The following is a 139,305-nucleotide window of genomic DNA, read 5'->3' as shown; positions in this document are numbered from 1 at the left end:
ATCTCTTCCGAACGGGAGACGCCTAACTGGTTTACGTGATCTACGAACATAATTTACTAAACAAACTAAATACATATCAATATCCGAATAAACTAAACTCTAAAATAAACTAAATAAATATCTACTTCACTAAATAAACAAACAAATTAAAAATATACACTAAGAATATATATAAAATAAATTCTATATAAACAAACTATAAATAACTATCTAATAATAAACTAAATAACCTAAATTCGATATAAACAAAATATAAATAATAAAAAAACAAAATCTATAAATAGTAAACATTTAAATTATAAACTAAAAATATTTAAAAATTTTACCTCGGGCGGCGGCGCGGGCCGGGGGCGCGGTCCGGCGGCGCTGCGGGCCGGGGGCGGCGCAGGACGGCGTTGGCCGAAGCGGCGACGAGCGGCGGCCCGGCCCGGGGCAGCACGGACCAGCAGGCGGCGCCGGTACAGGCCCGGGCGGGGCGGGACGGCGGGGCCAGGGCGAAGCCGGGACGCCGGAGCTGGGGCAGCGACGGCGCTGCTCGGGTCGGCGGCGGGGGCGCACTCCGGGGGCGGCGCGAGACGGCGGCGGGCCGGGGCCTTGATGGCGGCGGCGTGGCGCGGAACGTGGGCGGCGCGGGTCGGCGGCGGGGGCGCACTCCGGGGGCGGCGCGAGACGGCGGCGGGCCGGGGCCTTGATGGCGGCGGCGTGGCGCGGAACGTGGGCGGCGCGGGTCGGCGGCGGGGCGGGGGCGCGGTCCGGCGGCGGGACGGCGGCAGGGTGAGCGTGTGTGTGTGTCGAGTGTGTGGCGTGCGTGCGTGTGGAAGGCGCCGGGATAAGTCCTGAACCCCCCACTTCGCCGAGTGCTGCATCGGCTTTGCCGAGTGCCCCCGATCTGGTACTCGGCAAAGCCCTTTAAAAAATAATTCTTTCATATGTTCGCCGAGTGCCGGGTCAGGTGGCACTCGGCAAAAAAAAATTTACAATAAACTGCGAATTAGAATGCAGATAAACCATGAATTCAAAAAAATTTTATTTCATGCATAATTATTTCAAACTCAAATTATAACAATTTGTATTTCAAGTTTCTTGATTTTATGCGAGAAAATCTGTTATTTCATGTGTTTCTAAAGTCAAATTTAATTTATATCAACAAATTTATTTTGATGAGGTATGTAACAAAAATTTAGTGACTATCAACTAAATAATTTACCAAAATAATGCAACAATTTATGGTTCATGATTTAATGCAAAAAATCCTATTATTTCATGTGTTTAAAGATCAAGTTGAAACTAAATATATATATTGATTTTCAATGTGTCCCAAAAATAATTTTATATATACATAATGAAATCAAAAATTAACCAAATTTTCAGAGGACACATATTTTATTGTTATTTCTCTATATAAAAAGTTTCACGTTGAAAATCATATGCGACTTTCATTTCAACCACAAATCCAATCGGATACTACAAATCTCTTTGAAACTTCTCCGGAGATTCTCCGGCTTGTAAGCGGCGTACATTGTCACGTGTCCGAAACGCTGTCAATTTTTTTCACTCTATCCTCACATGAAACCAAGAGATTTGCACAAGTACCATGATTTTCAGACATTGTATGCTATTTTTTGGTTTTTTCCAAACGTCCGTGCTCACGCTTGTGATCAAGTTTCCAAGTAAAGATGCTTCAACTTTTAAGTTCTTTCGCGCATACGGCATCAGTTTTGATTCACGTACATCAATATCAAATTTTCATTCATTGATTTCGAAATTTCGACCCACTTCTAATTTTAAATTTACTTCGACCGATTATTCCCCGCAAACAAATAAATTAACAGAAAATAGTAAACCAATCAATAAAAATATTTATGTTACTAGGCATTACATTCTCAAATTTAAGTATAGAACTAAAAAAATTTGAAAGCTCAAAAAAAATTAACCACGTTTGCCGAGTGCTGGAGCCAGGGCACTCGGCAAAAGAAGCTTTTTCGAGTGCCACGTGTAGACACTCGGTAAAGACTTAACGCCGTGAGCCGCCCTAACGGCCTGCGCGCGTGCTGGGCACGTGCGCGGTCTTTGCCAAGTGCGGGCCCGGTGGCACTCGGCAAAGAGCAATGGTTGCCGAGTGTCATACTTTGTCGACGGCCAGCTCTCGGCGAAGTTAGGGCGTGCCGTGTGCCACATGTTTGCCGAGTGCTCTTTGGTTGGCACTCGGCAAAGATCTTGTTTGCCGAGTGCCCGAGGTCCGGCACTCGGCAAAGGCCGCGACACTCGGGAATTATTGGTTTTCCGGTAGTGCTAAATACTGTATCCGATTGCGATCCTTTCTCGACCACTATATTTCTTATGATCATTGTACATAACAGTATTGCCTTGACAAATATAAATTATATATATGGATCCACATGTCATAATTCCAACTACCACAATACAAGTATTATTATATCAAGCCAATTAAACAAACCACGGATTCCTGGTGCTGCCAACAATTTGGTAAGGTGGCCCAGCATAGGAATTTCCAAGTCTGGCCCGAATTCCATGGAAAAGCTGAGCACACAAAACCTCCCAAATTTAAGCCTCCCGAAACCTAGTCCCATCCGCCCCCGCCAACTCTCCGGTTCTTTATCTAGATGCATCTCCTTCTCCTCTCCTCGCTTCCTCCGCTCAACGGCTGCAATGGCGCCATCCCAGAGACCGAGAAAGAAGATGGTGTCCAGATGCAACCCGGATACGGAGCGGGGCACGCTCGTGTTCGACATCGCCGGCTACAGCCTGCTCAAGGGCATGCGTGACGGCGAGTTCATCCGCTCCGCCTCGTTCCCCGTTGGCGGCCTCGACTGGTGCATCCGGTACTACCCTTGTTTCACTAAGAAATCTGAAGGTTACATCTCCAGCTTCCTCGAACTGATGAGCGAACCAACCGGGACTGGGGTAATGGCGCGCTTTGACTTGAGGTTGCTCAACCAAGCCACCGGGGTCTCCACGGTTTTGATAGATGTGAAGCCAAGGCTGTTCGACAGTGTGAACCCGACCTGGGGAAGTAACATGTTTAAGAAGATCAGCGAACTGGAGGCATCACCGTACCTGCAAAATGACCGCGTCGTGATCGAATGTGACATCACTGTTGTCTTGGGGACGTCGGCTTCTGCGCTGGAGACAGTTTGTGAGATCCAAGTTCCACCCTCAGGATTATTGGATGATCTTAGGAAATTGCTGGAGGCGGAGAAGAGGACAGACATCAGATTCAAGGTTAAAGACCAGGTTTTCGGAGCCCATAAGATTGTTCTTGCAATGCGATCGCCTGTCTTCGAGGCGGAGCTATACGGGCCAATAGCGGATAAGCAAAGGTGTGCAACAATTACGGTTGAGGATATGCAGCCTGCTGTTTTCAAAGCACTGCTTCACTTCATCTACACAGATTCGTTGCCAGCGATGGATGATCTTGAGGAGGATGACAAGGAAGAAATGGTCAAGCACTTACTTGTTGCTGCAGACAGGTATGCCATGGAAAGAATGATATTGGTATGTGAGAGCATCATTTGCAAGGGACTTCATGTTGGTAATGTGGCTAGCATTTTAGCTCTAGCTGACCAGCATCACTGCAACAAGCTCAAAGATGCTTGCATTGGATTTATGAGTTCTCCTAACAATAAAGATGATGTGGTGTCCAGCAAAGGTTATAAGTACCTCAAGAAAGTATGCCCTGCTGTCTTTATGGATATATGGGAGAAACTAAGCATAGCCTAGGTAACTTTTGAGTGGTAGTTTAGTTCAAGCATAGCCTTGTTAGTTAAAGCCTTGCTTGTTCTTCAGTTTGCAGTGACCTGTTGCAGGAAGAGAGTAGATTATGTAAAGTAAGAGCCTTGTATGTGGTGATGGCTCATTACCTTTTAATACTGTCTTTATGCATGGATGGGAGAAACCAGCTAAGTCTCAGAAAATCTAGTATGTTTATCTTAGGTTAACTTTTAATTAGTTGAAGCATAGCTTTGTCGTCAGTTAAAGTTCAGCTTGTCCTTCAGTTTGCGCTTTCCACTTTGCAGTGACCTATTATATATAGAAGAGTAGTTATGCAAAGTACGAGCCTGCTATGTGATCAGGCCTCGCTGCTTCTTACCATATATATATATATATATATATGAATTAATGCTATCTCACATATTTTCTATAACTTGCTCCAGTTCATTATTAGTTAAGCAAAAGCACACTTGCTTTTATAAATTTCGTTTGTGGATTTTGGTATTTCCATGTTTTAAATAGCTAGTGATCAGGCTGTCTAACATGGATGAACATATTTCAGCATTAGTCAAGACCCCATGCCCAAAGGTTTGTGATTAAGCATAGATATATTAATGGGGACATGACAAATTTTTATCAAAATGTTAATCAATTTGCTATCTATATGCTATTTTCTAAAGGGCACAATCCATGTTTGAGCATGGAGGTCTTAAGTGCTTCACATGTTTGAGCATGGCAATTTTTCGCTTCAAATATCATGTTTAACTTAGTGCTTTTGCAGAGAGCACTATGCATGTGAGTGGGCATACCTGAAAGTCTAGTTTTGGTGGAAATGAATTCAGAAAAGGGATTAATTCGTACAAGATTGTTGAGATCTATTTACTAGTAAACATGAAGTTCTCCATTTTAAAATCATATGCTTAGGGGGCTGCACATGTCAAACTGCATGTAGGGTTTTTTTAGTCATACTAATGGTAGAGGATAGTAAGAATTGGCATGTTTACTTCCTTCAATGGTTTTTGTTTGTGAGTGATTTGAACTGAATAGAACATGGGGTGATCTATCTTGAGTGCCATCAGTCAGAATTCTACAACATACTGTGTTATTTGGTGGTTAAACAATGGGGTTGTCCAGTGGGCTAAGTAGATAGGTCTCCTCTTCAGTTTGCAGTGTTCTTGTATAATTGTCCAGTGAGCTATACTACGAAGGCCTCCTCAGTTTTCTGTGCCCTTGTACAAAATCAAAGAAACCAAGGATGATGGCACAAGGAGAGATTAGATACTATGGTTTCCCCAGCACTCCGTATCACCACATTGATTTCTTACTATCTGCATGTATGTCTGCATCGTTTTTCTTCTTCATATTGATCAATAATGCGCATGACTTCCTGCAAAAAAAATATCCTGCAGATGGCTTATGGCAAGAATAGTACAGGTGACTGTTTAAATGCAGCCTTCTTCAGTACTTTTCTAAAAAATGCTAGGATCTTTTAAGGAAAAAGGTTGGTTTAGACTCAACCACAGCAACAAGACAGAACACATGTTAGTTGACTGTATTTCTTATATTTTGATCTGATATTATGAGATGTTCTTATTTTATTTCGTAAAGATATAAGTTTTAGTATTGTGATTAATTTCACGTTTTACCCAGTAACAAACTGCTGTAAATATTCACTATGAAACTGCAATATTAATTACCTAAGTACCCTGCAAATCTGCTATGCATTTTTATGAAACATTAGCTTGATTAGTGTCCTGGAGCCTGTACGGAACCATCCCCCAAAAACAAACTGCCAGGTATAGAATCTTTTCGTTATTTCTCTTGAGACATCTAGATATCAATGTCCCTTAGGGTTACAATTCGGATATTCACTCATTCGGTAGCTAAACGATTGTGAATATGGTGGGAAGAAGGAATAGGGTTGCTTGGCTGATGTTCTTTCTTCTTTTATATATTTTATAAACCTGTCTGCTGAACTGGTGGGAAGGAATATGGTTGTGGTTTGCTGTTGTGGACCTTGTAAGTTTTCTTTGCTTTGAATTTGATTAGTCATGCTATTTTACAAACAGTTTTCTACAGCCAGTTACGTACCTTTGTACATCTGGCAGAGAAACAGGAGCCATTGCTTCCAATTCATGAGAAAATGGTCTTGTTCTCTGCTAGATTTGGAACTGTGAATCAATCACGGAATCAGATGTCTTTGTTCTTCTGGGATAAACCGCACCTCGAGTCCGGCTGCTACACGCACGACATGTTCAAGGCCAGCGGAAGGGTCGTGGCCACTGGCCAGCGTGGAGGTGCCGCCCTACGTGACGTTCCACTTCATCAACGCGTACGAGGAGACGGACGAGGGGCGCGTCAAGGCCATCGTCGCCGACTAATGCGAGCACAACGACGACACCTCCATCCTCGACAAGCTCCGCCTCCAGAACCTTTGATCCTGCGCCGGCCAGGACGTCCTGCCCGCCGCCAGGTGGTGGTTCAATATTGTGACAGACGCGCCGAGTTAAAACACTTAATTAAGCGTAACCGCTATCATCAGGCACATTAGCTTAATTAAATGTAACTTGACAGGCTGTTTTCAACCCACAGACCGATCGAAACACACCAGAAGTCTCGCACGAAGGCAAGCGCAGAAGGTACCGGCTCGATATAACTTACAAAAATAGTAAATTATATTAAGACTTTTACAAAACAGCCTTAAATTTAAAATGTGCAAAAAGAAATGATAGCACGGAAGAGAATTTAACTTACAGAGTATTTTTACTAGAGAATAAATAAAACAAACTAAATAAATCGAGAACTACCGAGACGTGAAGACAAGGCGCCACATCGAGCCCACCGATGGGAACCCTAATTGGCTCCTATACCTGAAACAGGGTAAACAACAAACCCTGAGTATACTAATACTCAGCAAGACTTACCCGACCAGTGGGTATAACTTAGTCCACATATCTAGACATGCTCGGCTTTTGGCAGGTGGTTATTTTTGCAGAAAGAGCGACTAAAGTAGTTTCCTTACTTTTATTATTTTAGCTCCAGGTTCTATATAACTGAACTCTCATCTAATATTTGCATAGACCCACTATAGCAATCATGGTAGTGCAAGCAAAAATAATTCAATGTACTCAATATTTTATATAAATATACATAACTCACATCCTAACATTTTGCTACGATGTAGCAAAGAGATCAAGGCCATCATAACCGCGAGACACGGCGAATCGATCCGATTTAACCTTGCAAGGTGGACCTAACCAACACGGCACGCATTTGTCCCGTCGGACTATACATGCCAACAATTCCCCTCCCTGCCTCGAACTACAGAACCGCCCCACCTGCATATAGTCAGCCGAGCCCTACGAGAGACCACCAAAAGTAAACATATGCATCCCGATTCTCCACGGCCACTCGACTCGCCCTAAGGGGTGGGTAGAAGTTCTGTACTTTCAAAGCAAGGCAGTACTCGGCTTACCGGTTTCGACTACCTCCTACTCCCGGCATGTGGTTAGTACAATTCAATCCCCGATCAGCACTGCCACAACAACCGGTCCTTAATCGACTCAGACGGGGTTAAGGCACCCAGGAACCCTGTCCTGCTGCCATACCTATACACCATCCCCGCCCGGTCTAAATTTCTCCATTTATTCAATATCAACTCACAACTCAAGTACTGGAATACGAATACATCTTATATCTCGCGAGTAACAGGAAATTACTCGACTTCTAAACATCCTATATCTCGCGAGTGCAGGAGACCACTCGTCTTCTACCGGAACATTAAGCATAGCACTTCTATCGTCCTATACATACTAGTATAACTCGGGAAATCCTAGGGATCATGCAACTAAGGTTCCAAACAATTCCTGAACCTAATGCACTAGTATTAAAAACATATATATAGGTGTCATAACTTAAAATAATAGGATGTGCACCGGGGCTTGCCTGAGGGTAACACTAAGTCAGTGTTAATGCTATCAAGGCCTTGGGCCCTTCCGACCTTGGGCCGGGTCTTCAGTTGCACCAGCTGGTCCTTCTCTCTTTAGGATACATCCACCAAACACCGTCTTGGGGTTCGGCTCCAACATCGCGTGCTTCACGCTCACGCACTGTACATCTAGCGCATCTACATGAGATGCATATGACATGAGAATGCAAATATGACATACAACAACAACTTTGAAATGCCCAAGTAGAAACACTACAAATTTACCCAATTCTACATCCAACAGTTCTAATAAAACCCGGAATATCCGGATTCATATCCGAAGTATCCGGACTCCGAAGTCCGGAGTTTCTGGGCCTATACCCGGAGTTTCCCCCGGAGTATCCCAAACCCGGAGTATCTGGGCTTATACCCGGAGTTTCGCCCGGAGTGTTCAAAACCCGAAGTATCCGGGCTTGTACCCGGAGTCTCCGGCTTGACAGTATTTTCGCCCCAAAAACTGAAATCTTGATTTATGGCAAAACCACCCCACCAAATTTGAAACCCTCTTGAATCCTAGTTGAAGGATGCATATAGAGATGATTGACCAAAGGAAATTACCTAGAACCTCCTAGAACGATAGATCGGGCCAGCACAAGTTGGAGTACCTCAAATGAGCTTTTCCCCGCGCGAAGAACTCGAAACCAAAGGCTTCCCGGGGAGGAACACGTGGGGAAGAAGGTGCTCCTCTCCATCTTGAAGCCTTCTTGGCCTTGAGCTCAAGTTGGGGTGAAGGATTTGGGGTTTAGGGCTCTAGGGAGAGGGAGAGCACTTGAGGGAGAGAGTGAGGGAGGGAGTGGACGTGAGAGAGGGAGAGAGTGACGTGAGAGAGAGAAATAGAGAAGAGCTGATGTTTTAATGTTTGGAAACAGTGCAAGAGCTAAGACACGTGATATAGAAACTCCAGGTCCGGACTATCCGGAAGCAAATCCAGAGTATCCGGGTAATTCCGGAATATCCGGGTAAAAAATCCGGAGTATCCGAGTAATTCCGGAATATCCGAGTGCAAACCCGGAGTATCCGGGTTTTCCCAGGCTCCAGAAAATTGGACTGAACTTGAGTCGATTTTGGTGACTCGATTTGTACCCGAAGGATTTGGTCTCTAATTAACTAGTTAAGCCCGTGATTAATCTTGATTATAGGTGATTAACACCTATGGTGTTACAAATATTAGCCTGCATGTCCTTCAATTCCTAGTTTCCTACTACTACTACTACCACTTGCTTTCTGTTTCTCACCACATATATGGGCTCCTCTAGTGGGTTGAAATCATGGTTTTAAATAGCGGGCTAAGGAGTTTAGCAGCTGGACTCAAAAAACAGCTAATAGCGGGCTAACTGAAACTACAGCGGGCTATAGCAGCTAAATTACACATAAGTTCAAATAGCGGTACCATGTCTCAAATAACTAAAGCAGGAGATTTAAACCTTGGTTGAAATAAACAGGGTGGGACGGTTTAGGATCCGCTGGACGGGAGCCTGTTCGGCGAGCCAGAGTCGGTGGGACCCCAACGAGCACGGCCGCGGGGTGGACAGGTGCAGCATCAAGCTGGCCCACGTCGGCAAGAGGTACCGATATGGCTTACTCCTGCGGCGCCCACCGGCCCTGCAACTTCCCCAACACCCTCACCAAGATCGATCTAGTGGTGAAGACGGCAAGACCTGGTACGAGGAGGCCAGGAGCTTATTAGCACGAGATCAACCTAGTGGTGAAGACGGCCAAAAAATAACTTATTTAACTAATTAGCACGAGCTAAATCTTTTAAACTAATCCATAATTGAATATTATTTGTCAAGTAACAACGATATACGCTACAATACCAAAATCCAAACTATTTCGTCAACTAAACACACCCTCAGTTACTCACCAAGATCGACCTGGTGGTGAAGACGGCCAAGACCTGGTACGAGGAGGACAGGAGGGCACCGTGTATAGATGGCCAAAAGGCTCGAGGCCCATGGGGGCACGAGGCTCGGCACTGTTCGGCTCGGCCCAAGCACGGTCCAGGCATGATATATTTAGGACTCGGGCCGACACGGGTCCGATAGGCGGGCCGTGCTTGGGCCGTATTCTCGGCCCCATGGATGTGTCGAGGCACAGTCCGATAATGCCGATCCGATCAGCCCGATGGACGGCACGCCGGCCCATATATCGCTGGAGGTTCATAAATCCATCTAAACCTTAATTTACCCCAATCTTTCCCCTTCCCCTTGGCGCAGCCGCCACCACACCTTCCCTCTTCGGCCCTCCCTTATCCCTACAGCTCACGGTGGCGGCGCAACGGCTCATGGTGGTAGCGCGGTGGCTGCACGATGAAGGTGCGAAGGTTGTGCAGCGCGACAGACGGAGGTCAAGGGAGATGCGCACGGCTCATGGCGAGCGGCGGCAGTAGCCGGAGGCTGTGGGCGGCGGGGAGGCAGAGCTGGAGCTGGAGAAAGATGGTCGGGAGGCAGAGACCGAGTGGGTGGAGGACGGCGGCGCGGCGGATCTCGGCATGCGAAGGACGGTGGCGAGGAAGATCCTAGGTGCGCGGAGGACGGCGGCGAGGCGAGCCCGAGCGGACGGGGTGTACGGCGGCAAGGCGCTGCTGCCGGCTGCCGACCGACGAGCCGCGACACGATTGGGATATCGGGCCAAACGGGCCTGCACGGCACGCTCAAGGCACATTTGGGCCATGCCTGGGCCGACAGCTCAGCCCATGGGCGGGCACGGCACGGCCCATGACCTTAACCGTGCCTAAATGGATCGTGCCTAAACGGGTCGTGCTTCAGCGGGCCCGTGCTGGGCCGCCCGTTTGGCCATCTATAGGACCATGCCGTTGGAGCCCTTCTTCGTGCCGCACCCCGGTGCCATGGAGGACGACGACGGTTAGTGTTCGAGATTCCCTTGTGCTCTATTGCCCACATCATGCATCCCTCTGCGGTGGCTGGCAACTTTTGGTTCTTGGAAAACCTTGGCAGGGTGGCGATCTCGATGGTCAGCGCCAGGGACGGGTCGGCCTGCGCGCTGGTGCTAGACGCCAAGATGTTCCAGGAGGACGCGCGGGCCAAGTTCCCGTACGCGATGCCCTATGGATTTCCAAGTTTCACTGCAGCTGGGTGCCCCGAAACTCGAACGCCTAGCTAGATGGATCAGATCAAATCCACTCTGTTGCTTGCATCTTGCTCCGAGCGTATCGACTCTCGCGATTGCTGTACGTCGAAGTTGCAAACACAAGGTTGATATGTGTGTTACACTCTAGGTGTTTGAAAAATAAAATGCAGTACAACTAAATTGAATTAGCACATAAGAGGTGAAGATAAGGAATTATATCAATTAGAAAAGTTTAAATAAATTCAAAACTCAAAATTGAACAACTCATGTCAGAGCAAAAACAATTAAATTTCAACTCAATTCATGTTTCAAATCATGCACAAAAAATTCTAGTAGGATGATTCTAGTACTTTAAATGACATGCGCCTAATAGTACTTTCAGCCCAATTCAAATAAACATTGAATAAATATTGAGGCCCTTTAATGCAAATTTGAAATTATGAGATAGTTTAAAATGTGAAGCTCAAATGAAAATTTGCCTGAAACAAAAGTTGTAGATCTTGAAAAGTTACACAATTTTGGTACTGAAAAGTTTTTCATTTGAGTTTATTAAGTTAGAGAAAATCTTAGATTACAGAGAGGTCCCTGTAAGAAATTACTAATAGGTCTGGCCTGCTCTGTTTTCTCCCTTTCCCACTCCGGCGCGGCCGTACGCCGCCGGTGGACCTCGTCCACGGCGCGCACCCGGCCAAGTGGACCCCCATGACCCTGCACTCGCCACCAGGCATGCCGCCCTGGCTATTCCTCGCGCGGGCACACGTCCTAGACACGTCCACAGGCCACCATGCCGCCCGGCCGAGCTCCCAGCACCGCCACCTCGCCGGACGAGTGCGCCAGCCCCGGTTCGACCTTCCCCAGGCCGATTTGCCTTCCACATTAAGCCTTGAGGACTATAAATTCCCAGGCCAGCCTCTCGCGTGCGGAAACACCACCTCCACTGCTCTGCCATCTTCCTTCTCGACGACGAGCTCTGCTCCGCTGCTGACGAGCCCCCTCCGCCCCCACCTTGCCTCATCCGAGCCTCCTCACTCCTTCACCAAGCTTCGCTGAAGCCGACGGACCTAGCTGCGCTGGGTCGAGCTCGCCGGAGTCGCGTCCCCTTTGCCGCCGCGACTGCTCCGCCGTCGGCCCGCCTCCTCCGACCACCCTAGACCCAGCCCCGACCCTCACAAGGTTTGCCAGAGTCCCGTGACCATTTTCCCCCACCTCCCCCTCGCCGCCGGCGACGAACCTCGCTGGAATCGAACGAATTTCGCGGTGTCCACCTGGCCAGGGGCATATCTGTAAAGGATTCAAATCTTTTTAGGGGCCTGAACACAAAAGTATATGAACACTCTATGTTTTAATCCTGTCAACTTCAAAAATGCCTATAAAACCATAGAAAATTCCAAAAATACAAACTAAAATGTTTTGGAATCCTTGCAACAACATCTACAAGTTTCGTTACATGCACGTCTTCAGTTTTTGTCTGTATTTTAATCTAGGAAAAATATTAGATTAATTAGGCTTTAATTGTTCTAGGAGTTTTGTTCAGTAATTATACCTTATTTTTGGCTAGATGTTTTATAGTACTGTTATTAGTCTTCAAAAAAAGTTTGTACCCAAATGGAAATCATTTACTTTCTCAAAGATCCAAGATTCCTAGATCTACTAGTTTTGTTCATATATTAATACTGGTAGAACTATTAGTGACCTGTGTACAAAACTTTTTCTCTGCATGCATGTCACTAAATACATATTGTTGCGCAAGTTTTGTTCATATATTAATACTGGTAGAACTATTAGTGGGGAGGCCGGGTGTAGCAGCACCGTCCAAATTAAACCGGCTTAAATGCACTAACCATCATCTTAATACTTAATCCAGTTACTGTGCACTTAAAACGGTGTAACCTGACAGGTTGTCGGGTAAAATCCCGATTAAACTACTGTACTCCAGGATCACAATTGCACTTAGACCCGTACGAAGACGAGCACAGGTGATACCAGCACACAGAAGTCTTCAAATTAATTTACAACACAGGTTTTACATAAAAGTCTTAAATACAAACAACAGAGTTCAAACGCACAGCGGATGTTTAAAACTGAGTTCGAAATACAATACGATAGCTACGACGACGATAAAAGGTGAGCTCCACATCCTGCCCACCGATGTGACACCAACCTGCCCAATCTTCACGGGGAAGACGGAGCCCACTCGACGGTCCAACCTGGAGGAAGCGGCTGTCCAATCCAGGACGCACAGATCTCCTCGAAGTCCGCAGGGACACAACCTGCTCAGAAGGGTTACAACAACAACCCTGAGTATACTAATACTCAGCAAGGCTTACCCGACTCTGGGTATACTTAGCCCATTACCTAGACATGCAAAGCTTTTTGGCTCTGGAGTTCTTTTGCTGAAAAGCTGCTAGAAGTGAATCCTTACTTTCAATATTTTAGCTCCATTTAGTATACCAAGTATTACTAAGTTCGTCTATTCATCTAAAACACACATGGTGGAACAGATTATCTTTTAGTAACCTCCAAACCAGTCTTTTCCATTCCGTTTTCATTCCACTTTCTTACTACGATGTGACAAAGAGATCAAGGCTCTCATAACCGCGAGTCACGGCGAATCGATCCGATTTAACCTTGCAAGGTGGACCTAACTCACACGACACATGTAAGCCCCGTCGGGCCACGCGCGTCAACTGTTTCCACATTACCACGGCATCTGAACTACGCCTGCTAAAACCCAGGTGATGGGCCCCTCGCAGTGAACTCCCGGAGAACCCGGAGGCGGCATCCTATCCAACACCCGCCAACTCCCACGCCCAGCGTAGCATGGCGGAATTCAAATCACCGCTGTAAGGTGGTACACAGCTTACCGGTTTCGACTACCTCCTACTTCCGGTATGTGGTTAGTACTGTTCAATCCTCGATCAGCACTGCCAACAACGGAACGGTCCTCAATCGACACAGGCGGAGCTTACTTCCCATCCATTCCATACCAAAACCAACTCATTTCCGCCCGGTCTCCATTTCTCTTTACTCAACAATTAATTTCAAGCCAAAGCTAAGGGATCAAGATCCTAAACTCGCGAGTGACAGTAATCACTCGACTTCTACCGAAATCCTATTTAGCAAAGCATTTCTATCGACACCTGCATACTAGTATAGGCCCACGGTATCTAGGGAAACATGCATACTATGGTTCCATTCAACTCCTAGAACATAAATGCACAATACTTAAATAACATTGAATAATTAAAATAAGGTTATGCTCCGGGGCTTGCCTTGCAGGTCAGCGGGGTTAACAAAGTCTGCTGGAACGTGCTCAACGGCGTCCTGCTGCTGCTCCTCTGCTCGTGGCTCCTGGACCGGCGCAGCAACTAGCTCGTGGACAGCTTCGTTCGCGGCGTCTACACGAATAAAATATGACATGCAACCGTTAGGACACAGAGCAATGCATACGTGCTTACGATGCGAAAACCAAAACTCAAACATTTAGCCTGAAGTGCTTCCTTCGAAAACAACTACTACTAACTTGCTTAGAGCAGCGTGGATAAAAACAGAGGTTTGTTTTGCATGCAAGAGACAAACAACTAACAACACTTAAATAAAGAAAGAGTAAAGCTAGGGTTAATTATAAGCAAAACCTAACTTGCATACATGATCTCGCAACTAAAATTACCAGCTTAACTTGAAAGCAGTAAGCATTCCACCCAAAAGTTTCCAGCATTTACTGATATAGAAAAACACCTCTTTAGCCCTAGAAAAAGGAAAACAACACTAACAGATCCACAACCATACACATAAGCCATGCATCTGAAACTTTTACAGTGGACTACACATACCAAGAGTAAGCTACTACAAATTTTTCATAATTTTTAGAGCAACAGAAAAAGCGGTAATAATTAAACTAGCTCAAGCACAAAACAAATATTAACAGGGGTAACAGTGACAAAGTGCATGCTCAAGCATTTTTCCTCTGAAGATCAAGATTTTAGAAACCTAACAAAATTGGTTTGGCATTTTTCGCATTTTTTTGTGAATTTATAGGGATTTTTAAAGTTTCAGCTAAAATAAGAAAATGGAAAACATTTAAAGGGGGGGCTGACAGCCGGGGTCCACCAGTCAGCGACCCGGCCCGCCCCCTTCCTCTGCTTCGCACCCGCACGCGCGGGGAGCAGCCGAGTAGCCCGCGGCGGCGCTCCCCGCCGGCGGGGCTGACCGGCGGCGGCGCGGCGGGGCTGCAGGCGAGGCCCATTGCGGCCGGGGGGTGCGGGGGCACGCGCGGGCTAGGGCACAGGGGCACGCATGCGCTAGGGCGGCGGCGCACACGGGCAGCAGGGGCAGCGCGGTGGTGGCGCGGGTGGCGCGCGGCGTTCCGGCAGCGGCGAAGCTCGGCGGCGGCGGGAGCGGGCGGCAGCGCGGCTAGGGTTACCAGGCGGCCCTAGGGCGCGCGGCAGTGGCGAGGGGCGGCGCCCAGGGAGAGCCGGCGGCGTGCGCGGGCGGCGGGCGGCGCGTTCCGCGGCGGCGCGGCTGCGATTCGATGACGGCGGCACCGATTCGGGTGGGGAAAAGGTCGGGGAGTAGGAGGAGGCCGCGATTGAGCTCACCGTGGGTCGATTTTGGGCGGAGGAGACCTCGGAGAGAGAGCTCGATGAAGAGGGGCGGAGCTCGGCGGGAACGGCGATGGCGAGCGGCGGTCTGAGCTCGGTGCTAGGCCGATTCGGCCGGGGTAGGGCACGGCCGCGCTCGTGGAGGGATGGACGAGCTTCGGCGCGAGGTTGCGCAGCTCGGGGCGCGATGAATCGAGGCGGGGTGGCGAGCAGTGGCCGGTGCGACGAGCGACGGTGACTCTGCTTGACCTAGCTCCGCTCGAGCTCGAGGATGGGGATGGAAGGGAGGAGAAACGAGAAACGGCACTGCGACCGGATAAGCTCGCGCAGCGCGGTGTGCGAGGATCGTCGACGGCCGACGCGTGGAGCGGCGCCGACGAACACAGTCGCCGGTATGGCCGGCGAGCGTCACAGTGATGAGGACAGTGGAGACACTGTTTCTTCGTTTAAATGATTTTTGCTCGAGTTTGACCAGTTAAAACTCAAATTTTCATATAGAAACTTGAAATTTGGCCAAAATAAAAGTTGTAGAGGAAGAAAAGATCTACAACTTTCGTTTTGGGCGAAAATTGATTTGGAGCTCGGATCAAGGACAAAAACGAGATCGAACACAGCTAAGTAGATGTTTACTATGCAAACACAATTAGCGTTAACGACGAATTTGAGTCCACGATTAGCGAGTTAACTCAAGATTAACGAGACGATTAACACAGGGGTGTTACAGCCTTCCCCCCTTAAAGGAATCTCGTCCCGAGATTCACGCACGAGAGAATTCAAACAGGAGGAAAGAGTTCGAAGATGTAGTACCTGGATGGACGTTTAAAAACTCCGGATACTTGGATCTTAGGAATTCCTCCTTCTCCCAAGTAGCTTCATCTTCGGAGTGATTACTCCATTGTACTTTGTAGAATCGGTTGGTTGTGCGACGAGTAACTCGATCCTTGCGATCGATAATCTTGATAGGATGCTCAGAATAAGTGAGATCAGATTCTAATTGAATCGAGTCACTTGCCACAGCTTCAGTCGGAACTCTAAGGCACATTCTAAGTTGCGATACATGGAAGATGTTATGAACTGCAGAAAGATTCGCTGGAAGATTCAACCGATAAGCCACAGGATCGCATCGTTCCACAATTGGATATGGACCGATGTAGCGGGGAGCTAGCTTTCCTTTTATTCCAAACCTTTGCACGCCTTTCCAAGGTGATACTTTTAGATAGACGTGGTCACCGACCTTAAAGACGAGTGGATCTCTTCTTTTATCTGCATAGCTCTTCTATCGAGATTGCGCAATCTTTAAGTTGGCTTGGATAAGGCGAACTTGTTCTTCGGCCTCTTGAACCATGTCAGGCCCAAATATTGTTCTTTCTCCGGTTTCAGACCAATTGAGATGTGTACGGCATCGACGACCATACAGTGCTTCGAATGGTGCCATTTTGATGCTCTCTTGATAACTATTGTTATAAGAGAATTCAGCTAACGGCAAGCATTGATCCCATTTCTGTGGATAGGTCAAGACACAAGCACGGAGCATATCTTCCAAAATTTGATTTATCCTCTCGGTTTGACCGTCTGTTTGAGGGTGATATGCAGAGCTGCGAATAAGATGTGTTCCCAAGCAAGCATGTAATTGCTCCCAAAAACGAGCAACGAACTGAGTTCCTCGATCGGAAATGATAGTCTTTGGCACACCATGTAAACATAGTATGCGATCCATGTACAATTCCGCATATTGCTTGGTCAAGTACGTCGTCTTAACTAGGAGGAAATGTGCCGACTTGGTTAATCTATCCACTATAACCCAAATAGAGTCGTAACCCTTTTGAGTTCGAGGTAAGCCGACGATGAAATCCATACTTATATCTTCCCATTTTCATTCTGGAATATTCAAGGGTTGAAGAATCCCAGCTGGTCTGAGATGACTGACTTTAACCCTTTGACAGATATCACACTCTGACACATACTTGGCTATTTCCCTTTTCATCCGAGTCCACCAAAATCGTTGCTTCAGGTCTTGGTACATCTTGTTGCTACCCGGATGAATTGATAATCGTGACGTATGAGCTTCATCAAGGATCTGTTTTCTGAGCTCAATATTCTTAGGCACCACTAATCGGTTCTTGAACCATAACACATTCTCAGTATCTTGGTGGAAGCAATTCACTTTAGGATCTCCTTCTGATAGTCTTCTCTGAATTTCCTTCACCCCTTTATCTTACTTTTGTGCCGCTATGATGAGATCGCGAAGAGTAGGAGTAAGCTCTAAATGAGTCAATGTGCCATGTGGTACAATACTTAAGTTCAGCTTTTCCATTTCAAAGCAAAGAGACTCGCTTAATGGTATGGCTGAGATGCAATGACAGTGAGCTTTGCGACTTAGCGCATCGGCAACTACATTTGCCTTGCCAGGATGATAATGCACTTCAAGCTCATAATCTTTAATCAGCTCAAGCCATCTTCTTTGACGCATGTTCAAATCAGCTTGAGTGAAAAGATATTTGAGACTCTTGTGATCGGTATAGATGTTGCACAATGAACCTAAGAGATAGTGTCGCCAGATCTTCAGAGCATGGACGACAGCTGCTAATTCAAGATCATGAGTGGGATAGTTTTCTTCATGCCTCTTGAGTGATCGAGAAGCATAAGCAATTACTCGGTTCTCCTACATCAAGACACAGCCGAGTCCTGTGCCCGAAGCATCACAGTAGACATCGAAAGGTTTTGTAGTGTCGGGCTGGGCCAAGATTGGAGCTGAAGTGAGAAGTGTTTTCAATTTCTGGAAAGCTTCCTCACATTGATTACTCCAATAGAACTTGACACCCTTTTTCAGAAGTTCAGTCATCGGCTTCGCAATTCGGGAGAATTCTGGAATAAATCGTCGATAATACCCAGCTAAACCCAAGAAACTGCGGATTTCAGGAACTGAAGTGGGAGCTTCCCAATCGAGTACATCCTGTACTTTACTGGGATCCACAGAGATGCCCTCAGCAGATATGACGTGACCGAGGAATGGTACTTCCTTCAGCCAGAAGTCACACTTGCTGAATTTGGCATAAAACTGGTGCTCTCTCAGACGCTGAAGTACTATGTGAAGATGATGAGCGTGTACTTCCTCATTCTTGGAGTAGATCAAGATGTCATCAATGAAGACCACGACGAATTTGTCTAACTCCGGCATGAATACCGAATTCATGAGGTACATGAAATATGCTGGAGCATTGGTTAATCCGAAAGACATTACCAAATACTCGTATAAACCATAACGAGTAGAGAAAGCTGTTTTTGGTATATCCACCGGTCTGATTTTGATTTGATGATAACTAGATCGTAGATCTATTTTTGAGAATACCTTAGCTCCGGCTAGTTGATCGAAAAGAATATCAATACGAGGAAGTGGATATTTGTTTTTGATGGTGACTGCATTCAGAGGTCGATAATCCACACATAGCCTTAGTCCGTGATCTTTCTTCTTTACGAACAGAGCCGGGCAACCCCAAGGTGAGGTGCTCGGTCGAATATAGCCTTTATCCAGCAACTCTTGTAACTGGATTTTCAATTCAGCTAACTCACTTGGAGTCATTCTATATGGTCTTCGAGATATGGGCGCTGTGCCAGGCTGTAACTCAATGACAAACTCAATATCCCGATCGGGAGGCATGCCAGGCAAGTCCTCCGGAAACACATCGGGGTATTCACAAACCACCGGAATTACTTCTAGAATTTTCCCCTCAAGATGGTATATGACAGTGGCTGGAATTGCATGCTGGGAAAGATGAATATCCACAGAACCATACATGGAAGAGTTGAACTGAAGGATACGAGAAGAGGTATTGATGATAACGCCATGCTTCTTCATCCAATTCATTCCAAGTATGATATCTATCCCTTGACTTGGAAGAATAATGGGAGTAAGTGGAAAATTTTTCCCACCCAAGTTAAGGGGAACATTTCGAACTACTTGGCCAGCATTTAATCGGGTGCCAGGTGTCTGAATAATGTAGGATTTCTCTAGGCATGATACTTGTAAGTGAAGTCGTGCCACACATGCTTCACTGATAAAGTTATGAGATGCTCCCGAATCAAATAGCACAGTAACAGGGCAGTGATTAACGGAGAATGTACCCGCCATCACTTGGGTGCCCTCCGGAACTTCCTCTAGAGTGGTGTAGTTCACACGACCAGTCTTGGCAGGTACAACCTTCTTTTTCTGATCTTTCTGGCTGGAACCTTGACTCAGTGCTGGAGTCTTGTAAATGTTCTGCCGAGGTGGCAGACGGCAGTCTCGTGCAAAGTGCCCCAGGTTACCACAATTGTAACAGGGGTAGTTGTTGGGGCGTGGAGCTTGTAGCATTAGGGGTCTCTGCTGCTGTGTCGGGAAACGAGGTACCCACGGCTGCTGTTGCTGGGGTGGCCTAGCGACCCAACGGCCCTGCTGTGGAGGACGGTTTGAAGCCTGCTGATTCCCTGTCTGAACCAGCTTGTACCTCTGGGGTGCATTGCTGGAAGATCCAGCAGGTGCTTTTCTCTTCTTATCAGCTTTGTGTGCCAGCGTGGCATCTTCCTGCGTGATGGCCTTATTAACCAGATCAGTAAAGTTGTTGCAAGTAGTGAGAGCCAGTTTGTCCTGGAGCTTTGTACTAAGTCCCCTTCTGAAGCAATCCTATTTCTTCTCATCAGTATCCACATGAAAACCGCCGTACTGGGATAACTGATTGAAGGTTTGAGCATATTGCAGCACGGTGTTGGTCCCTTGTTTCAGGGCTAGGAACTCTGCCATCTTTCGCCTCATTAAGCTCGTAGGGATGTGGTGAGCTTTAAACGCTGCCACAAACTCATCCCAAGTGAGACGTGTACCAGCGGGAAGTAGGGCCTTGTGATTGACCCACCATATTTTTGCCGGTCCTCGCAGTTGTTGTGCTGCAAAGGCGGCAATTGAGGATGCTGAACTTATCCTCAATGGTGCGAATCCAAGCATCTGCCTCCAGGGGATCATCGGCCTTGTGGAACAGAGGTTGCTGGGTGGCCAGAAAACCGACATAGTCAGTTTCTGCTGGTGCTAGCGGGGGAGCATGTCGACCTCTGCCGGCATTGACTTGGGATTGCACCAGTTGCCTTATTAGCTCAGTCTGCTCATTGCGGTCCGCGATAAGAGCCGCAACAGCTTGAGCCAAGGAGGGAGGTTGTTGGGGCAGTGCTTCGTGATTATCATTGCCATGATTATCACCCATCTGCAAAATAATCATTCCCCTGGTTAGCCATTCCGCTGCTAGGACTAATTCATGCAATTTAAAGAATGTGCATATATAATATGAACACACGGCATGAATCCTTCCCCTCGCGATATGGTTCACCAAGGGAAGATAAATTTACTTGCTTCGGTTGAAACCGTCTCAACTCAACAATTTCCGTCCAAAGTAGTTCTAACGTATACAAAACTAAACATCGCTCACAAATTTTCAGTTTTGAAGACGATTAAAGCGCAACTCAAAGCTGAAATTCCACACACTAACAGAAAAGCTCATTACGGGAGTAAATTTTTACATTAAGCAGCCACGCTGCTTCAGCTGGAACAAGGTTCAGTACAAACCAAGCCGTGCTACGGCAACAAACTAACATGGGAGAAGGGTTCACAAACGACCCTACAACACACCACTACGGGGTCTTACACGACCCGGCTACACACCACACTAGCGAGGGGTTATCCTACATGACTCGAACTACTGAGCCACAAAAGAATTCTCAACCCAAGGTTAGCCTAGAGCACTATGTTGGTGATCCTACCCAACTATCCTACAGTTAGGCTACACTGCAAGGGGAGAATCAACACTATCCCGCTGCGTCCTCACGGAGTCCCAGGTCCCGACTCGACTCCAGACACTCCCTCGATCTCCTCAGGGTCCTCTTCCTCTTCTTCTTCTTCTGGCTCCTCCTCTGCTGCATCAGCCTCCATCTCTGCTGCTGCCTGCACCTGAGCCTGGGCGTCCTCAATCCACTCCTGGGCCTGCTGAAGCTGCCCCTCAAGGTGCTGCACCATCTGAGTCCTGTTCTCTAACTCCTCCTGCAACTCCTGAATCCTGATCTTTCTTGCTCTAGACTTGGCCTTCAGGGTCTTGATCTTGTCCTGGGTACCAATCATGTGCTGCTCATGGAGGTGAGCCTCTCGAGCCTTGCTCCTGCATATCGCATTCTCCTCGCGAAGCTGCTCATACATGTTGCTCAAAGCTGAGGAGTAGCTGAACGAGAGTGCTGTCCTGACGCTATAATCGGGCATCATGATGTTCAGGTTGCGGTTCACCCGATCTGTATAGGCCTGAGTAGTCTCATCCCTCAGAGGAAACACACTGTAAGGAGTATCTATCACCTCTGCATTATGCTTCTCTAAGAACTCCTCAATAGCCTTCCTAGCTGCAATCTCCCAGGAGTCTGTCAGCTTCCTACCATAGACAGTGAGCTGCCACGAGTCCCAATCCAAGCGAGCGGGGCAAGCAGGAATCTTCACAATCATCTGACAGCGCTCGGTGCCCAGCAAGCTAGACTCGTGTCCGGAGTACTGTGGGGGCTCAGTGTAGTCAAACGCCCTGAGCATCTGCCACAGCAGACGAGGAAAGTGGCCGGTGTGGAGGGCATTGGAGTGCGCCCAACCCTCAGCGTCCACGATCACGTGCGTGAAGCTAGCCATCTGTAAGAACACATAGCACTAACGTAAGCCACAGTTTTCAAAAGAACAGATTTAATTTGGCAACGCAACACAAATAAAATTTTTAAGAACACATAGTAAAAACATGGTGATCCAAATAAATTTTTGTGAAGCGCAACCGAAGGTAACAAAACAAACACACAACTCAGGATTGCAAGATGCATGCCACGTTCTAGCGTTTCTCACCCAAACAAGTACCAAAATATGGTATACGAGAACAATCGGTGGCACAATTACGTTCTCTCCCTACATATAGACTAGTCGTTCCTACGATCAAGGATTTTATAACGCGCTTACGGAGTTAGTTTCCTGCAGAAGAACACAGAGACAGATATAAATATCCATTTCTGGACCCTTCGTGCCAGCACACACGAACGGCCCCCATGTGTCCTACGCCACACGGGTAACGCATATGCAGTTTCCCACATATTCACACATACATTACCATCTACTATAGAGATGGCACCCAGACGTTCGACGCTGAATGGGCAGCGCTGCATACGTCATAACAACGTATTCACTTCCCGTACACTCGCCTTACGGGACATCCAAGGGTAGACGTGTCCCAAGGGTCACGGTCATGGCCAACCGCATGACAGGTTTACATCTCGTAACATTGCCTTACGAAATGGCCGTGATCACAATCACACGGCATGAAATCCGCACTCCATATCAGGCGGCAGATAGCGACAGGCTCGTTTGAATTGAGCCTTATCACCTCCTCGTATGCTCAACATACGGGACCCGCGTACGTATGAAACACGTGGGCTATTCTAAGGACTACCAGAATGCTTACCTTGCTTACCTCAACGTAGGTGCGTCGTTATAGAAGTAAGGTTTAACAAAAAGTAAAAGCTGAAAGTGCTGGAATAAAATAGATACTTAGTTGCCACCTAACTTATATAACATAATTAGGGCATACGAACTATCTATTCTATTCCTTAGCGCATCTAGCGTCAACTTTTCGAAAAACCCGAAATCGTTGCAAGGTAATCACCCCAGTGCAATTTAGAGCTCTGATGCCAGCTGTAGCAGCACCGTCCAAATTAAACCGGCTTAAATGCACTAACCATCATCTTAATACTTAATCCAGTTACTGTGCACTTAAAACGGTGTAACCTGACAGGCTGTCGAGTAAAATCCCGATTAAACTACTGTACTCCAGGATCACAATTGCACTTAGACCCGTACGAAGACGAGCACAGGTGATACCAGCACACAGAAGTCTTCAAATTAATTTACAACACAGGTTTTACATAAAAGTCTTAAATACAAACAACAGAGTTCAAACGCACAGCGGATGTTTAAAACTGAGTTCGAAATACAATACGATAGCTACGACGACGATAAAAGGTGAGCTCCACATCCTGCCCACCGATGTGACGCCAACCTGCCCAATCTTCACGGGGAAGACGGAGCCCACTCGACGGTCCAACCTGGAGGAAGCGGCTGTCCAATCCAGGACGCACAGATCTCCTCGAAGTCCGCAGGGACACAACCTGCTCAGAAGGGTTACAACAACAACCCTGAGTATACTAATACTCAGCAAGGCTTACCCGACTCTGGGTATACTTAGCCCATTACCTAGACATGCAAAGCTTTTTGGCTCTGGAGTTCTTTTGCTGAAAAGCTGCTAGAAGTGAATCCTTACTTTCAATATTTTAGCTCCATTTAGTATACCAAGTATTACTAAGTTCGCCTATTCATCTAAAACACACATGGTGGAACAGATTATCTTTTAGTAACCTCCAAACCAGTCTTTTCCATTCCGTTTTCATTCCACTTTCTTACTACGATGCGACAAAGAGATCAAGGCTCTCATAACCGCGAGTCACGGCGAATCGATCCGATTTAACCTTGCAAGGTGGACCTAACTCACACGACACATGTAAGCCCCGTCGGGCCACGCGCGTCAACTGTTTCCACATTACCACGGCATCTGAACTACGCCTGCTAAAACCCAGGTGATGGGCCCCTCGCAGTGAACTCCCGGAGAACCCGGAGGCGGCATCCTATCCAACACCCGCCAACTCCCACGCCCAGTGTAGCATGGCGGAATTCAAATCACCGCTGTAAGGTGGTACACAGCTTACCGGTTTCGACTACCTCCTACTTCCGGTATGTGGTTAGTACTGTTCAATCCTCGATCAGCACTGCCAACAACGGAACGGTCCTCAATCGACACAGGCGGAGCTTACTTCCCATCCATTCCATACCAAAACCAACTCATTTCCGCCCGGTCTCCATTTCTCTTTACTCAACAATTAATTTCAAGCCAAAGCTAAGGGATCAAGATCCTAAACTCGCGAGTGACAGTAATCACTCGACTTCTACCGAAATCCTATTTAGCAAAGCATTTCTATCGACACCTGCATACTAGTATAGGCCCACGGTATCTAGGGAAACATGCATACTATGGTTCCATTCAACTCCTAGAACATAAATGCACAATACTTAAATAACATTGAATAATTAAAATAAGGTTATGCTCCGGGGCTTGCCTTGCAGGTCAGCGGGGTTAACAAAGTCTGCTGGAGCGTGCTCAATGGCGTCCTGCTGCTGCTCCTCTGCTCGTGGCTCCTGGACCGGCGCAGCAACTAGCTCGTGGACAGCTTCGTTCGCGGCGTCTACACGAATAAAATATGACATGCAACCGTTAGGACACAGAGCAATGCATACGTGCTTACGATGCGAAAACCAAAACTCAAACATTTAGCCTGAAGTGCTTCCTTCGAAAACAACTACTACTAACTTGCTTAGAGCAGCGTGGATAAAAACAGAGGTTTGTTTTGCATGCAAGAGACAAACAACTAACAACACTTAAATAAAGAAAGAGTAAAGCTAGGGTTAATTATAAGCAAAACCTAACTTGCATACATGATCTCGCAACTAAAATTACCAGCTTAACTTGAAAGCAGTAAGCATTCCACCCAAAAGTTTCCAGCATTTACTGATATAGAAAAACACCTCTTTAGCCCTAGAAAAAGGAAAACAACACTAACAGATCCACAACCATACACATAAGCCATGCATCTGAAACTTTTACAGTGGACTACACATACCAAGAGTAAGCTACTACAAATTTTTCATAATTTTTAGAGCAACAGAAAAAGCGGTAATAATTAAACTAGCTCAAGCACAAAACAAATATTAACAGGGGTAACAGTGACAAAGTGCATGCTCAAGCATTTTTCCTCTGAAGATCAAGATTTTAGAAACCTAACAAAATTGGTTTGGCATTTTTCGCATTTTTCTGTGAATTTATATGGATTTTTAAAGTTTCAGCTAAAATAAGAAAATGGAAAACATTTAAAGGGGGGGCTGACAGCCGGGGTCCACCAGTCAGCGACCCGGCCCGCCCCCTTCCTCTGCTTCGCACCCGCACGCGCGGGGAGCGGCCGGGTAGCCCGCGGCGGCGCTCCCCGCCGGCGGGGCTGACCGGCGGCGGCGCGGCGGGGCTGCAGGCGAGGCCCATTGCGGCCGGGGGGTGCGGGGGCGCGCGCGGGCTAGGGCACAGAGGCGTGCATGCGCTAGGGCGGCGGCGCACGCGGGCAGCAGGGGCAGCGCGGTGGTGGTGCGGGCGGCGCGCGGCGTTCCGGCCGCGGCGAAGCTCGGCGGCGGCGGGAGCGGGCGGCAGCGCGGCTAGGGTTACCAGGCGGCCCTAGGGCGCGCGGCAGTGGCAAGGGGCGGCGCCCAGGGAGAGCCGGCGGCATGCGCGGGCGGCGGGCCGCGCGTTCCGCGGCGGCGCGGCCGCGATTCGACGACGGCGGCGCCGATTCGGGTGGGGAAAAGGTCGGGGAGTAGGAGGAGGCCGCGATTGAGCTCACCGTGGGTCGATTTTGGGCGGAGGAGACCTCGGAGAGGGGGCTCGACGAAGAGGGGCGGAGCTCGGCGGGAACGGCGATGGCGAGCGGCGGTCTGAGCTCGGTGCTAGGCCGATTCGGCCGGGGTAGGGCACGACCGCGCTCGTGGAGGGATGGACGAGCTTCGGCGCGAGGTTGCGCAGCTCGGGGCGCGATGAATCGAGGCGGGGTGGCGAGCAGTGGCCGGTGCGACGAGCGACGGTGACTCTGCTCGACCTAGCTCCGCTCGAGCTCGAGGATGGGGATGGAAGGGAGGAGAAACGAGAAACGGCACTGCGACCAGATAAGCTCGCGCAGTGCGGTGTGCGAGGATCGTCGACGGCCGACGCGTGGAGCGGCGCTGACGAACACAGTCGCCGGTATGGCCGGCGAGCGTCACAGTGATGAGGACAGTGAAGACACTGTTTCTTCGTTTAAATGATTTTTGCCCGAGTTTGACCAGTTAAAACTCAAATTTTCATATAGAAACTTGAAATTTGGCCAAAATAAAAGTTGTAGAGGAAGAAAAGATCTACAACTTTCGTTTTGGGCGAAAATTGATTTGGAGCTCGGATCAAGGACAAAAACGAGATCGAACACAGCTAAGTAGATGTTTACTATGCAAACACGATTAGCGTTAACGACGAATTTGAGTCCACGATTAGCGAGTTAACTCAAGATTAACGAGACGATTAACACAGGGGTGTTACACCAGGAGGGGATAAATATGGATGTGGGACCCATGCTCTAGAAATGCTTACATTGTGGCAAAAATTTTGAGTCCTTGAAATGCTAATATAGTGGGACGGAGGGAGTACATGACTTTATGTTTCTAGTCTAGAAACTAAAAACCACAACAAAGCTCATTTTATGAAGTAAAGTAAATATAAGCACTACTCTATAAATGACTGCCCATGAAGATGAATTGAAAAGTTAATTACTGAAATCAACTGTTTTGTTGTACTACAACTTAATCGTGAAGGAAAGACTGAATTTAGCGCATTGTAACACATAATCTCTGCATTCATATAGAAACGGTAAATCTGATTGACGGTGACTACGAGCTGGTTCCCGCGAATCTTGTCACTCCGGAGAGTGCTTCTCTTAATTGTACTAACCTAAATCAAGACCTGGGTCAAGCCCCAGAAGAGCCACAGGCTAGCAGTGTTCTAGAAGGCAAAGCCTCAGTGCATTTAAATTTTATTATTTTTGTTTATTCATTCATGTATATATAAGTGTTGTAATAATTTATTTATTTGCGCATTTAAGTTTTTAGGCGTTGTTTGTAATCGTAGATGCATGTAAGGTTCCGATGTGATGCTCACCCGGTTTATCTCGACTAGTTACATGGCTAATAGGACCGGTAAAAGTCGAGTAGTTTTCTGCTACTCGCGAGATTATAGAAGTTGAAATGCTTTTACATTCTGCAATAATATAAGGACCACGAGCATGGATATGGTACTTGCGATTCTCTGTCTGTGTAGTGACAAAAATATTAAGGTCGCGGTGCGTGGCACATTTCGTTAAGCTTTTGAAAGTACTAGCCACATGCTGAGAAATATGATAATCGGTAAGTTTAAATACTTGATTGGACCGGCGAGTGGGACGACTTATACTCTCTTTGTAGAAGTAGATTTTATTTTTGTTCGGATGTACGAGTGCAGAGTGGTCGGACTCTGTAGTCGGAGAGGGTGCCTCGGATCCACGGACCGGAAAGAAAGAGAAAAAGTTGAGTGGGTAGCGTAGTTTCCCATACGTGTGTGTTAGGTTCCCTTGGCCAGTGTAAGAAACTCGATTCGGAATCTTCCGCCTCTCATGGCATGAAACTGCTTAACAATTTCTGTCACACAGAGTAACAAGTGGAATATATTGATGATTAATCCTGTTGTATAAATTAATATTTTATCTACCATGCATGTTTAGAAGTATGATGCTTACTTATAATGGCTAATCAAACTAGAATTTGAAAGCTAAAATTTGAATATAAAGACTTACTCTTTGTTGCTTTTCAGCAAAATAAACCCAAAGCCTTTTAGAACCGTGCATGTCTAGTTAACGGACTAAGATATATACGATGACGGGTAAGCATTACTGAGTATTAGTATACTCAGCCTTTCTTGTGGCACTGTTTTTCAGGTACTGACTTTGAGGATATGATAGCTGGTTTGACTTGGCCTTGTACACTGCCTCTGGGTTAGTCAGTTGAGTGGGACGGCCGCCTTTCATGGCAATCCACTTCATCAACGTGTATGAGGGGGCGTTTAGTTCTAAAAAAGTTTGCGCAATACCTGTTACATCTAATTTTCGGACATATGAATGGAGTATTAAATGCAGTTGAAAAAAATAAATAATTATATAGTCTAACTGATTCCCTACGTGATGAATCTAAAGACACTAATTAATCCATGATTGGGCATTACTTGTCAAATAACAATGAAATGTGCTACAGTATCCAAATCCAAACTTTTTCACCATCTAAACACCCCCTGAAGCTCCGTGAATTAATTTCATATAACTTTCTAATTCATGTTCTAGAAATATTTTAATTTGTGGTACGTCTTATCCTTATCATCACCGAGGTACGTTGTTCGCTCCACCCTTCTAGTTGCCTGTCAACTACCTATTTGCCGACCTCTCGCCGCTAGTGGTGGTTGGCCACTTAGGAGATGTTTGGTTGAGTTGTGGCCGTGAAGAAAACAACTGTAGATTGTGAGCCGTGAAAAAAGCACCGTGAGCTGTGAAAAAAGCAGCTGTGAGTTGTGAGCTGTTGAAAAGTAGAAAGCCATTTGGTTGAATTGACTGTAACTTTAAAAAAAAGTCTTTTACGTGTATACTATTACAAAAGTTTATGGTTACGCACGTACCATTAAAAAGTTCGGAGATACCTGTGTACCATCGCGCAAACTTCGGAGATACCTATGTACCATCGCGCAAACTTTTTTTATTATGTCATTCTGTCCACTTTCCGTTAAAATTTAACGATTTGTTTGTTATGACAGGTGAGACCCATATATGAAATTGAGCATCTACTCCTGCCTCTCCTTCTGTTGCCCTGCCTCTCCGGTGCGACACAAACATAGCATCCCCCGAGCGCTTTCTTCTCTTCTTCTCCCTGGAACCCTAAGCTCGTTGGCGCCACTGATCGGGGTCTGCAGGGCGCCGCCGCTGCGGGCCGCCGCCGTCGTGGGCACAGAGCAGCTGCCGCGGACGAAGGGCGCCAGCGTGGCCCCTACCGCCGCGTGCGCAGGGCACCGACGCGAAGGGCGCCAGCGCGGGCCGCCGTCGTCGCATGCGCAGGGCACCGACGCGAGTCGGCTCGTGTCCTTTTTTTTTTTTTTTGCCTCATGCGACTAGCAGCAGCATTGCACGGTCTTTTTTTTTTTTGCCTCATGCGCCTAACAGCAGGATGGTCATATGAATTCATGATCATTTTTTTGTCTCTTTTTTTGTTGTCTCATGCGCTTAGCAGCAGCATGGCCACGGTCCTTTTTTTTTGTCTCATGCGCCTAGCAGCAGCATGTTTTTTTTTGTTTGCCTCAAGCGCCTGGCAGCCGCTTGGCACGGATCTCTTTTGTTTCTCGGGTCTGTTCAACCCCACAAGGCAACAGAGGATAAAGTGGTCTTTGTACATTTCCGTTAGTCACCGTTAGGCACTACCATCCAAAATGGTACACATGTGAAAGAAAGTTTACGCGATGATACACAGGTATTTTGAAACTTTTTAATGATATATGCGTAACTATAAATTTTCATAATGGTATACACGTAAAAGACTCTTAAAAAACTGCTTTGCAGACCTTGCATTATAGATGAGCAGAAGGCCCGAGGCCCGGTAGCCCGGCCCAAGCACGGGCGACACGGCACGGCCCAAGCACGGCACGGGCCCGAAGACACCGGGCCCGGGCTAGGCACGGCACGGGTCCCGGGCCGGGCTTGGGCCGCTAGGCAGGCCCGTCGGGTGGCACGGCACGGCCCGCAATTAGTGGAAGGCACGGTAGAGCCCGTTAGCTTATATATAACTATAATTGTATATTTATATATGAACTTATAACTTGTCATTTGTCAATAAGTTAACTTATATATGTAACTTATGTGTTTTTTTAACATTTATGAACTTAATAATATTTGAGAAATAATATTTAGCTTATACGATTCTTTAAACATTTGTGAAATTGATATCTTCATATGTTTATGGGCTATTTGGGCCGGCCCGACACGCCGTTTTGGTCGGGCCATTTGGGCTGGCCCGGCACGAAAATAGGCCCATGGGCCGGGCCTGGGCCGTCGGCCAAGCACGAAGCCCGGGGCAGCCCGGCACGGTGGCACGACGGGCCAAACTTGGCCCGGCACGATTGAGCCGGGCCCGGCCCGGGCCCGAGCCGGGCCGGGCCGGGCGGCCCGTTTGCTCATCTATACCTTGCATGTCATACACAACACTCCAACTCAACTTTCTCCCTCATTCACTGACCAGTGATGTTCTTCCTCCGGTGCGGGGAGCGCGCTTGGGGTGCGCTCCCTCCGGCTCTCGTCCGCGGCGGCGCCCGCCCGCGACGGAGCTCGCCTGTGACGATGCACGCTCGTGCCAGAGGCCTGGAGCTCGCCCGCGGCGGCGCTCGCTTGCACCAAAGCTCGTGCACAGCAGCAGAGTTGCTCGCTCACACCTCGCGGTGGGGGCCATCGGTGTGGGGACGCGGCCGCGCTGGCGGGAAGATGGAGGGAGGAGGTGATGCCGCCGGGAGCGCGACAGGGGACGGTAGCCGTGGCAGGACCTCCAACAGCAAGGAATAGAAGGATCTGGGCGGCGGAGATGGGCCCAGCCAGTAGGTGCCCTGGAGAACACGGCGTTGGGGGCGAGTATCTTGCTCTGGCGGGGAGCATCTCGCGAGGAAGGGAACGATGGGGTCTGTGTGGGGCTCAGATAGGGGGAAATGAATCGATATATTCACTTACCAGTGACAGATGGGTAATATTTTGCAACTTCATCTCACAGCCGCTAAAAGCTGGTTGGGAGGGGCTGTGAAAGTTGCACTACGGGAAATCTGCTTTGGGACAAAGCTGCTGCCTCGTTCAGGGTCCTTTGGTTCAGCTATTGGCTTTTTTTTTTTTGAAAGCCACAGCCAGTTCACAGCTGAACCAAACGGACTCTTAATCTACTCACCTATGACCTCTTCCCTTTGCTGTCCTGATTCCGGAAGCTACATGAATTTTGGAGTTTAATTTGATCTGATTTTGAGGAGAGATGTACCATATTTAAAAAAAATTCTCAAATACGCAGGAGGATTGTGTATCATTGTATTAAAATAGAGAATAGCGTACAGTTTACACAACGCGTCTCGAATCCGTGCGCTGACCCGCATAAGAAGCTAGAAATGCATGAAAGGCCCGGGCCTTGAGGATTTACATAATGGGATTACTCACACAACAAACAACTAAGCTTCTTCTTTGCGAGTTGCTTGTTCAATAATGCTACTGTGATGTCACGTTTCAGCACAAATTCAATCTACTCCCTCTGTCCCATAATAATTGCACGTTTGCGATTTGAAATTCTTCCAACAATAAAGGGTCGACTTGCACAAAGTTTCATGCACAACAGCAGACTGCAGTACACGGTGCACTACCGAGGCTTCTAGACTTGCATTAAACAAAGAAAAAAACCCAACTTAAATAAATTGACGGAAGCCTGGGATGGTCTTGTCCACTCATTCCCTTCTATCCTTTCCCTGCACAGTAACAACGACGCTACTATCCACAAACTCATACTAGTCGATACCAATGCTGCTCCCCTACGCATGCATGGCGTTTGAATTTTATAGGGGCATTTTCGTAATTTTACCTGCATCATTGGTTTCCGTGCCCCATCCGAGAAATGCAAATATAATGGGACGAGGGAGTACTGGATTCGATGATGATAATGAATGTTGGGAAAAAAAAGACTCGAGGTTCGAAGATCCCATCAGAAATAAAGGGGAAGAAAGGGAGGAGCTCTTGGAAGGAAATATGGAAACACCCTTGCTGAAAAACCAGTGATCATAATTCATACAAGGATCTGCAGTCAGATTAACGAAGAATGTGAACGCAGATCACACAGAAACAGGGCTAATCGGCGAATCCACTCCAAAACCCAGATCTTATCCAAAGGAGAAGCGGAACTGCGATGCAAGCGAAAACCGAATCGCGCATCCCCGAGAAGAGAGACCCGATTGTACCTGCTCCGTGTGCGCGCATCCATGCGTGCCGCTACCTCGTGGCTCGTGCGCATGCACGAATGCACCGCCCGCACGATCCGTGGATTGGTCAGGGTCTCAGGGAGGAGGACGAGAGTACGAGACGCGTGCGCACTCAACTTTCCCCGTCCCCGGCACGAATTTCCGCCTCCGATCTCCATCCGAGGGCTTGCAGCCCGCGGTAACGGAGACGGGGAAGACTAGTCGAGAGGATAAGAGCAACTCCAGTGGGATTTTTAAAATTAGGTGAGCAAATATCTATTTAGAAATTTATTTTTAAATTTTACTTACTCACCTATGGACCTCCACCCTAATAGACTGGCTAAATTAGGCTTCCATTTTTTTACTGACATCTCGGCCCCACCCGTCATTCCCTCAGCACCCCACCCACCTCTTCCACTCGCTCCTACCCTACCCCGCGCCGCCGGCGCCTGCCACCCCACCGCCGCCCGCTCGTCGTCCGGTCGCCGCCGCCCTCTTGGCGTCTGCCCGCCGCCTTCCGCGCCTCCCTTCGTCGCCCGGCACCACCTCCGGCGCCCTCTTATCCCTCGTGGAGACGGCGCCCTTGGCCCTGACCGCCGCGGCCGCCGCCTTGGCCTGCAGCTCGAGTTCCACGGCAGATGACTGACTGGGCTACCTACCACGACTGCAAGCCGATTGCTTTGTTGGTTTGAAGCGAAGACCATTGCTGGAAGAGTTGGTTCGCGACTGAACTCGGCTGCTGCTCTGTTCCCTCTGAATCTCTAGCTAATTGCTATTGCTTTGTTTCAATTCCCCTGATTGGTGTGCTCTCGATCGGCTTGCAGCTACTTTGGCAATCGGCATGGTCACATGAGCAAAGCATGACCATGGTCCCAAATCATTTTGCTCAAGAATTGATATGGAGATACTGACACGCCGGCAAGAATGAATTTGTTTCGAACTCACAAGGTATCATCTGGATTCAGGATTTTAGGATTTCTTTGCTATGCCAATCTGCACTGCTATTTGCTAATTGCTACAGCCAGACTTTAATCAAGCACATATAGACCTAGCTAGCTAGCAAGATCCTCCTAGCCTGTTCTTAGTAGCAATGAAATAGATTAAGTGGTTCTTTTCTTATGCTCCTCCGGAATGGACTGCACATGTTCTTGCTAGTTTTTTCAAAAAAAACGTATTCTAGCTAGAGCAGATGGTGGTTGTACAAGTTGTTCATCTCTTTCAGCCTGTCAAGCTATCAGGCCTTTTCCTATAGGAAGACAGGAGCCAAGTTTTTATGGAAAATGTCTGATATCACTGTCTCTTTCCAATAATTCCAGTTCTGACTTCTGTATTAGCCTAATACATTTCCTCGTTTTCTTATCTGTAGGCTTGAGCCAATTCTGACTTCTTGACTTTGGTGAGCCTGAGAAAAAGGAATAGCTGAATCTGATGGAAGTAACAAAATAGGCAGTCTTACTAGCAGAAGAAGAAATGTTGTAAACACCTTTCAGTAGTGAGCACAATTCTGTCATTTGGAGTACTATCTTTGTACTGTCACATTTTGTTGGGGATTAAATTCAGTATATTTGATTTTTCTTTATTCACTTCTGTACTTGATGCCAGTTGTATGACAGTCACTGTGGTTAATATAAACTTGTGAAACTATTTTACAATAGCATTTCTACCTTACACAAGGTGTACAGAGTTCCACTCTGGTTGGGGGGGGGGGGGTGATCATGCTTACAGCAGAGCAGAGTTCAGTTGCTGTCATGAGAGACCTCTTACCACTCACTTTGGCATCCCTGAAATAAGATTTCAGAAATAGCAGAATTGTTCTACCTGGTCACTAGCAGAATTCAGCATTTTCACTAGCATGTTCATTGTTGCCCAGGATTTTGTTTCAGTTGCCTGCTCCTTCACAGGCAGGTTCAGGTAGAGGTCGAGTATTCATTCAGATCTCTAGTTGCACAGTAGTTTCTCTTGCTGAAATTCAGATAACCAAGTAACCAAACAACAGGCTGTCACAGTTCAGGTTACAAATAGGTTCAGTATTTAGTCGCAGTTCGGGTTTTACCTATATTTGTCCATTCCTATTTTGTACACAGTTCAGGTTCAGTATTTACAAACAATAGTACTGTCACATGGATCATTGAGGCTGATAACACCTGTACTTATTTCTGAACATTCAGCTTACAAATGAAGCTTATTTCTGAACATTCAGCTTACAAATGAAGCTTATTTCTGAACATTTAGCAACAGTAGAGTACCTGTGATAGTTCTGATTTTTAATTTTTGGCAAATGAATATGCTTGAAGAGTATGTGACTCAATGGCTCTCCAGGTTCAGATGGATGTGGCTCGCCTGGAGGCACATAAATTCTACAATAGTTCTCATATGCAGCAGTATTCTTCATGAGAACACACCCAAATGCAAGGCCATGTCCAATAACCACAGCATCATAATTTCCAGCATAATCATAGTTATTTTGACAGTGAAGAAACAGTATTTCATACACCTAAAATATAGTAGTACCACACATCCAGCATACAAAAGTATTTCGTTCAGCTTACAAACATTCCAGCATTCAGAATCTGAACAAAATCCATAAAATCTCTGAACATTCAGCTTACAACAATAGTACTGAACTAATTCGCAAAATCTCTGAAATGTTTCAGCCACATGGAGATACTCATCACAGGTCACGAGCCATCAGGTCCTTGATGGCCCTCCGAGCCAGGGAGCCATTGATCTGCAAGTCAAGGGCAAAATAATTTAAATTATGAAATGACAAGTTATTGCAAAACACATTGTCATGGTCATACAAAATGACAGCAGAAGAGGACCTATGATCACAAGGCTGTAGAATACACACTAGATAGAAGGCAGTACCTATGATAACCCAAACAAACCGACATCACTCTACTATGAACTTCCACGAACATCCCAGCCAGATTACAGCAGTTGCCAATCCAAAGCCTGAACTAACACAGCAATCTCCATTTACGGGGAGCTGGGAAACAAACACCAAGTCTCCTCAGTAACAACATCATGAGTATGCACACACAAGCAACTTTCCTCAAACCGAAGCACAAGACCCCCAACCCCAGCATGTAACATCTAGAAGCTTCTAGAACGGATGCAGATCGAGAGCACACTTACTTAGCTTGGACTTTACCCTTGGGGAGGACGGTGGGGTCTGTGGCCTATTTGATCCGCCATGCCCCGTTGATCTCAATCTGCACGAGAAGTTAGCACAAGAATAACTCCAACTGAACTCACAAGGATAATCAAATCTATCGAGCAGGACGCAGGAAATAATCTGACAAAACTTCACCGCGGAGCAAGAGGCACAGAAGCGGAGCGGAGCAAGAAACAGGCGCCGGCGGCTCCGGCGGCAGATCCGGGGAGGAGGAGGACCGGAGGCGGGCGGGCCGGCGGCAGCAGCTAGGGTGGCCGGCGGCAGCAGCTAGGGTGGCCGGCGGCGCGGCGTCGGCAGGGGAGGGGCGGGGGCGGCGGCGGCCGGCGGCGTGGCGTCGGCGGGGGCGGCGGCGGCTTGCGGGACGGGGGCGCTCGCCCTGGCGTGCGCCGGATCGGGCACAGCTTTGTGAAAATGGAAAAAAAAAAGAAATTGGTGGGGCCCACAGTTGGCGGTACAAATCTACCGTACCCGATACTGTGCGAATTACATATCCGTTACGTATCGGATACCGATACGCGGCGGATACGCGACGGATATGTATCGGAGAAGTATCCATAAAAAAATAAATGAAATATAAATCGGATTTTTATTTGGGTATGTATCGGATACTCCGTGGAACGTATCGCGGAGAGAGAGCAGAGGATCTGCTTCCGATCGACCGATCTAGAGAAAGGAAAGGTTATATGGACTGTTTAATGGTCTCTTGGGCTAGACTTTCTTAGTTTCTTCTTCTTTTCTTTTTTATTTTCCTTTTCCTACCATTAATATACATTAATATTTATTTTATAAAAAAATACTAAAACATATCCGCGTATCGGGTTTTTTTGAGAAAATAACGTATCCCCGTATCCGTATCCGTATCGGTCCGATACTGATATGCGTATCTGTATCCGTGCTGCATAGGTCCAAATAGAGGGCCACCAAATTGGGGGAGTGGAGGAAAAAATTTGGAAGGGCTACCAAAATGGCAGCCCATTTGCTCCCTCTGTTGGAGATCAAATTTTTGCTCCCACCGAGTAAATATGGAGATATAAGTCCATTTAGTCACCCTGCTGGAGTTGGTTAAGAACGGATTAGGTCACGGAGAGCAAACTGCAAACGGGTTGTTATAAAAAAAACTGCAAACGGGTTGTATTAAAAAAACTGCAAATGGGTATAGGAATGTTCTTTCCGTCGGTTGTACACGCAGTCATGGACTTTCTAGAATGTTCTGGAAGTTTCATGAATGTTCTTCCGTCGGTTGTAGAGACTGGAGTGTGCAATGCAAAACGCAAGAATTGCACGAGCGGGACTGCTTGCGAGCCTGCACAACTGTAGCGATTGACCGTACTCCCCACTCTCTAGCCAACTGGTGCTGACAGTGAGAGGTGTCGCTGTGTATAATCACTTAGGTTTGGAGTCCCTCTCACTTGAATTTGGATGTATATTATTTCTTCTTAACAAAAAAACACATAGTAAGCATAAAACACACACATAGTAGCTAATTAATTAAGGTTGGGTCTCGTTTTCTTTTATCTGCCGGGGCATGCGTGTAAGGGACGGGATGGGGTTGTTCTGTGGTGTCCTGGAGAACAGTGAAATCTGGTAAGTTCCATATGAAATTGTCATGAAATGGGCCTCTTCTCTGTTGGGCTTTGCCTTTGGGCCGTTGTAGGCAGGAGTCCGGGTGATGAACGTTTAGTTGTAACAGGTGCCGGTGAAACTATATTAACCGCCGCCTGGCTCTGAGATGTGCATCGAGTTGTATCAGAAACCTTCATTCCTGAATAAGAACAGACCTCGTCTCGCGGAATCCAGCCGCGTTCCTCCATTCCTACTCTATTTTGCTATCCTTTTCCCAGTCTAATTCTCCTCAGCATATCAAGACCACAACAATTGGTATTCAGAGCCTTCCTACCCAATTTTTTCCCCCAAATCCCTGTGTTCTTCGTTCTGGCGCCGCGGAAACCAACTCGATTTGAGTCCCAAATGGCGGATTCGGTGGAGGCGTTGTCGCAGAAGTTCGAAGCCTTCGATGATGTCATGCAGAAGATTCTGGACAAGGTCACGGGCTTGGAGGTGTGGAAGACGAGCGCGGACGCCTCCATGTCCACCTGCTCTCCAAGGCCGACGACACCGCCACGCGCCTCCAGCGACTCGAGGTCGTCCCCGTCCCACCGCCGGTGCCAATTCGCCAACCTCCGCCTCCTCCACCACCGTCGGCGGGGGTCAATCCCTTCGACCTCAACTTGGCTCCGGATCCAGCGGCGCGCCCATCTGCGTCGGCTGAGGAGCGGCCCAGCGGGCACCGCGCAGCACAGCAACACCGGGTTTATGGCGGTGGGATCCTTGGATCTCATCTGCCACGCCCGGTCACGGGTATGAACAACTCCCACCCTCCTCATCAATTGGATTTCATGTCTGAGAGTGATTCGCGCTCGGTTCGCTCTGGTCCCAAACCCAAACTCGAGTTTCCCAAGTTTAATGGTCACAACCCTATGCTCTGGAAAGATCGCTGCGAGCTTTATTTTGAGGTTTATGGGGTTAGCGAGGCCTTGAAACCACGATTCGCCGCCCTTAATTTTGAGGACTCTCCGGCTGCGTGGCTTCAGACAGTTGAGTTGCGTGGGCGGATCAATTCCTGGGAAGAGTTGCATACGGCTGTTTGTGAGCGTTTTGATTGCGATCAATATCAGCACCATTTACGTCAGTTAGATAATCTGCGTCAGTCAGGATCCGTCGCGGAGTATCATGCTAAATTCGAGCAACTTGTGCATTCCACCCTGCTATACAATGATTCTTATGATGACGTCTATTTGGTTACTCGTTTTTTGGGCGGCTTAAAAGAAGAAATCCGTGCCCCTATTGCTTTGCATCGCCCCAAAAATGTCGATACTGCTAGCGCCTTGGCTTTGTTGCAGGAAGAGGAGCTTGAGTTCTGCAAGAACCATGTGGGTGCGCGGTCTGACAACAGAGCGCCAAATCGGTCAGGCAGTAAGGTTTTCACTGCTGTGAACCATGGCAAGTCGATGCATAAGAAAGATGATATGAAGAAGTCTGAACAATCTGGTGCTGATTCTAAAATGCAAGCTCTATTGGCACATCGAAAAGCTAATGGTCTTTGTTTTACCTGCGGTGAAAAGTGGACAGGCAAATCTCACAAATGTCCTGAGCACATTCCCCTCCATGTGGTCCAAGAATTGGTGAGCTCTATTCAGTCAGAACCATCATCAGCAGACAATGATTCTGACTCTGAAGATGACTTTATCGAGGATTGTGTTATGGCTCTTCCACTTGTTCCTGCTCAACAAGCTCCTGATAGACCAGCCAAGCGAAAGACAATGAGATTCAGAGGTATAATTGAGCAGCAAGACGTTCTCATTCTTCTTGATTCTGGTAGTGCTTACACTTTTATCAATGAGGAATTGGCTTCCCAGTTTCAGCACAAATTGCAACCATGTGAGCCTTTACAGTTTACTACTGCTGATGGTACTCCCATGTTATCTGACAAGTGTATCCCACAGTTTTCATGGGTCATTCAGGGCCACTTGTTTGCATATACTGTCAGAGTGTTAGCACTTAAGTGTTTTGACATGATCATTGGAGCTGATTGGTTAGAAGATCATAGTCCCACTTGGATTCACTGGCAGAAGAAGCAAATGAGATTTCCTGTCAATGGTAAGAGAGTTCTTCTCAAAGGTGTAACTGATGATCTTAGTTCCTGCAAAAAGATTTCTGTACCCAAGTTAAAAGGGTTGTTAAGAAGGAAAGCCATTCTGCATGTGGTGGAATTTAGAAGACTGTTGTCCAGTGCCAATATTGCCCCAGTGCATTCTATCCTGGAACCAACACCTGCTCCTACATCCCTAGAGAACATCCCTCCTCAGATTCAATAGTTACTCAACAAGTACACACATCTATTTCAAGAACTTTCAGATCTTCCTCCTGTCAGAGTGGATGATCACCATATATCTCTAGTTCCTGGTGCTCAACCAATCAACATAAGACCTTACAGGTATTCTCCACAACAACAAAATGAGATAGAGAAGCAAATCAAGGAAATGTTGCACCTGTGTTAACCGTCCCTAATTTCTCTAAGCAGTTTGTGATTGAGACTGATGCTAGTGACTGTGGTATGGGTGCTGTTCTTATGCAAGACAATCACCCTATATCTTATCTCAGTAAAGCTTTGTGTGATAAGAATAAAGGTTTATCTACCTATGAAAAAGAATGCATGGCAGTTTTGCTAGCTGTTGACAAGTGGAGACCATATTTGCAAGGACAGGAATTCCTCATCAGAACAAACCATCGTAGTCTGCTGTTTTTGACTGAGCAACGGGCTGCTACTAAGCTCCAGCAGAAGGCCCTGCTTAAGCTCATGGATTTGAACTTCAAGATTCAATATAAAAAAGGTTCCACTAATGTTGCAGCAGATGCCTTGTCGAGATGTGTGGTTGATACAGATAAGCATCTGATGAGTCTTTCTTCTTGTACACCATCTTGGTTGGAAAAGCTTCAGGAGGGTTACCAAGATGACCCTGTCACTAAACAACTTCTGACTGAACTCAGTTTGAATGCTTCCTCCAACTCTGATTATAGTCTGTCTCAGGGCATTATTAGATACAAAGGCAGAATTTGGGTTGGTCAGAACCTATTGGCTCAGAATCACATTTTATAGGCATTGCATGCTAGTGGTATTGGGGGGCATTCAGGAATTCAAGCTACTTATCATCGGGTGAAGTCTCTTTTTGCTTGGCCTAAATTGAAACACTCTGTCCAACAGTATGTGCAATCTTGTGAGGTCTGTCAGCAAGCTAAGGTCGAGCATGTTAAGAGCCCTGGGCTCCTTCAGCCATTGGCTGTTCCAGACAGAGCTTGGAAAGTGGTAAGCTTGGACTTTATTGAGGGTCTGCCCAAATCTAAGGGCAAAGACACTATTCTGGTGATCATTGATAAATTTTCAAAGTATGCTCACTTCCTGCCCTTAACTCATCCATTTACTGCACTATCAGTGGCTCAACTCTATTTCAGTCAAGTGTATAAGTTGCATGGCCTTCCAGAAGCTATTATTTCAGATCGAGATAGGATATTCACTAGTGCTTTGTGGCAAGAGCTGTTTAGGCTATCTGACACACAACTCCTCATGAGTTCATCCTATCATCCTCAAACGGATGGTCAAACTGAGCGTCTTAATCAGTGTTTAGAAGCTTTTCTCTGGTGTTCTGTCCATTCCTGTCCCTCTCAATGGCACAAGTGGATACCTTTGGCAGAATATTGGTACAACACTACTTATCATACTGCTCTTGGGCTGACACCTTTTGAGGTGCTCTATGGTCACCCACCAAGGCATTTGGGAGTACTGAATCCACAAGATTGTGCACTTCCTGATCTAGCAACTTGGATGACTGATCAGAATTTGCTGTCTCATCTCATTCAACAACAGTTAAATCATGCCCAACAACGCATGAAAGCACAGGCTGACTCTCACCGGTCAGAAAGGGAATTCAGTGTTGGTGACTTTGTGTATCTGAAGCTCCAACCTCACATTCAGACCTCAGTGGCTACTCGGTGCAATAATAAACTGTCATTCTGTTTCTTTGGCCCCTTCAAGATCCTCCAGCGTGTGGGCGCGGTGGCATACAAGCTGGATCTTCCAGCAACTGCTCACATTCATCCGGTGGTGCATGTGTCTTTGCTCAAACGTCATGTCCCAGCATCAGTTCAAGTAAGTTCTGACCTCTCGACGGTTGCTACTGACCCTGAAGAACCAGCACAACCTGTGATGGTGTTACAGCGCTCCTTCAAGACCATCGGAGCATTTGTCAAACCTCGTATTCTTGTGCAATGGGACTCTCATCATGAAAACCTGGGAAGATGAGCTGGATTTGCGTCGTCGTTTTCCTTCGTCACCGGCTTAGGGACAAGCCGCTTAAAAGGGGAGGGCATTGTCATGAAATGGGCCTCTTCTCTGTTGGGCTTTGCCTTTGGGCCGTTGTAGGCAGGAGTCCGGGGCGGTTTTTTTATTTTTATATTTTTATATTTTCATTTTTTATAAAAATATATTTTCGATTTGGAAATTTACAGGAATATACCCCGGCTGCCGGGCGGCCGGAACCTAGCCGCCCAGCAGCGGAGCGGCAGGGGCTTTTGTGAAAAAAATTTCATGGAAAAAATTGCGCAGAGGTCCCTGGGGGGCCGGTCGCGCGGCAGCGGGGCGGCCGGCCCTGGCCGCCTGGCTGCAGGGCGACCGGATCTCCCACTATAAGGGTTGGCCGGTCCCCCCACCCCTCATTTGCATCACTAAAATTCCAGAAACCAAGAAAAAAGAGGGAGGGACAGAGGCGAAGTCCTGCCGGATTTTCGAGCCAGCGACTGCAGGTAACCAAAATTCTTCTACGCTTTACTAATAGATTATGTTGTAATTATTTTTGTTGAAACAGTAGATTAGCAATCAATTTAATATTATGATTTTGTGTCTAGATATGTCGAGCAAGCTTCGTTTTCAAGTTGATTATGGTGACGGATATATTTCTCATGATGCGTATGGAGTAGATCTATCAGCTTTTCAACGAATAGAGTGCGGAATAGATAAACCCTTAGGCAGGAGTTTTGGTTCCATACGCAAATGGCTTCACGAGATATTCAATGTGAATTCAAAGAGTCATTTCCTAACCGTTCAGACTGTGACGAATTGGGGAACTGAAGGGGATTTCTGGGAGTTGATGCTTATAGCAAACACCGAAGAATGGCGGACTTACATGCAAGCAGCTCTTGACCACGGGTGGCCTCTTGTAATGCTAATTCAGATTCACCAGAAGGCAGCCCATTTCGGTGAAGGGTCAACAAGTATATCATCCCATATGAACCAAGCAGTGGAACAAGAAAATAAAGATCAGAACATGCATGTCACATAACCTGAGCCGCAAGGTATGGCTGATCAGGTAGGAGAAAAAGAAGATCAGAACATGCATGTCATTCAACCTGAGCCGCAAGGTTTAGCTGATGAGGGGGAGCGGATACCTGGAATAGTGGAAGCTGTACAGAATGAAGACCAAGAGGCTCGAATGATGGAAGAATGTGGGGACTCATCAGACGATGAGGACTACCCGTTGATAGGTGAATGGCGAGACAAGGGTTTTGGAAGTCTAGTGATATAGGATATTAGGAGTAATGAGTACGAATACAGAGAGAATGAGGTTGTGCAGGGGGCAAAGTATCCTAGCATTGAAGCTGTGAAAGATGCTGTGAAGCTTTGGGCTATATCGTTGAGGAAGGAATTCAGAGTTGTGAAGTCTAGCAACAAAGAATATGAGGTGAAGTGTGTCAATGACGACTGTACATGGCGAGTACATGCCTACAAGGACAAGTACAAGACACACTGGGAGTGTTCAATTGTTACACCACATATATATAGATTAACTGCTGTTGCGCAAACTCACCGTAACATCACATCCACTTTCGTGGCCAAGAAGATGTATCGGGTGATTCTAGACAAAATTGATTATGAGCCAAAATTGATAATTAGGGACATCGACGACCGTTTTCAATACAAAATCAGTTATGCAATGGCTTGACGGGCAAAACAAAAGGTGTTTGAGATGAGATTCGGCATATATGAGGCATCATATGATAACCTGCCTCACATGCTGTCAACAATTGTACAGAGAAATCCTGGAAGCGCGGCTGATACCTACATTGTACCGAGTTTAGATGGGGGACCTGGGTTTCTGCTTCGTGCTTTCTTCTGCCTTGGTGCATGTGTGAGGGCATTTATGTATTGTCTTTCTGTTCTATATATTGACGGTTACAACATAATCTACTGTTTCAACAAAAATAATCTACTGTTTCAACAAAAATAATTACAACATAATCTATTTGTAAAGCGTAGAAGAATTTTGGTTACCTGCTGTCACCGGCTCGAAAATCCGGTAGGGTTTCGCCGCTCTCCCTCCCTCCCTCTTTTTTCTTGGTTTCTGGAATTTTAGTGATGCAAATGTGGGGTGGGGGGACCAGCCAACCCTTATATATGGGTGGGAGAGCCGGTCGCCCAGCAGCCGGGCGGCCGGGGGGGGGGGGCTGCCCCACTGCCGGGCGACCGGCCCCAGGGACCTCCGCGCAATTTTTTGAGCAAAAGGTTTTGCACAAAAGCCCCTGCCGCCCCGCTGCTGGGCGGCCAGGTCCCGGCCGCCCCCCCTGCTGGGCGGCCCGGTCCCGGCCGCCCGGCAGCGGGGCGGCCGGGGTATATTCTTGTAAATTTCAAAATCCAAAATATATTTTTATAAAAAATGAAAATATAAAATATAAAAATAAAAAAACCGCGGAGTCCGGGTGTTGAACGTTTAGTTGTAACAGGTGTCGGTGAAACTATATTAACCGTTGCCTGGCTCTGAGATGTTCATCGAGTTGTATCAGAAACCTTCATTCCTGAATAAGAACAGACCTCGTCTCGCGGAATCCAGCCGCGTTCCTCCATTCCTACTCTATTTTGCTATTCTTTTCTCAGTCTAATTCTCCTCAGCATATCAAGACCACAACAGAAATGAACATTATTCAGAGTTAATTAAGGTGGGATTACATAACAACTTTTTGGAGGTGACACAAATGTCTCTTTTTTTTAGTCACATCAATGGCTCTTTTTTTCCTTTTTTCTGGTCAGCCCCTGCGTAGTGGGTGGCCAAGGCCCAAGTGGGATTTACTTGACAGCTACGTAGCGTAGCATGTGGCCAAGGCCCAGCTACCAAGTCATGAGGCCCATCACCCGTAGCATTTCCGTACAAATTCTTGCCGAGTGTGAAGTTTGGCTTTCTGAAGCAGAGGAATAGCAAAGGTGGAATAGTTTTGAGCCGGTGCTACTGCGGTTGAGCAAGTGCCGGGCGAAACACTCTCGCACGCAGACATCTTGAATAGCAGAAGAATTCCTTACATTTCTGAAATTAGTTGAGCTGACAAAAAGTTCGATCCGAAGTGTTTTGAATTTCGGTGAGTTTTGTTCGGTAAAAAAAACACACACAATTGGGGGGGGATCTAATGGTCACAAAATGATTATGACATTGCAAAATTTTAAAGAATTATTTTTTTCACTGCTAAACGGTTGGAGTTTTCTTAGAAAAGAACTAAGCGAATTTAATTAAGTCACACTTCATATACGGGAAATTTGTCATGCGTTTCTCGACACATAGGTACTGCAATTAGTAGCACAAAATCAGCAGGCCCTGCCAGTAATTTGTCTAGAAGTCAAACGGGAAGAGACTATTTAGATGTTACTCCTCTGTTCTAGATTGTAGGTCCTTTCGATAAAATCTAAATACATAGTTTTTGCTACGTAGACATGATATATATCTAGGTGAATAGAAAAACTACAAATCTATAAATTTTAAAATGAACTATAATTTGGAATGGAGGAAGAGACATGTCATATGTTAGGGTCTGTTTGGGTCCAAATGCTAATAGGTGGAAGTGCTAAATTTTAGCACTAGATCATCCAAACAGGAGTGCAGAGTGCTAATGGGGTGGACTAAACTTTAACCAGGACTGACACATATTTTTGTGAAGATTACAATTTGATAATACCTTCCCTTGAAGAAAGGAGTACAACCGGAGAGGGGAACTCTCTCAAGAAATCGACAAGAAAGCAAAGTAATCACAATTCTGAACTTCGCTGATCCAACAACACCAGCTACTTCTAGTTGGAATGCATGGACAGTGCTACAAGAATCAGGGGAATACTACCTTGCTACCGGCTAGTGAACAGATATCTATTTAATTCATTTCGGCGCTCTTTCTCTGCCGTGCCTCGCTACCGACCAAGCTACGATACTACTTTACCCAATTTAAGAACTGCTTAGTGGTGAAACCTTTTAGCATATTTGTGACAATGTGAGTACTAATATTGCTAAAATTTAGGATTCAACTTTAGTTCCTCTCCAAGCAGGCCCTTAGTTTCCATGTGGAGTAGTAGGCTTGTCTACCCTAAACCAAGACAGTCAGTGTGCGTGTGTCTATCTTACGCTAGCACACGCTCTGCCTAATAATCAAGGGCTTGATGCATCCCGGCGACGAAGAAGCGGCCGGAGGCGGCGTCCTGGGTGGCGTAATAGATCGTGCCGGGGCTCACATGGTTGTGCACCCCCTCGTACATGGTCACAACGTAGCTCGGGTCGTCCTTATCTCGCTCGACCCTCTTCTTGACGTTGCAGCCCTCCGTCGAGCACCGGTAATAGTTCCTGTAATCGTTTAATTTGAAGGCTCATCAGTACACGTACCAAATAAACTTTCAATTGCATTGTTCTTCCTATTCACCATTCTCGATCACTTGGCATTCAAATTGAAATACACTAAAAATTAGCAGCGTACGGAGTAGTTAGCAGCTTTTTATCCCCAAGTAGTCATACCTCGGATTGGGGCTGTTCTTGACAGACTTCTTGCCGTACTTCCTCCATTTGTAGCCGTCGTCGAGCACCTCCTCCTGCGACCTCACCCGGAACGCGATCCTGTCCGTCGTCCTCGTGGACCCTTCTGCCCCTGCCATGGCGGCCGCACCCCTGAAAATGTCGAGGTTCACGAACCAAACCAACTGGTCAAAACGTGCGACTCCGATCCCGCTGGTGCAAAAAAGTTTCTCTAAACAGTGCCAGCTCATCACGTATCTACTAGACATGCGCGAGACTGACATGGCATGATGAGCATAGCCCGAGGCGTCCGGTACGGCGTACTCGACCGGCATCTCCGGCGGCGGCCTCCCGAACGTCGTCGTGCCAGGCACAACCGACGAGACGACGCCTTCCTCCGACAGGCGCTCGAAGACGGCGTCGGGCTGCGGCGGCGGCGCCAGGCTGGTGAGAGCCGCAGCACCGAACGCGAGCTGGGGCTGGGAGAGTAAAGCCGCCGCGGGGCTACGAGCGGCGCCGTAGAAGGCGGATGCTGCTAGGCCGCCGGCGTCGCACGGGTGGCGGTACGCCATGGCCGGGAATAAGCAGGCGGCGTCGGCTGGGAGCGAGTTGCAGGACGCTAGCGCCATGTGCATGGGCCGAGAACGGGCACAGCTGCGGCGAACTATATGAAGGGATGCCCCCGCCGAAGCGCTCGTTTTTATAGGCCCGCGCCCGCCCGCCCGCCCGGGGGGATCAGCGCGATCCTGCAGAAAGATTCCAAAGGCGACGTCGTCGCTGGCTGGTTCCCGTGGCGTGGGCGCGGGTGCGACGCCGCGACGGCGACGTCGCGCGCGGGCTTTCGCACGGGGCTTCCTGGGCGCGCGGCGCGGAGAAGCTTCGGCGCGGCGCGCACGCGAGGGAAGCGGGCGCAGGCGCAGGCGCAGGCGCAGGCAGCCGCCGCCCCTGTTGCGATTTTCCGGGTCGTTGATTTGCTGCCGCGGTCCCTGGCTGGAGCCGTACGTAAACGTGCGTGCGTGCGTGGTGGAGGAAAAGGACGGGGCGGGGCACGGGGGTGCTGGTTGGGCCCGTCGCTGTCATCCTTGTCGTGTGGTTGCTCTGGCGGTGTGGGTGTGGTCGCGGGCTGCGGCGAGAGGCGGGACTTGGGAGGAGCCGGGGTCCAGGGACTAGGGGTACAACGTTACGTCACGTTCGAAAATTACTGCAACCAGGACTTTATGTCTATACAGTACATGCAATCATCTTATGTCATCGCGCCTTGGAGGCTTGGACACTGATTTGCTCCAGATTGAGACAACGGAAATCCAATTCCGCTGCCGGATTACCGAGCCAGCGCGCGGTGCGCGGTCAAAATATGGTGAGCAGCAATAAACTTACCCTAATATTAATCGGGAAAAACAACTTACGCTGACAAGTTGTCAGAGTAACTTTGGGGATCAAAAAGTTATGCACAGAAGAAGTTGCTTGCGTCAGTTCATAGATTTCTGAAAAAAGAAAGTTGTCGAAGCAATCATCGTTTCTAAGAAAGGCCTTGTCTCCACTTCAAAAAAAGAGAGAGAGAGAGAGAGAGAAAGGCCTTGTCTTGCGCGGAGATCACTCGGCGCGTGGGGTTAACGGGCCTAGTGAGACATTAATGCATTTTCCAGTTTCGTCCAAGAATTTTAATAAGAAACACTCATATAGACGCGATCAAGCGACTCAGCCGTTTTCAATCCGGCTCCTTCTGCTTAACCTCCAGTGCCTGAATTCAAGGCTGATTCACGTGGCCGGCGCAGAGGATTTCATCGGAAGAAGCAAGGCGGCACGAGACGGCGCAGTAGACCTGGACGCTCTCCAGAGACCGGCGCTGCCTGCCCGCCCGGGCAGTAAGACCCGGAGTATTTTCCGGTCAGGTTCCACCCGCCCGGCCGGTACGGTCAGCTGTTGCAGCGGCCTCCAACATGGAAACATCTGCCGTTCAGTCACGCCGCGGCTCCAACGTGTCGCCTGTCTCCCTGGACTCCGGCCAGCATGACTGCATCAGCGCTCGCAAGCGGCCGTCAGGGCTGAACTGGACCGGCCGGGTGCGCCCTGCACACTCGATCGCTGACCAGTTTGCCCGTGCCGTTCGCCGTTCGCCGTGGCCTGCCACGGGGAGTACTGGTGGTACTACTGATGAGTGATGACGACGCCGACTGCTGCTGCGTAGGCCATGTAGGTTCCGTGACCTGGGTTCAGAAATCAACGGATGATGCAACGGCGTGCGCGTCAACGGCTGTATGGTTACGCACAGTTGATGCGTCCGTATCCGTGATCATACGCTGGCAAATCAGAGGATGATGCTGTACCAGTACAGACATGACAGAGAGTAGTAAGCATATGGATGGAGCTGCGTTATGGTTCTGATCGATTCCGACTTCAGCAACAACACAGATACAAGAGGAATGAGGAATCAAATAGGTTTTCTAGAGAGAAATCAGAGAGCAGGGGAAAGAACAGAGAGGTTTGGAGGAGGAAGAAGACCAGCTGTTTAGAATGTTCCCTTAACCGTTGCTCAATCCGTTACAAGAGCTGGGTTCTTAATTTCTTATACCCCGCTCGGTACTCGGCTCGCAGGCCGGAAACCAGCCCATGGGCCGCAGAGTCCCCCCCCCCCCCCCCCCCCCCAATGAGATCCAGCTTGCCCCCAAGCTGGAGCATCCGGAAACCGCCGATGAACATCCAAGTTCTCTTCCCAGGTAGCCAAAGCCGGTGGTAACTCCGACCAGTGAATCAACAATTGATGAATTGAGGAATTGCCAGTGGTAATGACTCGTTGATCGAGAACAGCAATAGGAAACAACTGCTGCACAGAATCCATTGGTAAAGCTGGCAATTCAGAGCATACCTCATTGTGAGGAGCAATGTGCTGCTTTAACTAAGAGACGTGAACCACCGGGTGGATCTTGCTGGAAGGAGGCAAGTCCAGCTTATAGGCGACACGACCAACACGCTGAAGCACTCTGAAGGGGCCAAAAAACCGGAACGAAAGCTTCTGATTTGAACGAGAGGCCACCGTCGTCTGAATATAAGGTTGCAGTTTCACATAAACCAAATCACCCACCTGAAAAATCCTTTCCTTATCGTTTCTTATCAGCCTGCGATTTTATTCTTTGCTGTGCTCGTAGCAATTGCTGCTGGATCAATTTGGTCAACAGATCACGTTCCTTCAGCCACTCCTCCAAGTCTGGTACAGAACAACTGGATAAATTGGAGATACCGAAGTGTCTGGGAGGATGACCATATAAAACCTCAAATGGGGACTTGCCCAATGCAGAGTGAAAGGCAGTGTTGTACCAAAACTCAGCAAGGGGGAGCCACTTGAACCACTGCTTGGGACAGGAATGGACTGTACAACGAAGAAAAGTTTCCAAGCACTGATTTAACCTTTTGGTTTGACCATCAGTCTATGGATGGTAGGAGGAGCTCATGATCAATTGTGTGTCAGTCAACTTGAACAACTCTTTCCACACAGTGCTAGTGAAGATACGGTCTCTGTCAAAAATTAGGGACTGAGGAAGACCATGTAGCTTATAGACATGATTCATAAAAGCTTGAGCAACCTGCAATGTTGTGAAGGGATGTGCCAATGGAATAAAGTGGCCATACTTGGAGAATTTGTCAATGACCACCATAATCACATCACATCTGTCGAACACTGGTAAGCCTTCTATGAAATCCAAGCTAACAATTTCCCAAGGTTGGTGAGGGACTGGTAGAGGATCCAGCAAACCCGGGGTCTTGACATGCTCCACTTTTGCTTGCTGACAGGTAGGACATTGCTGCACAAATTGTCTAATCATATCCTTCATCTTAGGCCAACTGAATAAAGCTTTGATGCGATGATATGTAGCATGAAACCCAGAATGGCCTCCAACACCACTGCAGTGTAGAGCTTGTAGCACATGTTGTTGGGCCAGATTGTTGTTGCCCAACCACACCCGGCCTTTGTGTCGAATAACACCATCAGTCAGACTGAAATCCCCAGAGTTAGGAGACTGGAGAGATAACTCAGTGAGGAGCTGCTGAGTTTGAGCATATTCAGTATACCCAGCAACCAAATTTTTAATCCAGGATGGTGTGCAGGCTGAAATTGCTGAGATATGATGCAGAGAATGACATCTGGACAGAGAATCTGCAGCTGTGTTTGTGCATCATTTTTTGTACACTATCTTGTAATGTAAATCCATCAACTTTAGTAAGGCTTTATGCTGAATCTTGGTGTGCACTCTTTGCTCAGTGATATGCAGTAGGCTTTTATGGTCTGTTTTGATGATAAATTCCCCATGCTGGAGATATGGACGCCACTTCTCTACTGCCATTAGGACGGCCATGCATTCCTTTTCATAAACTGACAAAGCTTGATTCTGTTGGCTGAGTGGTTTACTAAGATAGGCCACAGGGTGATCTTCCTGCATCAGCACAGCTCCTAAACCCACATCACTAGCATCAGTTTCCAAAACAAATATTTTAGTGAAATCAGGTATTGCCAGAACTGGTGCATTAACCAAAGCATGCTTAAGCAGGTTGAATGCTTCCTCTGTGGCAACAGTCCACTGGTATGGTGTACCTTTCTTCAAAAGCAGGCCTAAGGTTGTTAGCCCGAGTGGTGCAAAGCAACCGGCGGCACTCCACAGGTGGGGGGTTCGAACCCCCACCGGGGCGAATTTCCCCGCCTGTGAGAAAAAAACCCCCTCGCTATGCTCCTGATAGCTTGGGCTGTGTAGTCAGTCTGGCCCAGCCTGGCGTCACGGTTTCCCGGCCCAGTGGGTAACGGTCCCGGCCCGGGTAACGGTTCCAGGAAATGGCACCAGACCCAAGGTCAGAAAGAGCCGGGGTTCGGGGGGTTTCTCGGCCTGCGTTAGAAGGCCTCCTTCTTATAAGAATGCTCGGGGGGCGGCTAGCCCCTCGCAGGTCGAGTTTTCTTTCTTCAAAAGCAGTGTTAAAGGACGACTGATCATACCATAATACTTAATGAATTTCCTATAGTACCCAATCAGTCCTAAGAAGCCTCTGAGTGTTTTTAGATTATGAGGTGTAGGCCACTGCTGCACAGCTTGCACTTTAGAAGGCTCAGTAGCCACTCCGTCAGCAGAAATACAATGACCCAGGTATTCTATGATCCTCTGAGCAAAAGAACACTTGGACAACTTAATAGAGAACTGATGCTCATGAATGATGTCAAAAACCTTCTGCAGCAAAATCAGGTGCTCCTCAAAAGAATGAGAGTATATCAAAATATCATCCATAAAGACCAGGACCCCTTTTCTCAAGAGAGGAGCAAAAATAGTATTCATAATGCTTTAAAAGGTAGCAGGGGCATTAGTGAGCCCAAATGGCATAACCAAAAACTCATATAGACCACTATGAGTACGAAAAGCTGTTTTATGTTCATCACCTTTAGCCATCCTAATTTGATGATAGCCTGACCGAAAATTCAATTTAGAGAACCATTCTGCCCCTGCCAGTTCATCAATGAGTTCCTCAACAACGGGCATTGGATGCTTATTTTTGACAGTGATATTGTTCAGATGACGATAGTCCACACAAAATCTCCATGTCCCATCTTTTTTTCTGACTAGCAGGACAGGTGAGGCATATGGGCTATAACTGGGACGAATTATGCCATGCTTAAGCATATCAGCTAATTGCTTTTCTATTTCATTCTTCTGAGCTGGTGCATAACAATAAGCCCTGACATTAACTGGAGAAGCTCCTGGAACAAGAGAAATCTGGTGATCACACTCTCTAGGAGGTGGTAAAGAGTCAGGCTCTTGGAACAAGTGCTTGTATTTCTGAAGAAGTGCCTGTATGGCAGGTGGTGGGCTAGAAGTTGACACACTGCAAAGAGAGTTGGAATTCTGTGTGCCAACCTGCTCTCAAGAATGGAGTTGTCTAGGTAACAATTGAACACAGTGTGTGATGGCCTATCGACGAAGTAATCCCTTCAATTTACCAGCACTGATGGCAGTGCATTTAGGCACATCTGATCTAATTCCTTGCAGTGTCATCCTTTTACCATTATAAGTAAATTTCATGAGTTTCTTACCCCAATGAACCCACATAGGACTGCATGCTTCTAACCAATCCGGGCCTAGTATCATATCAAAGCACTGTAAGGACAGTACTCGAGCATCAGAATTGAACACATGGCCTTGAGCTGTACATTGCAAATTCTGTACCATAGAAGTGCAGGTCATGGTGTTACCATCAGCAGTGGTGTAGTGTGATGCAGGACACTGAGATAATTGGTCAGATAATTGGGTTGCCAAGTAGGTGCTGATAAAAGTCCCAATGCTACCAGAATCAACTAAAATAAACACCTCACGACCTTGCACAGTCCCCAGAAGTCGCATAGTCTTACGTTTGTGCTGCTCTGTAGGTACTGCTGAGCTCACTGCCATCACCTGAAAGGATTGGGTGCTCTAGCCTAAGAGGGGGAGGAGGTGAATTAGGCACTAATAAAAACTTAGACCTATGGCTCCAACTAGTTTGCACAAAACATAAACTAAAACATGCTATCTAGATGTGCAACTAGGTTGTTCTAGTGTGAAACCCCTATCCCAAAAGAGTTTAACAACATATAGTCTTTCCTATCAAGAAACTATTCTATGAAAGTAAAGGCACACAAATTGCTAGAATGAAATGCAGAAGCTTAAAGAGCGGGATAGGAGATAGCAAACTCTTGACGCGGGTGTTTATCCCGTGGTTCGGTTAGCCACAAAAGCACACCTACATCCACGTTGTTGTAGTACTCACTAAGAGTATTGCTACTCGGCCACCAAGTCTCTTCCGTGAACACAATCACGGTCACCTTGGCCCCGGGTTCCACTAAAGAGCTTCTCCACAAAGGATGGGGGTCTCCATGTCCCCCGCACAAAGTGTCGTCGCCGCTCCACACCAAGTCGGAGGGTCGATGACGTTGCCGGCGAGCTTCAAAGCTCCAAGGTGCCGGCGCACCAAGCTCATGTTTTGATTCACTAGAGAACCACAGCACAAAGTCTCAAGGCCTTATAATCACACTAACTAAGAGCTAGCCTTTACACAACACTCTCAAAGTGTGCTAATGGCTAAGGATATGATCTTGATGCTCTTGTATGGCTTGGAGATGTTCTTGGGTGTGTGTGGGATGTCCAGCAACTCCAACAAGCTTCAAATGGCCGGGGTGAGGCGTATATATAGGCCACCAAGTCTTGTAGCCGTTGCTCCAACGGTCAGCAGAAAATCTGCGTACCATCGGATGAACCGATGTCTCTGGCTGGGGTAGCGTCGGTTCATCCGGTCACTCATAGCCCGAAGTAGCCGTTGAACTCCTGACAGCTGACGTTATTACACCGATGGTATGCACCGATGCTTCACCGGTTCAACCGGTGCTGAAGACTTGGCTCTTACGCGACTTGCATCGTCTCTGGAACACAGTACGCCCAATGCACCGATGCCCCTTTTTGAACCATCGGTTCATCCGGTGCCTATAAACTGACTTGGCTTCGATTCCCTTCTGCACCAAAATACCATGGCGTTGGTTCTTCCGACAACCATCGGATTCACCGATGCTCATGCGTCGGTTCTTCCGATGCTACCGACCGAAGAGCTTTCAGGGCCTAACTTTGCCTATCTTCTCTTTGTCATCACTTGAACCTAAAAGCCTGAGAATGAACATCTTAACAATCATATTAGTCTAAGTGTTGTGTGTGTCATCAATCGCCAAAACAATATATTGAAATATGGCATGAGAGGCCATTTTCGCTACATCACCACCTCAATTTCTTCAGAATCATCAGTTTTCAGACAAAGGAGTGTCATCATCAGACCCAATGGCATCCCATAGTTCTTCTATCACGTGTAATGGAATCTGAGCTAGGCAGGTGTGATTCTGACCCTCACCACATTTGAAGCATAGCCCATTCTTGCGTATGAACTGCATCAACTCTTTTAACTTATCAGAGCCATCAATTCTTTCAGACTTGGACTTGGGAGCAGGGACTGTATCATCAGACAGTGTTCTGAACTTTTCTGAAGATGCATTCAGTTTACTGTGATAAGAGTCCTTTATGAGAGATCTCTTCTTGGTCTTGCCTAATTCTTCTTCTTGGAGCAGAGCTAAGGCACTTGCTGCTGCCACATCTTGTGGGCGATGGAGAGTGATTGCCGATCTGATTTCCTCTGATAATCCACCAAAAAACCGAGTGACAAAATATGTATCATCATAATGGGTATTGTACTGCAGAATACCATGAGATAATTGTTCAAACCGATCCAAATACTCAGCCACCGATGACGTTTGCCGAAGGGAATCCAACTGACGGAGCTGAGTTTGGTACTGGTCTCTGTCAAAATGCTCGAACACCGCTTTACAGAACTCCTCCCAGTCAGAAATGCACCTCTTGCGCTCCAATGTCTGCAACCAATTCGCCGCAACACCTTTGAAATTGAGCGCCTCGAAATACATTTCACACCGATCACGCCACAGTCTAGGATTATCGCCATCAAAAATAGGGAAATGCAACTTGGGCATATGTGGATTGCGACTAAAACTATCTCGAGCAAGTTCACAATGATCAGGTGGAGGATCGGCAACGAATGCAATACCTGTGACCGGGCGAGGTGGGTGGGAACCAAGGATTCCACCGCCATCGGCCCGGTGCGTGTTGTCGTTGCGGTGCCCGTTGGGCCGCTCCCCGGTCGTCGCTGACGTGCGCGTCACCGGATGCGGAGCCAAGTTGAGGTCAAAGGGGTTGGTCCACCGCGGAGGCTGTAACACCCAGGTATTTATCCTCAATAATTAAATTAATTATGGCCATTAGTTTCGAATTCACCCGACAACCAGAAACTAGAACTCCTCCTGTCGGCCAGGACCAATTCAGCCCGGACCGGTCTGACCGGTATGGGCGACCGGTCTGACCGGTCTAACCCGAGCTGGTGGTTTGGGCCCCACAGCATTTAAATCGCTCTCTCCTTTCTCCCCACCCTCTCCCTCACCCTCACCGTGGTCAGCTCGAGCTCAGGCTCTCTCCCTCTCATTTCCTCCCTCAAACCCTAAACCCCAAATCCTTCCTCTCCATGGGATTCCAAGGCCGGGGGAGGACTAAATCGGCGCGGGGGATCATCTTCTCCTCGATTCCATCCTTGGGGAGCTGCAGATTCAAGTTCTTCGTGGGGAGGAGCCCATTCAAGGTATTTTTGCTTGGGATGGTCGATCTCCTTTTCTAGAAGGTTTTAGGTGATATCCTCTAGTCGAAAGCATCCACATGAACTCCTGAACTAGATCCTAGATGGTGTTTGGAGTTGGTGGACGATTCTTGCCGCGCCAAGGATTCTAGGTTCTGGTCTGGGTAGGACCGGTCTGACCGGTATAACGCAAGGTTAAGGGAGACCGGTCTGACCGGTCGGGTGGACCGGTTTGACCGGTATAGCAGTGGCTGAGAGGGTTAAATTGGGGTTTGTTGGTGAGATTAGTTGGAAATTAGTGGGCTTAATTGTTGATTGTAATTTTTATAAATCATGCATGCATTTCTCATGTCATATGCATATGCATACGTGTAGCAGCCGCGGCGGAGGATGTCGTATACGAGGTGGTTGCGGAGCCACAAGAGCCCCAGGGGCAAGCCCCGCAGCAGGAGGTTCGCGGGGAGTTGGCCCAAGGCCCAACTCACCCCAGTGTTGAGCAGCAGACGCAAGGCAAGCCCCGGTGCACATCCTTTTATTTCAAACTATGACACCTATATTTATGTTGCTATTACTTGTGCATTAGGTTTAGGAATTATTTGGAACCCTAGTTGCATGATCCCTAGGTTTCCTCGAGTTGTACTAGTATATAGAAGACGATAGAAATGCTATGCTTAATAGAACTCGGTACAAGTCGAGTGATTTTGGGTCACTCGCGAGATGTAGGGCATTTAGTTAAGTTAAATATATGGAATGTTGAATTAGGTAAGAAAGGAAAAGAATTTGGAGACCAGGCGGGGAGAGGTTAGTCCCGTCTGTGTCGGTTAAGGACCGTTCGTTGTCTGGCTCTGTGATTGAGTTTGAATAGTACTAGCCGCATACTGAGAGTAGGAGGTCATCGAAACCGGTAAGCCGAGTACTGCTTTGCTTCGGAAGTACAGGAACCCGCACCCAACTCCTGGGGCGAGTCGAGTAGTCGCGGAGAATTGGGATGCATATGTTTACTTTTGGTGGTCTCACGTTGAGCTCGGCTGACCATATGTCGTTGGGCTGGTTCCTGTAGTTCGAGGCGGGGAGGAAAAGGTTGGTGCGTGGGGTACGACGGGGGTTTTGCGTGCCGTGTTGGTTAGGTCCACCTTGCAAGGTTAAATCGGATCGATTCGCCGCCAGTCGCTCTCGGATATGAGCACCTTGATCGCAGCACCGCATCGTAGTAATGTTATATGGAATTTTTAAGTGATGTTTGGAAATGACTATCATGAATTACTACTCCATGTCTGTTATGATTTCTTAGCAGGTGCAAATACTAGTTGAGATTGATAGTATATAGAATTGGGAGCTAAAAGTGGAAAAATAAGGACTCATTTTAGAAGCTTTTTATGCAAAATAACCACCAGCCAGGAAGCCTTGCATGTCTAGATATGTGGGCTAAGTTATACCCACTGGTCGGGTAAGCCTTGCTGAGTATTAGAATACTCAGGGTTTGTTGCCACCATTATTATTACAGGACACCCAGACGTGGACTTCTGCCCCTGCTGTGTCAAGTTCATCCGCCGGGATGCAGAGGGTTGGGAGGTGGTGGAGCGAGACCCGTAGGTTAGGGGATTTTCGGGTTGAACACTTGAGGGCAGAGTGTTCAGCCTTTCTGTTTTGCACAGACCGGTCTGACCGGTGGAGGCTTCAGAGGAGAGGAGACCGGTCCGACCGGTTGGATAAACCGGTCTGACCGGTCATGAAAAATTCAGAACTGGTGAAGGCTAGTGTAGTATTAGATCTCTATTCTTTTCGGACTCCGGTTACCTATATTGTAAGTTTTGTAAATATTACTATCATGTGTAAATTTGAACTCAGTTTGTAAAACTCTTGTTTATCGGTTCATTCATCCTTGTATATTTTCAAGTATTTTGTCGTGCTTGTACCACCTGTGCCCATCATCGCGTGGGACTACCGGTGTTGTTTCGATCGGGCCGTGGGTTGAGAAAGGATCGCCAAATTAAGCCATTAAGCTAATGCGCCCGATGTGTTCAAATGACGGCCATTACGCTTAATTAGAGTTTTAATTTGGCGGTTCCGTCACAGCTGGTATCAGAGCCGAAACGCACTGGGGATGGTACGAGCATGATTAATTTTTTAATATTAAAAACTAAAAATGAAATTCTGACTTAGGGTGAGAAGTAGTTTGGGTGGGAATTATGGCAAGTAAACCCTAGATATATATTAAGTGCTAGAGTCGTAAGTAGGGTTTCAGTTTTGGTCGAGAGGTTAACGTAGGACGCTCATGCATCATGCATCATGGCATCGTGATTTCCAAATTTCAGTAAATGTTTTGAATTATGGGGTTGGTGCATAGTTAGGACTTAGAAGTTTATTTCTGCTGGGGACCGGTCTGACCGGTCTTGACCACCGGTCTGACCGGTTGATCAACGTAGAGCCCATGCAGAGCCATGCAGACCGGTCTGACCGGTCGGTTGCACCGGTCTGACCGGTTGAGCGCAGACAGAGACCCCTAAGTTGTGTTCAAATAATTGATTTTCGACGATTTCCTCCATGATTCGAATATTAGTTGCAGTCAAGATTTTTCTTAAGTAATCCGAGAAAAATGTAACTAACCCGATCATGGTTGAATGCAGAATAGGAGAACCACCGAACCCTCCTGAGTTGGCCCAGGCCATTGCGGCCATGCTCACCGGACGCGATGAGCAGACGGCACTCCTCCGTGAGCTTGTGGCGTAGGGCAGAGCGCCGCGGCCTGAGCATCACCACCAGCCACCTGCTCCAGGATATCCGGAGTTTCTGGCTACTCAGCCGCCGCTGTTTCATAAAGCGGATGAGCCACTGGAGGCGGACAGCTGGCTTCGGACCATCGAGTCCAAATTCACCATGCACTCGTACAATGATGGGGATAAAGTAGGATTGGCAGCCCAGCAGCTGAGGGGTCCCGCGCGCACATGGTGGGAGAATCATGTGGCAATGTTCCCCGCGGACACCCGGTTCACTTGGGCTCAGTTCAAGGAGGCTTTCAGAGCACACCATATTCCAGCCGGTGTGATCCGAAGGAAGCTCACAGAGTTCTTAGCCCTGAAGCAGGGCAATAACAGTGTGCTACAGTATTTGCAGGCCTTCAACACACTGGCACAGTATGCGGGGTACCATGTAGACACCGATGAGAAGAAGCAGGCTTGCTTCAGGCAGGGGCTCAGTAGTAAGCTCCATGATCGCTTGACAATGGTCAAGTTTGATAGTTTCAGTGAGCTGGTAAATGGGGCTATCATACAGGAGGACGCCCACCTAGCTCATAAGGCAGAAAAGAAGAGAAAGGCGCCAGCAGCGGGATCTTCTAGCAGTGCCCCTCAGAGGTTCCGTCTGGTGCAGTCGGGCCCACAACAAGCCCCCTTTCAGCACCAGCCGCCGCAGCAGTGGGGATACAGGCCCCCTTAGTACACTCAGCCACAGGGGACAGTCAGGCCTCCTGCTCCTCAGCAGAATGAGCAGAAGGTCTGGGTGCAGCAGCCGGGGGTGCGCCCCAATCTGTTTCCGTGTTACCACTGCGGGCAGCCGGGTCACTTTGCATGGAACTGTCCAATGCCACCCAAGCAAGGCCAGCAATTGAGCCAACAGGGTCAGAAGCAGAGTGTGGCCCACTTCAAGCCGGGGCAAGTGCACTACACCACCCTCGAGGGTATTCCAGAGGGAGCTCCAGTGATGGCGGGTACGTTTTCAGTAAATGAATATCCTGTTATTGTCTTGTTTGATTCTGGAGCGTCTCATACTTTTATTAGCAAGGAGTGTGCTATTAGATTGGGGCTGAAAATAGAAAGCATGCCCAAGACGTACCATATTCACTCACATGGGGGAAAGTTAATCACCAATCAATTTGTCAAGCAAGTACCCCTACAGTTGCAAGGAAATTTTTTTCCTACGGCCCTGATAATGTTACCAACCCAAAGGATTGATTTGATATTGGGCATGAACTGGATGGAAGGTCAGGGAGTTAGTCTGGACACGACCTCACAATCTATGCATATCAAATCTTCCATTCATGGGTGTATGACTTTACATTTGAAAGATCATATGTCTTTGACACTACGGTGAATCAGGTTGAGGGTAAGAAGCTAGCAGATATACCAGTGGTGTGTGAATATCTGGACGTCTTTCCGGATGATTTGCCTGGAATGCCGCCTGATCGTGACGTGGAGTTTACCATTGAATTGCAACCGGGTACGGCACCGATTTCTAGGAGGCCTTACCGGATGCCACCCAATGAGCTGGCGGAGTTAAAGAAACAATTGCAGGAATTGCTTGATAAGGGCTATATCCATCCTAGCACGTCACCTTGGGGCTGTCCTGCACTCTTTGTGAAAAAGAAAGATGAAAGCCTCAGGTTGTGTGTGGACTATAGACTTCTGAATGCCGTCACAATCAAAAATAAATATCCCCTTCCCCGGATTGATATTCTGTTTGATCAGCTATTCGGGGCCAAAGTATTTTCCAAGATTGATCTCCGCTCTGGCTATTATCAGATAAAGATTAGAGTTGAGGATATTCCCAAGACGGCTTTTTCCACCAGATACAGACTTTTTGAATATCTGGTCATGTCTTTCGGGCTAACGAATGCCCCTGCTCATTTCATGTATCTCATGAACTCGGTGTTCATGCCCGAGCTAGATAAGTTCGTCATGATTTTCATTGACGACATCCTGATATTTTCCAAGAATGAAGAAGAACATGCAGAGCATCTCCGCATTGTGCTTCAGCGCCTGCGGGAGCACAAGCTGTATGCCAAATTCAGTAAATGTGATTTCTGGCTTAAGGAAGTCCAGTTCTTGGGCCACATCATCTCAGACAAGGGGATTTTTGTTGATCCTAGCAAGATTCAGGATGTCCTGAATTGGAAGACTCCAGAGTCTGTTTCAGAGATCCGGAGTTTTCTTGGGCTAGCAAGGTATTACCGGCGGTTTGTTCCGGACTTCTCAAAAATTGCTAGGCCCATGACTGAGTTACTCAAGAAAGGGGTGAGATTTAGTTGGGACGACAAATGCGAGCAGGCCTTTCAGACTTTGAGAAAGTTTCTGACGTCTGCCCCTGTTCTCGCTCAGCCAGATATTACCCGGCCTTTTGATGTGTACTGTGATGCATCAGGTACGGGTCCCGACTACGTTCTCATCCCTATTTGTTTTCGCCGGATATAATTCGGCCATTAATACTTGTTGTAATGCATCAGGTACGGGCCTAGGCTGCGTCCTTATGCAGGACCAGCGAGTGATGCTTATGCCTCCAGAGCCCTCAGACGATATGAGGAGAATTATGCCACTCATGATCTGGAGCTGGCAGCAGTAGTACATGCATTAAAGATCTGGCGCCATTATCTTCTGGGCAATCCTGTTCACATATACTCGGACCAAAAGAGTCTTAAGTATATTTTTACCCAGAGTGAGCTCAATTTGCGCCAGAGGCGGTGGTTAGAGTTGATAAAGGATTAAGATTTGGAGATTCATTATCACCCGGGTAAGGCGAATGTCGTTGCGGATGCACTGAGTCGCAAGGTAAGTTGCAGTTGCACCTCAGCCTCAGTGGTGCATGAAACCTTGTGCCAAGAAATGGAAAAATTAAATCTGGCTATTGTATCTGAAGGCACACTTAATAATCTTACCCTCACACCTACACTCAGAGATCAAATTGTGGAGGCTCAGAAAAATGATGCGGGCATGGATAAGATCAGGCAACGGCTCAGTGAGAATGATCCTCAGGTGCAGTGCTTCCATCGAGATAGTAAGGGGGTTCTTTGGTTTCAAGATCGGTTAGTTGTGCCTAAAAATTTTGAGCTTCGGAAACAAATCCTTGATGAGGCTCATCTTTCCCGATATTCTATTCACCCGGGCAGCAACAAAATGTATCAAGATCTGAAACAGCAATTTTGGTGGATGAGGATGAAGCGGGAAATTGCCAGATATGTATCTGAGTGTGATATTTGCAGAAGAGTGAAGGCGAGTCATTTGAGGCCAGCTGGTCCCTTGCAGCCCCTGAGTATACCATCGTGGAAGTGGGAAGATATTAATATGTATTTCATTGTTGGGCTTCCCAAGACCTCAAAGGGGTATGACTCTATTTGGGTGATTGTGGACCGTCTCACAAAGTCAGCCCATTTCTTACCGGTGAAGACCATTTATAGGGCACAGCACTATGCGGAATTGTATATCAGTTGGATTCTTAGCTTGCATGGGGTACCCCGGACTATTATTTCTGACCGTGGTGCCCAGTTTGTTGCACGCTTCTGGGAGCAGTTACACTCAGCCCTCGGTACTCAGCTCATTCGTAGTTCAGCTTATCATCCTCAGACGGACGGTCAGACAGAGAGGATCAATCAAATTCTGGAGGATATGCTGCGAGACTGTGTACTCTCTTACAGTAAAAAGTGGGATGAATGTCTGCCACTTGCAGAATTTTCTTACAACAACAGCTACCAAGAGAGTATCAAAATGGCTCCTTTTGAGGCATTGTATGGGCGGAGGTGTAGGAAACCATTAAATTGGTCGGAGGCTGGGGAGAGAAATTTCTTTGGGCCTGATATAGTTCAGGAAGCTGAGGAGCAAGTTCAGCTCGTACTGAAAAATTTGAAAGCTGTACAGTCCCGCCAAAAGAGTTATGCGGACAAGAAACGACAAGCTATCTCATTCCAAGTGGGAGATCATGTCTATTTGCGGGTATCTCCAATGAAAGGGGTCCAGCGATTCGGGGTAAAAGGAAAGCTCGCACCTCGTTATGTTGGGCCTTTCCTTATTGTTGAGCAATGTGGGCCGGTGGCATACCGTCTGGAACTCCCTGCTCACTTATCGGCGGTCCATAATATATTCCATGTCTCTTAGCTCCGGAAATGCCTCCGTGTTCCCACCAAGATTGTGGATCTAGAGGAGCTACAGTTGGAGCCCAATCTTGTGTATCCCGAGCACCCGGTGAAAATTGTTGATTTCAAAACCCGAGTTACTCGAAATCAAACAAGCAAATTCTACAAGGTGCAGTGGAGTAATCACTCCGAGCGGGAAGCTACTTGGGAGACGGAGGAATTTGTTCGGACTAAATGTCCGGAATTGCTACAAATTTATCAAGGTACTCATCAATTCCTAAATTTCCGTTTAGTACCTTTATTAAATCTCGGGACGAGATTTCTTTTAGGGGGTAGGATTGTAACACCCAGGTATTTATCCTTGATAATTAAGTTAATTATGGCCATTAGTTTCGAATTCACCCGACAACCAGAAACTAGAACTCCTCTTGTCGGCCTGGACCAGTTCAACCCGGACCGGTCTGACCGGTATGGGCGACATGTCTGACCGGTCTAACCCGAGCTGGTGGTTTGGGCCCCACAGCATTTAAATTGCTCTCTCTTTTCTCCCCACCCTCTCCCTCACCCTCACCGTGGTCAGCTCGAGCTTAGGCTCTCTCCCTCTCATTTCCTCCCTCAAACCCTAAACCCCAAATCCTTCCTCTCCACGGGATTCCAAGGCCGGGGGAGGACTAAATCGGCGCGGGGGATCATCTTCTCCTCGATTCCATCCTTGGGGAGCTGCAGATTCAAGTTTTTCGTGGGGATGAGCCCATTCAAGGTATTTTTGCTTGGGATGGTCGATCTCCTTTTCTAGAAGGTTTTAGGTGATATCCTCTGGTCGAAAGCATCCACATGAACTCCTGAACTAGATCCTAGAAGGTGTTTGGAGTTGGTGGACGATTCTTGCCGCGCCAAGGATTCTAGGTTCTGGTCTGGGTAGGACCGGTCTGACCGGTCGGGTGGACCGGTCTGACCGGTATAACGCTAGGTTAAGGGAGACCGGTCTGACCGGTCGGGTGGACCGGTCTGACCGATATAGCAGTGGCTGAGAGGGTTAAATTGGGGTTTGTTGGTGAGATTAGTTGGAAATTAGTGGGCTTAATTGTTGATTGTAATTTTTATAAATCATGCATGCATTTCTCATGTCATATGCATATGCATATGTGTAGCAGCCGCGGCGGAGGAGGTCGTATACGAGGTGGTTGCGGAGCCACAAGAGCCCCAGGGGCAAGCCCCGCAGCAGGAGGTTCGCGGGGAGTTGGCCCAAGGCCCAACTCACCCCAGTGTTGAGCAGTAGACGCAACGCAAGCCCCGGTGCACATCCTTTTATTTCAAACTATGACACCTATATTTATGTTGCTATTACTTGTGCATTAGGTTTAGGAATTGTTTGGAACCCTAGTTGCATGATCCCTAGGTTTCCTCGAGTTGTACTAGTATATAGAAGACGATAGAAATGCTATGCTTAATAGAACTCGGTAGAAGTCGAGTGATTTCGGGTCACTCGCGAGATGTAGGGCATTTAGTTAAGTTAAATATATGGAATGTTGAATTAGGTAAGAAAGGAAAAGAATTTGGAGACCGGGCGGGGAGAGGTTAGCCCCGTCTGTGTCGGTTAAGGACCGTTCGTTGTCTGGCCCTGTGATTGAGTTTGAACAGTACTAGCCGCATACTGAGAGTAGGTGGTAGTCGAAACCGGTAAGCTGAGTACTGCTTTGCTTCGGAAGTACAGGAATCCGCACCCAACTCCTGGGACGAGTCGAGTAGTCGCGGAGAATTGGGATGCATATGTTTACTTTTGGTGGTCTCATGCTAAGCTCGGCTGACCATATGTCGTTGGGCTGGTTCCTGTATTTCGAGGCGGGGAGGAAAAGGTTGGTGCGTGGGGTCCGACGGGGCTTTTGCGTGCCGTGTTGGTTAGGTCCACCTTGCAAGGTTAAATCGGATCAATTCGCCACCATTCGCTCTCGGATATGAGCACCTTGATCACAGCACCGCATCGTAGTAATGTTATATGGATTTTTTAAGTGATGTTTGGAAATGACTACCATGAATTACTACTCCATGTCTGTTATGATTTCTTAGCAGGTGCAAATACTAGTTGAGAATGATAGTATATAGAATTGGGAGCTAAAAGTGGAAAAATAAGGACTCATTTTAGAAGCTTTTTATGCAAAATAACCACCAGCCAGGAAGCCTTGCATGTCTAGATATGTGGGCTAAATTATACCCACTGGTCGGGTAAGCCTTGCTGAGTATTAGAATACTCAGGGTTTGTTGCCACCATTATTATTACAGGACACCTAGACGTGGACTTCTGCCCCTGCTGTGTCAAGTTCATCCGCCGGGATGCAGAGGGGTGGGAGGTGGTGGAGCGAGACCCGTAGGTTAGGGGATTTTCGGGTTGAACACTTGAGGGCAGAGTGTTCAGCCTTTCTGTTTTGCACAGACCGGTCTGACCGGTCCGTGGGACCGGTCTGACCGGTGGAGGCTTCAAAGGAGAGGAGACCGGTCCGACCGGTTGGATAAACCGGTCTGACCGGTCATGAAAAATTCAGAACTGGTGAAGGCTAGTGTAGTATTAGATCTCTTTTCTTTTCGGACTTCGGTTACCTATATTGTAAGTTTTGTAAATATTACTATCATGTGTAAATTTGAACTCAGTTTGTAAAACTCTTGTTTATCGGTTCATTCATCATTGTATATTTTCAAGTATTTTGTCGTGCTTGTACCACCTGCGCCCACCATCGCGTGGGACTACCGGTGTTGTTTCGATCGGGCCGTGGGTTGAGAAAGGATCACCAAATTAAGCCGTTAAGCTAATGCGCCCGATGTGTTCAAATGACGGCCATTACGCTTAATTAGAGTTTTAATTTGGCGGTTCCGTCACAGAGGCGGCTGTGGTGGCGCCGTGGCCAGGCGCGGCGGCGGAGGCGGAGGCGGAAGCGGCGGCGCTGCCTCCAACTGCTGAATCCGCGACGTCAACCGCCCGGTTTGGGAGAATCGGTCCTCGGTGTCCATCTCCGCAGAGGTTCGCCACACCTCAAGCCCAGACAACTTATCCAGGGTGCGTCATCATCGTCTCGAAGCTCTCAAACTTCTTCGCGAGGTCATCCATGGAGGACGTCATTTGGGCTTCGAACTTGGTAGGTTTCCGAGGCGCCAGAGTGAATTCACCCCGGAATGAGGGAAATCACCCGAAACCGAGCGCTCCTTGCTAAACCTAAGCGGCGCGCAAGAGGAGGTGGTCGGCGGCGCTGAAGTGGCTAACCGCCGATTTGCGGGGGCCGCCGCCGACTGGGAGTCGGTGGGCGGGGTGTGGATGCCGGTGTCGGACCAACACCGGCGAAGCAGACCCAGATTGCCGAAGAAGCGACCTGGATCATGGAGCGAGAGCGGCAATGGTAGCGAGAGAATCAGAAGAAAAAAATGTCGCGAAATTCAGGAAAAGAAGCGGCTCTGATAACCAAATGTTACGGTTCTGATCGATTCCAACTTCAGCAACAACACAGATACAAGAGGAATGAGGAATCAGATAGGTTTTCTAGAGAGAAATCAGAGAGCAGGGGAAGAACAGAGAGGTTTGGAGGAGGAGGAAGACCAGCCGGAGACAGGCTGTTTAGAATGTTCTCTTAATCGTTGCTCAATCCGTTACAAGAGCTGGGTTCTTATACCCTCGGTACTCGGCTCGCAGGCCGGAAACCAGCCCATGGGCCGCAGAGTCACCTTGCCAACTGGAGGCCAAGCTCAGCCACGTCGAATGCTTGCCCGCCCAGAGGTCGTGACAAGCTGCTGCAGCTGCCCGGACCAAAACTGATTTAACTGAACGCAGTCCGGTGTCCCAATAGCAACAGGCCACAGACCCTCACACACAGGCGAGACCAAAGTCGCGCGAGTACTGTGACTGTGCGGTTGGGATAGCTATCGGTGATTACAGAGGGTCATTCCATCCTGTCCGAGTGTACAGGCAGGAGCTTGTTGCAGTTGCTCTGATGCCGAATCGCCTCTCTGCCTGCCAGCTTGCAGGCCTCCGATCTTCCAGGAAGGCGTGTCGATCGGACCGAGCTGCGGATGCATACAGCGATCCCTTTCTGAACAGTGAACACCAGATAATCGCAGTCCCAGGTGACGTGATCCGAAAGACGCTTCTGCAGTTCTGCTGGCGTCCCTGTCTGGTTAACCCACAGACCAAAAAACCACTGTTGATGTTGTCGACATGAACCAGGGGTTTTTCTTATGAGCAGTCTCACTCTGCAGTAATAGTAGCAGGGGTGCCTTTTCTATGCTGAATCTAGCAGGAACTCAACCAAATAATTTTTCATGAGAAGTGATTCTCTGTTGATTCTGTGAAGTGATTCTATGAAATAAACTAAGAGACTGGGATTTGAAAAAAGTAGGTTCTTCTGAATTTGTGGAGTGATTCTCCATCCTAGTTTTAAAAGTTTATGCTCAAAAATTAAAAAGAATAACTTTTAGCCACACAACTTCCTTGAAGAATTAGAATCAGATGGAGCTCTAGGCTGCACCAGCCCAACACCGATCATTATTGCACGCACGCGCGCTTCCCTGTTCGGAACCTGCTAGGAACGTAGGACAAGGACTCGTTTTCACGCGAATCGCATTCCCGTATATTGCCCATCAGGGCGCCAACAAGTCAAGGCGAAAGGGGGCACGCCCAACCCAAACACACTGACGGTCCAAAGGTGCAAACAGTGAGATGGCTTCGACGTCCTCTCGTAGCTCGCGTCAACCGGACACTAACATATCCTCTGCACTGCACAGTAGATGATTCGGTGCGCCATCGTATCACACCACGGGAAAAGTGCTTAGATATATGCCACAATCTCGGTTTAACCTTAATGCGAGCAAACCTTTTAACCCTCGTGATCTGATGCGTGTTTTAACCTTTCTCCCAGTGCTAATATTTTGGTCCTCCTTCCCCGTAATTTTTATTTGGGTTCCCTGCCGCTCTTTTGCACCAGGGATTGCTTTGCTCAAGATCTGTCAGCAGCGTGAAGCTGCAGGAGTGCGTTTCCGTGGCACTGCAGAGTCAGCGTGCTAATGATTTAGGATCCAAACCAAAACCGCACCAAATTATTCTTATTAAATATATTTACATAAACCACTCCAAACCAACCCATACTAGGTAAAAATCAAACCAAACCACACCATTTGAGCCTGCTAGAAGGTTAGACATACATGTGAGTCTCATATCAAGAGCCGGACTCTGAAAATAAAACATCGCGTTCACACTATAAAATTTTATCGAAATTGATTGGGATTATTGGAGATGACTCAGTATGACTGACCGCTACTCTCTACAAAGCAGTGTGGCTAAAACTACACGTGGACCCCACGTCAAGAGCCGGACCCAAGAAATAAAACCTCGCGTTCACACTATAAAATTTTATCGAAATTGACTGAAATTTTTTAAGACTCAGTATGACTAGTAGCTATTCTGTGCAAAATAGTGTAGCTAGACCTACTCGTAGATCCTACATTAAGAGAACAGTCACTCAGTAGTATTAATGACTAAAACCAAAGCAAACTATTTTTCTTGTGAAACCAAACCAAACAAAATTGATTGCTAGAGAAATTATTTTCACCAAATTGAAGTGGACCCAATATAAAATCTAAACAACCACAACCGGTTTTAACCCAAACCATTAGCAGGTTGACTGCAGAGGTGCAGAATCATCCAGGACGGGGCATCTAGGCTCCAGCCACGCGCCAATCGTTGATGGATCATGCTTTAGAAATGGAAAGAAGAAAAGCAGATCGAGGATATCCCGTTGAGAAAGGTCCGCCGGTCTGCAGCGAGCCTGACTGACTGGGTTCGAAGGTTACCTCTCTCAGGAGTCTGCCTCTTTCTTAAGTGAATCCTGAAGCTTGTTCCCCCTGAAATAACAAAAGAATATTGCATTGGCGCGGGGTTTCATGCATCTACATACAATTCAGCAGCGTTCTCCCTTTTCTAAAATTCGGCACACACACCTTTTGTGTATGCAACTGGTTTGATCCGGTGGGCTCGCTCGTGCCTATGCTTCGGGGAATCGGGGTGCATCTTTCACTGTCATGCCATGTCACGCAGAATCACACATGGCGTAGGCATGCCAGCATACTAACCGCAGCAGTACGAGGACGACCAGACACGTGGGTGGCGAGGAGAATAATCCGTCACGGCGAACATTCCACTGGAAACGTTTCTGAACCTTCTTGCCGCCAGCGCAGCAAGATCCGGGAAGGCGGTCAAGCTGAAACAATCACACACACAAGGGATTCGGACGTTCATTCAGCTGCAAATGCGCACGTTCATCCAAGGTAGGGAATAGCAATAAGCCTGCATCAACGAGAGCTCAACCCATTTGAGGTCAACAAGTACAGCCGCACGAATACAACTGAGGCTAGGAGTCCGGCCTTTCACAGGCCCCATCCAGAAATTGTCCACCTCTGGTCCTCTGCATTCTTATTGCCCAAACCAAGAAACAGGGCCGGCCACCACTCGGTATAACGTGTACAAAAAGCCATGGCCGCTAACTATGGTACAATGGCTACAAAAGCGAGAGTCGGATGGCTGGAACATCAGTTACATTCCAAAACTAAAAGAATGCCTGCCCCAGCATCACTTGAAAGAATGCCTGCTCGACATCACTTGAAAAGAATGCCGCAACCAATAAGAAAAATCTGGAAAATAAGGATGATGAATAACTATACTAGCATGCACATCCACTTCTCGGTTCAGTCTCCGGGACAGGATCAGCAACGGCCTGGAAGTAGCTGAAGAGCAGAAAAAAGGGTTGCGAGTCAATAACTAAACAGGAAAATTAGCACAGGCGTAGGAGCTATTTCATCTTGCTGAAACAATATAATGAAATATAGCGAAAACATCCGTTCAAGCATTTATTAATAGACATTAATCATCACCACTGAAACCAGCAATGCACATGTGCAATTCTTCGCTACTTCTGAATGTTCAGTTAATAATCTATTGTTTTCAGATATGTGAAGTCATGACATGAATTAAGCAGTGCAAGAAACGTATTTGTTCCCATGTAAAAGGCTACTAGATACCTATGTCAAATAGTCAGCAGACAGTAAAACCAATATGGCCCATATTCACTCTAAACGGTAAGATGTTCATCATTATGCCTTACAAGTTTGTCAACAGAAAAGTTCATCAACACCATCCAGAACATAAAGAGATATCACTAGGATGGCAAAGGACAGCTATGCGCACATAGAGCCTTATATTTATTAACAACAAAAGCTTGTAAAATTTGTAAGAAACTGAGCAAGTGAAAGCATACAAAGTTACAAACTCATTAAATAGGACATTCAGACCATCTACGAAGATTATAGAATATCTAAAATGGCTACACAAAAAGTTGTCAGCAAATAATAGTCGACAGATTGAAGAACAACTAAATATATTGGAGTAAAAAATGTTGTACAAAATGGATGGGGCGCATAAAATCTTGCATCAAGAAAGGGCTAACAGGCTTACTTATAAAAATATGAATAGCTATAAAAAACCACAGGGAAGCTAGGAACAAGTCTGGGCACATATTAACAAAAAACATTTTTTACTTCAAGAAGCAAATGACCTTCCTACCAAACAACAAACTGAGGATGAAATTACTCACATGTCCTGATCACGCTCATGCTCTAGAGCAAGCTTGGCAACGGACAGGAATGCATTGTCAACATTGTAGTCCTCTTTTGCAGAAGTTTCATAATAAGGAATATTGCCTTTGGAAGCACACCACTCCATTGCTTTCTTCTCAGAAACCTGTGACAAAAATAACAATCAAGTAATGGCATATCAAGAGACATAAGTTACAAATCATCATACAGAACTAACCACTCTGCTTTTTCCACCATCTACGTCAATCTTGTTACCAAGTAAGATGAAAGGGAAAGTTTTAGGATCTGATGGGCTAGCCTGAAAAGAAATGGTAAATAACATTGTCACAACGTTTCAAGATGTTTTAAGCTTCTGTAAGAGATACATGTTAGCATTTGGATTCAGATATTTTTACATTATTACAAACCAGATCCTCAGACTAAACATACTAAAACTGGCAGTATACCAAATAGTCCACTGAACAACTACAATAAAAATGTCTGAAGAGTTTCATGGTAGCTAACAAGGTAACAAACACAAACAGTACCACGGATGTTACAGCATAACTTGAACATAGAGCATAACTGTACCAATATGGCATTATTATATCAGAAAGACCGAAAAGATTAGGACGTCAATAGCCACTTATCAGCACTTCTGTTTGCTAGTTATGCACCAAGGTAGAATCCCAATCAGTACAACTAAACAAATATCCATAGTCAGAATGTCAGCACTTATGGCGACTACTTCACCATTTAAGCATTTGGTAGTAATGTCCTAGGGTAGAAGGGCACTACTAATTACAAATAGTCAAAAGCCCAATCAGAAATGATATATGAAATGATCACTGAATTGATAGGTTTCCTTTTCAGACTTCAAACTCAACAAAATTTTAATACCGAATCATATAAACTTATTTTCTTCCGCAATTTTATAACAACCTTGATCACAATCCCTTGAGATAAACAGAAGCACTATTGCAATTGGTAACCCGTATCATTGTCACATGTTGGTTACAACCTTACTAGACAGTGAAATCTATTCCCTAGAGCATGGTAGGCTTTAGCTATGATTAACAAGTTCTAGAAAAAAAAAACAGAGATGCCAAAGTAACAGTGATGAAGAAACTACCAAAGTAACAGTATTGAACAAAGATTGATGTTTCTGCCTGAAGAAATCCTCAAAGTCATCATAAGACATGGCAGAGTGTAACCATGTGATCTAGGCTAATCCATTTTTAACCAAATATATGATCAGCTATTTCAAAGACTAATCTAAATACAGTTCATGGAATAAAAAAATGTAATCACGAACCCACAATATTTGGTCATAAGCACAAGTTCGAACCACAAGAATACTCATATCGGATAATCATGTTTGTTGAAGAGAAACAGTAAGAAATTTTGTCTTTAGAAACATGAACTGGATTAAATATATTAAAACCAACTAAGGAAATTTGTACCAGATTACATAGGCATACAATTTCAAACTTCAAGAAGACTTCCCCTCTTTCCTTTGCGTTCTGTTTCGATCAGACGTCTAACAAAATTTATCTTATCTGTTCACTTCTACTCAACTTGAAGAGATAATACAAACATCACAGAATTTGTGGAACCATCAGCTATGCTTATTCAGCGAAAAAGGGTGACGATTTTTTTTATAAGGTTGCTTAGCTTACATGTGCTCAAAACAGGGTAGATTGAGAGTGGACAAACTGAGAAAAAAATCAACAGTATAAAATGACTTAAACATACGCTTTAAATTTGAAGTTCATAAAGTGCACTATTTGGATAAAAAAATAGACAATGCTAGCTTAAACATATTTTCAGATACCTAGAAGTTAAAAAAAAAGGTGCAGATATGTGTGCAGACAAAAAAAAGTGCAGATATGCATGCAGGCTCAAGCTTCAACAATTGGGAAGATCACATCAAACTAGGCTTGTAAGATAATGTTGAGAGGATAAATGATGAATAGTAATGCACTACGGTCGATACTATATTTTTGAAAACTGCTACATTCGATATCTATAACAATGACCAAATATCAAAACAATTTATAAGAAAAGATATTCTTACTTGGTTGAGAAACTCATCATGCCATGTGTTGAGTGTATTGAATGACCTGTTAGAGTTGACATCATAGACAAGCACACAACAATCTGCCCCTCTATAGAACGCAACACCAAGACTCTGAAATCTCTCCTGCCCTGCCGTGTCCCAGATCTGGAATCAAAGCAACACATGACAACAACAATAACCAACAGCCTCTTCCTTCTCTTTGAAAAAAACTCACCAACTCTGCGAGACAGTGGCACTTACCTGCAAAGTCACTAGCCTGTCTTCAATGAGAACCTCCTTTGTGACGAAATCTGCACCAATTGTAGCTTTGTACTGCTGACTGAACTTTTTGTGGACATATCTAGCTAAAGTCAAGAACATGAAAGCGCCCAAAGTACAAAAGCTGTCCAACATTTTAGATACATTATACGTCAAGATACTTAATTCGACTAGCATTTGCATCATCTTAACTCCAAACCACATACTGCAATAAGAACTATATTCGAATGTACCAGAGCTTTCAGAACTGAGTCACAAAATCATAGCTTGCACTCACGCACAGCACAATGAATGAAATATAGTAGCATAAAAATGCAGTTAGACAGTTATTGACAGCAAGTGCGAGCTCACAGCAATCAAAATTTCCAAACCCCAAAACTAAGAGATGCATCCCTGCTCCCTACAGCTCAAGTGCTCAGACTCCCCTGGTTAAACGTCTACCGAACCGAGCACCATGGCGTCAGTTGATTCAGGGAGGAAAAGGCAAATCGCAACGGATGGGGACCAATTGCACGTTGATCGAACGGGGTCTAATTACCAAACGCGAAGCATTGGAGGTGAAGTCAAGGATACTGGTTCATCAGGGACGTCTTCCCGACCCTGCACAGATCAAACCGGACTAAATCAAACCACCAGACCAGAATCCACACAGCGGTTACAGCAACCGCATCCAAATCGAACCCCCAGAATTCACAGCGGCGGCCAGGGAATCCACACGCGGGCGGATCCGAGGGAGGGGGGCCACAAGGGTAAGGGGGGAAGGGAGCAATGGGCTGACCCGCTGTCGCCGAGGACGATGACCTTGAGGAGGGTTCGCCTCCGCGACGTCGACATGGGTGCGCGCTGGCGATCGCGATCGGCCCCCCTCGCCCTCGCCCTCTTGTCGTCTTCGTCCCGCGAGGCGCACGAGGAGTTCGGGGGCAGCGGAAGAGAAATCCAGAGGAGCACACGGAGGTGCTGGAGATGGAGCGATGGATTTGATTTTCTTTTAGCTTTTTTACTAGAAAGACTGGCGCGGCGTCGTCGTTGCCATAAGCTGTACCATAGTGATGGGAACAAAGCTGGGAATATTTTTCGCCAAATTTTAGGCTATGAATTAATTTATAAAAATTTTAGTGTATTATTAGTTAGAATGTAGGGGCCGCGGGTTGATCGTCATGATTTTCAGAGCTTTTTTTGCAAAGTTTTGAGTGTGAGTACATTTTTAGGAAGTTTAGGTTTTTTTGTAAAAATCTATCGAGCATGAGTTAATTACTGTAGAGGTTGGATTTGTAAAAAATGCATGGATCATGGGTTGGTTGTCATAAAGTTACCTGAGAGGTAGTTGGATCGAGAGAGTTCTCGTAAAATTGCTGAAGAGGTGGCTTGAATAAATGGTATTTATGAATTAACTGAGTGTGGGCTGGACTATATATTAATTTTGATAAAGTTCGAGAAGTTTTTTTTATAAAATTAAGTGTAGGCTGAAATTAACTGAGTGTGGGTTGGACTATATAAATGAGTTGAGTATAATTGACAATAAAGTTACTATGTTTTTTTTTCAAAAGGTAGGGATTATCTAGTATATTCTATTATGGGCAGTGTTATAGCCCATTATGCAGTGTGTAAATGTGTGAGGCGATTTAACACGTCAACGATATACATTAAGCGGGTTGGTTTTGCGGAAGTCTTGGGGTGTTTTCTGTGGATTTGTTGTTCGTGGAGTGCAAATTGATTTCTCATAGGGTTTTATGTGGAGCGACGTAGATAGAGTACGAGTTGATTTTATCAGACTTCAGAGGGTTTTTTTTAAGGGTCAGTTGGATCCATGCCACTACAATTTCACGATTTTTGATTTCATGTTGAAATCGATGCCATTGAGTGGCATGATTTTCAACGTGAAACCCAATTTCACGGAGTTGTGGTGGCATGAATCGAATTTTCCCTTTTTTTAAACTGTAGTAGGCCCCACATATAATTGGTTCCGTGGGCCCCACATACGGTGGGACCCACTTGTGGGTCCCGTGAATCCACAATGGGGCCCACTTGTGGGTTCTGTGGGTCCACAGTGGGGCCCACTTGTGGGACCCACATTGTGGGTCCCGTGAGTCCACAGTGAGGCCCACTTGTGGGTCCCGTGGGTCTACAGTGGAGCCCACTTGTGGGACCCACATTGTTGGGTCCTATGTGGCCCACGGTGGGGCCCATATGTGGGACCCATATGTTGGATCAATCCGAACCATTCAGGCGCAAACCGACGGTCGAGATATTTCAGCCTGTGTGGCGCAATGTGGAGGCAGAAATCCCCCAGATTAATTCTGAGGATCGATGTGATTCGGTCCTGGCCTGGCCTTTAAATTTTAAGGCGTGGGGTGGCGAGTGGCGTGAGGTGGTCTTCGGCGTTGGTTAGCGGTGGACGGTGGTGGGTGGGCCGGCTGCACTGGCGCAGGCCCGGCTGATTTCAAAGAGAAGCTCACGTGGGCACCGAGCCGCTCGTGGCTGTTTCTGTTTGGATCAGCAGATGTAGTCCGGACTCCGGACGGGATATCTGCATTCGGCGTAGCCTCTGGTCCGTGGAATGCAACTCCAGTGGTGAGCGTGCACTGAGATAACTAGACGGAATTTTTTTTTTGATTCAAACTTTCTGCCGCTTTATTTAACTAGCACCAGGCTCGGTGGAATCACGAGCCAAAATGTCACTTAAAACAAGAGAGGGGAGTCATCCAGAACACAGGATGATCCGGGTCCCGACCGCGGCCAAGACGAGCTACCTCATGAGCAGCATAATTACAGCAATGTGGAACAAAAACAACATCTGCTGAGCCAAACATGGTGGCCATAATGAATTTGGTTTCTCTAAAGAGCACCCCTCCATGTGAACGATCATACTCTTCTGATAACAACGCCTTCCTCAAGATCTGGGAATCAGTTTCAAGGATAATGTTTTGCATTCCTTGATCAGCAGCTGCCTGAAGCCCTGCGATGCAGGCGTGAGCTTCAGAGCACAATGCATCCATTACCACATTCAGAGATCCTGCACCAGCGATGGCAGCATTGCCTTGATCATCTCGTATGACGAAACCCCAGGCACCCTTCCTCTCATTCTCCCAGAAGCGCCATCGATGTTGATTTTCCAGGTCCCGGGTTGTGGGGCAGCCCAGCGACGACAACGGTCTGTCAGAACAGAAGGAGTTCTGGCTTGTTCTTCAGTCTCTACTGCAAAAAGCACTGATCTTGCTCTATGTATGATATCAGTCACAGATCTTCTTTGTTCTCCTACATTGGCTTTATTTCGTGCATCCCCCCATGACCAAAGAAAGCAAATGATGAGCCGGCTTTTGTTCTCAGGCAACCCCAGAATGTGCTCAGACACTTCCTGCACTGAAGTTCTTTCACACAAATTGATCCTCACATCTTCCAGATTCAAAGCTCTCCAACATTCTTTAACATACTTGCATTTGAGGAAACAATGGCCACCATCTTCATCCAATCTCCAGCACACCGGGCATCTTGTGTCAATCTCCATACCTCTTCTACTAATATTTTTCCTCAACAGTAGGCTGTTGTGTGTGAAACGCCAGAAGAAGTGGCGTACTTTCGGCGGGCATTTCAGTTGTCAGATATCCTTCCATCGGAATCCCCTCATGCTTTCATGGCTTGGCCCTGAACTACTTTCACCACTTTGTTGTTTAAGTTCCCATATATAACAATCATGGAGTACATGATATGCTGATTTAACAGAGAACAATCCTTTCTTATCAAAATGCCAAGCCAACAGATCATCCATCCCATGCTTGATAGGAATTCCCAAAATGCGTATGACATCCTCTTCCCAAAAAATATCCTTGATCAATTGGCAGTCCCACTCACCACTAACAGGGTCTATTAACTCTGAGACTTTTGTAACCAGAGTCTGGCCTCTTGGAGTGATTGGCCTTCGTGTGACACCATCAGGTATCCAGGGATCCAACCATATATTGATGTTGGTTCCATCCCACACCCTCCAGATAATGCCCTTTTCCAGAGCTTTCACTCCATGGACAATGCTTCTCCACGGATAGGAGATCCCTGGGCCTTCCGTCACCCCAATAAGGTTGCCATCCGGAAAATACCTAGCTCGGAGAACCTGGGCACAGAGGGAGTCCGGATACTGTAATAGCCGCCAGCCCTGCCTTGCCAACATCGCCAAGTTGAAAAGATGCAAATCCCTGAATCCCAGTCCTCCCTTTTCTTTTCTTGAGCATAATGTTTCTTGTGACAGCCAATGTATTTTCTTCTCACTGTCCTGTTGTGTCCACCAAAACCGACAGACCATGGCACTGATTGCATCACATAAAGATTTTGTGAGATCAAAGCAAGACATAGCATAACTCAGGATAGCTTGGGCCACTGCCTTGATAAGAATCTCCTTGCCGGCCTTTGACAGCAGCTTCTCCTTCCAACCTTGCATCCGTTTCCAAACCCTATCCTTCAAATATGTGAAAGTCTTCTCTTTGGACTTGCCCATGTACACAGGCAGCCCAAGATATTTTTCATTTCAAGCCTCCACTGTTATTGCCAGTGCATTCATCATTACCATTTTCTTGGCCTGTTTTGTGTTACGGCTGAACATAATAGAGCACTTCTCTTTATTTATGGTCTACCCCGAGCAATCCTCGTACAGTGAAAGGACATGTTGCAGGTGGTTTGCACTTCTTTCATCAACTTTTAGAAGTAGCAAAGAGTCATCTGCAAACAGTAGATGATTTATGCTCGGCACATTCTGACATATTTTAACCCCCATAAGTTCCCCACTCGCCTCTGCAGCATGGAGGAGGCATGAAAATGCTTCAGCACATAGAAGAAACAAATACGGGGAAAGTGGATCCCCTTGTCGTAGGCCCCGCTCCGGGGTAATAACATCTGTCAGTACTCCATTTACTTTGATACGATACTTCACAGTAGAGATACACTTCATAATTATCTTTACCCACTGCTCATCAAAGCTGAGTTTGTACATCATTTTTTCCAAGAAAATCCATTCCACACGGTCATAAGCTTTGCTCATATCCAATTTTACTGCAGCAAAGCAATCACCACCCCCTCTCTTGGTCTGCATATAATGTGTTAGTTCATATGCCAACAGCACATTATCTGTTATCAAGCGCCCGGGTACAAAAGCACTTTGGTTCATAGATATGATCTCAGGTAGAATAACTTTCAAACGATTGGATAGTACCTTGGAGGCGATTTTGTAGATGACATTGCACAAACTTATTGGTCGAAGGTCCTTTAGGCGCTCTGGATGCGGCACCTTCGGTATCAGCACCACAACCGTATCATTCCACCCATCCGGCATATCTCCTCCTCTCAAAAAATTCTTCACTTCCTTGATGATATCAGCACCTACTATATCCCAGAACTGCTTGTAAAATAGGGCAGGCATCCCATCAGCACCCGGCGCTTTCAAGTCTCCCATATTATCCAGTGCTTCTCTGATTTCATCATCAGAGAAGTCCTTCATTAAGAAGAGGTTCATCTCTTGAGAGACTTTTGGTTGTATGTGCATCATAAGTTCATCGTATCGGGTACCTGCACAACTATGAAAGAGATCTTTGTAAAAGTTAGTAATAAGGTTCCGCATCTCCGCCCCCTCCTCCACAACAACTCCATCCTCCCTCACTAATTTTTTGATTCTATTTCTCCTTCTCCTTTCACTGGCAAAACCATGAAAGAATTTCGTGTTTTTATCACCATGTTTCAGCCAATGAGCTTGCGCTCTCTGGCGCCAATACAGCTCTCTTTGCCCCTCAAGCTTCTCCATCTTATATCTCAGAATCTCTTCTCGAGCGACGCTTTGAGAGTTAATCGCCTTCCTTCTACATTCCTCCAGATCCTTCTTCGCCCGCTTTATTCTTTTCTCCAGATCACCCAACACATTCCTGCCCCAATCCCATAGCTCCTCACCCACCTCTCTAATTGCATCCACCACCTTGCCACCTCTAGCATCTAGTGTCAGGTGCCAAGCATTTTGGATAATCATCTTGCAATGTTCCTCCTGCACCCAACTAGCTTCAAAGCGGAAAGCTTTATCACCATCAGTACATCTATCCCTTTCGTCTTCGTTCATGATCACAATAATTGGTCTATGATCAGAGTGCGCGTGGATCACCATTAATCACTCGGTAGTCGGGGAATCGACCACACCAGTCAGCGCTAGCCACAGCCCTATCCAACCTCTCACGGATATAATTTTCACTTCGGTGACTTTGGTTCCGCCAAGTAAATGGATCACCCACAAAACCAAGATCAGCCAGCAGGCAGTCCTCCAAAGCATTTCTAAATTTGTCCATACACCTCTGGGCTTTTGGCAGACCGCCTTCTTTCTCACACCCCAACAAGATTTCATTGAAATCTCCCATGCACAGCCATGGACGACTCCGTGCTGCATTGAGCGCCCTGAGTGCCTTCCATGATAGATCTTTCTGGTCAGTTTTCGGCTCTCCATAAAATCCTGTGAACCGCCAAGTGAATCCATCTTTCTACACCACATCCGCATCGATGTAGAAGCGGGACACCCCACGCAGATGCAAGTCAATCTCCTTCTTCCAAAAGATCGCAAGACCACCACTCTTCCCCTTGCAATCTTTGACCACCAAGTTTGTCATGCCAAGTTTCCACCGTAAACCTTCCATTCTCCTAGAGTCCATTTTAGTTTCGGACAAAAAGAGAATATCAGGGTCCTCCTCCTTCTGAAGGTTCAGAAGGCTATGAATTGTCGGGCCGTTCCCCAACCCCCGACAATTCCAGGCTATAAGCTTCATTGATCCCCGCAGGTATTTTTGTCTAGCTCAGCACCTCCATCTTGAGCCGATCTCCTCCCTCTTTTCGCATCCCCCTCCATGTTTAGTTCCGCATCCTTCATACTCCTCTTCCTCCCATCTCCTGCGGCAGCACTAGGGCTATCTCCCCCCGCATTAGCCGGGTGTGGTTTCTTCTTATAAGTTCTGCGAGCAGCCTTAACACCCGAAACATCTCCCTTCCCAGAGCCTTCCTCAGGAACCTCCTCGACGACCATGTCATTAGTAGCTTGGTCTACCTGCATGCTGTGCATGCTACTGTTAACGTGCGTTGGAACGCCATCCCCAACTACCCCACCTGCACCATCATTGGCGCCCAAAGCTGCACCACTTTTATCACCAGCGAATGCTAACATCTTTTTGCATTTGTCTTCTGCTCATCAGGGACAACATGGGTTTTGTCCCCAATCTTGAGAGGACTGGTCACCTCCTCCTCATCTCCCGCCTTTCGTCCCTTCACACCGTCATCTCCATCACTATTTCTCCTCCACGATGGGCCATCACTTCGGGACCCATCTGAAACCCATCTTCCACCTCCTGAACCACTCGACGCGCCTCGCCCCAGCAGCGAGCCAGTTCGCCAGAGCCCACTTCTTCCTGCCTCCAACTTCCTCTGCCCCCTCCTTCACCTCTACCTCTCTGCAGGATGAACCTAAGTGATTTGTCAAATTGCGGTATCTCACCCTCCTTCAACTTTATGGAACACCCCTTCTCAGTATGCCCAATTACTCCACATATGTAGCAGAAGTCAGGCAGGTATTCATATACCAAAGGGCACCAACGATCAGGTTTGCCATCTTCCTCTTGCACCGTCACACCACGCATTAGGGGCTTGCGAATGTCAAGCCGAACACGCACCCTCAGAAACCTCCTGATCGGGACATCACCATCTTCAAGATCAACCATCATGTATTCCCCCACCTCCTTGCCAATTGTGACCCCGACATCCTTGTTCATCAGTCCCAAGGGCAGATTCATGATCCTGACCCAGATTGGAATGGAGACAAACATGATCTCATCATGGGTTTTGCTCCTATCCACATCCGCCATCACCATCAACTCCTTGGAGATCATCTACGACCCTTCATCCAGCGCTCTCCTCTTTCCCGACTCCTGAAGAAAGGTGATCAGAAACTTATTCTCCCCCAACGCCTTGCATTCGATGCCCTTGATGGGACACCAAACCCTCCCCAGTGCTTGCTCCACCGTTTCTGCATGGATTGATTTTTCCGATAGCACCTTCCCCCAACGCCTGTGTCATTCCTCCCCCATCATCCTTTGCCCTTCCTGTGGATCCGATCCGCACTCCCTTCCTCTAGCAGCCGACAGTTGCAGGTTCCTCATCATCCCCTCGATGTTCTCCATCTCGCCCAGAAGAAACGCGACGCAAACGAAGGAGCACAGCAGGGAAATCGTCGCCGCCGCCAGACACCTAGGGTTAGCAAACTGTTGGCTCGGCTGCGAAACGCAGAATATGACGTGGACTCAGAGGCACAAGGAAGTGGAGATCAACACTGTGACAGTGTAGATCCAAAGTGTGAAGGGAGAGGAGAAGAAGATGAAGATCTATGGCGGCAGGGACGGAAGCCTCGAGTCTCCCAGGAGAGCCCTAGGCACCGAGGAAAAGAGCGTCTTGCCCCTGTGTTTGTGGAATGTAGGACCTCGCTCTTGATATAACTAGACGGAATTGACTGAGCGTTGATCGGATAACTAAACAGAATCTTGCGTGAGCATAGATGGATGCAGACGTAAACCAAACAAAACGCACTAACACCCGATGAGGTAGGCCCACGGGAGCCTACAACTGTCGTGTAAGCTAGGCTGCCTGGCTACTTAAACCAATCACCTGGATGGTTGCATCAGTTTTCTCAACCAAGCTCTAGTGAGACAGGCCCACGGGGGGCAGTCCGACTTTAGTCAAAAATGTAAAACCCTGCTATGTTTGGTTGCGTGCATTAGGTGAGCCAGGTTCCAGCTATGCATCAAACCAAACATCTGTGTCACACTGCTCCCATGCCAATTGCCCTGGCGCGGATTGCCTCCCACGTAACGGATCTATGTCTCGTTTGGTTGTGGGCCCGGATTGCATAATGTCCGCGCCGGGGCCGTTGGTGCGGAGCTCGCGAAACCCTAACTTCTGTCGCTGTTTTCATGGGTCTGTGCGATCTGCAACCCCCCCCCCCCCCAATCCTTGACTCTTGTCCTAAATATGTATGTCCATTTTGTTGTAATGTTCATGTATCATGTTTGGTGCATCAAGCTATTTGTAGTTCTGTTGTTGTGGTGTGCTCTGACAGACCAAACAGTCATTGTGGCCTGCATCAAGCTATTTGCAGTTCTGTTGTTGTAGTGTGCTCTGACAAAGCAAACAGTCATTGTGGCTAGTTCTGTTTGGTGGTTTCGTTCCGCGCCAAATCATTTGGCGCGGATTGATAGTTTCACGCCAAATTATTTGGTGCCTAATGCAAGCTAAACAGAGAAACTGGTCATTGTGTCTTGCTGGTTGTCATAGTTCCACGCCAAATCATTTGGCGCGAGATTTGATAGTTTCACGCCAATTTTCGTGCTCTAGTATAGCTATCATGATATTTACAGTGTGTTGTTATTGCCTATCAATTGTGGAAATGATAACTTGTCGTCACCTAGGTACGGATTTTCTCTGCTGCAAATGTTCGACAGGAGCTTCAAGAATCAATGAGAGACTACATGCGAGCATCAGTTGATATAAATGACAAAGGAGAGCTTATAGTCCCAAAGCTACTGCAGAGCTATGCCAAGGGCATTGTGGAGGACTCTCTGCTTGCTGACCGGATCTGCCGTCATCTAACCCCGGACCAAGTCGCTGCGATCCAAGATACTTCATCTTCGCACAAGCAGCGTCTCCTTGGAGTTCGCAGTTTTAGCGTTATCCCATTCGATTCAAGATTTCGGTACCTGTTCTTGTCTGACAATGTTAGGTGCCAGAACTGAAACAATCCGCATTGGATATGTGCAGGAAGTAACAAGAGTGGGCATTTTTGATATAGTGAAAACTGAAAAGATTAGCTGTTGTACATTTTGTAAATTTTGGGGGTGATTATGATTCTTCTCTGTATGTAAAAATCATAAGTTTTGTACTATAAGTAACCAACTGAACGTGCATGTGCGCGACTAGTTTTAAATAATAATAGTCATATTCAGTACATCACTGTAACTTCGATTATATATTTCAGTGTATTGGCATAATAACTGGCAAGCAACACAAAATTATGCTGCAAATTCACAGCCATTAAACCTGCACATCAAGCCAACTGAACTGAACTACACCTGTTACTGAGCTTTCTCAAGGCGCTTCTTGCTTCTGCACACGGATTCATCCAACTGAATCGGATGCAACCGAGCATTCATTTCTGAATAGGCTCGATGTCGATGAGGAGACCCTGGGACGGGTACGGCAGCGGGAACCTGGAGAAGCTGCGGTCGCAGCCGGCGGCGAGCTTCCACCTGCAGCGCGTCACGATGTAGTGAACGGCCACCAACGTCTCCACCGTGGATGATGTCCTCCCACGACAGAGCCTCCCTGGGCGCCTTGCTCCGCGCGATCTCTTCTTGCTCTGATCGAACCCCATCGTCCATGGATGGATTAGAATCCATAAAAAATTGTGCTATTGCAGTAGTGCTAGCTTATGATCAAGAATGCAAAGCTAGTTACCCTGGACAACTTTGTCGTAGGCATCCTTGTCGGCCTCGAGCTGCCGGACGAGGAAGGTGAGGAGGGCGGCGGTGGTGTCGTGCGCGGCAACCATGAGAAACATGACGTTGTCGATGATCTCCTCGTCAGGCAGGCCCTCCACGAGCATGAGGGTGACCACGTCGCTGGACGGCGAGCTCTCTCCGCGCTCCAGCTTGGCCCTCCTCTCCTTGATGACCCCAGCGACGGCGTGCCGCCCGCGGCGGCTCGCGGCGAGGCAGCGGCTGTAGGTGGAGAAGGGCAGGTTGACCGGGACCGCCCAGATGCCCCTCACCAGCTGCTGGAACTCCATCCAGAGCTCCCGCCGGACGGCGTCCCTCCCGAGGCCGAAGATGGCCGTGCACGGGAGGGAACGGTGCTCCGCCGATTGGGTCGCTGCCGCCGCCGCCTATCCGGCGGAACGAGCACCGGAGGGATGGGTAGGAGCCTAGGAGGTATAGGATGACCGCAGGAACCCGTGATTAAGAACCCCTGAGTTAGGATTTCGCGAGCTTCACGTCAACGGCCTCTGCGCTGATATTATACAATCCGGGTCCACAACCAAACGGAACATAGATCCATTATTGGGGAGGCGATCTGTGCCAGGGCAATTGGCGCGGGAACAGTGTGCCACGTCGGATCTGCTGCCGGTCAACGTGCTAGGTAGACATTCAACGACTGGGCGTGTATTAAGTAACATTCCGCGCCAACTTAATTGGCGTATCATACGTGAGCTAGATTTGGAAATAGTTTTCTGAGCAGTTTACTAGAAAATAGTTTTACAAAAGGGTCAAAACACACAAAAAAAATACTTGTACTCTCTCAGATCTGTTGGGCTTCTCCCCGCCAACCGCGGGTTACAGTAATAGTAGGCTAATGGCATTGGATTTCAAGAGAACATTTTGTATCATTCGTATAAGTTTCTACAAACTTTTTCCTGCTTTCATGACCCAAAAACCAATTTAAACATTTTGCATTATATTTAAAATTCTGTTAACTGCTCACAGTGTTCATTTTTTTAAGCTGGCCTTTCTTTTTGGGCATGTTCGTCTATTATGCCCCTTTCCTAAGCAGAAACTACATGAATAAATACCTGAATTAGGACCAGTAACTCTGTTAGTCGTATAGCCAGAAGCACCAATATCCACATCAGTTGCGGCGGTTGTGTCCCTTTTCACCACATCGGCTGCAGTGCCGTGGTTGTCGCTGCTGCTCTTTCTCTGACTTCGGCTTGCCACATGTTCGGCTATGCCCTTCCCTGCCACATAATCGGCACTTGAACTGCACTCTGGCCGAATCTTTCCTCACGGTTGGACAATAGAAGCTTCTGTGTCCTTCTTGCCTACATCTGCTGAAGTAAAATTTCACCCCTGCAAAGCATCAGTTCTGGTGTTGGTCATCAAATGTCAAGTCGATGTTGGTGACATTTACACAATTTTGTCAAAAAGAAATGTAACAAAGGAAGGCTATGGGTAATTTTGGTGGTAATACTTCCAAAAGGAACACAGACACATTGTTGAGGACAATCCAATGCAAAAGGCATCACTTATCTCTGACTGGAGAGATTTGTTCATGTACATGTTACATGCTAACTAAGAACATAAAGGCTCTAGCTGGCTAATGGCAAACTGTGTAAAACATAGTTACCTTTGACATGCATGCTAGTAGGTAAAAGGTAAAGTTATATCATTAACCTTTCATAGCAATGCTTCTCTTGAGCCGATTCTCAGGATTACTGAAGAAAGTCTTTTGAGTTTCAGAAGCATGCTTTCTTGCAGCGGCAGTACCTTTTGTTCTCTTCATGTCCAAGAAAAAAGAGGGGGGGGGGGGGGGGATGCCCAGATCAACTACTGTATTTAACAAGAACATCTCATTAGTCACTACGAATTTTTTTTGGGCATCTTACCTTGATTGCAGCAACTCTTTGAGCATGCAATTCAGGGTCTTGGTGTATAATCTTCATGTGCTTCGTAAACAATCCTGTTTGAGCATTCAGACTCTGCAATTAATATTAAGTCTTTTAAAAGTCACATGAAAAAACAATTATGAAACAAGTTCATAGAGCTCAAATGTTTTTGGATCAAAGAGAATAAACAAGGCTACATTGTTAATCATAATCAGGTAAGGTGTCTAGGTATTTAGTTAGGTACTTCTGTTATGGTGGTGCATATACGTTTTTGTCAACCTACAAAAAAATGTATGACAGATTGCAGTTTAAACAATGTTTATTGACATAAAAGGTGCAGCCGCATATGTGTGTGGCATTGTGGATGTGTCTTTCAACATGTAATGAAAATAACTTACTCTTAATGATCGGCTAATCTTCATGGTAACTTCCGGTGAAGGTGAAGGATAAGTACGCTTTGATCTTTTTGGGGTCTTGATCTTTATCTCTAACTTGTCTACTTCATCGTCTTCTTTCACTTTCAAGGGAGAGCTGCAAAAATAAAAAAACGATAGATGGCAACATATCCGGTGTTAAAAAACGTCATGCATTGTTACTTGAATAACCAATAATCGCCAACAATATTTACTTAGAATACTTGAATACAGATGGGCTAAACAATTGAAACCACAGCGAAGTCTCAAGTTGTAGAAAATGATACCTTGACCGAACTTTCTCCCATGGCTGTTCATCAACGGATTCCTGCCATATCACACACTCTCCGCCACATTGTACACACATCCTAATGCCCTGGTGGAAATGCATAGCAATAAGTTTGCAGGTTCCTGGAATTTAAATGTATTTAGGATTTATCTATTTCCCCTTCAAGAAGACTCACAAGATATCTGGAAGGTTCACCTTGCCATTGCACATAGGGCAGTCCAAGCTTGATCTGTCTACCCCGCACTGCTTGCATGGAGTGTAACCTCTACCTCTGCAGCTAGGGCAAGGCAGCTCACGGTAGTATTGCCCATTTGGACCGACCCAGGACCTCAGTTTCCCCTTCTCCGCAATAGGTGCTGTATTCCTGCAGCCAAAAGTCAAACCTAAAAAAGTGTTAGAATCTCCACTCTGTTTGAAAGGAATCCACAATCTCAAAGGCTTTTGATGGTATGCACAACATCCAAAGTCTGTTGGAATTTCAAATTTTTCCATGGACAATTTTATCCTAGGTCCCTCACAATTAACAATTCTAACAAGACATGCCCAAATCAATTAAAACAACTCGTTGGCGGTTAGGTTGAAGCACCAGGTTTGATGTTTAGTCTACAGCTATTGCGGCAAATCACCTAATGGTAAAATCAAGCGATTTTTCACATTTCAAACATAAATTCTACGAGCCAATTTGAAGAACAGTTCGCCGTTCATCAACATCCGAAATCTGAATTCTCCAATCAGCTAAGAGCCACGAGGCCACGAGCAGACCAACAAGCACAGGCATTCATGACAATCCAAGGCAGAAAAATACGTACTGTGAACGTGTTGAGCTGGCGCCGATGTCCGGGCCGAGGATATCAGCGAAAGGGTCATATGGAGCTGCAGTGGTAGTACGAACACAATTACAAAAATGGATCCAAGAGGAAGGCCCAATTGCTGGAGAAACAGGGGATTCGGAGCGCGAGCCGTATACCGGAGAGCTCGGAGCGCCGTTGCCGTCAGCCGAGGAGGCGGCGGTGCGTCCTCGTCGGAAGTGCGACGCAGGCCGCGCCCGCCCAGGCGGCCTCCACCGGGTCGCCGCGGACGGCGCGGGGGGGGGGGGGGGGGCGCACGTGAGCCAGAGCAGCATCTGGGAGAGGGTCGCGGAGGACGGACGTGTCGCGGCGGCTGGCACGCGTGTCTGCTGGTGCGTCTGCCACGAGTAGGGATAGGGAGGTGGGCGGCGGCGGCGCGGGCTGCCGGTTGCTTTCCTCCTCGGGCGTGCGTTTGTGGCTGGCGTTGCTCGAGCGGTCGAGGCTTCGAGGGGGCACCGGGGGACGGCGCGCGTTTTGAAACCGGGGCTCTGGGCCTCTGGGCGTGACCCACAAGCAGTGTGCAGCCCGGGACACGCGCCCGATGCGATCAGAGTGCGATCCAGGCCAGTGGGACACGCGCCCGATGCGATCAGAGTGCGATCCAGGCCAGTAAGGTCTTGTTTGCAAGTGCAAGAATCCTAGCGCGCAAAGAGAATCTCACATGTATGTATGGTGTAGTAAATAAAGTCTATTTGTAAAATTTTTTTAGAAATGGGTATAACTTTTCGCGACGAATCTAATGGCAGTAATTAATCGATAATTAGCTATAGTGATGCTACAGTAAGCATCATCTAATCGCGCGATCAAAGGTGTCATTGGATTCTTCAGGATCACTAGCGCGGGGTTCTGAAGTTGGTTTTGTAAACTGACTTTGTTTGATACCGTAATTAGTGGTCAAAGTTGTTACTATTCCTAGCGCTCTACAATTCTAGCACGAACCAAACAGGGCCTAGCATGAGTAGCACAAATTTTGATTAAGAATTAGAGGTACTAAATAAAAATAGTTTGCAAAATTAATTCTATAATCTCTGCGCTACTTCGTGAGACGAATCTAATGAGGCCTTTGACCGCACGATTAGATGTTAGTTACTGTAGACAGTCATCAATTAATTACCGTCATTAGATTTATCACGAAAAATTATACCCATCCGTAAAAAAGTTTTGCAAATAAATTTCATTTAGTTCATACAGATAACATTCCTTTTTATGCTACTCATGCTATTGTCATCCAAACGGGCCCCCACCTCCACCCAACGTTGGCTACCTGCGGCGCAGCAGGTACCAGATGCTTGGTGATTCAGTCCAAGGCCGTGTTTGGTTGCGCTCTGTAAAGTTTTTGAAAAGACATCTTTCTATATTTGAAGTACTAAACATAGATTATTCACAAAAATAATTACAGAACTCGTCTGTAAATCGCGAGACGAATCTAATGAGCCTAATTAATCCGTCATTAGAGGTTGTTTACTGTAGCATTACTGTAGCAATTTAGCATCTGATTACAGTCTAATTAGGTTCATTAGATTCGTCTCGCCATTTACAGACAGCAGTAGCAATGCGTTTTTTATTTCGTCTAGATTTAAGTCTCTATGTAGGTGTCGGAAAAAAAATTTGGAATTTGGAAGTTTGCAACCAAACACGGGCCAAGACTAACGCCTTTTGCCTCTTCGTTGAAACTCATAGCCATAAGTAGGTCCTGTTTGGAGCGCGAGAAAAATAGTATTCGGGAAGGTCTTGTTTGAGTGAGAGAAAAACTCTCGCTGTATCCCTATGGTATCTGGACAGTTTCCTGGAACTCAGCACGTTTCAAATAGCCTGTAATGCCTGCTATTCTATGGATGTACCTCGTAGCCTTTGTTCCACTGTCCACTTTGAATTTTTAGACGTGGTTCTGACTATTTGATCCCTGTAGTTTGGTCTAGGTTCTTATTTTGGCTTCACATTATGTTGTCTGGTAATGCATCGGATGTTGTATTATGACTGGCCTGGAGCATCTAGTAACACTGCTACTTTATCATAGCAAAGGTCTCCAACATAACATTTCAAGGTGTTTCCTCCCTATTTTTCATGTACGCAGCAGCCTTGAAGATTGGCAAAAGAGCCATGATAGAGAAAAAAAGATAAGCACCGCAACGGAGTGATGTTTGGATTGCTGTGCAGCTGTTGCGGAATATCGTTCCGACTGTTCAGCAACGCCTCCTGAGCTAGTGAAAAGGCTCGTGTGATGCGCGTAGGGGGTAGTTCCTTTACACTGCAATCTTACAAGTGATTGCTACAGCTGCAGTGGACCGGACCAAGACAATAGTGATGTGGGCCTACATCCCAGTTCCCAGATATGGTGGCTGTGGCCTGTCACATGTGGCCCAGTATTTGACTCTCTGTTCGAATCCCTTATTTAGGTGAACCAACCAAACTCTAGGTGAAGTGTTGAACCACAAAAAGAATAAGTGTAGTTCTTAAAGTTGTATAAATTTGCAAATAATTCGTAGACGGCAGTTGAATCTCCAAGTTTTTCACCACAATTCTTCTCTAGCACTAGCATACCTGGCATGCATGCATGATGCATCACCGTGTGTCGTCCTCCCCGAGCAAGCCCGCTTCCGGTCTTCCGGACAAGTGAAGGACACGTGGCGCTCGGGCAATGACCCCACGCTCCCGGGACGCTCTCCCCCTTTCTGTCCTCCCCACGCTTTCTCCGGTAAATTAATTAGTACCGCTAACCGAGGGCTCCGGGATCCCAAAATTAGCAATTAACTTTTCCCCTCCCCGCGCGCGGGGCCCTCGCGGCTCTCCCCACCAGGGTTCACCGAACCGGTGGGAACGGGTCCGGTTCCGGTTTCGGCCGGTACCCAACCGGTCAAAATTTAAAATTTAAATTTAAATTCAAACAATTAAAAATTCCCAAAAAATTCTTAAAAATATTTCAAGTTGTGATGAATCTAATTGTATCAAATTTTCTCAAAAATTTGTTCATTTAGTATAGTTTGCGGGGATTTAAAGTTAAATCAAAAAAGAAAAAGAAAAAAATGAGCCGGCCCATTAAGGCCCACCAGTCAAACCGGCCGGTAAACCGGTTGCACGGGAGCTTTTAAATTTGGATTTGAATTCAAACCGGTCAAACCGACCAGTAAACTGGTAAAACCGGCTGGTAAACCGGTCGGAACCGGTTGCACGAGAACTTTTGAATTTATTTGAATTTGGATTTGAATTCAACCGGTTTCCACCGATTACTGGTCCAACCGGTCCGGTAAATCGGAACTGGTGGCCGGCGGTTTGGATTAACCGGTAGGGGAAAAAACCCTGCTCCCCACCGGCCACCGCCGTCCGGCCCTCGCTATCGCCCTGACTCGTGGGCCCGCGAAACAATCTTCTCCCCCGCCCCCCTTTTGCCTTTCCTGCCACGTAATCCGGCCCGTGGATATCTCGCTCCTTTTCCGGGGCCATTTCTTATTCCCAACTCATCTCGCCTCGCTTTGCACCCCCTTCTTGTCTACCTCTTCCCTTCCGTTCCCTTCCCATTCCCACAGCCTCCGCTCCTTCACACACGCGCACAGCACAAGCACGCATCGTCGCATCCCACATACCAACCCAGAGCCTCTCTCTCACACAGGTGGAGAGGGAGAGGGAAATAGGGAGGGAGCGCGATGTCGGTGGGGAGCGGGTGCATTACGGCGATCCCGGGCGTGGCCCCGCAGCCGAGGGCCGGGCTGCTCGGGGGCGTCTTCCTGCAGGTGGCCGCGGCGCGGCCGCGGGCCGGGCGGTGCCGCGCCACGCAGCACGGGCGCGTGAGGCTCGGCGGCTGCGTCGTGGCTCGAGCTGGCGCGGCCGAGACTCCGGTGGCTGGCGCCGGCGAGGACGCCGGAGCCGTGTTGTCCGAGAAGTTCCCCCTGCGCCGATGCCAAACGGTAGCCTGTTTGCTCTAGCCCGCATCCGCGTTGCCTGATCCCGTGCTAAAACGATCTGTTTCCATTGCTGTGGGGCTGCTGGTGGTGATGGGGTTGTGATCGTGTCGTGATTGGTGAATACGCAGGTGGAAGGGAAGGCGTGGGTGAGGGTGGACGCGGAGCCAGATGGGGACGGCAAGTGCAAGGTCGTGGTCGGATGCGATGTGGCGGGGAAGTGGATACTGCACTGGGGCGTCTCTTACGACGGTGAGCATGGGAGGTAATAACTATTAGTACCTTCTCTTCTCTTGCTCCTTTTATTTTACTTTGTTTTTTTTTGGATTTGGATGCGTTCTTGTGTTCGTGGATCGCAGTTGGTGCATTGTTATGAAAAACAGATGGGACTAACAATAAGCTCAGACAGCCCACTTTGACCATGTTTCAGCGCGTTTTGTCCTGTCGTAGGTAGCTCCTGGTTCAACGTTTGTGTAGTTGTGACATGGTAGACCATGCAGTCTGTGATCTAGCTTTGTATTCGATTAGGTGAAATCATGACCATGCTCAGTTAAAAAATGATTAATAGGCGGGCACGCTGTTGCCCCTCTGCTATCCTGGAGGGCGCGAAACTTGAAAATAGTGTTTTATTTTATCGGATGAGGGGATGGCGTTCCAGAAGTTTGGCTGGTTCCTACTTGATTATATCGTGCACGCCTTAAATTTCACAATTGTTTTATTTAGAACTAGAAAGTAGAATCTGAACGCACTTTATGGCTTCACGACATGAAGGAAAATTGGAAGAAGTTATTGTAATCAGATTGGTTACTGGTTGTTATGTTTCCTTGATTTTGACCCCCTCAATGTATTCTTGATATCCTGTACTTATATCAGTTGAAAAAGGAATTTTCCTCATAATGTAATTATCTAGATTTGTCGTTTCTTCGTTTCTTTTGTATGTATTCAAGCTTCAAAACTAAGGCTTTAGTATTTTTCCCAGAAAAGAAAAACGAAATAATCGGTTGCCTTTTTCCCCCCCTTCTATTGATGCATTCAGATCCTACCCTCTTGGACCCAAAAATGTGTAATGACCAATTTCATCTCATCATTTGCTCTCTATGGATTTGCAGCAAATGGGATCAGCCTCCTTCAGAAATGCGACCAGCTGGTTCTGTTCCAGTCAAGGTTATTTAATTCTTGTGAACACTGTTTCAGCACTTGATTAGATTGTAGCTATTTTCACTGGCATGTGTGTGTCAATGTGATACAAATATGCCAGAAACTGATTTCTGAGACAGTATAATATCTATTGGCTTTCTTAATTATTCTTTAGCTGGACAATATTTGAAATTTCAGGACTATGCAATTGAAACACCATTGGAGACTTTACCCAATTCGGAGGGCCGGTATGAAGTGCAAATCAAATTTGATAAGGACACTCCAATTGCAGCCATCAATTTTGTCCTCAAGGTTCTGGCTTTTAACTATTGCATAGCTTCCATCGTTATGAGTTGATGATGCTATGCTTCCCGACTCTTGTACTCTCTAGTTGATGCCAGTTGAAACAATAGCTGAACTCACTTAAAATGGAATTCAATTTTCACGTGTTCTAGTTGTTTATGAAAATGATAACATGCACCACGGAACTATGCCTCGTCTGAGCCGATTATTTTGATAGATTTATATGTAGGGGTGGTAAAGGGTCTTAAAATTCGACTTAGATAATCTAAGGGCTGGGCTCTAATCTTATACAATTTTGAGCTAAAATTATATAAGGGCCAAGTTGGATTGTGAAGAGGTCATTAGGGCCATGATCCGTTACCACCCTTAATTATACATTGTTTAAACCCTATGTGCTTCTTTGTGTCGATTATCTTTTATTATGGGTTTAGTTTGCTTGCACATTGAATGCCTCAATTCATTCTTACCTTGATAGGAAGAGGAAACAGGTGCATGGTTTCAGCATAAGGGCAGGGATTTCAGAATACCCTTGAGTGGATCCTTCGACGGTGGAGTTCCATTTGGAGCGAACCAAGATATTGGTGTATGGCCAGGTATTAAGAGTTTGAATAACTATTGCACTCTTTCGATCAATATAGTGGCTTGACACCGATTAATATCTACTCCCTCTGTCTAGGAAAGTTATCTTGACATATTGACTGTCTTATTTCTTAGGAGATTTGGGGCATTTGAAGAAACATGAAGGATCTAATGCTCAGCCACAAGAAACTATACCTGGGGGTACAGGTTTAAGTGGAAAACATATTTCAGGGTTCTACCAGGAATTCCAAATTATAAAATCAGAGTACACTCAGAACTTTGTAACTGTTACTGTGAAGAGGGATAATAAAACACATAAAAGGCTTGTGGAATTTGACACTGATATTCCTGGAGAAGTTATCCTTCATTGGGGAGTTTGCAGAGATAATAACATGACATGGGAGATCCCGCCAGAACCACATCCACCGACAACGAAAATCTTCCGACAGAAAGCTCTTCAGACCTTGCTACAGGTACTTTCATATTAGCTTGAAGGCTGCTGGGAATCAAAGGAGCAAAATTGAACTGTATTAATTAAAAGAATGATCGAAATGAATTAGCTGGATGTGCCCCCATTAATTAGGCAAAGGAGTTTCCACGTAGGAGTACACGGGGCACACTTGCATTGTTTTATTTTATGATTCCAAGTTTCCAACCATCTTACCAAAATTTAAAACTATTTCATTTGCCCCATCTGAGACTATACAAACTAGGAAGCATTATAGATTACAGTCGTAAGTTAGGTTGGTTGCCCACAACAGGAATCCCATTGTATAAATTTGATAATTTTTAAGTGCACTTCTTAACTTGTTTGAAGAACAGTACGCCTGAGAATTTGAAAAACTGAAATATAAAGGTGGCTTTATTATATGCCCTCTCCCACAAGTTTAAAAGAAAAATGTTTCCTTAGATCTATACTTTATCCTGTGATATTATCTCGTTGTTAGGAGGGTAAGTTCTTTATGGTTCCCCCTTCACCAGGAAGAACCTACTAAATAAGTTCAGTTATTTGAAGTCTTAGGCTCCTTTTGGTTCTAAGAATAAGAATTGGATAGGATGAATTGAATTGGGTTATCAAAATACTACCTTAATGCTACATTGAATTCTATTCTTGAAATATGTCCAATTCTAATTCCTGAATTCCTAGCCTGATTCAGACATCCAAGCGCTATCTTAATGGACTTCAGAGATTTCAAATTGACTAAAAATATAAATTTGGTTCGAGAAAAAAAATTGTACCTTTGTGTATTATTTTCTCTGAACTGCTATATCCATGGAATTGCTTTCTTCCTGGTTAGTAAAGTGAGAACCAACTACTTACAGCTTGCCATCTTTCAGCTCAAAGTATAGCGCAATGCTTATTTAAGTTCTCTTTGTAATTTTGTCATATGCTCTACTGACGCTCAAAAAGAATTTGTTGTTACTTCTCCATTTGGTTGATCATTTGTATTTTTTTATTCAATGACTTTAGCATAGTGAAATCAGTGAAGCTTTGCTCATCACACATCATATCTGTTACTGCAGGCAAAAGCTGATGGAAGAGGCAATTCTCTATCATTCTTACTAGATGCAGAGTATTCTGGTCTGTTTTTTGTGCTCAAACTTGATGAGTATACTTGGTTGAGAAATCTGGACAATGGATCCGATTTCTTCATTTCTCTTACAAGAATGGAAGAACGTGGAAGCATCCAAGATCTTGGTAAGGTTGAGCCACAAAAATTTGATAAGCCTTCACAAACTGATGGTATAATCAGTGATATAAGAAATCTGGTGGTTGGCCTATCGTCTAGAAGAGGTCAGAGAGCTAAGAATAAAGTTCTGCAAGAGGATATCCTGCAAGAAATTGAAAGGCTAGCAGCAGAAGCTTATAGCATTTTTAGGAGCCCTACTATTGATTCCGTTGAGGCATCTGTAGATCTCGATGATCCATCAATCGCAAAGCCAGCTTGTTCTGGCACTGGATCTGGCTTCGAAATATTGTGCCAAGGATTTAATTGGGAATCTCATAAGTCAGGGAAATGGTATGTTGAACTTGGTAAAAAGGCCAAGGAGTTGTCATCCCTTGGCTTTACCATTGTTTGGTCACCACCACCTACTGATTCTGTGTCACCTGAAGGATACATGCCAAGGGATTTATATAATCTGAACTCCAGGTATATATTTGTGTGCAAAATCATTCTTTTAAGTTTTGTTGTATATATTACTTTTACTTCATCTGTTTATGTTTTGTAGGATAGTACCTCCTTCAAGATCTCTTATACTGGCATAGTCTGTAAATGTGCAAGAGCCACCTTCTCTTTAATCTTGATCCTAATAAGTAGATTGAATTGGCAGCCATTCTTAGGAGCTTTAAATTATCAGTGGTTTACCCTGAAGTGCATTTTCAGAACTTGATTATTACTCAAGATAGAAACAACCGCTCATTTTGAACTAAATATGCGAAACCATCGTTTTCTCCTGAGATAAGTGCAAACACTGCCATCATATTCTTTCCTGCGAGGATTATTCTTTATTCATCCTGGCTAGAAGTTTGGTGAACTTATATGTCATGAAGTTAGCAGACTAGCTATGTATGATTTTTCTCACATAAAGGAGCAAACATGATTATTGCCAAGTAACTAGCAAACTTATCAGCAATTTTCCTTCTTGATAAAATAATAAAGTGTTGCGTGTCCTTAGATAACTGGCATAGCCATGTAGTTATGTTGCATTACCACAGAGAACATGGATTTTGATAAAAAAAAATTATAGGTAGATACAGAGTACTTAGAAACTGATGTCGCAGACCATTAGGTACTATACCTTTTCATTTCCTTGATCTATAGTACCATTGAGATTTCGGGAAAGACTCTTTTCGGGTAAACATTGTGACTGGTGTATAGGGCTCTAAAGGCTTTCCTACTATTTTCTCTGTAGAGGCATAGCAAAGCCACTGTTTGCAGTTAGGGCGATAAACTATCCTCACTTGGTTCTGCCACCTATTGCTTAATTTAGTTGACCCTGGCTAATCTTAGAAGGCTTGTTGTTTTTCCGTTTACCTTGCACAGAAGTCAATGATCTTCAGAGTTAAAATCCAGGTTCTTAAAAAGTATATATCATGAACCCATCATGCAAACTGATGTTGTGCACTAACATGATAAACCGATATTTCAGATATGGGACCATGGATGAGTTGAAGGAGCTTGTGAAGATTTTCCATGAAGCTGACATCAAGGTTCTTGGTGATGCTGTTCTAAATCACAGGTGTGCTCAGTTTCAGAATAACAATGGTGTCTGGAATATTTTTGGTGGCCGTATGAACTGGGATGATCGAGCGGTTGTAGCAGATGATCCACATTTCCAGGTAAGGCCTTTCTCTTCCAAGATACTAGAATACTGAAATATGATTCTCCATAGAAAATACAGTGGGGGTAAGTTTGTTTAAGAAAGCTGTATTGAACATAGTTTTGCCAGCGGGAATGGATTTAAAAAAAAATATTGGCCAAGTCTCAAGATTGTTCATGCTTAATTGCTCCAAACTGGTTTGAACATGACTGAACATACTGGTTTTACACTGAACCATAACCAGCGGCTCACACATGCATGTCAAATTAATTTGCATGCAAGGGTTGAAACATGGACTTGAAGATAGGCAAGGGAAGTGCCTGTGAAGACACACTGCAAACCGGGCAGTGACGTGTTAGATATGTATGGAAAATAAAGGCTCCCATAATATATTTCTTTGCGATGCTATGACCAATATTATTTTACTTTTTTTCCAAACTGGTGGCTGGACCATTGAACCAATGGTCTGACTGGCAATCCTATGAAATGAGCAACTCACTTGTTCAGCTATTAAATCTATGGTTAAATTCCTATATGAAAACTCGTTTAATCAAGAACAGGGCATAGTCGCCCCTGTGAACACTCAAATAGGTGCCTTAGATACAGTTAAGCTGATGTTGACAATACACTGCAGGCATCACAGATACCTTGGATGCAACCCCTGTGAGCTCCCTATTTAAACTCTAAATTTTCTCTTCTGGGTCCTTCATTGTGCGGCAACAAGTTTTAGCAACATGAACATATAAATTTGGTCATTTTCTTCCTTCACATTAAGTAGGAGTTGAGTTCACCAATATATAACTCTAATGGGGCTTGTCAAATCTTTCTGCTTGCATATATAATATATTTAGTATTGGCAGCAAATGCACAGTTTAGCATCCATACTCTGAATCATAAAGAAATCCAGGGAACTTGACCTTAGTTCCTGTTGGAATATAAGTGAATTGCCCACCTCTCCCCATCAGCTTAAGTTTTTGGGTTGAACTGGTTGGCGCATGCAACTCAATATGGTATCAAAGCCAGAGGTCTCGAGTTCGAATCCTGGTTAGCGCAATTAAATAAAATAATTGTTGCTCGCTCCTATTCCACGTATGAGGCCTGAGGGAGACTCCACGTGAGGGGGAGTGTTGGAATATAAGTGAATTGCCCACCTCTCCCCATCAGCCTAAGCTTTGGGTTGAACTGGTTGGCGCATGCAACTCAATAGTTCCAAAAGGGGGAACGAAAAGAAACTTATTTAACTTCAGCAGTCATTGAAAATTTAAGTTTGTGCATCTATTACTATTTAGTTTCACTAATGTTATACAAAAGTGCATTTTTTATGTTGGGGTAAAACTCTTATCCCTGTAGGGAAGAGGAAACAAGAGTAGTGGAGATAACTTCCATGCAGCACCAAACATTGATCACTCCCAGGAGTTTGTGAGGAATGATCTTAAAGAATGGCTTTGCTGGATGAGGTCTGTTATTCTGTCATTTCTTGCTCAAAGCTCCTCCATTAGGACCATTACTCATGCTTCATTGTTTGTGGACATATGCATTAGCCTTGCAAATGTCTTTTGCTGCAGCATCCCCATAGGTTGAGTAAATAAATACCATGTATGTGCAATATTTGTGGACATAACTTGCATCAAGTGCCTGTTTTCACTTGCCTTGTGTCACTTTCGCAAGCTCTTCTATCTCTCTCATGTTTTTTTTTGGTTAAAGCATTCGATATATACTGTACCCTGCTTAGCTCAATAACAAATTCAAAGGAATGAATTGTACACAGAAGCCCTGCAAATTGTCATCAGTTTACCACCAGATCTTTTGGGGTAAGAAATGTGTATGGCTGTATGCTTGGTGCAGCTACCCTGCCTAGATCCTACAACAAATTGGAATGAACAAATGGTGCACTACAAACTCTAAAAAGTCTCTTCAGTTCATCTCTCCTTGACTTTCTGGATATGTACTTGTGGATGATCGATCCTGTTAGTTAATGTAATTGTGGATGTGCTTGCGTTTTTAGTAAAGTGCCACAGCCATCGGGAAATTTAATTTCACTCCCGATTGGTTATCAAAATCAAGTTATTCAGGAGTTAAGACATCTTAATGTCAACGATGTTCTTTTATTTTTATTCTCGAATAACAATGTTCCTTTATCAGAAGGAAATTATATATTCCTTACTTTGAGGGTAGGAAATGTGATATTCATCTTCCACTGCTCTAAGATAGGAACAGTAGCTTGCAGATTCTAATGTGGTTAATATATGTTCAATTAGCTGGACGAGATAAGTTGGGTTGTATAGTGTTGGATGAAATATCAGCATAATAGCATGTTTGTCCAAATGTCAGCGTAAGAGTATGTTTTATTCATACCTGTTCTGCTTGCAGAAAGGAAGTAGGATATGATGGATGGAGACTTGACTTTGTTCGTGGTTTTTGGGGTGGATATGTCAAAGATTATTTGGAAGCAAGTGAGCCATACTTTGCAGTAGGAGAGTACTGGGACTCCCTCAGTTACACTTATGGGGAAATGGACTACAATCAAGATGCCCACAGGCAGAGAATTGTTGATTGGATAAATGCTACAAAGGGAACTGCCGGTGCATTTGATGTCACTACCAAAGGAATACTTCATGCGGTAAGATGTCCTTTTTCTTCCTCGAATACTATGTGTTAAGCTGTCAGCTTACAAAAACATGTTCTACAGTAGTTACGGGCAGAGTTTCAAAACTGTAAGAAGTTACATGTATGCTGTTTCAAACTTCCAGTAACGTCTAGTTAGCAACCAGAGCTCAAAACTTAGTTGAAAAACAGCTCAAAATGGAATGACTTGATCCTGGTACCCACAGATTTTCACCTCCAGGCAGTACCTGAATTTGTAACCTGGCTTCTATATTCGAACAATCCTTATGTTTGGGCAGTTGGGCCATAACTTCATGTCTTTTTTCTTCTTCGTGGTATGAGGTCTGGAGAATAGTATAATTTTATTTATTGGTGCTCCAATATTTCTGGCAAGCATTTAGTGCGTTGACACCTGTTATGGAGATGCAACATGTGAAGCCATCTTTATGTAGATTAATTTTAAAAACATGCATCTTTCATTGTTAAACTGGCATGGTGACAACCCCTGAATTGGTTTGCTTGTAAGAGTAAACTCATCTAGTGATAGAATGACTAGCCCTTCCTCATCATTGGGGGGAGATGCTTTTGTAATCTTGCGCCGTGACATCTCCTTACATTTACTGATTTACCTATTTTTTATATGGAATTTACTTTTGCAACACAGGCGCTTGAAAGATCTGAGTATTGGCGCTTGTCTGATGAAAAAGGAAAACCCCCTGGAGTATTGGGTTGGTGGCCTTCCCGAGTTGTCACATTCATAGAGAATCATGATACTGGCTCTACTCAGGTATATCCCAATCTTTGACCCTCTTAACCGACTACTCCCAAGTCAGTTTAGATCTACCTCTACCCCTCTTTACCTTATCAACACGCTTTAGCACCCCACTACGCACCGGTGCCTCCGGAGGCCTCCGTTGGACATGTCCAAACCATCTCAACCGATGTTGAGTAAGCTTCTCCTCAATTGGTGCCACCCCTACCCTTTCCCGAATAGCTTTGTTCCGGACTCTATCCCTCTTGTGTGCCCGCAAAACCACCGTAACATCCGCATCTCTGCCACACTCAGTTGCTGGACATGTCGCCTTTTTGTAGGCCAACTATCCATTTCAACCTTTTGAGACATAAGTGGACATATCCCTAGTTTAATTGCATTTGCATAGAAGTAGCAAGAAACGCTTACACCTGATGTTGAATAACCTGATTGTTTTGGTGCATTTGTTCCCAATATTTGTAAACTTAGATGTCCGATCCTTATTGATCCAATATTTTGTATTTCAAACCCTAATAGAAATAAATGTTGTCTCACCCTGTTCATCGTTGAACTCTTTTGAATCTTTAAGTCCTTAAGGTCGCCTCCAACAGTTAAGAACCAACACTAGCTCTTATGTCTATGTGGCATTCTCCACCTCAACAATAAGTAGTACAAGAGATAATTCTCCCAATGGTTTGACTTTTTGCACACAACCCAATATTTTTTGATGAAACACACAACCCAATATGAAGTGGCCCCATGCACCATCCTCACATAATCTGCACTTCTGGAGTTACGTGTGAGAGACTATTCTCTTGATCACGAGATAGCTTTTCTCTGCATCTTCTCCTACTAGAACTTAATATGATTTGGCAGCCTTTTGAGCTAGCTGACATGTAGCCTTGGAGGAGGCAATCTCTTGAATTGTTGTCATATTTTCAATGCAGCTATATTCTAAGAATTTTACCAGATTCACCTGCCTTGAAAGCTGTCTGAACCTGCAAGTTTTACTGCCTCCTGTCGGCCTTACAGTTTCTGGCACTCTGCACAGGGTCATTGGAGATTCCCCTATGGTATGGAGTTGCAAGGATATGCCTACATCCTGACGCACCCTGGCACTCCAGCAGTCTTCTATGATCACATTTTTTCACACTTACAACCAGAGATCGCCAAATTTATCAACATCCGACAACGTCAAAAGATTCATTGCCGCAGCAAGGTAAAAATGCAACTAAACTGCAACACCCCCCCCTCCCGCGCGCGCACGGGTGTATATGCATAATGATTATAATTTGTTATGTTTTGACCGTTTGTTACATAATACATCACTTACAGATCAAGATACTCAAGGCAGAAAGGAGTTTATATGCTGCTGAAATCGATGAGAAGTTAATAATGAAAATAGGCTCAGAACATTTTGAGCCAAGCGGTCCCCAGAACTGGATTGTTGCTGCCGAGGGTCAAGAATACAAAATCTGGGAAGTGTCTTCATAGGCCTGACTGGCCTAATTGCTAAAAACTAGATATCAGGTATAGCTCATGGGGGATGTTTGGATGGTCCAGAATTAGTTCACATATGAACTGAATCTGAAATTTCTAGAGCAATCTGCTTCTTCCAAACGAGCTAGCAGAAAGTTGAATTGCATAATGCTAGGAAACTGAATCTGAAATTTCTAGAGCAATCTGCTTCTTCCAAACGAGCTAGCAGAAAGTTGAACTGCATAATGCTAGGAAACAGCGTCGCAATGGTCAAGCTGACAGGCTGCTGCTGCTGCTGCTGCTGACAAGCAAGAGAGGCAACAGTAAGAGCTTTGGCGATGGTCCGATGGAAGCATTTGCCGTACAGAAAGAGCTGTGCTGACGCGATGCTATATATAATAGTCGAACATTTGATATGATGCAGAACTACCTGTTATGTAGGCACATTGCCCATTCATCTAGCTCTGTTGTGCTAATCAGCACGTATGCAAGATATGCCTCCAATATGTTGGAGCTATGTAATACTATACACATTTGCGAAGTATATATGCAAGTGCGAAGTTAGAGCCTTTACAATAGATTACTTATCCCTTGTACACTATATATTTTCTCTCTCCATCACTAATAATAATTTTTACGGCTTTGGTAACAAGTGCTATAGCAGATTACTCAAACGTTAGGGTTGAGGGAGGAATCCCCTACATGTGAGCAAAAGAGAGGTGTGTTTTGACAATCACCTAAAATTTTTAGTATTGGTGATGAAATTGGTAGTCTTCTTGAGCACCTCCCATTAAGGATAGATTTTTATATTGGGGAGAGGAATGGGTAATCTGCTAGAGATGCTTTTACATCGTGTATCAACTGAAGCGATTTAGTTCATAGGCATTCTTTGGTAGGGTATTGAACATAGAATTTTATGTTAAGACATTATTACAAGATGCTAGCGAGTGATGAGAACAAAAGAACGCAAAAATAAGCACAAGATGCTAGCGAGTGATCAGAACAAAAGTACCCATATGCCAATAACCTGGATCACTGGTAATTTCACCGATTCAGTTCCACCACGTCTACACCAAAGAGTGACGAATGACACTTACAGAAGGGTAAGCTTGCAGAATCGAAGATGCCACATGACACCAAAGTTGAGCCAGGAAGATGTTCAGAATTCAGAATTATTACAGTCAACCTCAGGTGGTGATACGGCAACCTAACCATCCTAGGACCAAAAAGGGATCGGCATCATCATCAGGGCGTAAGGACCAGCGACAGCCCGACCTTGGAGCTCTTCTCGAAAGCCTTAGTGTCGACCTCTGTGGTGAGGGTGAAGAATGACTTGGGCCTCCACTCGTGCTGGATGAGAGCGCTGGCCATGCCGTTGCTGTTGTAGCGCGCCTTCACAGTGGTGCTGGGGTCCAGGGCATGCTGCGTGCCGATGGTGACAGTGTTCTGCTTGCTTGAGAAGCTGCGGGTCACCTCTGCTCCAACAGCTGTGTTCTTCTCCGCGTTCACCAAGTGGTAGTAGGATGCAGTGAGGCTGTCACCTTTGTTGTTCCTGAAAAAGTGTTATTGGTTAAATCAACTGGACACCGAATACCATGAAACGAAATTGATATAACAATTACTATTGAAACAATACCCTTAACCATTCAAATTAAATTTTCCCATACAAGTCTTAAAGATGCAATACTGGACTGGCTACTAGAAACCACTTACAAGGTCACAGCAGCAATGAGATCAGCGTTGGTGAAACTCAACCCAGCATTGTACTTGGCGAAATCCCCAGTAGCAGTATCATATGCAACATCAGCACCAACAGCAATAGCTTTGTTGCCGAGCACACCAGAAAGGCTAACCAAAGGTTTTGAGTTCAAGCCAAAACTGGCGTTGATACCAGCATAATCATGCAGGTACTGGACTTCAGCCTGCAACCACAAGATAGATAATCAAGAGTCAATGAAATAGATGAGATTCAACCAATATGGAAAAGATTTAGAAGCATACCTTTCCAGCTGATTGGCTTGGGAAAGGAATGGTTACTATCTTTTTCAAGCCTGGTACACCAAATTCTTCAACTGTGACTGTAGTTAAGAGCTGAAGATAACAAACAGAAATCAATCATACGCATAGAGTAATTGGTTCAGTTTCAGATACTCAACTGGAACCTTAACATAATAAGGCTCGAATAAGACAAGAACAAATTTGGAAGAAACTTACCAGACAGTCTGAAGTTGCTTTCACATCCACTGTAACATTCTTCTGCTTCAGCTTGGTTTGGACCTCACTGAAGATAGCCTCGTTTTTCTTTGTGCTCGCAGCTGTTATTGCCTACAGACAGAAATTCCAGAGAGGTAAGGTGTATGATCAGATTTATATCATTAGTGGAAACTTGAGGTCTGTACAGTACAAGCACAACCACAGAAGTTGAAGAATTTATAGTGTTTGATGAAAAGACAAATGGTTTGGTCAACAATGAACACAATTAAGGTAACAAAAAGTCTCATATAGCAATTTCAGGCATGTCAACACAATGGCATGCTAAGATTATATGAATATTGTATATTTATTTCATTATGTGAACAACAATTGCAGACTTGCAGTCATACTTACATTATATGAACACAATAGTCAGAGTCACACTTACGTTGCATAAATATGCAAACTTTGAAACTGTGATTGAATTCTAACCAAAAAGTGAACCTATTGCAAAGAAAACTTGGAGCAACTACAGATGGCAACATCAGCATACAAATACATTAATACGCTCAAGCCTACAAGAGTAATTCCCAGTATATTTCCAACAGTCGTAGTTACTGACTAACAGTAAAGGAAGAATAAGTAAACAAACTGTAACTGCATCCATTTCAAAGCTGCAATTAACACTCGAATCCAATATCATGAATATGATTACTCTAACCCAAATATGGATTTATTACATAGCACACAGGTTAACCTGCAGCAAGTACAGATGACAACATCAAATCAGTAGATATAGCTATATAGGTCAATAGACACCTCAATTAGTTTGCAAAACAATTAAGTACTAAAGCATGACACAAAAAAGTTCAAGGATAGCACACTACTTAACTTATTCCAAAAGGACTAGCCAGCCAATCACATCTACTTGACACTGCCTCCATCACATTGATCCTCTTAACATCACTCAACAAAAAGCCTCAAATACATGAAAAAATAAGCTAAAATCTATTACTATGCACGAACTAATCAGAGATAATTCTGAATCATCCAAACCAACAGAAAACTAATTATCCACAAATCCTAGCATACTCATGGTTATGAATCTTCTTCGACTTGCAATGAATCCGAACCAGACCAAAACCCATCCAACGTGCAAACCCTAGCACGCTAATCAGCCTACAGTGCAATGCCTGCAACACAGGCACCCCCAATCTGGACGTACGGATAAGCAAAACCACACAGCATCCCACATTCCCACACCTAAAAAAAACTAAAAACCGTAGAAACAACAACCACACTAGCAATTGTAGCATGCAAAAAATTGCGCAAGAAACCGCTGAGGGCGTGAAGAAACCAGAGATACTCACGGCTCCACTCGAGGTGTAGGTGGTCAGGGTAAACTTCTGGTCTGTATGGAAGTCCTTGTTCAGGAGATCTGCAACCCAGCAAACAACAATATCAGCGAACCAGCAGTAACCCCCTCACAAAGCGCAAACCAAGATCCACCCATCCCCTGCAAAACCCCAGGCATCCCCAAAAAGGAAAACCGAAAAAAAAAGGAAACAAGAGCTCGTCCTAACCCCTGGCCTTCTTGCCGATCTCGGAGTAGAGGCCGGGACCCATGGCGACAGGGAGGAGGGGTTCGTCCCGAGGACCAGACGGTTGCGGCGGAGAGGAGGGGAGAGGAGCCCGGCGAAATGCGGTGGTGGTGTGGGGTTTGGGGGGATAGGGGAGCGAGGAGGAAGAGGCATCTCTTATTATAAAAGGCGGGGAAGGGGGGGCCTCGCTGGATGGCGCCGGTTGCGAGATGGACGGCCTGGATCTCCCCTCTACGGGCGATGTCTTTTTCTTGAAGAGAAAGAAGCGGGGACTGGAGGCGCGCGCTGTTTCGTGCTTTCTTGGAGGAAGGGTTGATCACGGCAGGCCCGGCCATGGACTTCGCGTTGATCCTTACTCTCTCCGTCCCAAAATAAATATAATTGTAGAATTAAATATGTAAATCAATGTTAGGTGCAAATTATTAAATTGTTTTTTGTCTTTTGTAAAAAAAATCTAGATATTGTCTTGTCTTTTGTAGAAAAAGTTTCCGGAGACACTTATCTTTTATGGTTATTTGGTCAAAATTGCATTTTTTGTGGGACAAATTTTAAACCATAGAATTGCATTTATTTTAGGACGGAGGGAGTATCTTGGTTTCTTTTTTGAAAAAAAATCTTGCCTCTTTTTTTTCTTGAACTACTTGGAAATTGCTCTTTTTTCATGTTTGATGATGATGATTTTTTCTGATCACGCTGCTCGCAAGGGTTTGAAAAGATCCTTGTCTTTATCTCCTTTTTCTTAAGAAAAAAATGAAGCTACAAATATAGCATTCACTAGTGAATAAAAGAAGATGGAGCCCGAGTTCAAGGCCGGTAGATGGAGTGCTCAACCAAATCCAATTGTATTTACACACATGTGCATCTCCAGCCGTCTCTCTATCCTTAATAAGAAAGAAGATATACTCTAGCAGTAACTCAAAACCTCTCCATTTTCTTAATAATTATTTTTTGAGCTGAATTCTCAATAATTATTGATTTGTTCCAATATTTCATCCCAGCTCCTCTCAAATAAAGGCCATATTTTTTTGAGCTGAATCTTGGCTCTCTATTTATTAGTTGTAATTGGATGGGTTATTGGAGAATTGTAAAAACATCTCTATCAATAATCTATGAAAATGGTATTGAGATATCTCATTGGGAGATATTTGTTGAGGAACTGGTAGAGATGCTCTTAGACCACACATCATGATTTCCACATGATGTATACAGACAAAATCAACACATATGAAGTGTAAATTAGAATGTCAGCTAAAAGATGGGTAAAATCTTTGAAACATACTAAAAGCATCTCCAAGAATTTCCAATTCTATTTCCCTATTCTTATTTTTAAAAAAAAACTCTCTCCAATAGTTTCCTATGCTAACTTACCATCTCCAAACAATTCCTAAATCTTCCTCTCCCGTGCGTAAAATGCGCACGCCGTGGCTCCTCCCTAGCGCCCCTCCCTCGCGTCGTTTTTCGTCTGGCTGTCTTCTTCCCCGCGCCGCTCCTTTTCCTTCGCGCCATGGACGAGCAGAGGTTCGGCGGCTTCGATGGGGGCCGCTGGTGCGGATCTAGGGACAGGAGGCGATGGCGCTCTTGCAGCATCAGCACTACCAGCGGCGGCGGCGGCTGGAGGTCGAGGAGGAGGTGCGGCGCCAGATGTTCATCGGGGTGGCGGCGTTCCCGACGGCGGCGCTGGTGCTGGGCCACGCCCAACAGGCGGGCTTGGGGACAGTGACGCGGGCCTGTCGGAGCCGGAACAGGTGCAGGCGTGGCAGCACGGGGGGTCCGGCAGCAAACGGAGCTGCGCCGCTGAGGTGCATAACCTCTCCGAGAAGGTGCTGCAGCTTGCCGTTTCTCGAGGTCTTCAACTTTTCGTCTCGCATTGTGCTCTTCTGAGTTCTCCGTGCTGAGTGCTGAAGATCCTTGCTTGATTTGGTTTACTTTTGGGCGCAGAGGAGGAGCAAGATCAACAAGAAGATGAAGGCGCTGCAGAGCCTGATACCGAACTCCAACAAGGTTGGAAAACGAGAAGAGCTGTCCCTCTTTCTCTTTCGCCATGAATTGAAGGTTCTTGAGTTGCGTTCGTGCTGGATATGAACTGAAATGTGTTTGTGCCGTGGTGTTTTTTTTTTTTTGGTGTGCAGACAATGCTTGACGAGGCCATTGAGTATCTGAAGCAGCTGCAGCTCCAAGTGCAGGCGAGCAAAATGTCTGCATGATGCGAACGCACATGTCCACCTCCGATTCAAACTAGTAGGATTAACATAGAATGGATATATCATATACCAGAGTATCTGGGTACTTGGGTAGTGTGATTCTGATGCTAGTCGGCTGCAAGGGAGGTGGCGGCGGCCTGCTGCAGGCGGCGGCGGACGGAAAACGGAGGGGCGACGGAGAGGAATCGCGGAAGAATTAAGCTGGTGGGGTTATGACTTTTCATCTTGGGGAGTAAAGATAGGAAACTTTTGGAGATGAACTTCTTTTTGCTTTCCTCTACCAATTTGAGGAGTTGGCAAACAATATGATTTGGGAAGAAAATAGTTGAGGTTGTATATAGAGATAGAAAAGTGTTTGTGTGTGTGGGCGGTGGGGGGGTTGGCCTGCTTTGCAATCAAACATTTTCGTTGCGTGACAGTGTACGTGAACTCAAATTCTGGCCTGCTAAAAAATAGTGGAAGTCTGCACATACAGTGAGCCCGGATAACATGGGCCTTGAAACTTCCTGGGCCAAGATGTGCGCATTCTACAAACCTGAAAAAATCTAAGTCTTGAGAAAACCTAGCGTTTTTCTTTCAGGTTTGCCTGGATAACGGCAAATTCGTTCGTTGCCGAGGCCTAAGTGCAGTAATGCTTCAGCTCTGAACAATTTTCCGTTCAGAGTACAAAATGCAGGTAACATGAACACGGGGAACACACGGTGGGCTTCATGCACCTGACCCTCATTCCTCCTGATCAGTGGCTACTTGTCAATCATGCCCAGCTGAACCAGATCTCTGGTGTTCCTCACATTATCAGGAGGCCTGCAAGATATTCGGCAGAATGCTGCACAAGATTCTTGGTGCAAAGGTTCAGGCAGAAGTGGTTTAAAGACCAGGCGCACCATGCTCTCGACAGGATGCTTGTGAGGAACAAGGTAGGCCAGGTACAATTTTCTGCGCGTCTCTTTTGTTTTTGCATTTAGTACTAAAAATGCTCTGCATGGTATACAAACTGGTTATCATTAGTTTGGGTCGTCATTATCCAAGATTGCAGATATTTACAGCCTTGGGAAACCTATATCATAAGCACAAGCTAATGTGTCATTCACATTGCAATTTTTACTACTGTTTCGTAAAATGAATAGCTTCGAATTTATCTTCTTGCAAATAGGGGATGGTTAGAGTCTGGGATGGTCGATGACGAAGTAGTAACCCAGGGCCACAGGAACCGCAACCATCATGCCGACAATTATTCTGCGAGATGAGAGACCTCAGTGAGTTCTCTTACCACACATATTCTTCTTATTAACTCTGCCTTGGATTAAGATGTACTCACGCAGTGCTCAGAATATCAGCGTGCACGTTATACTCCTTCGCAAACACAAATGGCACTATTCCTTGAGGTAGAGCTGCCTGTGCAGAACTTGAGAGGTGAAGCATCACATTTGTCGTTGAAGCCCACACAGTTGTGTTAGAATGGACGATACAAATGAAAGGACTAGAATCTACCTGTATGATAGCCACCTTCAGCAAAGTCCCACGCATTCCTATTGCATAGGAAGAGATCACCATCAGGGCTGGTCCTAGGAAGAATCTGATGCCTAGCGATACTAGCATCTTTTTGGTTCCACAGGCTATTATTTTAGTTTGTAGGGCGGTGAAAAGGCCTGCAATAGAAATAGTCAGAAGCATAGTTACATAAGTTTATCCTAAATTTATTTATATATACTTCTTGTAGTTTGTTGTTATAATGCACACCTAGACTGAACATTGCCATCCCTAGCCCTCCATCTGAAAGTATTCTTATGGAATTGCTAACGATCAATGGCAATTGTATTCTCCACCTGCAGGATATGATATGCAGTAGCACGAGATGACTTTATGGCTTCCAAATTAAGAGAGTAAACTCAGTTCATGAACTCGTGTTCGTACCTGAAGCTGATCAGTGCCCAGATTAGACCTATTAGGCTTGCATACATATTTGGATTCATAACTAGCTTCCTACCGACCACCAACAAAAAGCGAAAAGCACTATAACATCTTGCTGATACTCCTTTTGCTTGGCCCTCTTCATGTCTTTCCCGCATAGGTGCTGGAGTACCTGATTCTTCTTCATCTTTGAAACATGACATGGGATAAAAACTGTTCAACTAGTTATGTCATTAACTTAAAACCGCAGAAAATAATTTGAAGTACTTGCTTTAGAGTGCACACGAAAAAAAGTCCAATATATACATTTGTTTTTCTTGTGCGTGTGTGGGTGTGTGTGTGTTTGTGTGCGTTTTGAGTTGTGTCTGTGTGCGTGTGTGAGTCTATGTAAGACTCTTCTTCTCCTTTTAATACAATGATGCACAGTTCTCCTGCGTATTCGAGAAGAAAAAAGTCTGCATATTGTTTCAGACATACACAATTGCATAACAGATGAGCATTACAATAAACAAGTCTCAAGTATACTATTCTAATAAATCTCGGAATAAATGATATTTTCATTATCAATTTTATAACTTGTATTACTTCACAATGCCCCTTCTCTATCTGAATCTGTTTTGAGAGAGTTTCTCAATCTGACATGTAAATTTTATAACCGGACCCTAGCTACAAATTAATTACAATGTTATGAAATTTTTCTATGAAGGATAGCTTCTGATTGCAGTTATGAGCCCATCCTGCCTGTTTTCTTTAAACTTCTTCGATGCAATCAAATAGTTAGCCCCTCCTTCATGTTCTCATTTTAGTAAATAATAAAATAAATGAGGACTGCTCCATGTGTTTTTACCGATCGTGGTTTGAACATAAAAACAGAACTTGTGTAACTAGAATAGTATTTCACTTTACAAATGAACATGTATTTCTAACTGGGACAGACATTGTCACATTACTAGCTACGTGCTCTTTGCTTACGGTATAATTTAATATTTGGGTGAACACAATCGCCTAACAGAACATCCATGAATTGGATCATGTGATCATCTTAGCATGGTTAGTTTCATTCAGTTGTGCTTATCATTTGGTTGGCTAAGACGCTTCATTTATTACAAATAGTAAGACCTATTTCTCACAGAAGGAACAAGTAATGATATCTATATTATCTTCAGAGCAATGTTGAGTAGAACCTGTTTAATTTTGCACAATATGGATATCAACACAAAAGAAGGGAATAACTGTAGAGATACGGGAGGGGGGATCTTTTAAAGCATATATTTTCCCAACTTGAACAAAAATACAAATAATTTATGTAATTCAAGCGGTGGACCAGAAGCAAATTCAAGTATCAATCTTCAAGAATGCAGTGGGGATGTTCTTACTTGCAGTTTCTGATGATGATGTGGTATCTATTCCTCTAGCAGCCCGAAACTCAAACAGAAACAACAGAAGTGTGTACCAAATTAGGCTCTGTAAGGCAACTATCTGACTTAGCAGCTTCACAGCTTCATCGCCATACATTCCTTTCAGCAATGGGATACCAACAATCAAGGTATTTGGCAGTGTTGATAAAGAAAAACCTGTAATCAGCCAATCAAACTTCTCCACACAACATGCTTTAGAGATAACTGCAAACCCCAGCAAGGAGATTGATTTCTGTAGGATGTCTGAGAATATGAGCTTTATGTTCATGTCATAAGGATTGTTTGTAGAGAGAATCTGGAAAGAGAGCAAAGGAATGGAGAACTTCGCCACAAACTTGTTGATCCCAGAGCACTGCTCTGGGGTAAACAGCTTCCACCATTGTATGGATAAGTAGGCCACTATCATAGCTACATACAAGGGCACTGTTTCTTCAAGAACATGGTAGATGGTTGGCCAGGAGATCATAATGGAGGGACCTGAAGAACACTCCAAATGTCCTGCCCAATCTGGGTCTGTAAGGGTTTCAAGAGCACTGTAGCTGTCTTACATAGACAGAAGCCTGGTATTGTGCAAACTTTTCCATGCATGTTTTAACTTTAGCAGAGCCTTTGAAATTGTCCAAATTGCCCATGCTGGATTAAAGCCAGTTGCGTTCCCATTCTTATTACATGGTCTGCACATTTGAACGTCATGTTTTTTCAATGCGTGTTTTAACTTTAGCAGAGCCTTTGAAATTATCCAAATGTGTGCAGGACTTTCCGTTTGAGTGAACAATGGCAACGAATTGATCATATTCATGTGGAAATATAAGAAAAGTAAAATACTTGGACCTAATATCTTTCGGCACCTTGATTCATCTTTATTCAACCAGATAAAGTCCCTTATTGTTTTGTTTATATGCTGAACTATAATAATCGTGAAAGTGCAATCCCGAATATTTGGTAATTATGTGACCTTTTGATATCTTGCCTTTATCTTGTTGACTGAATGAACCTCGACATATGGTCATGTTAACTACTCAAAGAAGAATCGGACATATAGTCTCATGAACTTTTAATCTTTCTAGTGATCTTGAGCCATATCTGTAGCAAAAGGACCTCTCTGTTCTGTTGTTTTGTCAGGGCAAAGAGATTGTTTATGTGACTTTTTTTGATAACATTATCTGTCCCATTGTCGGTCTGAACTCAGGTTTAGCTGTCACAGATGTCTCAAATGAGGTGCGAAACCAATCCGTGTTTAGTGGGCTGTGTTTCTCTTGCACAACCATTTGTTCTACCCGTGACATCTTGTTGGTTTGAGACATTTGGCAACATGCTAAGCAGTAAAATGACCAAGGCATGTGGCCCAACAGTTCAAAGCAGAATAGCATTTCTTTCCTCTCCTTTGGTTCATGATCAGAGGAATTAGACTTTGAGAAAAGAAATTGGGAGACAACTCCAGCAAATAATACAGAAGCTTTGGCATAGCTTGTCGGGCTGGTAGTTCGCTGTTCAGTGATAAATTCAGCATGGTGGTCCACACTGATTTGAATTTATGTTTTTACACATGATGATATTCTAGTTTCTGCCTGTTCCTTTCCAGACTGTATGATTTGCGCTGTTTACAGTTTACACCCAGTGACAGGCATCAATCTTTCTGCTGGTGATTATGTAAGAACCTGATTCTTACAACGATCACTGCAGCGCCAATGCATATTGAGTGACAGTAACCTACTAATTGTTGGCTCCAAATGCAGTTATGCAGCTACCGGACGATGAGAGGATGAGTCCAAGAAAGGTGATCAAACTCAACACCAGAAGGCTAAGTGTGATTAGAAATTTTACCTATGTTAATTCTTTGTACTTTGACATACCATTCGTACAGTCCTGAGTTAGATGCACTTTCAATCAGCCCAGCCATCTGTCCCTGTCTTGATAGTATCATAGTATACCCCAATACATGATCCGTATGTGTTTTTGTCCTTTCAGGCTCGACGTCATTTTCTCAAGGAAAAAAAATCGCTCCAGCTTCCAGCAACGCGCCACCATTCCTGCGAAGCCAATAACCCCAAGGCAAGAATAAAGAAGTTAATTGCGGAGGAAGCAACGGAGAGATCGGTTGGTACATGTACAGTGGCATCGGATTTGTCTTGCTTCACCATTTCTGGGAAAAAGGCTGGAATGAGTGCGCCGGTGAAACTCGCTTTGAGGCCATGGCATTTTTGCCTCGAATAGCAGCAGCGCTGTTTCTGTGTGCATCTCCTCCTTTGCCAAAGCCCTCCCGTTTACTGCCCTCTCTTTACGCTCTCTTCACCAGGTGGTTCTCTGTCAAAGAAGCTGCTGGTGGTGGTTGGCAACCCATGCAAGAATGCAGGCGCCCATCTTGCGGATTGATCATGATCTTGCAGAGTGCCCCTAGGCTGTGCTCTTTTATCTTTACCACGGCTCATGTTATCTTGTTTGGTGTTTGCATGAATCAAACTCAAGCCTTCACCTAAGATGCTTATAGGTAATAAAAGGGCCTTACAACAGATGCTTGTAAATGAAGACGACGCAGATTTGTGCAGTGTTTCATCATTTAAAAGACATTCGGAAAGATTAATGTCTGAGGACCTGTGATAAAATGCAGCACTTTTGTATAATGCAATTTGGCCTGTGAATTTCTTCTGCTGTTTAGCATGAGAGCCTGGCGTGTTTAATTAACTGTGTTTTTTGTGTATGAGAGCAACTCCAACGGCCTCTTCAAACGAGACCGATCGGTAAAAAAAAGGATAACGACGGTAAAATCGACTTCCAACAGACTCGCCATGTCCATATGCTCGCTTTCCGGCTCGACATGCTCGCGGCCGCGCTCGGCATCTATTCCGAGGCTTCGCGTTCACTATAGCCCCCCTCTCGCACGCTCACCTCCCCTTTCTCGCGAGCTCCCCCCTCCTCCGCTCCCTTCCGCCGCCGGACGAGGCCGCGCAGGACCGGCGCCAGGCGAGGCAAAGCCGGGCTGGGGGGAGGGGGCGCCGGCGCCGCCCGGGGACAGCGGAGGTGGAGGAGACACGACGGGAGGTGGATATGGAGTAGGAGGACGCCGAGCCGCGCTGGGCCGCTGAGGAGGACGCGCCGACGCCCGCCGTGCAGGGAGGTGAGCCGCCGCCCGCCCGCGCCACAGGGAGGTGGAGGAGGCACGACGGGATGTGGGAAGGGAGGTGGAGGTGGAGGACGCCGCCGCCGAGCCGCACCGGGCCGCCGGGAGGACGCGCCGATGCCCGCGCCGGAGAGGTGCGCCGCCGGCCGCGCGCGTCGCGGGGAGGTGGTGGAGGAGGAGGATGCGCGTTGTCGCGGCTGAATCGGCGGCGGCGGCGGCCGATTCGAGGCCACGCAGCTCCTCCCGGCGCAGACCTCCGGTGGGGTCGAGCTCCATGGCCGGCGAGGTCGAGCTCCGCTCCCCCTGGCCGGCGGGGTCGAGCTCCCATGGCCGGCGAGGTCGAGCTCCGATCCCCCTGGCCGGCGGGGTCGAGCTCCCATGGCCGGCGAGGTCGAGCTCCGATCCCCCTCCCCGGCGGGATCGAGCTCCCCCTCCCCGGCGGGGTCGAGCTCCGCTCCCCCTCGCCGCCGGGGTCGACCTCCCCATGGCTGGCTGGGTCGAGCTGCGCTCCCATGGCCAGCTGGGTCTAGCTCCGCTCCAATGGCCGGCCACGTACCACGGCGTCGACGACCACCCCTGTTCCCGGAGATCGATTTGCTGCTACGGGAGGTGGACGCGGAGCTCGTGGAGAGGCTGCGGGCGACGGACGACACCGGCGCCGCGCTCGAGTCGGCCGGCAGCGGGGCGCGGCGGCGCGGACCGCAGCTTTGGAGGCGCGCGGGGCGCGGCGCGGAGCTGCTCCACCTCCAGCTTGAACCCGCCGGCGTGGCCCTGGTCGCCGGAGACGCCGTCCTTGGCGCAGACGGCGGGGAAGGGGGCGGCGGACGGTGAGGCCAGGCAGCAGGAGGTGGCGATGGGAAAAGAAGAGTCTGTTGGATAGCAGAGACTTAGAGCCAAAGTTGCTAGATGGGTAGCTAAATTGTAATATAAAGAGTAGGATTTAGAGCATCTCTTGGAGATGCTCTGATGCTGTTTAGTTTAGAGATGCAGTTCAGGTGGGCTAACCAGACAGGAAAACAACTTTGTCGGGCTCATGTCAGTGGTGCTTCTGTCCTGGAGATGTGGTTGGCAGCCCTTGCAAGTTTGCAGCTAGCCAATTACCCATCCTGATTTTGATCTTGCAGGGTGACAGGGATTCAGAGAGCATCAGCTTTGGCATCGCACACCCCTCCCGCTCTTCCTTTGCTTTTCTGTCAACTTTCTTCTTTTCTCCCCCCTGAAACCTCGATGCATGTTTTCCCGGATTTTCCTTTGTTTAATAATACAAGGAAAAAAAAGGGGCACAATCTACAGGCGAGGCTAAAGCTTGCCGCAGTTCGCAATGTGAAAATGGACAGTCTAGCTAGGCCCTCCGGAGCCTTGTCCGGTAATGCACCGGATCTCACTGTTCTTCCAGCGGGTCGCACAGGGACAGTCATGCGCCTGACCTGACTAGCCCGCATCATGTGCGGCCACCTCTCTGACACAGTGAAAACCGTCGTGAGCTGTTGATGAACGTGACCTGTGCAAGTCTCTGCGTCGGACGCAGGTTTCCGGCACCAAATCACGCGGCCTACGACAGTGACACGGTTGGCGGCTTGGCGCACCGTCCAGTTCGAGATCCACAGCGCGCCGCCGCCGACACCGCACGGCCCGAACCAACCCGATGCCGCCGCCGCTGCTCCGCGACCCGGCCACGGTGCTCCCGTCCCTCGCCGCGGCGCCCCACCCGCACCTCCTCCGCGCGCTCCACGCGCACCTCCTCGTCTCGGCCCGCCTCGCCTCCCTGCCCCGCCTTCGCCGCCGCGCTCGCCTCCTCCAGCCACCACGCCTACGCGCGCCTCGTCCTCCCGCGGCGCCCCGCCACGCTCCTCGCCCACAACGCCCTCCTCCGCGCGCTCGCCCGCGGGGCGCGCCCGGGCCTCGCCTTCGCCGCCTTCCGCGACCTCCCGCTCCCGCCCAACCACTACTCCCTCAGCTTCCTCGTCCGCGCTGCCACAGCCCTGGCGGGCTCGGCCGCGGCGGAAAGGCCCGTGCCGGGCCAGGTGAACGCGAGGCTGCTCGCGGTGTCCGCGCACGGGGCCGCGGTGCGCCGGGGCCACGCGGCGGACCCGCACGTACAGAGGGGGTCGTTTCCATGTACGCCGCGCTCGGGGACGTCGCCGACGCGCGGGCCGCGTTCGCGGAGATCGCGTGCCCGGACCTGGTGTGCATCACGGCGATGGTGGGGGCGCTCGCCGCAGGCGGCGACGTGGACGCCGCACGGGTTCTGTTCGATGGAATGCCGCTGCGGGACCACGTCGCGTGGAACGCCATGATCGCGGGGTACGTGCACGTGGGCAAGTCGAGGGAGGCACTGACGCTGTTCGACGAAATGCAGAGAGCTGGTGCCGCCGTCGCTCAAGCGACGCTGGTCTCAGTGCTCACCGCGTGTGCGCAAATTGGTGCATCGGACCGTGGCAAGTGGGTGCACTGGTATATGTGCAGCCGTGGGATGCGGATGTCAGTCACGCTTGGCACTGCCTTGGTGGATATGTATTCCAAGTGTGGAGCAGTGGCGACGGCCATGGAGGTGTTTGAGAGCATGGGCGAAAGGAATGTGTGCACTTGGACAAGTGCAGTCAGTGGTCTTGCAATGAACGGCATGGGGCTGGAGTGTCTTGAGCTGTTCAAGCGCATGGAGAGTGCAGGAATCCAGCCTAACGGTGTCACCTTCGTTGCAGTGCTTCGTGGATGCTCCATGGCTGGGTTGGTAGACGAGGGGCAAGCATGCTTTGACTCCATGAAGGACAAGCACGGAGTTGATCCTTGGCTTGAACACTACGGCTGCATGGTTGATCTCTATGGTCGAGCAGGGCGACTAGATGACGCCATCAATTTCATCAATGACATGCCTGTGGAGCCGCACGAAGGTGTTTGGGGAGCACTGATCAATGCTTCTCGGATTCACAATAACGTTGAGCTGGGCAAACATGCATTGGACAAACTCTTGGCAATGGAATCTCAAAATGATGCGGCTCATGTCCTGCTGTCTAACATCTATGCGGAGTCACAGAATTGGAAGGGCGTTAGCAGGGTTCGGGGCGTCATGAAGGCCAAGGGAGTGAAGAAGGTGCCTGGTTGGAGTGCCATCGAGGTTGATGGGAAGATACACGAGTTCTTTGTTGGAGGCAGGTCACACCCAAGGCACAAGGAGATCGAGATGATGCTTGCAGAGATGGGTCGGAGGCTGAGACTGCAAGGGTATGCCGCCAACACCAAAGAGGTGCTGCTGTTTGATATTGAGGAAGAGGAGAAAGAGGGCGCCATCTCCTTGCATAGTGAGAAGCTGGCACTTGCCTTTGGGCTGATCGCGTTGCCAGAAGGCATGGAAATTAGGATTGTGAAGAACCTGAGAGTATGCAAGGACTGCCATGATTATACCAAATTGATATCTAAGGTCTTCAACAGAGAGATTATCATGAGAGACAGGAATCGTTTTCACCATTTCAAGGATGGAACGTGCTCCTGCAAGGACTACTGGTGAATTTTGAATTGTTTGGTGAAGTGTCTTCATTTCAATTTTGAAGATATATTCAGAATTATAGGTAACAAATTTGATGCTTTAGAATCCTGAAAACATGATATTCAGCTTGTAACTCTGTAAGAACAGTAGGATGTCATGTATGCACCCGAGTGTATCACCACATGAATGAATAAAGAATTTTAGCTGCCATTTTGATCAGCTGCAAAAGTATAAAGCACACAGAATTTCCAGAGCAGATTTTTAAAAATTAACCAGGATAATCACATGCAAGGAACACGGACTGAGATACAGATTTGGTCTTGTTTGTATTCACTCAGACTAATGAGCGTTAGTAACTGGACATTGCCTAGATAACTGATGATTATAACTGGACAATTTGGTCCAACATTATAACTGATGATTATAACTGGACATCTCCTTATATCTGTATCTCATATAACTGGACATCTCCTCAAACATAACTGGACAAATTTCACAGATGGAATTGTAACATTTTGATGACAATTTGAAAATAGCAAACACCCTGCATAGAAAATGTCAGTACAAAGATGGAGTTGATTTCGATTCAAACTAGAAAGTTGTGAAGCCATTTTTCAAGGCTGCAGCGCATGACATAGCATGCTTATATCCAAATACAAAAAGTAATTAATTTTGTAATTGGAAAGTCCAGGGCCGTGCGTTATGTCCATACTCCTCCCTAATATTAGGAACCTATATGGATGGATGAGTTTGCTCCAGGAAGGCAGGAACTCGAACTGATCCTAACGAATTTGGATCCTGATCAACTGAAACCCAAATCCTAAAACTCTGGTAGAAATTTGAAGTATATAAATAGACCTTTTAAAGCAACCTTATCCAGTGGAAATAGATAGTTTATTTTTCTCTTTTACTTAAAAGAAATGAATACTTTTTTGTACTCGATGACAAATAACAGCAGCACAAAACTGCACAACTTTATATCACACTATTCAAAAGGTTTCTAGAACGAATTTATCACTTCCTAGTGGAATATAAGCTGCAATTATTTCAATTCAAGTAACTTGAATTCTTGAGAGTAAAATTGAGTTTTGACAGCAACTGCCTCTGCCTTGAAGTATGCATAGAGATCCTTGTTCCAATCAGAACGCCAAAATAAAGGTAAAACTGTTTCTACCTCATGAGGCCCAGCCAAACTTCCTCATGACGTCCTTGGTTCTCTTCTGGAGCCTCATGAACACGATAACCATGCAAGCTAGCACCCATGGTGGGAAGCTCACGGTGCCCAGCTTGGCCTGAAGCCACTCGGGCATCTTGGCCTCCTTAAATAGCACTGCAGCTACCACCGTCATTGCGGCGACCCCAAGCACCATCTTCGTGATGGGCTTCAGCAAAGAATCCTAAACCATGAAAGATGCAAACGCATGAGCATGATGTTTAAGGTTTCCCCGATGCTAACTAGACGACAAGGTAAGCTACACAATTGTTAAATCAAGGAGCAAGTAAAGTGAGGGGAAATTGGTGTGCAGTGGTGTTTGGAGGAGCAAGTTCTAAGAGTACCTTGGGCTCGCCGTCGAGGAAGATGGTGGAGCCGGGGGCGTAGGTGAGGAGGGAGCGGCCGTTGCGGGGGTTGAAGCGGATGGAGACACCACGTTTGCGGGCGGCAGGGTCGAAGGCGAAGACGGACTTGAGGCCGTACTGCTCCAGGATGTCGCCCACCTCCAGCTGGTCCTGCGTCCACCCGCCCAGCGGCGACCGGAACACGGCCACCGGACGCCCGCGCCGTAACAGCTGCACCTCCACCTGCGGCGCCGAGGCGGCCGCCGCCGGCCCGGATCCGGGCTTCCCGTCCGGGCCAGGGGCCGTGGCTGCAGACTCCTCTTGGATGGCGTCGTCGCTGGCCTCCGCGGCGGCTGCCGGCGCTGGCGCCGCGGCCCTGTCAGCTTCCGACTCCATCGGTTTGGTCGATCGGGTTGAGGACTACAGGAGACTGGAAGGAATCTCGTCCTCTGGCCTCTGGTTGAGAACTGGGCTGGCTGCTTAAAAGATCAGGTTGCGCTAAGAGAAGTTCTTTACTGGGCTGGGCCTAAACTTATGAAGGCCCAATGACCAAATTATATATTCATTCCTTCATATAGTTTCTAAGGAAAATATTCAAAGGAGTTAAATACACCAGCGGCCCTCGAACTTGTCCCCAGGTGCCACTTAGGTCCACGAACTCGCAAAATCGAAATCTGGCTCCCTGAACTTGTTAAGTTGTGCCACTTAGGTCCATACCCTTTCAAAGATCATGAATATATGCAAAAAGGCCCTTGAGTTTTATCGTCTTCTATCTTCACATCCTTGAGGGATAGAAGGCCAGCCCCCATGGCGCTCGCGACCGGCGCCCTCCCTGCTCCCTCTCTGCGCGGAGGCACGACGCGGGCCGGCCGTCGGCGCTCCTCCCCCTCCCTCGCCGGCGCTCCCTCACTCATCGACGGGGCCGGTCCTCCCCCTCCCTCGCCAGCGACTGGATCGGGGCGCCGCCGACCCTCTGCCCCCTCCCTCCCTCAGCCCCCTCCCTCCCTCTCCGCCCACCCTCGCCGACGCCGGATCTGGAGTGGCGCGCGGCCGGCCCCTCCTCCTTTCCTTCCATGGCAGGCGGCCGGATCCGGAGGCGCCACGGCCGCGCCCCCTCCCTGCTCCCTCTCCGCGCGGAGGCACGACGCGGGCCGGCCGTTGGCGCTCCTCCCTCGCCGGCGCTCCCTCACTCATCGCCGGGGCCGGTCCTCCCCCTCCCTCGCCGGCGACTGGATCGGGGCGCCGCCGACCCTCTGCCCCCTCCCTCCCTCAGCCCCCTCCCTCCCTCTCCGCCCACCCTCGCCGACGCCGGATCTGGAGTGGCGCGCGGCCGGCCCCTCCTCCTTTCCTTCCATGGCAGGCGGCCGGATCCGGAGGCGCCATGGCCCGCGCGGAGGCACGACGCGGGCCGGCCGTCGGCGCTCCTCCCCCTCCCTCGCCGGCGCTCCCTCACTCATCGCCGGGGCCGGTCCTCCCCCTCCCTCGCCGGCGACTGGATCGGGGTGCCGCCGACCCTCTGCCCCCTCCCTCCCTCAGCCCCCTCCCTCCCTCTCCGCCCACCCTCGCCGACGCCGGATCTGGAGTGGCGCGCGGCCGGCCCCTCCTCCTTTCCTTCCATGGCAGGCGGCCGGATCCGGAGGCGCCACGGCCGCGCCCCCTCCCTGCTCCCTCTCCGCGCGGAGGCCGGCGGTAGGAGCAGCGTGGCGGATTGAGAAAGAGGTGAAAGAGATGAGGAGGATCTACATATAGAAGATGATAAAATTCAAGGGTTTTTTTGCATATATTCATGCCACGTGGCGCCACATCAAGTGGTATGGACCTAAGTGGCACAACTTAACAAGTTCAGGGTGCCAGATTTCGATTTTGCAAGTTCGTGGACCTAAGTGGCACCTCGGGACAAGTTCGAGGACCGCTGGTGTATTTAACTCTATTCAAAGATATGAAACCTAATAAAAAAAGGGTATCTCAAAAAAACCCTAATAAAAAAAGGAAGAAAGAAAGATAAAAATGAATATCTGAGACATTTGACCTGGTCTCAGTGCTTGTGTTCTACTTCCACGATTGTAAAAGCACAAAATGCATGCTTGCATCGACATTTAGCGAGGGAAGCCTTGTAAAGTTGTAATTACTTGATAGTCATTTGATCACTGATCAGCAAGCCTCTGAAATTAATTCAGGGTCAGGATTAGTCCAGCCCAGCTGCAAGCCCAGGCCGTCGACAACGTTATAAATCTCAGCTGACCTCGGGTGATATGTATCTTGCACCAGGAACCTGTGCACCTCACCGTCCAGCTCTATCCAGCTGTAGGCAGACAGCTTCTGAACGTTCTTGTTCCTCATCAGGTCCCTGATCTCCCTAACATCACCCCAGAGCCCTGCGTCCGCATAGATGTTGGAGAGGAGGACGTAGATCGATGAGTTGTCGGGCTCTATTGCCAGGAGCTTGTCCGCGGCGAGCTTGGCAAGCTCAACATCCGCGAGGGCTCTGCAGGCGCTGAGCAGCGTGCTCCAGATCACCGCGTTTGGTTCAACTTCCATGTCGTGGATGAACTTGTAGGCTTCCCACAGCCTTCCGGACTTGCAGAGGAGGTCCACTATGCATGCGCAGTGCTCAACTTGAGGAGAGACGTGATATTTCTTCTTCATCTCTTCAAAGAACGCCATGCCTTTGTCTACCAAGCCAGCATGGGTGCACGCGGTCAATAGTGCGACGAAGGTGATCTCATTCGGCTTTACCCCATCTGATTGCATCTTTTCGTACAGGGTGATAGAATCTTCTGCAAAGCCATTAAGTGCTAGGCCTCTGATCATGGAGTTCCAAGTGATGACCACCTTCTGTTCCATCCGGGTGAAGACATTGCGAGCTCTGCCAACATGCCCGCACTTGGTGTACATATCAATCAGAGAAGATCCAAGATAGCTGGTAAGTGGCAATCTCTGACTCTCGACGTAATTCCCAATCTGTTCTCCGAGTTCATCAGAACCCAGCTGTGCACAGGCAGATAATACACCAACAAGAGTAACTTCGTTCGGCTTGCAATTGGCTGCCTTCATCCTCTCAAACAGATCAAGAGATTCGTGTGGCCTCCCATTCTGCGCATAACCAGCAATCATGGTGCTCCATGCCACGACATCCCTATGTGGCATCCGATCAAACTCCTGACGGGCCTCGTCAATAGCCCGACACTTGACGTACATTTCCATCAAAGCAGTGTGGACTATCATGTTCTGCAAATCGTGCTCCCCGATCAACGCCCTTGCCCGCCTACCAGTATCAATATCACCAGTTTTGGCACAAATGGAGAACACAGTTGTGATAGTGATAGCATTTGGACTTGCACCCTCACTCAACATCCAATCAAACAATGTCAACGCTTCTTCGAATTCTCCACCGTGTGCATAGCAGGCGATCATCGAATTCCAAGAAGCGGATGTTCTCCTCGGCATACCATCAAACAGCCTTCTCGCCTTCTCCACATCACCAGACTTGGAATACCCAGTGATCAAGCAATTGATCGGTATTGGGTCCTTCAATGGCATCTCCTCGAAGACTCTCACAGCTGACACCATGTCCCCGTTCTTTGCGTAGAAATCCACCAGTGCAGTCTGCACAAATACATCCCCTAGCATCCCACGGACAAGGGCATGACAATGCGCCTGCCTGCCCTGGCACAACGCTGCTGAGAGGGCGCAGGACTTTAGGACAAGCGGGACGCAGCCCGGCGGGACGCCGGCGCCCCTGCAGTGAAGCGAGGAGGTGGCCTCGATGAGCTCCCGGTGCAACGAGAGCTTTGAGAGGCCGGAGAGGAAAGCGCTACAAAGGGCGGCTGTCGGGCGGGGCACCGCGTCGAACAGGTGGCGTGCGGCTCGGGAGGTGGTGGCGTCGGAGAGGAGGGCGTGGAGCGGTCGGGTTTTGAGGAGGTGCGCGAGGTTGGTAGGCAGGTGGGAGCGGAGGAGGCGGGGCTCCATCGGCGTCGGATGGCCGGGTCCGGCTGGAGGTTTGGATCACCGGCGGTAGGGATGGCCGCCGTGGGTGTTCGGCGCCTCGACGCGGTGTGACGGCAAGGCATGTCGCGGTGACAGAGGCGCTAGGCACGGCGTGTCGCGACACGCCTCTCACGGACCTGACGCCAATGGCGTGGCGAACGCGGCAGTTCTGGCCTTCCGGGCGGTGCAGGTACGGGCCTCGCGGCGGTGGCGGTGTTGCCGTGTTTGGGGTCGGTGCCAAAGGAAAGAAACCGCAAAGATTCGCAGTGTCAAACGCATAATTTTTTGCAAGATTTTTTTTATGCAAATTTTTGGAAGAATTCTACAAGATGAAAGCCCCATTCTATGCAAATATATTAGTATCAGGTTGGACTGCGAAAAGAGTACTTGACTATGATCCATTACCACACCTCACACCTGGTAATAACAGGGCAGTTTCACGAAATTACCCGGTATCATATCAATTAAGGCAGTGTGCAAGCGGATGATGTTATTCGATCAGACTGCAGAGTCCTAACATTAGCTTACACATGCATAATTCCTTCGACGAGGAATCGATTTCAAATCCCGAGAGAACTGTGACTATACAATCAGGGGGCGAAGCCACGTTGTTATTAGGGGGTGCATGTTCAAATTTTCGCCATATTTGCATCCCCATGACTCAACCTTATGCACCCACGAGTCAGGCGCACCCCTCCAACTTACTCTAGCTTCGCCACTGGATACAATGACACGAGGCACAAGGCGTGGCACATGAACCTACAACAGACTGAACCAGAGGCACTCATCACAAAGGTTGTTCAATACAAGGACAACGTCTCTCTTTACATCGCAGGATAAAATAAAAAGGAGCAAGCAGCGGCAGAGTTCTTCCAGCAGAGATTCAGAGCATCGCACTATTCAGTTCAAGTCAATGACTGGTCGCCTCTTCAGCGCTTCCATTCAGCTTTGATCGCCCTACCTGTCGATGTTCAAAAGATACAAATGAGAAGGAATGTCCCAAAACAGAAGACAAGGCTATTAGTTCAGACTTTTGAGCTTCATTGTCGAAACTATTCCAGCTAGCTAGGTTCTTTCTAAACAAATGATGGCAAGATGAATCGTGCCGTTAACTTGTATTGTCTATAAAAAAACGCTACGTTTTTAAATTTTACCATCCCTCCTACTGCCTCGTACAGTCGTACGTGTCTGCGAGGTGTGAACACAGTGAGTTCGAACTTACTGTTTGTACCGGAAGGAAGAGAGTGGCGTCGAGCGAAGCTATTCTTCTCTGCTGATGAATCAGAATCCACCCTGGGTGAATTCTGTGCTCGCAATTTCGCCTTCGCAGACTCCGTTGCAGCCATATAGCTTGGCTTCCATGGCTGAACAGGGGTAGCGCGAGTCCCATTTTCCACATATTCTGATTTGTTTGGGGATGAAGACTTTCTCTTGCTACTTCTAAGGCTTCCATTAGACAGATGCTCTTCCTTGGACTTTGGTTCCTCTTTCTTCCGTAAACCATTGGTCTCATCAATGTTCTGCAGTGGCATAACTTCAACTGCTGAAGCACCAACAGTGGGCTCATCAACATTTTCTCCTATAGAAACTGAATCAAGCTGAGTTTCCAGATCACTTTTCAAACCAGGTACCAAGTCGAAGTTATCCATATCTGAATATTCCAATAGCTGACCATTGCCAGAGTAATCTTGAGTTTCAAGAGGAAATGAAGCCTCACGTGCATTCTGTAGTACTTTTTCACATTGGCGGCTGTCTTGATGGTCCGAGATCCCATTCAGGAGACTAGATGTCTTTGAGATTTCGGCCACAGGATTAGATACTTTAGGAGCATCGGGTGTAGAATCAGATACCTTTGAGGAATCAACCCTGGAACTAGAGATCTTTGAGGCTTCAGCCATGGAATCAGTTACCTTCCTGAGGTTCCTTTTAACCTTCTCAAGTTCAGATAACTGGCTATCTGGTACTGAGTCAGCAGGGAAGTTAGAGGATTTCTTTGGATTACGTTTAAGTTTCTCAGATTCACCAGTCACGCTTGTATTGAAACTCTCAACTGTAGTGGCTGAACCCTTCCTAGTGTTGCGCTTTAACTTGGCTGATTCAGTTTCCATCGCATAACTAGCCTTCCTTACCAGCAGTTTCCCATCAGGAACTCTTTTTGGTTGAAAAACAGGCTTCCAGATGGAGCCTATGGTCCATCTCTCTAGCCAGTTGTAGGTTGAATTGGGATCCCTCTTGTCATACTGGAAGTGAAGAGGTTCTAGCACAATTGGTGAAGACAGAAGCTACAGAATATGAAAATGAGTTAGCACAACCTTGAAATATGTAAATGGAGAGTGAGGTTTCCTTATAAGGAAAGGAACAAGACCAAGTCTGTTCTTACATACAACAACAACAACAACAACAACAACAAAGTCTTTTGTCCCAAACGAGTTGGGGTAGGCTAGAGATGAAACTCAAAAGACACAAAAGTCATGGTTCAGGCACGTTGATAGCTAGTCTCCAAGCGCTCCTATCCAAAGCTAATTCCTCAGAGATATCTCAATCTTTGAGGTCTCTCTTCACCGACTCCTCCCAATTCAGTTTAGATCTATCTCTACCCCTCTTTACCTTATCAACACGCTTTAGCACCCCACTACGCACTGGCGCCTCTGGAGGCCTCCGTTGGACATGTCCAAACCATCTCAACCGATGTTGAGTAAGCTTCTCCTCAATTGGTACCACCCCTACCCTTTCCCGAATAGCTTCGTTCCGGACTCTATCCCTCCTTGTGTGCCCGCAAAATCACCGTAACATCCGCATCTCTGCTACACTCAGTTGCTGGACATGTCACTTTTTTGTAGGCCAACATTCAGCACCGTATAACATCGCCGGGCGAATCGCTGTCCTATAGAACTTACCTTTTAGCTTTTGTGGCACCCTCCTATCACAGAGGACACCAGAAGCTTGACGCCATTTCAACCAGCCAGCTGAGATTCTATGCCTAACATCTTCATCAATGTCGCCACCCTTTTGTAGTATCGAACCTAAATACCGAAAAGTGTCCTTATGGGCCACCACTTGACCATCGAGACTAACGTCGCCACCCTCATGCCTAGATGCGCCAAAATCGCACATTATGTACTCGGTTTTGGTCCTACTAAGTCTGAACCCTTTTGACTCTAACGCGTGTCTCCACAGCTCTAACTTCCTATTTACCCCTGCTCTACTCTCATCCACTAGCACCACATCATCAGCAAAGAGCATACACCAAGGGATATCACTTTATATGTCCCTTCTCTTGTGACCTCATCCATCACCAAAACAAATAAATAAAGGCTCAATGCCGACCCCTGATGTAGGCCTATGTTAATAGGAAAGTCAGTGGTGTCACCACCACATGTCCGGACAAACGTCATCGCATCCTTGTACATATTCTTGATGAGGGTAATGTACTTAGTTGGGACTTTATGCTTCTCCAAAGCCCACCACATGACATTTCTCGGTACTTTGTCATACGCATTCTCGAGGTCAATAAAGACCATGTGCAAGTTCTTCTTCTGCTCCCTATATCTCTCCATCAATTGTCGCATTAGGAAAATCGCCTCCATGGTCGATCTTCCAGGCATGAACCCAAACTGGTTTTGGGTCACTCTTGTCACTCTTCTTAGGCGGTGCTCGATAACCCTCTCCCAGAGCTTCATCATATGGCTCATCAGCTTAATCCAACGGTAGTTAGTACAACTCTGAACATCTCCCTTGTTTTTGAAGATCGGTACTAATGTACTTCTTCTCCATTCTTCAGGCATCTTGTTTGACCGAAAAATAAGGTTATAAAACTTAGTTAACCATACTATCGCTCTGTCACCTAGGCATCTTGTAACATCCCGAAATTTACCGAATCAAATCGTTTGCTAAAACCGCCATATTAATCGTTGAGCTCGGAACTTTTCCGCCCGATCTCCCGATCCCCGAAAGACTCGACCCCGACACCCGAATCCATCACCCTGTTCGCCCTTGACCCGTGCACGCACCCGGCCGCGCACGCACCCGACCGCGCACGCGTGATCGGCGCTGCGCGTGGCCGACCGCGCGCCGCGGATTCGGCGCGAATCTCTCTCCCTCTCTCTTCTTTCTCTCTCTCCCCTCCTTTTTCTCTCTCCCTTTTTCCTTTTTCCTTTTCTTCTTTTCTTTTCCTCTCTCCTTCCCTCCTCCTCTGCCGCGCGGCCCGACCGCGCCACCCCTCCCCGCTCCCGGCCCGCTCTGCTCCGCTTGGCCTGGCCCCGTCCTCTCTCTCGCCTCCTGCTCGGCCCGCTCCAGCGCCGCCTCTCTCTCCTCCTCGCGCGCGCTGCTAGGCAGCTCGCCGCCGCGCGCGCTCCCCACTCCGCCCGCACGCCCACACCGAGCCGGGACGCACGCGCCACGCCGCGGCATCGGCACACTGCACGCCTCGCCGTGCCACGCGCGCACGTGCTCCACACGGCCAAGCCACCCGCCCACTGCCGCCGTTGACGCCGCACAGCGCCGCCTGCCCGAGGCGTCGCGTCACCAGCGCTCGCCCCGCCCACTGCCGCCGCACAGCGCCACCTGCCCGAGGCGTCGCGTCGCCACCGCTCGCCGTTGACGCCCGCCAGAGCCGCACAGCGCCCGTGCCGTCGCATCACCTGCGCGAGCCTCGCCGCCCCACACCATTAACGCCGCCCTCAGAGCTTGCCCCGCCGGCCACCGCCCCGCTCTCATCCCCACCGCCTTGGCCGCCTATAAAAAGGGGCCGAAGGGCACCCCCGAGCTCCACAACCTCACCCGCCTTCCCGAGCTCCCCTCTCCTAGCCCTGCAGCGCCGCCACGCCAAGCTCCAGAGGCCGCCGCCGCCCTCTCCCGTCGCCCCGCCTCTGCGCGTCACCCCTACCCAAGGTGAGCGGGGTAATCGACTCCATGGAGTCCCCCGGTGCCTTCCCCCACCTCCATGGCCGCCACCACGCCCCTGAATCGCCGGCCCAAAGCCGCCGCCGCCCGCTGCCGCACGCCGTCGCGGCCAAGCCGACCCGAGCTGCCTCCGCCCGAGCTGCGGCCAGGGATCGACCTCGCGGACTGCCCTCTCTCTTTTCCCTCACTCCGAAGCCACCCCCGAGCCCTTGGCCGCCGGAATCGGCGCCGCCGACGACCCACGGCCGCCTCCCCTGTTTCCCAGCGCGTGGGGAGGAAGAAGACAGGGCATTTTGCCCATAACCCCCTCCCCTTTCCTCGATTCAATAAAGAGTCCCTCCTTTTGACCATTTTGCAAAAGAAACCCCTTCTTTTATTATATTTCAAAACAGACCCTCCCACCTTATGAAAACATTTATAAATAAGCCCCTGACCCTTTTAGAATGACCCAAGAAGTTTCTAAAATACAAACCAAGCCCCTGCTTTCTCAAATATAATTACAAACAGGTCCCTGGACCATTATTTAACCCCTAAACCTTTGATTAACCTATCATTTCATGCGCCAAACGACCTCGGATCATCCTAAAACTTTACCACGCCTTTCATAACATAGTTTTGACCATGCCATTAGGAATCCACCCAAAAATATTACTCCGAACTCTATATCTTAATTATTTCCGATTCGAGCTCAACGATAAACTTTTATTCCTTTTTCTTGACTGTGTGTCTGGTTGTATGCGTCGTAGACCACGGTGTGAACGAAGGAGGGCCCGTTGACGAGCAGTACTGCGAGCCGGTGAACGAGGATCAGTTCCGCGACCCCGAACCTGAAGGACAGGACCTCCCCGAAGGCTACGAAGACGACAAGTTCAATCCCGCCTTTGATGCATGCTTCTGTCGTAGTTTTTATAAACACAACCTATTGGCTTGTTTTACAAAATTGTATATGTTTTGTTTGCATGAAAACACGGTTGGATAGCCACCCCTTGATTTGTGATAACCATTCCTTGACCACCTAGATTAATGTCTGATTTTGGCTGGACGTTAATCGTTACTAGAATGCTTAGGACCTGCTACTTTATACAACTTGTTTTATAAAGAAAAGATGTGTGTGTGGGAAGGGATAAAAGTGGATTTTCGAAAGATGAGTCCAGACGGGATGGATGGCATGATTTGCCGTTTGGTGTGCTCGTGCCGGTGTGGCAGGGCAAGGAAGGGATATATCCATCTTGTCACCCCTAAGGACCGAGTTGGTGTTACATTTCACCTAACTCCACTATCGTGCAAACCACTCGACCGTTGTATGGGCAACGGCTTAGCATAAATCCCACTAGTGAGTCCGATAGCCATCAGGAGGGCTGAGAGCAACGGGTGACTAAGGAGAAGGGATAAGCCCCGAGTGACTTATGCCCCGGTTAAACCTAGGTAAAAGGTCGATGACCCCTTGGTGCATCCCGTGATGGCTAGTCAGGTCGAGCTAAGGTGGGTAATGGCTTTGTTGGGATCTACACCGACACTAAGGCGATCGTGTTGTGGTACCCCACTTGTGGGTAAAGTTGCACACCTCTGCAGAGTTAGAATCTATTCGAATAGTCCGTGCCCACGGTACTGGGTGAGTTACGGTGTGGTCTCACAACTAGTGTTTATCTTGGGTTGGGCTAGCGTGAGTTGTTTTGGAATTGTGTCCGGCAGTTGTGCCGTGTGCTACGACGGACGGGGAGTCCGGTAGCAGTTTAAAACTTGAACTCCGTGTTACTCAATACAAAAACTGGTTTCTGAAATATTTTCGGCTAAACGAACCCTTGCATAAAATTTAGATTTTCGTAAATTAAAACCATAACCTTATCCTTGTTTTACCTGAGCATGTTATTCTGATATAACCCCCCTCCGTGGGTGTGGTTGGACTTGCTGAGTACGTTTGTACTCACCCCATTCTTACTTTTTACAAAAGAAGACCCAGACTTCGTACCAGACGACGCCGAGTAGGGTTATCGTTCTACACCCAACCTTGCCTGTGGAACCGGCCCTGTTCGGGATGTTTTCGCTGACGTAGTACTCTGAGCCCGAGCTGGATCCTATGTGGGTCGCGCTCTGGTGTTATGTTGTAGCTTGGTTACTTATTATTATCTGTATCGAGTGTCCTCCTCGGAGGTTTATACGGTAATGAACCATCTGATGTAATAAATGTGGCATCAGCCTCCTGGGACTAATGTTTGTATCACATTTAAGTTCTCTCTTATGAGGGGACGCTTCACATCTCCACACCTCAATGGGGATACCATCAGGGCCCATCGCTTTACCGCCCTTCATCCTCTTCAAAGCCTCCCCGATCTCTGCCTCCTGAAATCTCCTCACAAAACGTCTGTTGGTATCGTCAAAAGAGTCATCTAGCTCAAAGGTAGTGCCCTCATTCTCCCCATTAAACAACTTGTCGAAGTACTCTCGTCATCTGCCCTTGATCTCGTCATCCTTCACTAGAAGTCGATCTGTCCCATCCTTCGTGCCTAGTCGCTGGTACAGGTCATCGTACGCCTTACCCTTTGCTACACTCACAGCTCGCTTTGCAGCCCTTTTCGCTAATTTATAGCTCTCGATGTTGGCTGCACTCTTGTCAAGGTGGAGGCGCTTGAACTAGGCATTTGAAGATAACAAAACTAATTCACTAGTTATATTTGAAAAAGAATATATACCTTCCGAACATAGGCATTTGAAGATAACTTCTCTTTCCATGCATCAGATGATCTAGCGCCCTGAAAAGTATGAGCAACATACTTTATTTTTCAATTTTTGATAGAAGGATACTAAATAACAATGCTGCATAGAACGATATGCATAACACATAATTTAGTTAAAGCAATCACCACTGAGTTAAACGAAGAAGAAAGATGCAAACAGAATATAAATGCATGCTCAATAACTTATACTCACTCCAAGGTTATGTTGGCCAAGCTTCACATTGAATTGCATGTCAGCACCAGAGAGTCTGACATTTCTTCCACGAACTAGAGATTGAAACTTCACAATCAACCAAGTAGTTCGAAGGGTTGAAACAGCCTGTCTCCTTACAAGATGCCCTCGAATCAGTGCCTGAAGTCTTATGATACCTTTCAATGCACGGAATGACCTTCGTGCCTGCACCACAAACATGACAACATTAACACTGTGCTACAGTACTGAACTTGAAATGAAAACATTGTAAAATGGCATGTCAATTACACTGACACTTGTACAATAATAACTTCGAAGACATGAAGGATTCAAAATGCACAAAATAAATATAGTAATTGAATTGTAGTCTGGGACACAATGATGAATGCTTCTCTAACATCCCAGGAAAAAAAAAACTGCCAAGGTCCTAAAGTAATAAAAGTTGAGATTGAGAAAGGACCTAAATCATGGCATACAATCAACCACTCAGCCAATCAATTATTTTAGTATCTGTGCTGTTATTTCCTACCAAAAAAAAGCTGAGTGGTTCCACAGAAAGGTTTGGCTAAAACTGTGAGCATGAGTAACACTTGTGGGATGCTGCAGATGCATCAGAAAAGTTGGTAGAACAATAAGCATTACCAGGTAACCACGAAAGGCTGCCTGTGCCTTCACTGCAGCTTGGTCTTCTCCCAATTGCCCAGGAACTGAAGTTTCGGAATCAACAATGTTTTGGTTCTGCAGATCTTGTTGGCCAGCCCGATCACTTGGCAAATTGACATCTTCAGCCTTCCCATTAATTGAAACAGCTCCATTTTTGTGGGCCTTAACAAGCACCGGTTCAGAGATCACTGGAGAATTCTCAGAAAATGCACGCTCCTCCCCAGCTGAGTGTCCGTTGTTATTTGTAGCCTTCTAAAAAAATATGACTGATCCGTCAGGGAAAGGAGAAGAAAGAAACAAAATATGCATTAAACCTGGCTACAATATGGATAAAGAAAAAGGGAAAGTGCATGGAAATGCATCAGTTTGCATGCTTTTAATTTCCAATCCCGTACGCGACAGTAACTAGTAGCATTTCAACCTTTGCAACGTTGTTACTTCACTGTTAGATACATTGGACGCTCCTGACTGTACTCAAGTTATCAACAACTGTATCATTAACCCAAAGCTGGCTTTGAGAGAAATAATTACTAGCAAGTAATACTGCAACAGATCATTTTGGGTGCATATATGGAGTTCTCTAGGTAGGATTGCACAGAGCAACTGTAAAAGCCTTAGGGAAAAGTACCTCAAAGTAAACAACGCATCCTAATTACAGAAGTGCTTACCGACTCATTTGCCTTGGTAGATCCGGATTTAGTTGATTTCTTCCCCAAGAGCACAGACTTGATCCACTTCCCCGGGGACTTTCCCATAGTATCCTAAAACAGCCAATACTGGAAATTCTGGAACCTGTAAACAGAGGAGCTCATCAATACACAGATCCATACAGTATGCCACAACAGACTTCATCTTTACAAAGATAAAGGAACATGCTGGACAGCTGGAGTAACCGTAATTTCGCTAAAGTTAGCATGATTTAGCAGACTCTTTTACAGTTACTCTAGCTTCCCAGGTGACGAAACAAAGGTGAAAATATCGTTGAAAGAAACACGAGCTGTAATTTTTTTTTTTTTGAAAAGAAAGAGCTGTAGTCTTAAACACAAGCAGGATAAGTAGCGCGGCACACAACCCAAATGCAGTGGCCATAAAAAGAAGCAGCAGCACAAAGCCGAGCAAGGAAAGCTCAAACAGCAGAGGAAATCACGAAGGGCCAGCAGCACGCACGCGGATCTGGCCAAACAAACACAGCGCCGCACAGAATCCGCGAACCAATCTCTAACGCCAGAATCTACCCTCGCAACTAGCGCAAACACAAGCAGAAAATGCAGGGCGGGAACCTGAAACAGCGGCGCCGCGCGTCGGCCGGCCGGTGGAGGAAGCACGCGAACGGCTCCGGCGGAACACCTCTCGCCGTCTCCTCGTCCCTGTCCGGTGACCTACCTACCCTTCAGGCTTCCAACCTCCAATCCATGGGAGAGGCAGAGCCGGAGCCCGGAGGTATTTGTTGGTTGGTTTTAGTTCAGTAGCTGGCGGGGAGAATAAGTGGGGAGGACGAGGTAGTGAGCTCACGAGCTCGGGTCGTAAGAGTGTTATAAATATTAAATTTAATAATATATATCAATAGTATTATGAGAGAGAAAAAAGAAATATCATAAAATATGAGAGTAGTGTTATCATTATGATCTTTCACTGACACAGTTATTAAGATTCCAATCTAAATAATTGTGTCGATGACACCTCCACCGACACTGTAACACTGGCCTCAAGCAGTCGGGCTAGCTCGACAAAAAGGCAAGGGGAGGAGAGCGCGCAGGAAGAGAGAGCAGCGGCCAGCGCAGGGGCCCGCATCACGATAGAAACGCGCACAGATTTACCCGCTCGCATCCTCCTAGGAGAAGCCGACCGGTGGGGTCATGGAAATTGGGACTAATTGTCAGAGAGACGGATGGGTTCGAGTAGGGGTGCGGTTATGTGTCACTTGGGGTGACAGATTTTCCCACCATCACCTGAAATAGTGCGTCCTTGTGCATGGGCCAAAATTAATTGTTGGGCCGAATAAGCTAAATTAATATTAGCACTTAACGACATAACCCTCATGCTATAGTACACATAAAAGAGAGCCATCATGTGAATGCATGCGGGCGTGGACAACCACTATGACGTCACCGCATGCATACAAATCTAAAACTAAAAAAAACTATAACTATTAAACTAAGCATCTAAATTAAATTTGGATTGTACCATTATCTTTCTTATGACAAGATCTTCAAAATAAGACCACACTTGCTTATGTTCACACGATATTTATTTAAAAAATATTTTTTTAATATTAAATAATTAATTTCAACTACTGAGAACACATACTTTAACAACAGGAACAAAAAAAATTCATGAACAAAAATTTAAACATAACGAAATAATAATAATATACAACAAACAAAACATTAAACATCACGAACATTTGATTGTATATACTAAATAGTAGAAAATAAATACCACGAACAAATGAAATAACATGGCCGAACAATTTAATTTATAACACGAACAAATAAAATATACGCCTGAAACACTTATATTGTGAACAGAGAATAAATGATTAATAGATAGTTTGAAAAAAAGGAGTAGCATAAATATTAGGTAAAAAAAGTGGAATAAGAAATTAAAGAAAAAAATAAAAATATTAAAGAAGATACAATAGGAAAAATCATATTAGGTAAATATAATATCAATTATTAGTATAGTTGTTATGAGTGAGTATGTAAAATAGAATTGATTAAGAAGTAAAATAATTAAATTAGAAATTCATAGTTGGGAACGAGGGATAAGAAAACCAACTAAAAGGTTGTCGGTACCTGCAGCTGGGGTACCCACTCCTACTGTGCCAAGACTCGCGTAGTTATCCGTAACTACGTCCTAAGGAGGTGAGCAGCCGGACCCCTGGGGTCCGACTCCATCTCACCGGACCAACGGTCCCGGACCCGCTTCCCGCTCGGGGGACGGGTCCGGTGTCACCACGTGTCCCAGAGGTGAAAATGCTCAGCACTTGTGACCGCGGACCCGGACCCCCGCAGGTGGGTCCGGGACCTCCACGTGCCATCCGGACTCTTGCATATGGGTCCGGGACCTCCACGTGCCTATCCGGACCCCCATGAGCTCTCGGCTCAGCTAGCTGCTCGAGAGGGGTCCGGAGCCGCCACGTGTCATGCAGACGCGGCGTGCGGGCGCAAGCCTTCCGCTGGAAGCTCCCTCACCCACCCGCATTAAGTGCGAGTGATTGAGGCGGGCTCTGCTGCCTCTGGGAACGGGGCAGCTTTTGTCAGTCCACACTGTGGATCGCCAGTTACCGAGGCGGCTCGTCAGTTACCAAAACAAGCATTAAAGAATCTGCGCCGTGCGCATGGGCGACGAGTCATGATGACCAGCTACTGACTGGAGCAACAGTGCACGCTGCTACAGTGACTGAGTCAGTAGTTCGGCGCTTCATCATGAATTCGACGCGCGGCTGCAGAGTCTAGACTCTACTCTGACAGGTCAGCTCAAGATCATCCCTGATTAGAAGCTACGCACGGAAGCCGACGACAAGATATCCCGATCTGAGGCATTGAAGGCCAAAGTGTAGTTTATAATACATCGCCGGGCCCACCTGTCGGGGCCCAGCTCAGTGTACGTGCTCCCCTTGGACATATAAAAGGGAGAGCACGCCCGCTAGAACACAAGTTCACACAGACACGTGGTTCCACAAGTTTTCACACAGACACGAGGTTCCACAAGTTTTCACACATGCAGAGACGGGCATAGCTCCTCCCCCAGCTTGCACACAAGCTCTCTCAGACTCTCTCGAGACTAAGGGAACATAAGCAATACAACACACAGTAGACGTAGGGTATTACGCTCTGGCGGCCCGAACCACTGTAAACCTGCTGTGTTCTTCGTGTTCTTCCAGCGAGATCGAACTAGTCCTAGCTAACCCCCGAGTACTCACCCTCTGGGCTTAGGCGGGTGCATTACGCCACCCGGCTGTGGGTCTCCACTCCACGACAAAAGTTAAATAAAAAATAGAAAAACGAATCAAGTGTTATAAATCACAAAATCTATATTATATGAAAAAGAAAATCTAAAAAAGAAAAGTACACATCTAAAACTAATTTTACGAAATCGAGAAATAAATTAGGATACAAAGTAACTTACCATACCAATAAAAGATACAAAGAAATAGAAAAGAAATGTTACAATGAGACAAGAAAAAGAAAGAAAGGGAAGAAAGAAGATCACGTCAATGAGAAAAGAGAAATAACAATAGAAAATAGAAGGGAAAGAAAAAATGGAGAAAGCAAAGCAACTAATGGAAGGGACATATAAATGAAAAGAAAAATATAAGAAAACTAAAAAAACTTAATACTAAATAAGGAAATAAAATTTATAAAGAAAAATAAAAAAGAAGAAAAGTAGAGCATGTAAAGAAAAACAAAAAAGAATAATGTGAACGATTAGCGTTCATGCTTGCCGGAAAAAGAAAATTGAAAGATACAATAAAAAAATAGAAGAAGAAAACAAAGGAGAAAAAAATAAAATAATTACTATGGAGTAAGCCTGCCATGTTGCAGTATGCATATCGAATGTATGTGTAAGAAACCACATGCATGTGCCTGCTATCACCAGCATGTCGCTATCATATGTATGTGCGTCGCTATCATATGCAATAAATTTGTCTGGTACATGCTGCCGCTGCTAGCACCATCAATGCATCTACTTGTAGGTTGATTTGAGAAAATTGTTATTGGACCTAAAATAATTGAACAATAAGCGCACATTCCTTCCAGCGATGGATGTGGAATTTGTAGCGCGGTCGACATATAGTCTCCCGGTTCGAGTAGAGTGATAGACGTTTCGGAACGCTGCGAGGCGTTCCTTTTTCCAGACGAAAAAAAGCTCCGGCCCCGTCGGTACTGACGGTGGGCCCGGCGGGCGCGCCCGGCCCGGATGGGACCGCGTGTCAGCGAGGCCCGTGCGTCGCCGCGCTCCCGCGCGGCCCGGTGCGAAAAGCGTGGGAGACCCCGGTGTCGGGCGGTGGTCCCCTCCACGGGTGCGGCGGTTAGCATCTTAATCCGCGCATGGTGACGGATGTTTCACCGCTCCGAGAAGCTAATCAGCGTGGCAGACTCCTGTCAGTCTCTGACTCTGTAACTCACGGACCGCTTGGTAACGGCGTAGCTTCGAAGATTCCGTTCCAGTCTTGTCCCTGCCTTCGCCTCGTGCAAGAAGCAGCACCACCGTCCACCGGATCGATTGGTTGTCCGGGGCATCGTGCTGGCTGGCTGGCTTCGCGAGAGGTGAGATTGCCAGCCAGCAAGGGCAAGCAAGTTTTGCAGACACGTTGGGTCGAGCTGGAACGCCAAACGAGCCAAGAATCCCATCTTTGCTCGGCTAGGCGAGCGTAGCTTTTTACAGTACAGAGTTTTAGCATGTCAAGTAGGAAAAACTAAGAGCAAATGAGCAATGGCTACCGGCCGCGATAGTGCGCGCGGTCGGTGGCGCGTGCGCCTCGCCGCGCGCGGGACGTCTTAACGGCAACAGACAGCATCAGCCGAGGATAAACGAGTGTCATGTCCAGCACAAAAGGGGCAAAAAAAAAAACCCAAAGCAGGTAGTGGCGGCGACGGACGAAGCAGCAGCTCGCTCGCTTTCCTTGTCCCCCCTCGGCTCCTCGTCGGCTCGCGGCTCCGAGAGACCGGCGACGAGATGGCTGGGGACGGAACAGGAGCAGAGGAAGGCGATTAGCTTATTAACCAACCAACCCATCGCCTAGCGCCTGACAGACAGGTTAACGTGCCCAGCAATAATTTTGACCGCCCGGGTGGCCGAGGGCCAGGCGGCCAGGCGGCCAAGGCCATATGCCACCAGGCCGGCACGGGAGGACGGGAGGCCACCGGCGGCTCGCTGGCGCCTGGCGCCTGGCGCCTGGCGCGGCACCACCCACCACCACCAGGCCTGCGCCGCTGGCCCCCGCTGGGCGCACGCGAACAGCCACGGGGGCTGAGCCTGAACGGCGGACCACCGATCGTCAGGAAAGCGATCCACGGCAGCTACAGTGACCTGCTACTGCTAGACGATGCCGCGGTCAGACCAGACCGATCGGTGATCACTGATGACACCGGCCCGGGAAGGCTACGACTACGAGCTAGGGAAACACGGCACGAGTGCACGGTTACTCGTGCGGCGCGGCGATAATGAAGGCAGGGTCTGGCCGTCTGGCGCGCCGTGACTGTACCGCGCGGCCTATTGACCCTTTCGTCCCGTGCTTTCCTGTCCTATGTAGGGGTGGTAAAAGGCCATTTTTTTTTCTAGATAATCTAAAGACCGAACTCTAAACGTATCGGGTCATAATTTTATTTAATTTTCAGCTAAAAAAATAAAAAGCCAAATAGAACTATAAAAAAAAATATTAGGATCATGCTCCATTACCACCCTCCTGTAGCTACGGTGGCGCAGTCAAGCGAACGGGCTGTATGATTTAACCCACCTGCCCGGCATTTCGCCTCTCTTTTTTCTTCGACGGCAGAAATTCATTTTCCCTATGGTAACTCTGACCTGAAAACAGTTCTGGGGGCTACCCCGTACCCGCCCAGATAGCTGGGTCAGAAATTCAGAGCAGCCGTCGTACGAGCAGTCAGGTGGTCCTCGATCAAAGGAAAGAAAAGGTGGGAATTTTTTTATTTTTATTTTTATTTTTTTTCGATTTATCAAAAATATATGTCTTGTTTTTTTTTTCAAAAATGTCACCCAGCCGCCGGTTCATCCGGCGGAAGGTTGTTACCGCCGGATGAACCGGCGGTAGGGTGGATCCGCGCTGGGCCGTGGTGGGCCGAGCCTTACCGCCGGTTCAACCGGCGGTAGGTGGAACCTACCGCCGGATCATCCGGCGGTAAGCACCTACCGCCGGGCGGTAAGCACCTACCGCCGGTTGAACCGACGGTAAGGTCCCCCCTATATACCACGCGCGCCCCGCTCCCCCAGCGTCGCCGCCCGCGCTCTCCGCCCGCCCGCCACGCCCGCCACGCCGCCCGCCCGCGCCGCCGCAGCGCTCCGCCCGCGACGCCGCCGCCCGCTCCAGCCGCGCCGCCGCCCGCCCGCCACCCGCGCGGCTCCCGCACGCGCGCCGGCGCCCGCAGCGCTCCGCCCGCGACGCCGCCGCCCGCTCCAGGTACATTTTTAATTTTATTAATAATAGTTTTTAGATTAGAATTAGTAATATTAGTGTTTTTGAATATAGTTTTTAGCGTGTAATTATTTGAGTATAGTTTGATGTGTAGAAATTAATTTTTTATATGTAGAAATATTAGTTTATATGTAGGAATTATTACGATATAAAATCGTAGAACATGTAATTAAAAATATTAGTTTACATACGAATAGAATTGAAAATATTAATGAATTCAAACAGACATATTTGTCGCATAAAAAATAATATTAATTAATATTATATTACAGAAAAATAGAAATTGTTGTCAGTACTAAAAATTGTAAAGAAATAATTAAGATATATGCAAGAATAGCAGAATTATTTGTTAGCGTTGATTAAATTCTAAGGATGAGTAATTATTGTCGTAAATATTGACAGGCATGTCAGATGATTTGTATTTTCAAGTGTTCTATGGGTCTGGAGAAGTTAGATATGGTCATGAAGGGGTAGATTTGTCAGAGTTTAGCTCGATCACAAAAAAAATACCCCGAGCTAGAGAGAGGACTTGGATTTCAATATCCAATTGGGTATTTAAAGCTTTCGGCCTTAGTCGAGATGAACATGAGATCTCTGTCATGGCAGTGGTTAGTCGAAGGGAACCAGTATTTTGGGAGCTATTGCCGCTTGAAGGGACGCAAAACTGGAGGAACTATGTCAATATAAGTAGTAGCCGAGGCTTACCGCTTGTGTTGTTTGTTCAAGCATTCGAGAAGATTAGTTTTAGAACTCAAGCGGGCGGGGATCATGAAGGCCAGGGAGATATAGTTTCCGAAGAAACTGAGACGATGCATGAATCTCATGAAGAAGATGGTGAACTTGAGATTTTAGAAGATGATACACATGCTGCACACGAACCTCGTCAAGCAACTGGTCAGGCTGATGAAGGGGAAAACATTCCAGAGATAGTTGAAGAGTTTCAGAGGGAGAGTGAAGAACAGCACAATGCAATGAATGATGACTCCTCGGAGGATGATGATGACGACGACAAAGATTATCATGTCCCACACAATTGGTCCGGTTATGAATTTTCAAAATTAAGTGTAAATGAAGGTGAAGCGTTGTCTTGGGAGTACAGACAAAATGAGGTATGCATCGGTTCGATGTATGCTAACAGTGACAACATGAAGGAAGCTATAAAACGTTGGTCGACTCTCTCTTTGCAAAGACAGTTCAAAGTTCTCAAGAGCAGTCCGAGAACATATGACGTGCGTTGTGTGAGAAGCGAATGTCCTTTCAGGGTGTATGCTTCTATGGGCAAGTGGTAGGATTTCTGGGAGGTTAAAAAAATTGTGGAGCACACATGCCTGCCTGAGCAATTAGAACCACAGCACCGCAACCTCAGTGCAGGTTTCATAGCTAACTACATGTACCCTTTGATCGTGGACAATACTAGTTATGAAGCTAAGTCAATCATTTGTGCTGTTGAGGAGGAGTTTAAATATAAAATTAGCTACAACAAAGCTTACAGAGCGAAACAGAAAGCGCTGCAGATGAGGTGGGGGACGTATGAAGCTTCGTATCACAATATACCGGCATTGCTGCACACTATATGTCTTAGAAATCCTGGTAGCTACTACGACTTGAAAACGTATCCATGTGCCCAGAAGCCTGGAAAGCAGGTACTCCAACAGTCGTTCTTGGCCTTGGGCGCTTGCATTGAGGCGTTTCCGCACTACCGGCTAGTCATTTGTATAGATGGGACATTTTTGACAAGAAGGTATAAAGGCACAATCCTCACAGCTGTTGCAGCTGATGGTAACAGACAATTGTTGTCTTTGGCAATTGCCTTTGTGGAGAAAGAATCAGGGGATACTTGGTATTGGTTTTTGCAGAGGGTGAAGCAGATGATTGTTAAAGATGTAGAGAACGTGTGTTTGATTCATGATCGGCACAAGGGTATATTACAAGCAATTGATGACATACAGAATGGTTCTACTGAGCGTAGTAGGACTGCACTTTGGCCGGACCTAAAGAGTAGGTGGTGCATGAGGCATATGGGGGCAAACTTTCATACCCAGTTCAAGAACAAAATCCTTATGAAGCTATTCAAGCGGTTATGCAGCCAGAATCAGGAAAGGAAATTCAACTTCCTATGGAAAAAATTGGATGAGCTAACAAAAAAGCAAACGGCGGAGCTAGCGACGAGATCTGTCAATACAGAGGACGACGACCAGGTCTCGCTTGAAGATGTGGGCTTGGACGGTCCGAATGTCAGGCGTAAAAGGAGAAAGACAATTAAGACATTCTCTGAGTGGATTGAGCACGAACCAAAAGAGAAATGGGCTTTACTGTTTGATGAAGGAGGTGCTAGGTACGGTTTAATGACTACGAACCTAGCCGAGGTATACAATTGGGTGCTTCGTGGTGTAAGATCATTGCCACTTGTTGGGATCGTGGAGTTCTTCTTGTATCGCACTTGCGAGTACTTCAGGGAC

At 47.0% G+C, this 139,305-nt stretch overlaps 11 protein-coding genes, 3 long non-coding RNA genes and 1 pseudogene across 17 annotated transcripts; 5 read left to right on the top strand and 10 right to left on the bottom strand.

The window, feature by feature from the left end:
• Positions 1 to 2,670: 2,670 nt before the first annotated feature.
• LOC120674941 (BTB/POZ and MATH domain-containing protein 1-like) lies at positions 2,671 to 3,741 on the top strand. The gene has a single exon (XM_039956038.1). It carries the CDS (start codon positions 2,671 to 2,673, stop codon positions 3,739 to 3,741), a length of 1,071 nt encoding a protein of 356 aa, XP_039811972.1.
• Positions 3,742 to 32,532: 28,791 nt separating this feature from the next.
• On the top strand, positions 32,533 to 33,824 carry LOC120675475. Its single transcript, XR_005675369.1, has 3 exons — positions 32,533 to 32,874; positions 32,981 to 33,104; positions 33,523 to 33,824. It is a non-coding gene; the product is annotated as an uncharacterized LOC120675475 (long non-coding RNA).
• A 749-nt stretch (positions 33,825 to 34,573) lies between these two features.
• LOC120675474 lies at positions 34,574 to 35,637 on the bottom strand. Of its 2 annotated transcripts, XR_005675367.1 has the most exons (4): positions 35,470 to 35,630; positions 35,295 to 35,371; positions 35,025 to 35,145; positions 34,619 to 34,884 (listed from the first exon to the last, which is right to left on the bottom strand). It is a non-coding gene; the product is annotated as an uncharacterized LOC120675474 (long non-coding RNA). The 2 variants fall into 2 exon arrangements; XR_005675368.1 differs by lacking the exon at positions 35,025 to 35,145 and having other exon boundaries at positions 34,574 to 34,884; positions 35,470 to 35,637.
• An 8,945-nt stretch (positions 35,638 to 44,582) lies between these two features.
• On the bottom strand, positions 44,583 to 46,350 carry LOC120675473 (WRKY transcription factor 42-like). Its single transcript, XM_039956671.1, has 3 exons — positions 45,984 to 46,350; positions 45,705 to 45,854; positions 44,583 to 45,536 (listed from the first exon to the last, which is right to left on the bottom strand). Exons 1-3 carry the CDS (start codon positions 46,334 to 46,336, stop codon positions 45,338 to 45,340), a joined length of 702 nt encoding a protein of 233 aa, XP_039812605.1. The 5' UTR covers positions 46,337 to 46,350; the 3' UTR covers positions 44,583 to 45,337.
• Positions 46,351 to 50,478: 4,128 nt separating this feature from the next.
• Positions 50,479 to 54,466, bottom strand: LOC120675472. The gene is made up of 2 exons (XR_005675366.1): positions 53,475 to 54,466; positions 50,479 to 52,126 (listed from the first exon to the last, which is right to left on the bottom strand). It is a non-coding gene; the product is annotated as an uncharacterized LOC120675472 (long non-coding RNA).
• A 13,560-nt stretch (positions 54,467 to 68,026) lies between these two features.
• Positions 68,027 to 72,670, bottom strand: LOC120675471 (ras-related protein Rab7-like). Its single transcript, XM_039956670.1, has 7 exons — positions 72,447 to 72,670; positions 72,242 to 72,268; positions 71,651 to 71,750; positions 71,408 to 71,554; positions 69,569 to 69,649; positions 69,351 to 69,496; positions 68,027 to 68,484 (listed from the first exon to the last, which is right to left on the bottom strand). The coding sequence occupies exons 1-7, from the start codon at positions 72,500 to 72,502 to the stop codon at positions 68,421 to 68,423; spliced, it is 621 nt and encodes a 206-aa protein (XP_039812604.1). The 5' UTR covers positions 72,503 to 72,670; the 3' UTR covers positions 68,027 to 68,420.
• A 10,471-nt stretch (positions 72,671 to 83,141) lies between these two features.
• Positions 83,142 to 86,065, bottom strand: LOC120675465. The gene is made up of 8 exons (XM_039956666.1): positions 85,771 to 86,065; positions 85,613 to 85,676; positions 84,999 to 85,186; positions 84,802 to 84,890; positions 84,500 to 84,632; positions 84,102 to 84,194; positions 83,890 to 83,992; positions 83,142 to 83,565 (listed from the first exon to the last, which is right to left on the bottom strand). The coding sequence occupies exons 1-8, from the start codon at positions 85,924 to 85,926 to the stop codon at positions 83,345 to 83,347; spliced, it is 1,047 nt and encodes a 348-aa protein (XP_039812600.1). The 5' UTR covers positions 85,927 to 86,065; the 3' UTR covers positions 83,142 to 83,344.
• A 3,048-nt stretch (positions 86,066 to 89,113) lies between these two features.
• On the top strand, positions 89,114 to 100,325 carry LOC120675461 (alpha-amylase 3, chloroplastic-like). The gene is made up of 13 exons (XM_039956663.1): positions 89,114 to 89,553; positions 89,679 to 89,812; positions 90,657 to 90,711; positions 90,883 to 90,996; positions 91,463 to 91,580; positions 91,702 to 92,039; positions 93,091 to 93,719; positions 94,720 to 94,909; positions 96,241 to 96,347; positions 97,261 to 97,510; positions 98,159 to 98,281; positions 99,297 to 99,464; positions 99,581 to 100,325. The coding sequence occupies exons 1-13, from the start codon at positions 89,293 to 89,295 to the stop codon at positions 99,737 to 99,739; spliced, it is 2,646 nt and encodes an 881-aa protein (XP_039812597.1). The 5' UTR covers positions 89,114 to 89,292; the 3' UTR covers positions 99,740 to 100,325.
• Positions 100,326 to 100,739: 414 nt separating this feature from the next.
• On the bottom strand, positions 100,740 to 103,668 carry LOC120675467 (mitochondrial outer membrane protein porin 4-like). The gene is made up of 6 exons (XM_039956667.1): positions 103,501 to 103,668; positions 103,288 to 103,355; positions 101,939 to 102,049; positions 101,726 to 101,815; positions 101,438 to 101,646; positions 100,740 to 101,276 (listed from the first exon to the last, which is right to left on the bottom strand). The coding sequence occupies exons 1-6, from the start codon at positions 103,541 to 103,543 to the stop codon at positions 100,970 to 100,972; spliced, it is 828 nt and encodes a 275-aa protein (XP_039812601.1). The 5' UTR covers positions 103,544 to 103,668; the 3' UTR covers positions 100,740 to 100,969.
• Positions 103,669 to 106,866: 3,198 nt separating this feature from the next.
• LOC120675464 (probable auxin efflux carrier component 8) lies at positions 106,867 to 111,022 on the bottom strand. Of its 2 annotated transcripts, XM_039956665.1 has the most exons (6): positions 109,007 to 111,022; positions 107,634 to 107,817; positions 107,460 to 107,545; positions 107,211 to 107,368; positions 107,038 to 107,114; positions 106,867 to 106,955 (listed from the first exon to the last, which is right to left on the bottom strand). In XM_039956665.1, the coding sequence occupies exons 1-6, from the start codon at positions 109,512 to 109,514 to the stop codon at positions 106,880 to 106,882; spliced, it is 1,089 nt and encodes a 362-aa protein (XP_039812599.1). In that variant the 5' UTR covers positions 109,515 to 111,022; the 3' UTR covers positions 106,867 to 106,879. The 2 variants fall into 2 exon arrangements, with proteins under 2 accessions (XP_039812599.1, XP_039812598.1); XM_039956664.1 differs by having other exon boundaries at positions 107,038 to 107,368.
• On the top strand, positions 106,871 to 111,690 carry LOC120675469. Its single transcript, XM_039956669.1, has 4 exons — positions 106,871 to 106,975; positions 110,785 to 110,825; positions 111,017 to 111,220; positions 111,345 to 111,690. The coding sequence occupies exons 1-4, from the start codon at positions 106,963 to 106,965 to the stop codon at positions 111,444 to 111,446; spliced, it is 360 nt and encodes a 119-aa protein (XP_039812603.1). The 5' UTR covers positions 106,871 to 106,962; the 3' UTR covers positions 111,447 to 111,690.
• A 2,040-nt stretch (positions 111,691 to 113,730) lies between these two features.
• On the top strand, positions 113,731 to 115,878 carry LOC120675462 (annotated as a pseudogene).
• A 719-nt stretch (positions 115,879 to 116,597) lies between these two features.
• Positions 116,598 to 117,668, bottom strand: LOC120675468. Its single transcript, XM_039956668.1, has 2 exons — positions 117,208 to 117,668; positions 116,598 to 117,047 (listed from the first exon to the last, which is right to left on the bottom strand). Exons 1-2 carry the CDS (start codon positions 117,601 to 117,603, stop codon positions 116,826 to 116,828), a joined length of 618 nt encoding a protein of 205 aa, XP_039812602.1. The 5' UTR covers positions 117,604 to 117,668; the 3' UTR covers positions 116,598 to 116,825.
• A 1,543-nt stretch (positions 117,669 to 119,211) lies between these two features.
• Positions 119,212 to 121,453, bottom strand: LOC120675460 (pentatricopeptide repeat-containing protein At1g08070, chloroplastic-like). Its single transcript, XM_039956662.1, has one exon. The coding sequence runs from the start codon at positions 121,174 to 121,176 to the stop codon at positions 119,359 to 119,361; it is 1,818 nt and encodes a 605-aa protein (XP_039812596.1). The 5' UTR covers positions 121,177 to 121,453; the 3' UTR covers positions 119,212 to 119,358.
• A 214-nt stretch (positions 121,454 to 121,667) lies between these two features.
• Positions 121,668 to 131,202, bottom strand: LOC120675459 (protein IQ-DOMAIN 31-like). 2 transcript variants are annotated; one of them, XM_039956660.1, is made up of 7 exons: positions 130,968 to 131,202; positions 130,356 to 130,479; positions 129,667 to 129,939; positions 129,025 to 129,228; positions 128,787 to 128,846; positions 122,417 to 123,476; positions 121,668 to 122,155 (listed from the first exon to the last, which is right to left on the bottom strand). In XM_039956660.1, the coding sequence occupies exons 2-7, from the start codon at positions 130,440 to 130,442 to the stop codon at positions 122,124 to 122,126; spliced, it is 1,716 nt and encodes a 571-aa protein (XP_039812594.1). In that variant the 5' UTR covers positions 130,443 to 130,479; positions 130,968 to 131,202; the 3' UTR covers positions 121,668 to 122,123. The 2 variants fall into 2 exon arrangements, with proteins under 2 accessions (XP_039812594.1, XP_039812595.1); XM_039956661.1 differs by having other exon boundaries at positions 129,667 to 129,936.
• Between the last annotated feature and the right edge of the window lie 8,103 nt (positions 131,203 to 139,305).

The sequence above is a fragment of the Panicum virgatum genome, chromosome 5N (assembly GCF_016808335.1).
Source record: "Panicum virgatum strain AP13 chromosome 5N, P.virgatum_v5, whole genome shotgun sequence".
Lineage (NCBI taxonomy): Eukaryota > Viridiplantae > Streptophyta > Magnoliopsida > Poales > Poaceae > Panicum > Panicum virgatum.
Note: the sequence above shows the minus strand (reverse complement) of the source record. Positions and strands in the feature narration are given on the sequence as shown.

What these genes read in the sequence shown, in the direction of transcription:
- LOC120674941 (XM_039956038.1), top strand. Translation starts at nt 2,671, where the DNA reads ATGGCGCCATCCCAGAGACCGAGAAAGAAGATGGTGTCCAGATGCAAC.
- LOC120675473 (XM_039956671.1), bottom strand. Translation starts at nt 46,336, where the DNA reads ATGCACATGGCGCTAGCGTCCTGCAACTCGCTCCCAGCCGACGCCGCC. An exon ending in GGCTATGCTCATCATGCCAT is followed by an intron (nt 45,855 to 45,983) that starts GTCAGTCTCGCG and finishes CGACATTTTCAG; the next exon opens with GGGTGCGGCCGCCATGGCAG. An exon ending in AAGAACAGCCCCAATCCGAG is followed by an intron (nt 45,537 to 45,704) that starts GTATGACTACTT and finishes AAACGATTACAG; the next exon opens with GAACTATTACCGGTGCTCGA.
- LOC120675471 (XM_039956670.1), bottom strand. Translation starts at nt 72,502, where the DNA reads ATGTCGACGTCGCGGAGGCGAACCCTCCTCAAGGTCATCGTCCTCGGC. An exon ending in ATCGTCCTCGGCGACAGCGG is followed by an intron (nt 72,269 to 72,446) that starts GTCAGCCCATTG and finishes TGATCTGTGCAG; the next exon opens with GGTCGGGAAGACGTCCCTGA. An exon ending in CATGAGCGTGATCAGGACAT is followed by an intron (nt 68,485 to 69,350) that starts GTGAGTAATTTC and finishes TCTGCTCTTCAG; the next exon opens with CTACTTCCAGGCCGTTGCTG.
- LOC120675465 (XM_039956666.1), bottom strand. Translation starts at nt 85,926, where the DNA reads ATGCTGCTCTGGCTCACGTGCGCCCCCCCCCCCCCCCCCGCGCCGTCC. An exon ending in GCCAGCTCAACACGTTCACA is followed by an intron (nt 85,187 to 85,612) that starts GTACGTATTTTT and finishes ACACTTTTTTAG; the next exon opens with GTTTGACTTTTGGCTGCAGG. An exon ending in AAAGAGTTGCTGCAATCAAG is followed by an intron (nt 83,993 to 84,101) that starts GTAAGATGCCCA and finishes TTGGACATGAAG; the next exon opens with AGAACAAAAGGTACTGCCGC.
- LOC120675461 (XM_039956663.1), top strand. Translation starts at nt 89,293, where the DNA reads ATGTCGGTGGGGAGCGGGTGCATTACGGCGATCCCGGGCGTGGCCCCG. An exon ending in CCATCAATTTTGTCCTCAAG is followed by an intron (nt 90,997 to 91,462) that starts GTTCTGGCTTTT and finishes TTACCTTGATAG; the next exon opens with GAAGAGGAAACAGGTGCATG. An exon ending in CTCTTCAGACCTTGCTACAG is followed by an intron (nt 92,040 to 93,090) that starts GTACTTTCATAT and finishes CTGTTACTGCAG; the next exon opens with GCAAAAGCTGATGGAAGAGG.
- LOC120675467 (XM_039956667.1), bottom strand. Translation starts at nt 103,543, where the DNA reads ATGGGTCCCGGCCTCTACTCCGAGATCGGCAAGAAGGCCAGGG. An exon ending in GATCGGCAAGAAGGCCAGGG is followed by an intron (nt 103,356 to 103,500) that starts GTTAGGACGAGC and finishes GCTGGGTTGCAG; the next exon opens with ATCTCCTGAACAAGGACTTC. An exon ending in CCTACACCTCGAGTGGAGCC is followed by an intron (nt 102,050 to 103,287) that starts GTGAGTATCTCT and finishes TTCTGTCTGTAG; the next exon opens with GCAATAACAGCTGCGAGCAC.
- LOC120675469 (XM_039956669.1), top strand. An exon ending in AGAGGATGAGTCCAAGAAAG is followed by an intron (nt 110,826 to 111,016) that starts GTGATCAAACTC and finishes TTGTCCTTTCAG; the next exon opens with GCTCGACGTCATTTTCTCAA. An exon ending in AGGCTGGAATGAGTGCGCCG is followed by an intron (nt 111,221 to 111,344) that starts GTGAAACTCGCT and finishes TCTCTTCACCAG; the next exon opens with GTGGTTCTCTGTCAAAGAAG.
- LOC120675464 (XM_039956664.1), bottom strand. Translation starts at nt 109,514, where the DNA reads ATGATCTCCTGGCCAACCATCTACCATGTTCTTGAAGAAACAGTGCCC. An exon ending in ATCATCATCAGAAACTGCAA is followed by an intron (nt 107,818 to 109,006) that starts GTAAGAACATCC and finishes CATGTTTCAAAG; the next exon opens with ATGAAGAAGAATCAGGTACT. An exon ending in GATGGCAATGTTCAGTCTAG is followed by an intron (nt 107,369 to 107,459) that starts GTGTGCATTATA and finishes TTTCTATTGCAG; the next exon opens with GCCTTTTCACCGCCCTACAA.
- LOC120675468 (XM_039956668.1), bottom strand. Translation starts at nt 117,603, where the DNA reads ATGGAGTCGGAAGCTGACAGGGCCGCGGCGCCAGCGCCGGCAGCCGCC. An exon ending in TCCTCGACGGCGAGCCCAAG is followed by an intron (nt 117,048 to 117,207) that starts GTACTCTTAGAA and finishes TTCATGGTTTAG; the next exon opens with GATTCTTTGCTGAAGCCCAT.
- LOC120675460 (XM_039956662.1), bottom strand. Translation starts at nt 121,176, where the DNA reads ATGGAGCCCCGCCTCCTCCGCTCCCACCTGCCTACCAACCTCGCGCAC.
- LOC120675459 (XM_039956660.1), bottom strand. Translation starts at nt 130,442, where the DNA reads ATGGGAAAGTCCCCGGGGAAGTGGATCAAGTCTGTGCTCTTGGGGAAG. An exon ending in CAGCCTTTCGTGGTTACCTG is followed by an intron (nt 129,229 to 129,666) that starts GTAATGCTTATT and finishes TTTGTGGTGCAG; the next exon opens with GCACGAAGGTCATTCCGTGC. An exon ending in TCTTCCTTCCGGTACAAACA is followed by an intron (nt 122,156 to 122,416) that starts GTAAGTTCGAAC and finishes GAACATCGACAG; the next exon opens with GTAGGGCGATCAAAGCTGAA.